General features: G+C 35.2%; 10 protein-coding genes and 2 long non-coding RNA genes across 31 annotated transcripts; 3 read left to right on the forward strand and 9 right to left on the reverse strand.

Annotated features, from left to right (window-relative positions):
• The first annotated feature begins 7,267 nt into the window (after positions 1-7,267).
• On the forward strand, positions 7,268-31,613 carry zgc:86598. Of its 5 annotated transcripts, none has more exon segments than NM_001002164.1 (14): positions 7,268-7,309; positions 14,637-14,709; positions 16,186-16,316; positions 18,158-18,269; positions 21,800-21,901; positions 22,033-22,083; positions 22,165-22,224; positions 24,134-24,217; positions 25,442-25,552; positions 27,189-27,290; positions 28,173-28,273; positions 29,180-29,328; positions 30,111-30,200; positions 31,210-31,613. In NM_001002164.1, coding segments are annotated over 12 exon segments (1,182 nt in total). In that variant the 5' UTR covers positions 7,268-7,309; positions 14,637-14,709; positions 16,186-16,215; the 3' UTR covers positions 31,329-31,613.
• Positions 31,614-33,391: 1,778 nt separating this feature from the next.
• LOC147832418 (uncharacterized) lies at positions 33,392-91,981 on the forward strand. 3 transcript variants are annotated; one of them, XR_015945312.1, is made up of 5 exons: positions 33,392-33,499; positions 33,584-33,817; positions 34,811-34,850; positions 48,353-48,469; positions 49,284-49,924. It is a non-coding gene; the product is annotated as an uncharacterized LOC147832418 (long non-coding RNA). The 3 variants fall into 3 exon arrangements; XR_015945311.1 differs by lacking the exon at positions 49,284-49,924 and adding an exon at positions 91,469-91,981 and having other exon boundaries at positions 33,476-33,499; XR_015945313.1 differs by lacking the exon at positions 49,284-49,924 and adding an exon at positions 64,102-66,070 and having other exon boundaries at positions 33,478-33,499.
• Positions 36,706-39,983, reverse strand: si:ch211-133n4.4. Its single transcript, NM_001077376.1, is given in 2 exon segments — positions 36,706-37,901; positions 39,610-39,983. Coding segments are annotated over 2 exon segments (801 nt in total). The 5' UTR covers positions 39,922-39,983; the 3' UTR covers positions 36,706-37,412.
• zgc:158445 lies at positions 42,332-45,558 on the reverse strand. 2 transcript variants are annotated; one of them, NM_001080071.2, is given in 3 exon segments: positions 42,332-42,577; positions 42,688-43,294; positions 43,530-43,893. In NM_001080071.2, coding segments are annotated over 2 exon segments (786 nt in total). In that variant the 5' UTR covers positions 43,839-43,893; the 3' UTR covers positions 42,332-42,577; positions 42,688-42,817.
• illr1 (immune-related, lectin-like receptor 1) lies at positions 47,138-55,678 on the reverse strand. Of its 2 annotated transcripts, none has more exons than XM_088651404.1 (7): positions 55,331-55,678; positions 54,480-54,611; positions 54,345-54,392; positions 54,142-54,213; positions 51,921-52,075; positions 47,913-48,022; positions 47,138-47,815 (listed from the first exon to the last, which is right to left on the reverse strand). In XM_088651404.1, exons 1-7 carry the CDS (start codon positions 55,404-55,406, stop codon positions 47,641-47,643), a joined length of 768 nt encoding a protein of 255 aa, XP_088507530.1. In that variant the 5' UTR covers positions 55,407-55,678; the 3' UTR covers positions 47,138-47,640.
• On the reverse strand, positions 57,089-60,412 carry LOC148679763 (CD209 antigen-like protein C). Of its 2 annotated transcripts, XM_088651479.1 has the most exons (8): positions 60,088-60,412; positions 59,317-59,445; positions 58,649-58,729; positions 58,526-58,564; positions 58,334-58,408; positions 58,115-58,266; positions 57,871-57,983; positions 57,089-57,787 (listed from the first exon to the last, which is right to left on the reverse strand). In XM_088651479.1, the coding sequence occupies exons 1-8, from the start codon at positions 60,179-60,181 to the stop codon at positions 57,625-57,627; spliced, it is 846 nt and encodes a 281-aa protein (XP_088507605.1). In that variant the 5' UTR covers positions 60,182-60,412; the 3' UTR covers positions 57,089-57,624. The 2 variants fall into 2 exon arrangements, with proteins under 2 accessions (XP_088507605.1, XP_088507606.1); XM_088651480.1 differs by lacking the exons at positions 58,334-58,408; positions 58,526-58,564; positions 58,649-58,729 and having other exon boundaries at positions 60,088-60,297.
• LOC101885796 (CD209 antigen-like protein C) lies at positions 62,660-68,763 on the reverse strand. Its single transcript, XM_088651481.1, has 8 exons — positions 68,492-68,763; positions 67,741-68,339; positions 66,355-66,483; positions 66,086-66,166; positions 65,921-65,992; positions 64,132-64,277; positions 63,872-63,984; positions 62,660-63,059 (listed from the first exon to the last, which is right to left on the reverse strand). The coding sequence occupies exons 2-8, from the start codon at positions 67,814-67,816 to the stop codon at positions 62,885-62,887; spliced, it is 792 nt and encodes a 263-aa protein (XP_088507607.1). The 5' UTR covers positions 67,817-68,339; positions 68,492-68,763; the 3' UTR covers positions 62,660-62,884.
• illr3 (immune-related, lectin-like receptor 3) lies at positions 69,376-87,253 on the reverse strand. 10 transcript variants are annotated; one of them, XM_088651471.1, is made up of 31 exons: positions 86,941-87,253; positions 84,853-84,978; positions 84,723-84,770; positions 83,387-83,458; positions 83,160-83,231; positions 81,756-81,818; positions 81,536-81,598; positions 81,341-81,403; positions 80,961-81,023; positions 80,269-80,322; positions 80,064-80,126; positions 79,852-79,914; positions 79,696-79,758; positions 79,485-79,547; positions 79,254-79,316; positions 78,671-78,733; positions 78,442-78,504; positions 78,234-78,296; positions 78,015-78,077; positions 77,795-77,857; positions 77,589-77,651; positions 76,746-76,808; positions 75,566-75,628; positions 75,342-75,404; positions 75,144-75,203; positions 74,958-75,023; positions 74,758-74,820; positions 74,624-74,653; positions 74,386-74,540; positions 72,260-72,369; positions 69,379-72,161 (listed from the first exon to the last, which is right to left on the reverse strand). In XM_088651471.1, the coding sequence occupies exons 1-31, from the start codon at positions 87,014-87,016 to the stop codon at positions 71,987-71,989; spliced, it is 2,241 nt and encodes a 746-aa protein (XP_088507597.1). In that variant the 5' UTR covers positions 87,017-87,253; the 3' UTR covers positions 69,379-71,986. The 10 variants fall into 10 exon arrangements, 5 of the variants coding, with proteins under 5 accessions (XP_088507600.1, XP_088507597.1, XP_088507598.1 ...); XR_015945309.1 differs by having other exon boundaries at positions 69,829-72,161; positions 74,911-75,023; positions 86,941-87,110; XR_015945308.1 differs by lacking the exon at positions 81,756-81,818 and adding an exon at positions 82,932-82,994 and having other exon boundaries at positions 69,829-72,161; positions 74,911-75,023; positions 86,941-87,084.
• LOC101885869 (endonuclease domain-containing 1 protein-like) lies at positions 88,908-94,449 on the reverse strand. Of its 2 annotated transcripts, XM_087295255.2 has the most exons (3): positions 94,319-94,449; positions 91,333-91,394; positions 88,908-89,637 (listed from the first exon to the last, which is right to left on the reverse strand). In XM_087295255.2, the coding sequence occupies exons 1-3, from the start codon at positions 94,320-94,322 to the stop codon at positions 89,116-89,118; spliced, it is 588 nt and encodes a 195-aa protein (XP_087151381.2). In that variant the 5' UTR covers positions 94,323-94,449; the 3' UTR covers positions 88,908-89,115. The 2 variants fall into 2 exon arrangements, with proteins under 2 accessions (XP_087151381.2, XP_087151380.2); XM_087295254.2 differs by lacking the exon at positions 94,319-94,449 and having other exon boundaries at positions 91,333-91,879.
• si:ch211-133n4.7 lies at positions 94,439-103,751 on the reverse strand. Its single transcript, XM_087295252.2, has 9 exons — positions 103,495-103,751; positions 100,377-100,505; positions 100,246-100,290; positions 96,897-96,968; positions 96,696-96,758; positions 96,518-96,580; positions 96,265-96,404; positions 94,865-94,977; positions 94,439-94,673 (listed from the first exon to the last, which is right to left on the reverse strand). The coding sequence occupies exons 1-9, from the start codon at positions 103,565-103,567 to the stop codon at positions 94,505-94,507; spliced, it is 867 nt and encodes a 288-aa protein (XP_087151378.2). The 5' UTR covers positions 103,568-103,751; the 3' UTR covers positions 94,439-94,504.
• Positions 103,752-105,457: 1,706 nt separating this feature from the next.
• Positions 105,458-108,690, reverse strand: si:ch211-133n4.9. Its single transcript, XM_087295251.2, has 2 exons — positions 108,260-108,690; positions 105,458-106,514 (listed from the first exon to the last, which is right to left on the reverse strand). Exons 1-2 carry the CDS (start codon positions 108,587-108,589, stop codon positions 105,951-105,953), a joined length of 894 nt encoding a protein of 297 aa, XP_087151377.2. The 5' UTR covers positions 108,590-108,690; the 3' UTR covers positions 105,458-105,950.
• A 23,937-nt stretch (positions 108,691-132,627) lies between these two features.
• On the forward strand, positions 132,628-140,173 carry LOC148679764 (uncharacterized). The gene is made up of 3 exons (XR_015945314.1): positions 132,628-134,481; positions 135,299-136,622; positions 138,008-140,173. It is a non-coding gene; the product is annotated as an uncharacterized LOC148679764 (long non-coding RNA).
• Positions 140,174-144,179: the final 4,006 nt, after the last annotated feature.

The raw sequence follows: 144,179 nt of genomic DNA on the forward strand, positions 1-144,179 counted from the left end.
TTAGCTGTCTTTTCAAGGAGCACACTCGTGAGGGAAGGCTTTGAAAGCTGGTAAGGTCAGATTTACATGTGTATGTGTAAAAGGGCCCGAGGGCACACGGGACCCCCGGATTTCCCTTTTAAACATGGAGGCTGAAAGGAAGTGGCCGGGATGGAGAGGTACAGAACGTGCTTTCATGCTTGACGGAGAAAAGAAACGCTCCGCGGCACTTTACATTAGGGAGTTTACAGGCTCGCTCGGGTTTCAGGCGCATCTGAACTTACAGACCTCTGTTTGTTGTGCTGCGGGTCACGATTCACTGAGAAAGGTCCATCAAAACTGAGTTTTTAGACTTTCTTCATTATCCACAAGTGGAAATTTGACCTTTGGCTTCACTGCATAATTACATTTAACGTCATCATATAGAGTTGAAGCCTGAATTATTAGCCCTCCTGTCAGGCCCGGAGTGGGACTCCTTTTCAGCCCTGGAGTTTCAAGCCTCAGACCGGCCCACCTCAGTTCACGACTGACTATATTAAAATAAGGTCATTTCCAAATTAGTTTCTAATTACACTATCACGTCTTTTTTGAGAAAACAGCTGCTTTAGAACTTCAAATGTTCAACAACCCTAACAGTATTATATGTCTTAACAATAAAAATGAAAAAAATAAATTACTTAGACGAGGATCGAACCTGGGTCAGCGGCGTCGTAAATTAATGCGCTAACCACTGAACCACAACAGCTGTTCAATTACTGGTGACTCAGCGAGAAAATAGATAAAAAGAGTAGAGCTGCGGTAAAATCAGGAATAAAAAGGCTGTGGTCACGTAAATAAATAAATTTAAAAAGTGTGACTGCTGAGAGCAACAGATTCTGGAGCTAGGGATACCGGCCCTCGCGGCCAAAAAACGGACCGGCCCACCGGGAATTCTCCCGGTCCTCCCGATTAGCCAATCCGGGCCTGCCTCCTGTATATTTTTCCCCAATTTTTGTTTAACGGAAAGATTTTTTTCAAGACATTTCTAAACATAATAGTTTTAATAACTAATTTCTTTTATCTTTGCCATGATGACAGCACATAATACCTGACTAGATATTTTCAAGATAATAGTATTCAGCTTAAAGTGACATTTAAAGGCTTAACTAGGTTAGTTATGCAAGTTATTGTATAACGTTGTTGGAAAAAAGGAATTATTTTTTGTTACTTTTGTGCCTTTATTTTTTTATTAGAAAAATGTTCAGACTAACAACAGATTAATTGACCTTTTCTATTGTATGATACCACATCTTGACCAGACAAACTTCCTCTTTTTTACGGTGCTGCATACTTTTAGAAGGAACATGCTGACAAGAGGGACATAGAAGAACTGCTGTTTAATACAAAGTCATGTCACAAGTTGTCATGATACTTGTAGAAGTTGTGAAATATATTAAAGATGCACGTAATTGTTCAGTTCTGGTATGCAGAGAGGGGTTGCAGAAAGAGGAAGTATGTCTGGGGGTACAAGAGCCAAAGGACTGCAGAATGACTGATAAGTGACGTTACAGCAAAACTCCACCTGTTAATATCAGTTGTGTATATATATATCCTGGAGTCAGGAAATTTATGTTAGTCGAGAACCTCTTAAATATACTTCTTGTATTGCATTGGGATAACATAACCCAGAGCTCTGTCCTCCAATTATTCATTTGTATCTAATAAATTACTAATATTTTTTGGCATTGAAGAAAACTCTCTCCAGACCTTTTCTTATTGAACACGCATGGAATTGGCTTGATATTACAACAACAGTGTTTTTTCTGTAGACAGAAAAATATGAGAACAATTATTTTTTGGGGGCTTTTAATATTGACCCTAAAGGGTTTTAAATAAATAAAGAACTGCTTTTATTCTAGCCGAAATAAAGCAAATACGTATTTCTCCAAAAGAACAGATATTACAGGAAATCCTGTGAAAAAATCCTGAATCTGTTTAACATCATTTGGGAAATATTTAAAAAAGAAATCACAGAAAGGCGAATAATTTGACTTAATTTGAATGTCACAAAAGAAAAACAAGCAACACAAACACATTCAATATCACATTGAAAAAAATCGTCTTGTTTCTGGTCCAAATATCTATTTTGTCTTGAGTCTCTTTTGACCGCCTGGGATAATAAATGTTAAAATGCAAAGTTAAAAATTACCAAAACGTTTGTAGTTTTTTTTGGTATATTTTTTGGTTAATGTGCTGTTTACCTAGATAAAATTTTCAGTGCTGGACCTTTGTTTAGTAAAACTGACGAGTTTGCTTGCTAATACCTTTGTTTAGCATTGGCAAGTAATCACGGTTCATTGTTTTGACATCTTGGACAATAAAATACAGGTGAAGTCAGAACTATTTGCCCCCTTTGATTTTCTTTATAAAATATTTCCCAAATGATGTTAAACAGAGCAGGGTAATTTTCACAGTATGTCTGATAATATTTTTTCTTTTGGAGAAAGTCTTATTTGTTTTATTTCGGCTAGAAAAGAAGCAGTTTTTATTTAAAAAAAAAAAACATTTAAACATTTAAAGTCAAAATTATTAGCCCTTTTAGACTTTTTTTCCCCGATAGTCTACAGAACAAACTATCGTTATACAATAACTTGCCTAATTACCCTAACCTGCCTAGTTAACCTAATTAACCTAGTTACGCCTTTAAATGTCACTTTAAGCTGTATAGAAGTGTCTTGAAAAATATCCAGTAAAATATTATTTACTGTCTTCAAGGCAAAGATAAAATAAATCAGTTATTAGAAATGAGTTAATAAGACTATTGTTTAGAAATGTGTTCTGTACTGTACTCAAATGGCCTCCACGGTCACCAGAGCTCAATCCAATAGAGCACCTTTGGGATGAGGTGGAGATTGGCATCATGGATGTGCAGCCGACAAATCTGCAGCAACTGTGTGATTCTATCATATGGAGTGTTAAACAGAAATTGGGGAAAAAATAAACAGGGGGGCTTATAATTCTGACTTCAACTGTATATCTGTAAATTAGCAGTTTTCCATTTTTGTGATTCATGATTTATTTTTCCTATTTATTCAAGCTTTTGAATTGCATTATGGGAGCTTGGTCTTTCTTACAACAACCGTTAACCTTGAAATGTTCCAACTTTTTTTTTTCAATAATTATTTTTGGGGGGGTTTACAACTTTAATGGACAGGACAGAGAGCATTGACAGAAAGTGAGGGAAGCAGAGTGAGGGGAATCAGGCCCGGATTGGCTAATCGGGAGGACCGGGAGAATTCCCGGTGGGCCGGTCCGTTTTTTGGCCGCGAGGGCCGATGTCCCTAGCTCCAGAATCTGTTGCTTACAGCAGTCACACTTTTTAAATATATTTATCTATTTACTTGATCACAGCATTTTTATTCATTATTTTACAGCAGCTTATGATATAACTTGGATCATCTCTCTCTGAACAGCTGTTGTGGTTAGTGGCTAGCATGTTAGGTTTTGACCCTGCAGACCTGGGTTCGATCCTCGTCTATGTAATTTTTTTTTTTTCATTTTTATTGTTAAGACATATTATACTGTTAGGGTTGTTGAACATTTGAAGTTCTAAAGCAGTTGTTTTCTCAAAAAAAGACGTGATAGTGTCATTAGAAACTGAATTGGAAATGACCTTATTTTAATATAGTCAGTCGTGAACTGAGGTGGGCTGGTCTGAGGCTTGAAACTCCAGGGCTGAAAAAGAGTCCCACTCCAGCCCTGAGGGGAATGATCAGTACAGAACCTCGAGGAGGGAATCAATCTCGGGTCGCTGCAAGCACCAGAGTGCATGTGTTGATACACTAACCACTACACCATTGGTATGGACGTTTCTGAACATTTTTAATAGTTGAACGTGATATACTGTCTAAGTTGGTGTTGTATATTACGCTACAAAAACTTTGTAATAAACTGCCGGCACATTTTCTGTTCTTTTACAGACTTATTTAGATATTATTTCTTATACATTACATTATTTCAGACTACTAAAATGTCAAAAGTCACTTTGTTCAACTATAGAGTTGAATTTTCAACATCAAATGTTGACAGAGCAGAGATCAACATCCCATAATGCAACTCACAGCCATAAATAAACACTAATTAACAATAAGCAATATTTTTTTACTGTATGGCTGTATCCTGTTTTCAGAAGGAAATATATCAACACTGGAGAAACAAAGTGTTGGCATTTATCTTTAGCATGATTCGAGAGTCATGTTCAGCGTCTGTCATCAGTGCTGAAGCTCTGGTTTGTGTGTTTGGTCTTTCGGTAAATGAAGTCAAAATTTCAAAGCCGTTTCCATTGCCTTCCATCATCATGAAAAATTACGCCGCTGAAGCAGCACATACCAGACAGGATTTATCCAGAGGCTGATGGGATTGAATAGCTTTTTTTCTTAATATAAGCCTGAGTCTCACATGAGAGCTGTCTGATGATGAGGGACAATAATCAAACACTTTCGCCAGCTACACTATCGGATATTTCAGCAACTAAATCACACGATTTAAAACAACGATGATAGACTCAACAAGATGAAAATCTTTTTTAAAAGTGTCATTTGAAGAGAGAGAAGTAAAGATTTGATCTTAATTTACTCTACCTCAGATCGTCCACTTTTCTTCTGTTATTTACGATTATGAATTGCATGATTGAACATTGATCTCTGCTTTAATTTGAAGATTCAGTTTAGCATTGTGATTTTATTGACATTTTAATAGTTTGAAACAATATATACTCATCGGCCACTTTATTAGGTACACCTTACTAGTGGCGGGTTGGATCCCCTTTTGGCTTCAGAACTGCCTTAATCCTGCATGGCAGAGATTCAACAAGGTACTGGAAATATTCCTCAGAGATTTTGCTCCATATTGACATGATAGCATCACACAGTTGCTGCAGATTTGTCGGCTGCACATCCATGAAGACAATCTCCACCACATCTCAAAGGTGCTCTGTTGGATTAGGATCTGGTGACTGTTGAGGCCATTTGAGTACAGTGAACTTATTGTAATGTTTAAGAAACCAGTCTGAGATTAATCAGGCTTTATGACATGGTGCATTATCCTGCTGGAAGTAGCCATCAGAAGATGGGAAACTGTGGTCAAAATGAGATGGACATGGTTTGCAACAATACTCAGGTAGGCTGTGGCGTTGACACCATGGTCAGTTGGTACTAATGGACCCAAAGTGTGCCAATAAAATGTCCCCCACTCCATTACACCACCACCACCAGCCTGAATTGTTAATACAAGGCAGGATGGATCCATGCTTTCATGTTGTTGATGCCAAATTCTGACCCCACCATCCGAATGTGGCAACAGAAATCGAGACTCTTCAGGCCAGGCAAAGTTTATCCAATCTTCTGACAATATTGTACAGTCAAAACTAAATAAATCTTTACAAAGTTAAAGAAGGAAATGATTGGTCTATGCATAAAATGGAATATTATTATCTAAATATTACAGAATTTTATAGCTAGATATGCACATACATTTAATTTTTTTACTTTTACAGTTTATTTGTTAAAGGGGTCCTTCATTAATATCTCACTTTTCAAACTTTAGTTAGTTCTTGAGCATAAATAGCATTATTTGCAGCATCTGTTATACTGTAAGAATGAAAATAAAAATTTTAAATATGTTAGCAGTTTGTGTTTTTGATTTTTGTTGATTACTTCTGCTTTTAAATTGAATTATGGGACATTAATTATCAACTTAGTTTGTTTGTTTAAATTCAGCCCAAATAAATTGTTTACTACCACTTAACGTAGAAAAAATTAATTAAATCAAAGGAATCATCTTTGAATATTTTTTTCAGTGTTCCTTTAGCAAATTTTGTTGTTGAAAAAGTTTGAAAAGGTACCATTTAATTAATGTTTTAATCATTTAAATAGATTTTTTGGGTTAATGAGCTGAAAAACACAATGCTTAATTTTTTTTGTTGGGACAACTTATTTGTTTATGCATAATCCACGTAAATTTGTAAAAAAAAGTATTGTTAATTTAATTTTCTTATGTTGTCCCAACATAAATGGATTGTGTGGAAGCCAGCATCTTTTTGCAGTGTATAATACACCGTTTTATCATTGCAAACCTTTAAATAAATATATAAAAAAGTCACCATATTAGATGACCTGAGGGAGACTAAATGAAAAGCTGATTGTTATTTCACTGTTTTTTTTTATCCAGATGAAGTGGAATCATATTTCAGATCAAATTAAGATGCGTCTATCAGTTGCCTATAGTTTCCAAATGCCCATTACCTTGGATTATGAATTGTCAAATATGTGCAAATGAGTTTGCTGTCATCAGGCAAATTAGCAGTTTTCTTGACGGTTCTCCATTAACTTCTCAGACAGGCATTCAGAGCTGCTAATATGCAGTACTAGTGTTTCCAACTTCAGGGCTGTCGTCGTCATTAAATCACACACATTCCATGTAAAATTACATGATGCTTTTTGGAGATTATGATTGGCTGAAGGGAAATACAGTTACATTAGAATGTGTCCTATTTAATAACAGCTTAAACAAATCTAAGCAAAAATTATTTGGACCATGGTTTACAGAAGACACCCATTCATTTATTTTCCTTCCACTTAGTCCTTTTATTTATCAGGGGTCGCCACAGCAGAATGAACCGCCAACTATTCCTGCATATATTTTACACAGGGAATGCTCTTCCAGCTGCAACCTAGTACTGGGAAACACCTATACACACTCATTCACACTCAAACACAACAGAGAAGACACGATTTAGGCCTATCTATCTGTAGATAGATAGATAGATAGATAGATAGATAGATAGATAGATAGATAGATAGATAGATAGATAATGAAAGAAAAGGCCAACTTTACTCTTAAAACGACTGTTCAAGCTAATTATTTAAAATGAGCTGAAACAAGACAATTCTTGAGTTTTTAGGGACAACTTAATTGTTTTATGTTCAATCCACTTAAATTTGTAAAAACTAATGAGTTAACTTAATTCCTTGGGTTGTCTCAACTCAAAACAATTGTGTGGACCCAGCATATTTTACTGTATTCAGAGTTTCTCTCTATGACACATGTACAGCTTTACTTAAGCAAACAAGACGGGGTTTGTTTTCATTAATTAGAGTGTACATAAATGAAGTTTGGTCAAAAATGTCACCAAATAATAAATAAAGTTCAGTACACAGTGGGAGGACCAGTCCTTGAGAGCGGAAGCGGGTATGAGTGAGATCCGCAGCCGCCACGCGCCCCCTGCAGGACCGGAGGAGCACCGCGTCTCCTCGCGCTCACCGCGGCCGCCATATTACCACACAGCCGAGAGGTAAAACAAACCGCCCTTTATATTCATACTTTCAGTCATTCTCTGCTCAATTTTATCATATACACAATCCTTAAATCATTTAAAGTACGATGAGAGAGTTTATTTCGCCGTCTGAGCTCTCTTGTGTCTTTAGAAGTGTGTTTAATGGTAGATGATGGAACGTTAGCATGGCTGTGGCTAACGTGATAATATGCTAATGATTTATTTGAAAAACTCGATGAATTGATGCGGTTTTAAGTGTTTATGGCTTGAAATATGTCGTAGGTATGCTTGGGTGTAGATTTGATTGTAAAACATAGCTGGTTGAGTCTGTGAAATGAAGAGAGACTGTCAGTTTTGCTCCAAACTGATGCTCCTCATCCTGAACTGAATGAGTGTTAGAGCTCCTTGTCTGATTTCTGCCCTTTATGCTTTTATTTACCTCATTATTTTATTATAGGTTTGTGAATTTTGTTTTATAAAGGCTTAAAATGATCAATTACCCGTTTTTGAATCCTGTATGAAAAGGCTGCAGGTGGTGTTTGCTGGATTTTTCATTTAGGACTGTAAATTGTTGAAATTGATAATTAAAAGTTCTGCGATTTTTAAACATTTGTGCATTTGGTTTATGTGATGATAGAGATTTATATCTTTGCAAAATAATGTTTTTAAATGTGTTCATTTGTTTAAACACCATACTGAATGGAAAGATGCTGGTTTGATGCTTTAATTCAATGTATAATAACTAAAGTCTAGTGAGTTACTATCTAGGATCTGTTTTCAGGCAGCATGGACGTGTTTAATAATAATTCTAACACTTTTGGTTATTTAAAAGAAAAAAAAGTCACTCAATTCTCATAATAATGGTAGTTTTTTACTTTAAGAAATCAAACTGATTTAAGGATGCAGTATTTATTTCAATAGCTTCTATTTCTAATTATTTTAAGGATTTTGAAGGCTAGAAATACTTTTTAAATTTTTTTTTTATTTAACCAAGTATACAATATATAAACAAAGAAAGAAAGGGTTAACTTACTATACACTAAAATGACATTTGATGTTTGTTTAAACTACTTATTAAATTAGATAAGTAAATAAATAGACACAATTCTAATAATAATGGTAGATTTATACTTTAATAAATCAAAACTGATTGAAAGGATGCAGTATTTAGTTCAGGAGTCTATTTTTCTAATGATTTAAAGGATTTCGAAGGCTAGAAATAATTTTTTTTAAATTTCACCAAGCATAAAATCTTTTATTTATTTTTTTAGCAAAGCATAGATGTTCGTCAAAGATCAGAAGTGTTTTTTATCATCAAAAACAAATGTTTTTAAATACATTTATAAGATGTAATTTAAAAACATTTTATATTTTAAAGATCTAAGTTTATTGTTATATATTTTATAAGTAATTTTCTGATTAAACTTTGCTTTAATTTTTACATCAATCTATCTTTCACACTGGATGACGATGCTTTAATATTTCAACATATTTTGACGTTTTATTTTGTCTGAACTTCAGAAGTAAATTGTTAAATTTAGTGGTTTTTGTAGAGTTGATCTAACATGTGTTAATTTGGTCAAATTTCAAGCGCTGAGATGGTAATAAAAGTCTTAAATATTATTTTGGAGGTCTTAAATGTGATCATGGATAAACAGGAATTTGAATATGCCTGTAATAGGATTATCAATCTTCAAAAAGTAATGATTAAATAAAATAAAAATGCAGTGTTGCAGTTTCTGCAGGCTTGTGATGCTGGTGTTGAAGCAGTTTGCAATCAGTAAACATTCAATATCAGTTGACCTTTAATTAGGTGTGTGTGGTATTGATAGAAAAGTCTCGATGTTTAAATTTCTTGTTTAATAACGACAATTAAACAGTGTTTTGCTGAGTGTTTTTTTTTTTTTTTTTTTTTTTTTTTTGCATCTTGGCAGGATTAGACCTGTCATGAATAAATAAAAATGACACCAGGGGTGTTTTCACACCTGACTTGTTGAAGCCTTTGTATTGGAATTTAGTGCATGGTACTGACTATAACACAAACATTTCATAGCCTGATGATATATTTTAAGCATATTATGCAATTTATCTTATAGCATTTGGAACTCAGTGTTTCCTCTAGGATTTTTTTCCAGCTGTGGCAGCAATGTCGTCAGCGCAGTATTAGAAGTCGAGATTGCATTTATGTAGTAGCCTACAGCATGCGGATTTCTTTGCTTGTGCGTCGATTTCCTCTGCTCGTTCACAAAACTTCTTGCACGCCTTCAAATATACGCCGCTCAAGCGCAGATCTTCTTTTGCGCTCTCAAATAAATGCTGCTGAAGTGCGATTTAGTGCGTTTACGAGTATGTGACCAACATTTATTAGATTTGCTAGGAATATTTATGCATGTTTCCAATACCCACCGAGCGGTATTATACCGTCCTGAAGCAAAGTGAAACGGCTATACATGGTGTTTGCTGGCCTCACGCACCACTCCACTCCACTGTCTGTCTCAGTCAGTCAGCCAGCCAGCCAGCCAGTCAGTCAGCACGCAACCTTAAAGGGTTAAACAAATAACGCACAGCACTACTATGGTTACAGAAAAGTTTGTGCTGTTAAAATTCACTTGCGCTTTAATACGTTTTGGTGCGATTATTATTTTGGCATTATGAATTTTGGCGTGGCGTCCCGCCATAAAAGAATGAATGTAGCGGAAACCATGGAACTTGTAGGCAAATGTTTAAATAATATATAAAATAAATATTTAAGCAGACCTATTATGCGCCTTTATACAAGATGTAAGACAAGTCTCTGATGTTCCGTGTGTGTGTGTGTGTGTGTGTGTGTGTGTGTGTGAAGTTTCAGCTCAAAATACCACACAAATGTTTTATAACTCTTTGAAGCTGCCCATTTTAGGCTTGGATCCTAATTTTGCCATTTTGGTGACTGGCGCTTTAAATGTAAATGAGATGGTCTTTTTAAAAGAGGGCGGAGTTACGCAGGAGATTGAAAACTAATCCTTCTCATTCAGGGCTGTCAGAGCTGGTCAGTAATGGGCGGGGCTTTCCCCTTCTGATGACACGTACAAAGGGAGAATGTCAATCAAGTGTTTTTAAGAAGTGTGATAATAAAAAAATAGAGATACTAATTTTTTACCATTAAAGGTTAGTTATATTCACAGACTGTGCTCACAGAACTGTGTTCAACCCCCTTATAAAAGGGATTTTTGCATAATAGGTCTACTTTATTGAAATAGTTCAATAACTGATTACACGTCCAACATAAAAGAAAATGCAAACTGTAAAAATACCTTTTAAGCTTACAACTTTCTCTCACCATACAGATATTCTCTTTTCCTCTCTGCATCACCATTATGAAGTGTAAAATTGCTCCCATCCAAATGATTAAAGTGTATTTTGTGGCACAAAAAAAAGCATAAAATAAAACTATTAGCTTTCATAATTTACATCATTTAGTCATTTTGTAAATATTATTTATATCTTTATACTAGTGTTATCAAAAATCTTGATAAATATAGATACTGAAACATTTAAAATGATACAATCTTGCTTTTGGTTAGTATTGAAACCGTCTTTGCTCTCTCACACTCTCTTTTCTCACCAGAAGGGATGTGAATAGGTAATAACAATGTTATAATTTTAACACTTGTTTTGATCAGAAAATAAGATGAGATTGCAGTAATTTAGTTTTTATATTGCCTTTTGGACTGGTTTAGGGTTGTCACGATGCTGGAGTTTGCTACCAATCGACACTGAAATAAAAAAAAAGTCTATTTCCCACAAATATTTGAGCGGTGTTGAGCTCGTTCTTAAACGCTGCTGATTTGCCATTGTGTTCACATGCTCAACAGAAATTACTGATTGGTCGTGACGGTTATCAGTTCACCGTACTCAAGGCTGTTTACTGGGTGTAATCACATATACTGTATTACATATACACATATATATATATTCATCAGTGGATCGCTTGTATGTCAGCTTGTAGACAAACCAGCTGATCGATGCGACTTTGAAATGCTTTAGTGTGCCTGTATCTGTGGGTAAACGCAGTAAACAGCGGTGAGTTTGACAAACTGATGACCTTCATGGCCAATCACAGTCATTTCTGTTAAGCAAGTGAACACAATGGCAAATCAGCGCTGTTTAAGGATATGCTCAGCGCTCAAATGTTAGCTGGATATTTTTTAAAATTTCAGTATCGAATTCCAGTACCAAGGCAAGCCTAATATGATTTAGTTTGTTTTGTTTTTCCCTTTTTACTTCATTTGCTTACTTTGCAAGATTTGTTCCCCACAGTATCGGAAATCATTATCATTTTCATGGTATCATTTCTAAGTCAGACATTTCAGTATCGTGATAACACTACATCATGCTAGTGGTAAGCAAATGTTTTAGGTATATGTGACAGAAAGTCAACGTATGTATTTTCTCGGCAGTTGCAAACCTGTCTTTCCATGCTGATGGTTGAACGATATGAGTTGACTCCCATAATGTAAACAGCTCCACTCTGAACAATAAGATGATCATTTATCTCACTCCATTCAATCCAAACAAGAGACGTTCAGAAAAAAAGCACTGCAGTGTTGCTCTGAGGTGCACAAATGCAAACTCTTTTCATTAGCAAAACAGAAAAGAGATTTAGTGTTATGGGTGTGACATTTGCAGTAAATACTCAAAGCATAAATTTGCATAAGGTTAATGTTAACAATATATTAAAACTTTTGTCCATATTTTCCAGAACTACTGACCACAGAGTTATAGGACAATAATCAAAAGGAAAAGAGTTGATTCTCGATAAAACAAAAATTATTGATTTTGTTCTATTTAATATTCTCACATTTATGAGAAAAATATGTTGTTATGGATGTGATATCTCTCTGTTACGGATGTGACATGTGAAATTGCCACTTGTGACACTTTGTTAAATCAAATAGAAGAATAGTTTAAAACACTGACGGATGCATTTTTGAGTATTTCTAAAGTACTGTAGAATACTTGCTTACCAAAATACCCCAGAAACGAGTCCCGTGTTTTGGTGAAAACTTAATTTTTGTTCATGCAAAGGTTGACTTTGCACGGAATTGCTCAAATACATAAAGCACACTTGAGATTACTTTCTTGTTTGTGTTTTCTTGTATAAAATCTTGTCACATTTACACTCAGGCTGTAATGTTTGTGTGATATTCTTGAAGTGTGTTTTTAATCTGAAGCAGTAGTATTTTTGCAGTTTCTTTAGCTTTTAGCTTGGGCTGGACTGGTAAATAATATTATATCTACGCAATAAAATTTATGCCGATAACAATAGTAAGCTCACCCAAAGCTGAACATTCTGTCATCATTTACTCATACTTCACTTGTCACTAACCTGTTTGAGTCTGTGTTGAACACAAAAGAAGTTATTTTAAAAAAATGCATCCATTGACTTCTATAGTATTTGTTTTTACTAGGGAAAGTCAATGATTACAGGCTTCTGAAGATCAGGTTTCAACAGTTTTTCCAAATATCTTCTCTTGTGTTCAGCTTAAACAGTAACTTATAAAGGTTTAAAACCAATTAAGAGTGAGTAAATATTAATCTTTGGGTGAACTATCCCTTTAAATAGATTAACACCTTAAAAATGGTGACCTTTTGGGTTGGCGGATGTAGGCATGGGCCTGTATAGGATTTTGACGGCATTATAACCTTGGATATTAATATCACGGTATCACAGTATTGAGATTATTGCTCTAAAATATATGCTTTTTAAATGTCTGGGTAAAAAACCAAAACCCTTTTCCCCTTTTGTATGCAATACAGGGCTCGAAATTTACCTTTTTACATGGAAGCACCGGTGCTCCTAACTTTAAAAATGTAGGCGCATCAGCCAAAATTTAGTCGCACTCATAAGCACCGTTACTACAAGTCTTATACAAACATGTGTATTGCATTTGAAATCAACTCTAATCAAACTAACAAGCAAAACTATATATATGCAAGTGTGAGGAAAATATTTCTCAACGAAATCCCGATATCACAAGAAAATAGATTTTTTTAACATAACTGAGTGAGCAAAAGGTACACGGAGCGCTCACTGGCCCCACACGCACTGCTTGACATGGATGAATCTGTTAACGATATAACTGTGCTGTTCTCACGGGTCGTGTCTAATATTGCACTGATGTTTTTGACATATACTCTACCATATTATATGCATACGTCATGTTAATAGCAATACTTTTCATGAGTAGCGATATTAGTTTACTCAGTCCAAGCCCGTTTGCGATGGTGTACGTGGTGTTAAATTTGACATATAGCTGCCACTTGCACGGCGGACAGCATCTGGCGATTAGATGAAGGATTAAACAGATGCTTTCGTGCTAGATGTGGCAAACAGTTACCTGAAAATTCCATCCCACAGACTTTTCATAGTGAACTTAAAGCCAATGGAAGTCTTTTATCCACTCTTGGAAAACTGTAAATGGTGGATTAACATTCAGCACATGATCACTAGTAAGATGTGTCATTATTTGTAACTTTAGATGCCATGGTTTCTAAAACAAAATCTGTCAGTGTTATCTTCATTCTCATCTTTAGTCCTTTACAGTTTTTCGCAGTAGTAGCTCTCTCTGTCATCACAAGCCAGAAGGCACTGAATGAGTGATTGTCAGCTGATATTTCAGTGCTAGAGCAGTGGGCCAATAAGAAGAGCGCGAAGGCGGGGCAAGCATTACGGACTTGGCTTTGTTTACTGCAGCAAGTTGATATGGCAACTGTTTTAAACGAATCCTGAGTGCTGCGTTTCGCGGTTTAAATGCAGAGATGCATTCTGTGTGAATGTCTCCCAAATCCGCGCATGTGGTGAACATTTTGCAGTAAAAACTGGTCACACAACAATTTTTAGCACTCGCACACATGCTCCCAAATATATTTTGAGGTCGCATAGGTAAAATTTCGGGCGCATATGCGACCAAAATGGTCGCCATTACGAGTCCTGCAATATATTTTATTTTGGGAAACATTTAAAGTATTTTGGAACAGTAAACATGTTAGGCTAAATGATTCAAATGAATAATTGACTTCTGCTGTCTTCATGTGTTTTAAAACCAGATTTTTTACAATTGAAAACGGCATATTTGGAGAAAATTTCTGATGAAGATACTGCTGTCCTAAAAAACAAAAAAAAAATGTAAAAAAAAAAAAAAAAAAAAAAGAAATTTACTAATACCTTAGGAATGGTATAGCAAAAAATGTAGACTTTTTTTAAAAACCTTGACTTTTCCGAACTGCGGTAGACCTTGAACAAGGTTATCGTCCCATGCCTATGAGAAATGACAGCATTTGTTGTTTTTGTGCTCTCTCACAGGTGTTTGGGTTGTCAACCTCTTCTAAAATCAGCACAAGATTCCCCAAGGCTGCTCACAAGTAAACACTTTAAGGTGAGTCTGGGTTAAATGGCCATCGTGTTCTACCAAACCTTATTTGACACATCGGGGAAACTAAAATGTGTCTGCATATTTGATCCCCGCTCATCTCCAGATTAGATCATGCCATCTTTGTAGTGAATACCGGCTTTGTGAGTCATGTGATATCAGGTTCAGTGTTCTTCTGAGGAGGCACGAATTCTTGGAATGATGATCAAGCCAAAATCCCATCTGGCACGAACTAATATCTAATATAAAGTATGGTGTACTCCCATTAGTGTCATTTTCTTATGTTGTGTGCGATTCGTTATCAAGGTTTGATTTAGTGAGCATTTTTGAATAGGATTGTGACACAATCTTCATGCTTATAACAGGGTTCTTACGGGTGCTGGAAATCCTGGAAAATGCTTGATTTTTAATATAATGTTTTCAAGGTTAGAAAAGTGCTTGGATTTTGGACAAAGTGCTTGAACCTGCTTGAATTTGCAGGGCTTAACATTGTGACTGTTTTGGTTGCATATGTGCACAATTTTGTCTATTTTACCTTCCAACTACACACCTTCAACTACTATCTACATACATTTAACTGTGATTAATCAATTATAATGTATAGAAATTGGCGAAGCAGTGGCGCAGTAGGTAGTGCTGTCGCCTCACAGCAAGAAGGTCACTGGTTTGAGCCTTGGCTCAGTTGGCGTTTCTGTGTGGAGTTTGCATGTTCTCCCTGCGTCCGCGTGGGTTTCCTCCCGGTGCTCCGGTTTCCCCCACAGTCCAAGGACATGCGGTACAGGTAAATTGGGTAGGCTAAATTGTCCATAGTGTATGAGTGTGTGTGTGAATATGTGTGTAGATGTTTCCCAGAGATGGGTTGCGGCTGGAAGGGCATCCGCTGTGTAAAAACTTGCTGGATAAGTTGGCGGTTCATTCCGCTGTGGCGACCCCGGTTTAATAAAGGGACTAAGCCGACAAGAAAATGAATGAATGTATAGAAATCTACAAAGAGCACAATGTTGTGTCCTTAAAAGTATAACCAAACCTAAAAATTACTGAGAAGCTGTAAAAATAAATACAGAATGGTTTGGAGCAAGTAAAGTGTAAGTAATGGCAGAATTAAAATTTTCTGTGTGAACTATTCCATTAAGGCATCTCATGCGTTTTCAACCCTGAAAGAATGCGGTGAGGCTCTTTAGACTGAGCTGGTCGACTCTTCCTCGGTCTGCTTGCATCTAGATTAAACTTTCCTCTGTCTGGGCAGAGTTTCAGAGTCTTAATCCAATTTATCAGACAGTCAGGGGTCCGTGTCGTGGCCGGGGGCCTGTAAAGACAAACACCCCAGCTGTAGATTCATTTTTCCTCTCATTCTTTGGGTCCATGTGCAAACAGGCCACAGATTTCAGGCCTCAAGCGTTTTATCGATGTTGATCTGATCGATGTGTGTCGGCCTGATAACTCTGTGCCTGTATTGACTGTTGTTTGTGTGTGTTTTCACAGCCCTGACAGGAGCAGCCATACGTCCAGATCATGTCCGGCCCTGTCACGAGTCGATCCCGCGTTTATCCAGACGTCAACACACAGAGACCGCGGGAATACTGGGACTACGAGTCTCACGTCGTAGAGTGGGGGTAAGGGATTTCATTCAGTTTGTGATGAAATTGTGGGTTATGGTTTTGATGTAAATGTGGAGTTAATGTTCTAGGTTTTCTGAAATGATTCCTGTAGTTATGCAGTTTGGGTTGCATTACAAGATGTCTGGAAGGTCAAAGACCAGAAACATTATGATTATCACAGTAATTGAGAATCTGGGAATGTCATTGTGTTTTTAAATATGTTTTCCAGCCCTGGAAAAGTCAGGAGGCTCTGGAAAAGTCAGGATTTGAATAATGAATATGTGCATTCTACATTAAAAAATATTGTACATACATGTAGATAGATCAGCAAGGATGCATAAAAAGTGGTCGAATGTGACTGAAGATATTTAGTTATTTTAAATATTAAATAAAATTATTTAAAAATAATATTAAATATTATTTTTTTTCTTCAAGTGAATACTGTACTTTTGAGTTGTCTATTCATTGAGGTGTCCAGAAAAAACAATGTTTATTGGTTTCCATAGACATGTTAAGCAACACAGCATTGTTTATCAAAATATGAGCATATTAGAATTGTTTCTGATAACAACATGTGATGCAACAAGCAATTTGGCTGCTTGTCCCAGATGCGACATGGCCAAAACATTCAAATACCAGCCACTGCCCTCCCAGCAAAATGGTAAAGGCTTTTAATATAATTAATACATATGGCCCGTTGCCACAGAGTTGTACGGTATGGTTCGGACCGCTTTTATGGTTGTTTCCACTGTCAAAAGGTACCAAAAAACACACCTTACCGCACCATTGTTTGGGAACTCTTTGCCAACAACAAGTCAAAAGGGTACCTAAAAGCGGAGCTAGGTGCACAGCTAAATGCGATTGGTTTACAGAAAAATGTCACTAGCGCAAGCAGGAGAATAAAAACAAAGGAACCGCCATTTTTAAATACACAGCTGAGACATTACATAGTAATAATATATACATATAAGAACAAGCTATGGTCAACCCGAGCTCAAACAGCAACAAAGCCAAGAAGAACGAAATCTGCCGTGTCCTGTTGTTTTACGAGCCCGTCTAAAAATGCGAGCGGCTTCACTTTCTCCAGAGAGCTCGCGATCGCTCGTGTGCACATCTATATTTGAAATAACAAACTTCTCGAGCTGATCATGCGAAAAAAAACAAAGCAGAAGCCGGAAAAACAAAGGAGCAAATGATTATTTTTAGCTACCTAAAACATGAACAAACTGCCATGTTTAACTATAATCATCACCTTTTGGACTATTATGAACTGGGAATGACGGAATTCCTTTCTAACAAGAGGTTACATGTGCTGATGCAGATTAAAGATACATATGAGAGGTTTGCACTCACTGTGGGCTAGATTTTGTGTTGTTTTTGAACCCAAATTTGTCAGTTTAATCATTATTTTTGTGATGTTCTTTCACAAAATATATGTCATCATAAAAGCATCTTTATGTTAATCTTTAAAATGGTGGTATGAATGCATACTGAACTTGGACTAAATGTACCATTGTCCTTTTGTCTGAATCAAACAAACCAAGAAAACTTAACGACAAGCATTAAACAAACCCTGAACCACAAATCAAACTGAGCTAACCTCAGGGCTCTTGAGGCGTTTATTGATGAATAAAACCACAGTAATAGACAGCAGTGGAGTTTGTTTGCTTGGTTTGAAAGCTTTACATAATTAATGCTGAAATATTCAGTGTCTTTTCATTCTGTCAGACTCCCGGGACTATTAGCAGAGAGTTGTGTGAAGTATTTCTCTGCAGGCACACAGTGGTGATGGTTTCATTTGTCCGGAGCTGCATTTTATTTGCACTTGTGATAACAGCTGTCGGTCTTGTCAACAGGAATCAAGATGACTACCAGCTGGTGCGGAAACTCGGCCGAGGAAAGTACAGCGAAGTGTTCGAAGCCATCAACATCACAAACAACGAGAAGGTAGTCGTCAAAATACTGAAGGTGAGCAGTGCTTTGATTTCAGATCCATTTAATGATGTTCTGACCAGCCATCGGTGAAATCGGGACGGGTTCAGTTCATGCCGAGTTCAAACTGCATGATTTTCAAAGTAGTCAAGTCACAGATATTTTCACACTGCATGACTATCTGGGGTCCGTTCTTCATACCTCGTTTATATAATCTAAGATGATTTGACAGATCCTGAATCTTTTAATCTTGATAACTGATCTCTGGCTAATTTGGTTCTTCAAACAAATTCAATAATCAGATTAAAATGTCTAAATAAACGTTTGTATCTGAAAAGTTACTAACAATAAATTTTCACTTTGAACCACCAGGTGGCAGTCTTTGTACTTTTATTTTGAAGTGTAAATTGCATAAGTTTTATTAATATATATTTTTTAACTTTATATATATATATATATATATATATATATAATTTATTTATTTATATATATATATATAATTTATTTATTTATATATATATATAATTTATTTATATATATATATATATATATTTATTTATTTATATATATATATATATATATATATATATATATATATATATATATATATATATATATATATATATATATATATATATATAGTTAAAAAATACATTTACTGTTTTCCCGAGTGTATATAACTTATATAACTACTACTGTAAGAAAATATTAGTATTACCTTTGCTTGGACTGACCTAATCTAATCCTGTTAATATGAAATGAGCCTGCCCCCGAGCAGGTTTGACCTACCAGAATTGTTGCTATGACAACAACTCTTGGATGAGTTTTGAAGAACGAAACGATCCTAGATCGTGTCAAATCGTCAATAACCAAACCCAGCTGAGTAATGCACGTACGAAGAACAGATTCCTGGGCTAGCGTTCAATCACTGCTGTGTTTACAAGGCAAGATTGGTTGGGGACGGGGTTCAACACTGCATGACTTTACAATAGGAAGAATCGCATCAACTTTGTTTTGGTCCACAAACTACGTCCTACAACCAAACACGCATGAGAAGTCACATGAAAACAACGCTTGTTTATCTTTTGTTATTAACTACATAATGAGAAAGAAGCCTTAAGTGGGGTAGAAAATGTACTTATTTTGCTCACCTATCCTTTGAAGGGAATTGGCAATTTCTCCTCAACCTTTTTCTTTTTCAATCTGGTTGTGGTATTGCTCAGATGACACGTCGAACAGACACGGGTGCTCCTGCCAAATTTACACTAGTTTTTCCTTCATTTCTTGGGTCCAAATAGACTAAAACAAAGCCCTTTTAACTTCTCCCCTAACATCCTGTTGTCTTGCTGCTTTCTCATTGGCTGTAGGTAATCGCAGATGTTATTTTCAATCAAAACATTTCGCAAGGCGAGAATTTGAATTGAAGTCCCGATATTAACCATGGCAAATTTCTGATGGGTGTTGGTGAATTGTCTGCAATTTTTCTCAGATCTTGTCTCTGATAGTTCACACTGTGAGATTGTTACTGATGACCTTCATGGTTAATCACAGTCATTTCTGTAGAGCAGGAAACACAATGGCCAATCAGAAGTTTAAGAACGCACTTAAAATCTTAGTCTGATTGGCACTGAAATTCCAGTAACATTCAGAGAGTAAATAAATCAATAGGGAATATGCAAAATACTTTTTTTACATTGATGCAAAACCGAAAAAACAATTAATATTTGAGAGTTGAACAGTAGAGGTACAGCAGTTCAATATTACTTTTGAGTATTACAGCATCGCTAGTGTGAATGCAGAAGGAAAAGTGCTGAGATGAGCATATACAAGTTGATGTGCATGGACATGAGACATCTATTGTGCAGTTCTGATTCAACGGTTTGTGTACAGTGAAGACCCTCAGACTCGCAGTCCTCTCCAGATTCTGGTTTTCTGAGAGCTTCTGCTGAGATAAGGCTGTTTACGTTATGGAAGGCAGCGGATGGTATCGAAACCAGAAGCTGCTGGCCGGTGTTCAAATGAATGGGCGCCTGGCGAATTCCTGCTCTTAACCAGAGAAAGCTCTAGATTTTATCGATAACACCTGATGCGCTGAGAGCTTCTTTTCAAGCTAAGTGATAAATAGTTTTGAAGATTAGCGCCGTTGTCCTGTAATGTAGCCTGACGTGCATAATGAACTTCCCCTAGCTGGAGACATGAAGGATGAAGCTGGACAGTCTAGACACGCTTGGATCAGATGTCACTGCGTTCAAGACAACATGAAATTCAGCTTGTTTAGGGTTTTTTAATTAGTGACAGTCATGAAGCCCTGATCTAGTGGTTATTGCAGCCTAGCTTGCTGTTTTAAAAAGCTGTTAAGTGCCAATAAAATTATCACTGTAATATGACCATATCTAACTATCAAATTGGTAATTGTTGTTGTGATAATAATTATAACGACAACAATAATAAAAATATCAATAATAACACTAATTAAAAGATCATTTTCATAACACTTAACACAGGGTCTGAAGACACCAAGTGATGAAGTGTTTCAGGTGTAACTTGTCTCATTCTTCCTGCAAACAAGTCTTAAGGTGGCTTACAATACGACGTCATCGCACACATTCTCCATCGGAGACAGGTCAGGATTACAGGCAGGCCAGTCAAATATCTCTATCTTCTTCCTCCGAATGTCTGCAGAACGTGGTTTTGCATTGAAATACTGATTCATCTGACCACAGTACACGTTTCCACTCTGTGGACGTCCATCCCAGATGGCTCTGAGCTCAGAAGTCGACAGCACCTCTGGACACCGTTAACATAGGGCTTCATTTTGGCACCGTACAGTTTTAACTGGAAGCTGTGGATGTGACTACATATTGTAGCAAGCAGCGTAGGCTGGTGCCCTTGTCCTTTACACTCTGAAATTCCTCCAGATTCCTTAAATGTTATGCACTGCTGAAGGTGAAATATCCGAATGTCTTTCTATCTGTCTTTAAGGAACGTTGCTATTAAACATTTCAGTAATTTTCCCACATATTTGTTGGCAAACTGGCGATCCTCGTCCCGTCTTTGCTCCCGTAGGACTAGACCTTTCTTGGATGCTGCTTTTGTACCAACACAAAATGACAATCACCTGTTGACATCACCTGTTTCAAATCACATCATTATTTAACTAATTTACCTGATTACTAGCCCTAAACTGCTCCTGTCACAACTTTTTTGGAAAAGTGATGCAAGAACCAAAATTGGAATGTGCTTATTTTGTATAAACAATCCCTAATAAAACCATGAGGAACATATTAAATAAGGTTTGTTGTGTTGTCTGCAATGAAATACAAGTCAAAGTAAATTTAGAAATTACTTTTTTTTTTATTTGCGTTTTTTTTTATACGGTCCCAACTTTTTCTGATTTGGGATTGTATAAATATTATCGTTTTTTTATTTAATAGCTACATTTAACACATCCATATCCACAATGTTCAACTTTAAAATGCGATTGTACAGTAGTTAAAGGTGTTGCTATTGCATTGTTTACTTTTAATGATTTTGTTCTTTGTTTCCATCTTTGTTTCCAAACACAGCCAGTAAAGAAGAAGAAAATCAAGCGAGAAATCAAAATTTTGGAGAATTTGAGAGGCGGCCCCAACATTATCACACTTCTAGACATTATCAAAGATCCAGTGGTCAGTTGGCTTTCTCTCAGTATAAAACTGCACTTGAAACACAGCATTTGAAATCAACTGTGTGCGTATACTTCTTTAAAATAGGTTTCAAATATGTGTCTGACTGAAGTCTTTTATGTTTCTCCCTGAAGTCTCGAACTCCGGCTCTGGTTTTTGAACATGTGAACAACACAGACTTCAAGGTAAATCACTTTAAATCTACCTCAGCTTATTGCATGATGAAATAAAGCTCAATTCACTCATGTTGTTGTTCTGTTGTGCAGCAATTGTATCAAACACTATCAGACTATGACATTCGGTTCTACATGTACGAGATCCTAAAGGTAAGTTCTTTCAGATATCATCTTAAATCCATTCACAGAAATTAAACGATTTTTGTTTTTGTTTTTTAAATTTCCAATATTCCAAGTATCTTTCCCACTTTACTAAATTTGACTCATTGATGCTGACATTTTGGATCTGAGTGAGCCGGTTTTTATTTTGCCACTTTCAGTTGTACAAATGTTACACACTTTGCCTTTAAGTGCTACTGAAAGATCTTATTGCTTGCATTTTTAGGCCTGTGTACACGCGGTAAAAAGTGCATTTTTGCATGTGATGTCAAGTTAATAAGGGTAAATGCTGGTTTAAATGGCAGTTTCTGAAATGTTTTGAGCCTGTTTACATTCAACAACTTCTAAAGATTGTCGAAAACATGTTCGATTAGTTTGCATTTATAGAGTAAACTCTCATGTGTTAAAATGAGGGAAAAAAGACCCCCCTCATTTAGATAACCAGCTAATTAGAAAAGCTCCAAGAAGGAACTGTGCTTTGTTTTCTATAGTGTATATAGAGCTATATCACCCTGCAGCTCAAGACTCACTGAAGCCAAGCAGGGCTGAGCCTGATCAGTGCCTGGATGGGAGACCACATGGGAAAACAAGGTTGCTGTTGGAAGTGGTGTTAGTGAGGCCAGCAAGGGGCACTCAACCTGTGGTCTAATGCCCCAATATAGTGAAGAGGACACTTTACTGCCAGTGAGCACCATCTTTCAGATGAGATGTTAAACTGAGGTCCTGACTCTCTGTGGTCATTAAAAATCTCATGGCACTGCTCATAAAGATTAGGGTGTAATTCTCTTTATCGGCTCTTACCCATAATGGCCTCGCAATCATCCCAATTACCGAATTGGCTTCATCACTGTCTCTCCACTCTCCCTATAGCTGGTGTGTGGTGAGCAGTCACATCATTCAGGTTGGAGCCTGTAGACCCTCCTCCCCCCATGATTGTGAAGCGCTTTGGGTGCATGGCCATACACGATGAATGCACTATATAAATACACATAACATAACGTTAATCGTGTCATTAGATGGAAGACATGTCTTGTGCATGTTATACCTTGAATTAAACATGGTTTCAAACTGGGCGCTTAGTCTAATAAAGCAAATTTCTGAAGCGGTAAGAGAAACATACGTAATGGGGGCCCACAAGCACAAGTATTGAGAACCACTGACCAACATTAACAGCCAGATTATGATGTAGAGCATGACGAAATAAGAGGGAAAAATGACATTTGAACACAAGCTAATACCTAGCAACATCATTAATCATCTCTGATGACTGCTTGTGATTGGATCACTGAAAACGCACCTTAATACCAGGTGAAATGGGGCCTTGGAGTGTTTTTTGAGTTGAGTTGTGTGGGAATTCTGGGAAGTGACCGTTTGACTGTGGATGGGTTCAGGTGTGTTAATCTGGATCAGGTGAAGCTGCGTCACTGCAGCAGAAAGAGCGTCTGTTCACTGATCTCACCTCTTTACCTTCACCACTCATGCTATACAGCGTTTCCCTCACTTTGTCATTGACTCCTAGTTGTACACTGTAAAATGTTATTTGATATATTGTAATGCAGTTTAGTATGTAATGTATTCCTGAAATTTGTATTTTCAGTATTGTTTTCCACTCTTCTGTGCTATATGATTCATCAAAAATCATTGATATGATTTAATGTCAAGAAAAATGTTGTTGTTCTATAATAAAAACATTGAAAGTTTTCATTCAAATTTAGTTTACATTTTGTTTTCCCAATAACTTTTGAATTTAACTGTATTTTCTTTCAATTTCTAAAGATGTCTTCTAAAGATAACTCTTATTTTTATAAATATATCGGTTTAATAAAACCGATATATAATGATATTTTGTTTAAAAGCTGTCTGTGTAGTGTGTTTTTAAGCATCTGTGTGTTTCTCTCAGGCGTTGGATTACTGCCACAGTATGGGGATCATGCACAGAGACGTGAAGCCACACAACGTCATGATCGACCATGAACACAGAAAGGTACTGTTCTCCTGCAGTTCACGCCATTACCCTCCTCACATCTGATTGGCTGGACACTCCATGCAATCTTAATTCTAAATCATCGCAATTTGCATGTTTATTGAACTCATGACAATCGCTGTCATACATTCAAATCAGTCATCATCTGTGGTTAAAACATGTTCAGGGTTTAGTCTTTTCAACGCTGATCTCTATGGTTGTCATCAATCAATTTTTAAAAGCACCTTAATGCTTCAAATGAGGAACGAATGTTTTTTTTTTTTGTCTGTTCAGATGTTTGTTTTTTTGTATTTATTATGTTTGTATTATTCTGAAGTGCTTTGCCCAGAAGATAGCCAATGTTGCTCACATGACGTTAAATAGAAGATGCAATGTGATACATCAAATAGAAAATTTATAATAAAAAATAATAAAAAATATGCATGTATACATACATATTATAATAATAATAATAATAATTATTATTATTATTATTTCCTTTATTTAGCCAGGAGATCACATTGAGACAGTACTGTCTCTTCTTCCAGTAAGACCTGGTATAAACAGTAAATATAAACAGTACACATATATATTATGTAAATACAAACTTTTATCTTAAACGTGTATCTTAATCGCTTGACAGCCCTCATTTATTTATTTATTATTATTTAAATATTTATTTATTTTTATAAATTTAATTATTTGTTTATTTATTTTACTCATTTGTTTATTTGTTCAATATTTATTTTTACTTATTTGTTTATTTGTTTTTTATTCGTTCATTTTATTTATTTTCATTTGTTTATTTGTTTATTTATATTAATTTGTTTATTTGTTTGTTTATTTTCATTAGTTTATTTGTTTATTTATTTGTATTCATTCGTTATTTGTTTATTTTATTATACATTTGTTTATTTTTGGTTATTTATTTTATTGATTTGTTTATTTGTTTGTTTATTTATTTCTGTTTATTTATTTGTTTATTTTTATTCATTTGTTTATTTATTTATTTGTATTCGTACATTATTTGTTTATTTATTTATTTTTGTTCATTCGTTTATTTATTTTTATTCACTTGTTGTCTATTCAGGATCATGATCTTAATTCTGAGTTTATCCAGCATCATGCAGATCTAGTTATTTTGAGTGAATGAGATTAATAAAAGGCACGTTTTCTGCCTCATCCTGGAAGATGTTGAGTGAGTTGACAAGTGATTCTCTTCTGCTTGTGTGTTTTGTGCTTCAGCTGCGTCTGATAGACTGGGGTTTAGCAGAGTTTTATCACCCCAGTCAGGAGTACAATGTCAGGGTGGCGTCTCGATACTTCAAAGGACCTGAACTGCTGGTGGACTATCAGGTGAGAATCACAGCCATGGGGCAGTGTTTTCTAGATATTTTTAAAGATACTAGTATTCAGCTTAAAATGACATTTAAAGGCTTAAATTGGTTAATTAGGCAAGTTAGGGTAATTAGGCAAGTCATTGTAAAACAAAAGATTCTGTAGACAAGCGAAAACAAATATTTCTTAAAGGGGCTAATAATTTTGACCTTCAAATGGTTTAAAAAAAAATTCAAAACTGCCTTCATTCTAGCCGAAATAAAACAAAAAAGACTTTCTCCAGAAGAAAAAATACTATAGGAAATACTGTGAAAAATTCTAACATAATTTGGGAAGTTTTTGAAAAAAAAATAACATTATATACTAATAACATTATATATGTATCATGTTTTGAACAGAAGCGACCATTGTGTTTACTGAAGATGAGTGTGGATTTTGATATTGAGGAAGCCGTGTCTTCATAGCAGTGTAGTGACATATGACTTCATGTTCTCTGTTTACTGTCATCGATTGAATGAGATTTAACTAGCTTGTAAAAACCAGCAGAGATGATGGTTCGCTGAAGTGCTGATTGCTCTTGCTCATTTCAGCCAGTTTTACCAGTTCAGTCCTGTTAGGAAATCAATGATGGTAAACATGACGAGTAATAAAAAGCACAACGTTGATGACAAATGGAAAGCAGTCAGACGTTTGGCTAATTTGTTCTTAGTTTTGTTTGATCTCACTCTCTCTCCAGGGGGTTTTAAAAAGTCTGGAAGTACAAATGAGATTAATACTTACCAAATTTATTTTGTTTGGTCACGTTGCTTGTTTTGTGGTGAACAATTCAGCTGTGCATGTCATTAAGAAAAAAACAATAGTTTGCCCTTGTAATCTGAAATTAAAATATTAAAATACACTTCCTGTTTGTTTTCAATTAAATTGGCAGATTAGGTCTGTCTGAGGTATTGGGCGTGGGTAACATACTTAACCACGCCCCTCCAGCTGTCAGTTTTGACAGCAAACAGAAATGGTGAGCAGGAGGAGTCTGTTAGGGTGTAATGACTCTCCTCAAACCCGTTTCCCCATCTTTCTGAATGAATTGACTACTTTACTACATCCAACTGTGTCACAATATGAAAAAACAAACAAACAAACAAAAACAACTTCCGGTTCATACTGACTTTAACTATCAAAAACTTAATTTTAGGCCTTAAAAAGCATTATATTCACTGAAGTATTACCTTTTAGTTCATAAATCATCAGCCGGGCAACATTGTACATGTGCAGAGAATCTCAGTGTTTGTCAGGATAAATACAAATATAAAAACTCCAAGCAAAAAAAAAAATGCACAGACAAAGTCTTATTTTGTTTAAAATAAATATACTTATGTTATTTAGTTCAGAGTTTGTTTTAAAACAGAAGCAATTTGACAAAATATGTTTTATTTTACCAGGAATTGTGCAGCATATAATAGAAATAAATAATAGAAGGACACGTGGTCATTTCTAAACCCTCCACTAATTTTGTATATGTATTAAAATAAAATCATATTGAGAGATCAGTCATGTGGATTGTGAGAATCGTTACATTCTTACAAATAAATCTGCACATAAAGAAGCAGTGGAAGATGTAGTTTGCTGTTCTTCTGAAGCTCGTGTTTTTCTTCCTCAGATGTATGACTACAGTTTAGACATGTGGAGTTTAGGCTGCATGTTAGCCAGTATGATCTTCCGGAAAGAGCCTTTTTTCCATGGCCACGACAACTATGATCAGGTGAGACCTACTGCTTTCTGCTCTTTTCATACCTTTACTGCCAGATCATTTTAGAGAAGTGAAAGAATTACATTTCGTACTAATTTTGTACTAATTTTTAAATGCATTAAGTGCATGCATTTAATACATAATTTTAAAATGCATTTTAGTTTTCCAAAGTCCCTTGTGCTAACAAAAAATAAATATTTTTGTTGCTTGCTTTATGCATTATCAATGAATTGGGACATTTTTTGTGTAGTCACACAGTTATGGTAGATGGCCAAAAAAATGAGAATGTTGCTTGTAAACAAGTTGCTTTTCGGTACTCAGTTCTTAGGTTTTCTAATTGGTTTTAAATGTTGGATTTTTAAAAAATGTAAAATATATCAATGGCTTTAATAAAATGAAGAAAAATTATGTAATGAAGTCTTACAAATTGTATAAAATACATCCTCTCTTGTGATGTTAATACATAAAATCAATGAATAAAAGTATATATTGAGCAAAATAAAGAAAATGAACAGTTTTCCTTTATGATTTTGATAATGTACAAAAATGTAAATAAATTCCACAGCTATGCCTTGTTTTTTATGATTTATTTAAAAACAATGTTTTAAACAAACATAAGCCACAACCATCAAGAACAAAGGGAAAAAAATGAGAATACAAAAAACAAACTGTATAGATACACACTTAGATGCATCAAAAACATAATATAATAATATAAAATACTAAATATTATAAGTACAATAAAATATCAAACGTAAGCAATAATAAATCTATTATTTATATTACTCCTGCTGTGTTTTTGAGGATGAGCAAGCAGAAACATGTGTTGGGATGTGCAGATGTGCTTCTGCTGCCCTCTGCTGTTTCTGACCTCTTCTGCCTGTTCATTTCCAGCTTGTACGGATTGCCAAAGTCCTGGGCACAGAGGACCTGTACGACTACATCGACAAATACAACATTGAGCTGGACCCGCGCTTCAATGACATCTTGGGAAGGTGCAGAGATATGAGGGATTGTGCTTATTAGGACTGGATGTTCATTCATTTATGTCAGTCTGATTCACAAGCATTCAATTCCAGTCAGTGATTACAGAGTTCATCAAAATGATGTTGATATTTCTAATTTTGAGCGCTTGAAGTTTTACTTGAGGGCAACTTAAAAGGGATAGTTCACCCAAAAATAAAAATGGGTGACTTTGAGTTTCTTCCTTCTGTTGAACACACATGATATTTTGAAGAATGCTGGAAGCCTGTAACCATTGACTTCCGCAGTATTTGTTTTCCTACAATGGAAGTCAGTGGTTACAGGTTTTTTTTGTTCAATAGAGGAAAAACACCCATAAAGGTTTGTAGCAACTCTGGGGTTAATAAATACATTTTTGTGGTCAGCTATCCCTTTAAAAAGCAATCAATTTCTGATGCATGTAATCATAATATGAAATGTAATGTTAAGGTCAAACACAGTGGCCCCTATTTATATATATATATATATATATATATATATATATATATATATATATATATATATATATATAATATCTTTTTTTACATGTTTTAATATCTCAAACACATCCATTTAACACCATATTTCTTTCCTGTCATATTTTAAGAGCTCTTTTTGCTTAATTTAATGCATGTCTTGATGATAGTTTGTACTGTTATAGCAAGTAAATATCAGAAGCTTCAAATTAAATATTTTTTACTCCATATTGGCACTAGTTTCTTCTATTATAATCAAACTATACGAGTAATCAAAGCCTAATGTATTAAAATAATATATATATTAAAAAAAAATGTTTCTAAAGGCACTTCTTACTAAAATTAGGAATTACTTATTAAAATTATTACTATTTTCTTGCCCTGTGTGTATTTCTGCTGAACTGTGCTTTCTTTTCCCTCCAGACATTCCCGGAAGCGGTGGGAGCGGTTTGTGCACAGTGAGAACCAGCATCTGGTGAGCACTGAAGCTCTGGACTTCCTGGATAAACTCCTGCGCTACGACCACCAGGCCAGACTGACCGCCCGCGAGGCCATGGAGCACCCTTACTTCTGTCAGTTTCTGCTCTCTCTGACTGACTATCTAGAGCAACATCAACTTTTGGCATCTGTAACACAGCTTAAAATATCGAAGCATCAGCAAAAGATTTTCTAAATTATTAAGAGGGTTTTAGGGTCTTAATTTTTTAAGAAAAATCCTTATTTTGTGTTTGACTGTATTGCTAATCCAATTTTATGTAGCAGTTTAATTTAGTATTCAAAGTTTAATCAAAATGAAATGTTTTACAATTATTTATAAAACAAAAATCCAAATGACTTAAGTTTTTATGTCCCTTTAAAGGGATGGTTCACCCCAAAATTAAAATGTACTCTCTTTTCACTCACCGTCAAGTAGTGCCAAATTATTCCGGTTTTATTTCATCTGTTAAATACAAAAGAAGATATTTTGAAGAATGCTGAAAACCTGTAACCATTCACTTCCATTGAAAAAAAAGACTCATACTATGGAAATCAGTGGTTACAGGTTTTAGCATTCTTCAAAATATCTTCTTTTGTATTCAACAGATTTGGAACAAGACAAAGGTAAGTAAATGATGGTAATTTTTGTTTTGGGTGAACCATCACTTTAACTTACCCTCTTCTGAATTTCCCTTTATTTTTTCTGGATAAACCTTTAAGGGAAGCTCTTAATTTTAAGGTGTTAATTAAATTATAATAACCAAAAAACTTCTCTCGTCAAATTGAATTGATTAAATCTATATTATTGATTTTTGTGATTTAAATTTGATGCTTCTACATGCCTCAGTTTAATCAATGCGTTCTCGTGTCATTCCAGATCCCATAGTGAAGGACCAGGCGAGGATGGGCTCCACTTCAGGACTGTCCACTGGCTCCACTCCAGTCAGCACGTCCAGTATGATCACAGGTCAGTCCCACTAATCCTGTCCACAGCATTTCTGGAACATATTTCACCCTGATAACAAAGTACGTTTTAAATGGAGACGTGAATGAAAATATAAGTAATTAAGCTCTGCAGATCTCATAACTGAAATGCTAAAATGCTGTTTAAATGATGTTTTAAATCCTTTTAGAACATGAAACCGTTATTTATTTATTTTAGGTTTGTACCAATATCTAGGGTCATACAGAATCCTCAGACTTTTTCTGCTGAGAATTTAACTAAAAACGTAATATATTAAATAAAAAGAATACATTTTTAACATTTATTATTTGTTTACAATGAAAATCCAATGAGATCCACTCATCTGGTAAACAAACAATTATTATAAAAAAAAAAAACATTATTATATTACAATAATATTAGTGTAATTGAAGTTAAAAACTGGATAAATAAAAATTTACACACATTTTCACAAGTAAATACATAGACCCGATGGGCTAATAATCTGGATTTCTGCATGTGTAGATTCCGTGTGGACCTAGCAATATCTCTGCTGCTTGCTTGATTTCTTCAAATATTGTAAAAGCTGATAATATTAACGCAATTAAAAATGTGTCCGTCTCTTTGAATATACTGTAAATTGTCATTTTAAATTAATTGTCATTTGATTTAAAGTTTTATAAATCATTCTAATGTGATCTAAAAATCAGGAGTTTTCCTTCTTTATAAATGCATAAATATTTGTAATATTTAATTTTATTATAAATAAAACATTAAAAGTAATATAGTCTTTTTTTGTCAATGTCATCAGTGTAATGCATCTTTGCTACAAAATGTTTAGTTTTTTTTTACAAAAACCCAATACTTTGAATGGTAGGTTGTTTGTTCCGATTGAAAAAAAAAAACGTATTATATACCATAAACCAACAAAAAACTGTTTAATTACTAAAACACATTTTGTGAAACATGCAGAAACCCTATGAATTGACATTTCTCTTGTGTTCTTTTCTTAACATGTGTTTGTGTCCAGCAGGAGGCGTCACGTCTCTGTCGTCGTCTCAGCCGATGGCCAACATGGCAGGTTCTCCAGTCATCTCATCTCCCAGTGCTCTCGCCACACAGGTTCCTGCCGCCGCCGGAGCGCAGCCCTGAACCTCCGTCTCTCTGCCCTGGCCCACAGTACACTAACCAGACACAGAGACTCACTTAGCTTTCTTTCGTTTTTCTCTTTTTTTTCTCTCTTCATTTCTTTTTTTCCATACAATAATTATATATTGAAGCTCGGACACACAGCAGACAGTTGTTATGTTGCGTCAGTGTCCGGCAGTCTTTCCTGATGATGATGATGATGATGATGATGATGGTGTCTATATAGAAGCCAATACAGTGTAGAAATTCTGAAAAATGGATAATAAAATTTATTTTATATGTCCCTACTTTGCTTCCGTTTCTATTTAAATAATGCAAACTTTTTTTTAGCAAGCCTGAAAATGTTTGTCAAACTGGTTCACCTACTATTTGAGTAGATGCCAGTTTTCAATTTAAGTTTACGACACGACTGTTAGAAAAGTATGTGGTATACAGGATGAATGTGAGCAGTATGAATGGATTTCTCATGATCATGTGACCTTCCCGCATCAGTTTGTCCCATTCATTAATTTTCTCGCAATGCATCATGGGAAGTGTTGTCACGATAAGGGAATTCAATAGTAATTGATACTTAAATAAAAAAAAAATGTCCATTTGCCGCTAACATCAGTGCTGATTTGCTACTGTGTTCACATGCTCAACAGAAATGACTGTGATTGGCCGTGAAGGTCATCGGTTCACCGAACTCACCGCTGTTTACGGAGTGTAAACACAGATACTCTGACACTGGAGCATTTTGAAGCTGCAATTCATGAGCAGATAGATTGTATGTCAGCTTATAGACAAACCAGCTGATCGACAGTGTCCCTGTATTTGTGGTTACATAGTAAACATCGGTGAGTTCGGTGAACTGATGACCTTTGCGGCTAATCATGGGCTGCGTCCGAAACCGTATACTTCCGTACTATACAGTATGCTAAAATCAGTATTCGAGCTGAGTAGTATGTCCGAATTCAGATAATTCGAAGATCAGTTGGCGAGAAATACCTGGATGATGACTTACTAGTTCCGGCGAGATAAATTCTTCGCGAGAGGATTCATGAATGGAACTGAAGGGACGCAACTGACGCAGGTAGGTCACGTGACCATGACAAAATGGCGGATGTAGTACGTCCGAATTCCATTCATACTTTTCACATTCATACTGTATAGAATGTACTTTTCTATCGGCCGTGTAGTACGTTTAAATTCAAATGCAGTACCTACTGAGTAGTAGGCGGTTTCGGACGAAGCTACAGTAATTTCTGTTGAAAATGTGAACACAATGGCAAATCAGCACTGATTAAGAACGTGCTCAAATGTTCATGGGAAATCGTTTAGTACTGAATTCCAGTATCGTGACAACCTTAATCATGGGATAGCTTAGGGTCCATTGGATGTGCACTTCAGAATCTCGCCAGAAGTAGTAGGACATCTGGGAACTTCGCATACTGTTTTTCAAATAGCATGAGTTTGGACATTCTACTCGGCTTGCATACTGTTTTTACATACTATATAGTACGGGAAGTATGTGATTTTTGGACAGCCAGAGGCTTGACACTATTTACAACTTGTTTAATGATGACAATTTCTAAAAGATTGCAGACCTGTGGAGAATAAAACCCTACAACTTTAGTCCTTGAGCAGAGGTGAAAAACTATGGGGTATGTTCTTTGTAACATCAGGTAAGAGACATTGAAAGAGTTTTAATAAGGTGTGTGTTGTGGTAATTAAAAAAAGCATTTTCAAGCTGCTATTTTCAAAAAAGCATCACTCACAGAATTTCTATCATATTTTGGAACCATTCCAATAGAAATCGTCTTGGTGACTAGACAAAAAGATCCATCAGACAGCCCTGCAGAGTTTAGTTCCAACCTTGCTTCAACACACACACACACACACAAATACACCTGCTGGGTTTAAACAAGCTAGAAGGATGTAATTAGTTTGATCGGGTGTGTTTAATTACGGGTAAAGCTTGCCTGCAGAGCTGTGGCCTTTTTGTTAGTGTGTAGCTTTTGAGGCTGATTTATTTCTCTTTGTATGTGTAATGCCACTAAGTTAGACACAAATCAATGATCTGTCATTTATTTATGAATATTTGGAATAAATCTTATTTTGCTGCAAATTATTTTGAACGTGTGACAGAGACGAAGCTCCGCCCACCAATTCTACGCAGAAAGCAACGGTCGATTGTTTGGAAGATAAAAGATTTCTTTAACTTACTGTGATTATATATTCTCATTTTCGTATATTAATAAAAAAAAAAAAGATGAAAGATTTCTTTGGAAGCGTCAGGGAGAATTTTGCCCCTTTTTCGCTTTTTAAAATGTTTATTTATTTAGTTATTTTTATTTTTATTTTACCGCGTTTACAAACGTGCTAACTTTTAGTTATTTAAAAAAATCTCTAACGTAAGTTACACGACGTTGTTTGCGCGACAAAAAGGCAACTCCTCTCCTTTCACCGGATGTTTTGAGGGCCGTCTCCAGAAACCATTTCTAACAACAAAGGTAAGATTAATCTGTGCTAAAGGCTAATTTGTACTTTTCTTAACGTTAACGTTATGTCTTTTTAAAACACAAGCCAGCGTTTTGAACGTTCACACAGACAGCATAACGGCTAATATTAACGTTACCTTTATTGCTTTGAACGCTAACTTACTGCTCATAGCCTAACATATTTATTCAGGACTGGGTACGTAGAAACCTTTTTCAAATGTGTGGAAGCAGAGAGAAAAGTTATATTACATAATCACTGATATGTTTAATGTGTAACCTAATGAAATGGCTGGCTTTTGGTTTCACTTTAACTTACATTTTACAAGAGAAAAAGTCATTAAAACTCCCTCGCCAGAAATAAAGATTTGGCTATTTGCTATATACACTTATTTGTATTTTAGAGGTCAAGGTGGAATAAAGGGTTAAAAATAAATGCCAATTCCGTTTTAAAATATTCTTACATGCGGGTCAAAGCTGACAGTAACGCAAGTGCACAAGTGAATGGCGCCATCTAGTGGAGATCTTGAGCCGAATTTTGTTTGCTAATGATTTAAATGAAAGTTTTTATTATTATCGTCATAATAACCTGTTTGTCATTTTATTAAATTACTGAATGCTGTAATACAACTCATTTAGTTCTTTAATTAGTGTTCAGTAATTTTATATAATTCTTTTTGTGAAAATGATGATTAAGGGTCGTGCTAGTTATCTTTTCTGTCCTTGGCCAATCACATGCTCTTACATTATTTTATCTCACAGTACTGTTTAAGCATTATCATAGATTGTCAGTCGTTTTACAATATGCTGTAATAGATTTGAACATGTATTTATTTGTCATGTATACATAGAGGTATGGGACGATAACCGGTTTTAAGGTATACACTGGTTTTGAAAAGTCAAGGTTGTAAAACTGTTATTTTTCTGTTATACTGTACCTTAGATATTTGTATGTTTTTTTTTTTTAAATGTATTTTTACGACTATTTTATTTAGTTTTTTTTTTTAGGGCAACGGTAGAAAAGGATCCTCCACATCACAAGCTACAGGTTAGTCCATGATTCAGGAAACATCTGAAGAAAAAATCACTTGTATACAACGTCCAGCATGCTGTAAAGCTGAACAGTGCAGTGGCTTACTTTATATCCAAAGAAAAGAAAGATATCCAAAGATGCCTTTTCAAGTAATTAGGACAGCAGAAGTCAATGACTTATTTAAATTATTTAGCCTAACATATATCGTTTCAAAATATTTTAAATGTAAAAAAATATACCATGTTCAATGGGGAAAAAGTTGTTTTTTAAACATATTTAAAAAGAACATTTTAGAACAGCAATTACAAAACCGGGATATTTTAACCCAAGGTTATCATATAGTCAGAATCTTTTACCGGCCCATGCCTAATCACATGAAACATTATGGCATGGATATTGATATGAAAGTCTTGGAAAAGTCATGGAATTTTAGAAGTAAAATGTGTCTGAATCCTGAAGTATTTACATGTAAGCATGCTGTGAACTTCAGGTTTTTGTATGTCTTTTTTACTTAATTATGTCAAAACAATTGAAAGAGCAGCTGAATCTACCTATACAGGTTTATCATCAGAATATTTGTACAATATTTGTACAAATATACATAATATAAGTTTTTCTACCGCATTTGCCCACTGGGTGGCAGAAGTGACAACCCTGTATTTGTTTAAAGGCATTATTTTAAGTTAAACTTTAGATTCTGTGGATTTCACCTCTGCTGTCGTAGATTGTTTAGTTTACCCAGGCCCGTAGCCAGGGGGGGTGGTTCGGAAGAAAAAGCTCCAGAATTGTCCCATACTTGAGCTCATTTGTCTTATTTTGACTGACATGCGATCATAAATAGTGGAAATAACCCATCAGTAAAAGTCTTTATGTTTTTTGTCATCAAGATCGTCATCTTTTTTCAGTGTGACTTTAGCTAATCAGTTTTGGCCAATGCTAACAATTATTATTCATGAGTCCAACATCCAGCTATAAAAGCGTACAATCCGTTATAAGAGAAGACAAGACATCTTTTGCTACTGTAATGTTTTTAAATAGAGAAAACATTATACAAGTAGGCAAACCCTGGACCTTACTCTTGAAACAAAAAAAATGAGCAATAAAAAGGCGTGAGGGGCAGCATGGTGGTGCAGTGGGTAGCACAATCGCCTCACAGCAAGAAGGTCACTGGTTCAAGCCTCGGTTGGGTCATTTGGCATTTCTGTGTGGAGTTTGCATGTTCTCCCAGTGTTGGTGTGGTTTTCCTCCAGGTGCTCTGGTTTCCCCCACAGTCCAAACACGTGGTGTTGGCGAATTGGGTAAGCTAAATTGTCCGTAGTGTATGTATGTCAATTTTCCAGTGATGGGTTGTAGCTGGAAGGGCATTCGCTGCGTGAAACATAAGTTGGCGGTTAATTTCTCTGTGGTGATCCTTGATTAATAAAGGGACTAAGCCAAAAGGAAAATAAATAAGGCGTGAAGCACCAAAAGTGGACCATATTAAAATAAATTTGAATGCTATTTTGGCTATTGTTGTCGTCCGTGAGTTTTCAAACATACTTTTTTTACATATTATATGTATTTTTACAAAATAACTTACCCAACGCTGTCGCTTACGAGTCAATAATCCAAAGCTTATTTAAATGGCAGATGTTACTCTGTAATTAGGATGTTTATTGATGTATTAATTGATAACATTATTTCTCAGAGAACAGAACAAAACAACAATAAAAGTTAGTTTACAATTGTTTTTTTTTACAAAAAAACAGCTGCCATTTTATTGAATAATACCTAAAATTCTGCACATTAGTAAGTAAATGTGTTTGCGCAGTCGTTTGTTTTGTCCTCTTTGGAGCCAGAGGGATGCTGGCATAGTAAGACAATGAGATGATTGTGATTTGCACAAAGCTTTATTTAGAGAGAAGGCAGATTACACTCAACATGCACATTTAACACATCTCGCACTACGTTTTTTGTAGTTTACAATGCAGATGCTAATAAACTAATTACAGAGCAAGCTATGGATTCTAGTCATCTTTAAGCTAAAAAACATCAGAGACCAGTTGCATAAACATCCACCGTTTTAAAGCAAATTGACTAATAAGCAGTTAGGCTGTGGTTAATAAGACCTACAATTAACATTATTATTTGTTATTAAGATAATGTGGACATAAAGCAGTTTCTAAAATAGAAATTTTGCATGTTGCCATCAACAATATTATAGCAATATAGGGATTTTTGCTGTTGGAGTTCAAATCAGATCAGTTAACCTACTTGTAACTCTTTAAAATGTTTTGGCTTGCCATTGAGCTAAAAAAATTGAAGACTAACTTTTTAAGACTAGTCTCACACTGTGTTCTAACAATACGCAATGCAACAAGATTCAATTGACAAGCAATTTGTCTGTCTGCACCAAAAGCGACATGACAGAAATTTTGCACATCGCCATTTTTGATGGTCAGGACAAAACCTCCTTTTTAAAATGAAAGGTGCCTTTTATCACGTGCCTGTTGTTAGGACATAGTGTCAGTTGTTTATGCAGCCAGCCCAAAATTGAACGACAATTGCAAAATTAAAACGGAAGATTCTGAAGCTCTCTTATTTACATTTGTTCGAAAATAGCTGTACATTATTTTTCTTTAATTTTTCCTTCAGAAAATTCTGTAGTGCAGCCAGGCTTTCGCCGTTAAACGCAGCTGTGCTCTTTTCTTCATTTGTGCCACAGTACGCCTTGGTGTCCCACAGTCCGGTATTTTTGTTATAGCAGCAGTACGCCATCCACATGTGCGAGGGAATGTTCACTTTGTCGTTCAGCTTTTTGTCTCCAGGTATCACTCCGGTCACCACGTAGGCCTCAACCTTGTTATTGACGTTAATACAGTTATTATCCATGTGGATTTTGAAATTGTTTTTCTTTTGATTCCATGTGACTTCATTAAATGTCTTCTCCTGTGGCACGGCATTGGTCAGGGTGAATGTAGACTTGGCTGTATCTAGATCAACAGCGTGTCCGCTTGGAAATAAGTGGCCCCGGGTCATCTGTATGTTGTTCCTGTAGTCACTGTTCTTAGCCTGGTCATCTTTAAGCTACAGAGCAAATAGTAAAGAAACAAATGGGTCATTAGTACAATTTTACTGGAGTGTATTAGAGTTGACATATAAACCTTTTTCTGCTTGTGTATGCTGATTTTCAAATCATGGGTTGCACTTCCTGTTGGAAGCTTTTGTTTAAAATATAGATACAAACAATCTAGTGAAAACAGTATGAGGTACGGTTAGCATTGAGCTTCATTTATTTTGAAAATAATGTTGTACTCTGTATTTTAACGTACCATCACAATCACAAGAATAGCAACCCAGGCTCATTCTGGAAACGTAGCCTTGCGGACATTTTTGGAGACAGCGAAATACATCCTGGGAGGTATGTATTTGTGCAGTTTTTGTTTTCGCGAATCTACGCCATTCGTAACCGCTCTGTTTTAGCGTAAAGCCGCCGGAGGCCGCTGTCGAGCGATTGTCTGTCCGACTGACTGAACGATTGACTGGGTGGCCGGCCAATCGGCTGACCCACCCTCCTTCTCCTCCTTCCCTAAACCCAAGCAACGATTTATAAAAGTCGTCCAGAAAAAAGAAAAGTCTTTGTCTGATTTTGATTGCGTTTATGGTTTTACTGTATTCTCGCCCCAATATAAACTCATTTGCTTTATTTTTTGTATTCTGTTTTCTGTCTCACCTGATTTCTGGAACCCCTCTGGGCCTCCGCTCTGCCAACGTAACACGACGAGCTAACCGGACGAACAGGTTGCGGCAGGAAAGCCCTCCACACGGAGGTAAGCTGTCAGCCGGCGAGTGTGAATAGAAACGGCGTCACACTGCCCCGAAGCGTTCGCATAAGTACCTCCGGCCACGTAAATCGCGGTCTCCAGAAACGTCCGCGGGGTTACGTATTTAGAATGAGCTTGGGTTAAAGAATAGCCAACGAAATCAAACAGCAATTTGTTACTTTCTGATTAGTGGCTAATTTGTAGGGCTGGGCGATTCATTGAAAAGTAATCGAATCGACATTCAGAACCTATAATTGATCAATTTTTTCCAGGATGTTTTTTTCAATTACTTTCCGTATCATGTGACCCCGCTCTGTGAAAGGCTGTGGCTGATTTCTACTTCTGCGGCCACTTTGCAGCCACATCTGATCTCTGGTCAGGTAGGACAATGGACTCATTCTTAAAAGCCTTACTTTGCACTACATTGACGATGATTGAAAGCTGCAAAAATTTAATTAATTAAATAAATATATAAAATAATCGCCCAGTATATTCGACGAATGAGCTTTTAGGAAAATGACTTCTCATTACACAGTTTTTAAAATTATTAGCATTTTTTATTTAATGGGCACGGCGTAAAATATCGAAGCACCATATTTTTTTAATACATTTTTTCCACACCAGTGTTACATCAATACATGGATGCTCGAATCGATATGTTGTTACATTTTTATTATACTATTTGATTAGATATTAAAATCAATTACTTTACAGACCACTAGATAGCGGTGTTGGGTTTTAGTTTCTGTTAAGATTAGTCTGTTCCAACTATATTCCTGTAGCCTGCAGACTGCCAAGTGCAATAATTTCATTATTTATTTATTTATTTATTTATAGCATAACAAAGATCCATCATCACCTATTGCATCACCTATATTGTAATTAGTAACTTACAGAAGTAAATACTGTAGACTGTAGATATATTTAAGCACCGACTGACTTTTTAAATATAAACAAAGCAAGAGAATTACCTCAGGCTCAATCCTAAATCGAGAGTGTGGCTTCGTGAAATTTCCTTTTCCAGTGTATTTGTAGGCTGAGAAGGTGGGGATTTTATTGGTTGTGTCGTAGAGAGTTGCGAATCTGACCGCGTTCTGGTATTGTTGGCAGATCAGCTTGTAGCGGTTGCTGTTCTGTGCTGCTGAATCCTTCAGAATGTCAGGAATCACGGGAGGCTTTCCTTCTAGAAAAAACTGACTGCATTTACTGAATGAATCTACAACATCAGTCTTGATGAACGGAAAACCGAACAGCAGCAGTGCAGAGACGATAGACAGATACATCTTCAATCACACGCTGATATGATTCACAAAGCAAAACCGTGTCTAGCCTAGATGTAGCAGAGCGTCAGTAGCAGCGTTAGCATCCAGAGATGAGAACGGGTGAGGGGGGAAGTGTGGATGAAACCAAAGAGGATAAGTGAAGGGGGGAGACTGAAATAGGCTTGCTATGGATGGTGACCATCTGGTGGTCATACAAACAACAACTGCCAAACTGTGTAACAGCCACTGGATTCACTGGGTCTGCATTATTTTTACATTTTATTTATTTAATTTTATTTTTTATTTTACTTAAATTTTTTTTATTTTATCATTTTATTTTATAATTTTTTTAATTTAATTAAATTTAATATTTTATATATATATATATATATATATATATATATATATATATATATATATATATATATATATATATATATATATATTTTTTTTTTTTTTTATTAAATTTTTTTCAAAAACATAAATAAATGGATTTTAGTCTGATTTTAAAAGTCAAATAAATCAAACAAAAATACATAAACTCTACAAAAGCTTTATATATATAAATTAAAACAAATTATTATTGCTATAAAATATTAACAAAGAGCAGCAAATGATAGTAAATATGTGCATTACAAACCAGTGTTTTTATGATTATATTAATACATTTAAATAGCATAACAAAACGGCTGTTTGCTGTATTAAGTAAATGAAGTGTTCAAGTTATAAATGGCTGAATTTAGGGCTGGGTGAATAATCGTACATTGAAATTGAGATTCAGAACCTATATTCGATTCATTTTTTAGGTAAATTTTTTCACTTTCTCTACCGCAAGTGGAGTCATGTAACCTCGCTCTGTTAAGGCTGATTTAAACTTCTGTGTTGAACACTCAGGTGGTCTGGCACACCTCTCAAAACTGTAACTACACATCACACGTTTGCGTTACATTAAAGGTGATTGAAAGCTGAGCCAGAGATGCCTTGAGATGGCATATTTTACATTACAATAAAAGTATTATTTATTTGCATGAAAAAATATTTGTTTACAGAAGATTCTAGAAATGCAGTGTTTAAAATATTATTATACAGGATTTTATTCAGAAAAGATGCTGCTTATTTTCTACTTTTAATAACAAAACTTTTAATGAAAAAAAATGAAAATATTTAATTTTGTTTCCAAAAGTGCAAGTTATTTATTTCTGACTGTTGGTTTCAGACATTGTTTGTTTCAATTACAGTTGTTTAACATTGATGTTCAAAAAATAATCATAGATTGTAGATAATGTGTAGATAATGTGTGCACTTCATTTAGAAAACTCTCACTTGTAATACGTGAGCATATTTACTGTACAAAACCTCTCCGTAAACTATGACTAAATGGATAAATAAAATAATCATTCATTAATCATAATCGAGATAAAATGTTCAATTAATCATTATTTAAATTTTTAGTCTAACTTTTTAGTCTCCACTACACTTCCTAATCTGCAATTGCCTCTCTGAATATCACACTAACTGTACCCAAAAAACAAAAAAACAAAAAACAAAAAAAAATACTCTAATACTACTAATACTTCCCTTCTTAGACTTTACAGACCTGAAACTTGCCTATAGCACTTAATTATTGTTGCTCTTAGTTGTGTAAATTGCTTCCTTGTCCTCATTTGTAAGTCGCTTTGGATAAAAGCGTCTGCTAAATGACTAAATGTAAATGTAAATTATAGGCCAAATCGCCTGCACAGTTGCACTAAAATCAAACTTTATTTTAAATAAATGTTATTATTCAAACATTATTTGGTCAGAAGATGTGATGAGATGCTGAAGATCCATATTAGAGGAAGTTAGAAACTTTTTTATTTATTTGAAGACACTTAAAGGGATAGTTCACCCAAACACGAACATTTACTCACCCTCAAGTGGAGTTTTATTTCTGTGGAAGACAAAAGATTTTTTGTAAAATGTTAGCAATAACAACTTCTATTGAAGGTGATGGTTGCTGGTTTCCATCATTTTTCAAAATACCTCATCCCTTTAAATGCCCACTCTACCAAATGGTTGACCATATATTTGTTTAACTTTTTTTTTTTAAATAATGGTTTACACACAGCATTGTTGGTTTACAAAAAATAAATAAAATCTACTACACTGATATTTTAGAAATTATGGAATGTGTTGATAAAATTGCATTGTGTTAACTAGCGACATTAGGAGTTAAGAAAAGCAATCCAAAGATTTTTTTTTGTTCTGGTGGGGCAGTTAAAGGGTTATGTGTTCAACAGAAAACAGAAGCTCAAACAGGTTTGTGACAAGTGAAGTTTGAGTAAATGATGACAGAATAAACAGTTTTGGTGAACTATTCTTTATAGGAAACCTGTTAAAATGGTTTATATTATATTAAAACATTTGAACAATAACAGAATAAGTCGGTAAATTTGTTTTTGCAGATGGCTTTATTATCAGAGATTTTATTGAGCATATTAAGAGAATGAGACTATTGCGATTTGCACAAAGCTTTATTAGTGAGAAGGCAGGTTACATTCAACATGCACAACTAGCAACACATGTTTATATATATATATATATATATATATATATATATATATATATATATATATATATATATATATATATATGCATGCATGTATGTATGTATGTATGTGTATATATATGTGTGTGTGTGTGTGTGTGTGTGTGTGTGTGTGTGTGTGTATATATATATATATATATATATATATATATATATATATATATATATATATATATATATATATATATATATATATGTATGTGTGTGTATATATTTTTTTTGCGAAATAAGCAAAAGACAGAGCAAGCTGTGGATTCTAGTCATCTCCAAGCGTGAAAAGACACGATTAAAGACACGTTAACTAAAACAATCCTTCAATTCCTAACTCTGTTATTTACATTTGTCAGGAAAGAGTTTTATATTCAGGAACGCCTGTAATGCAGCCAGGGTTTCTCCTGGAAGCACTGCTCTGCTGTTTTCTTCATTTGTGGCACAGTACGCCTTGGTCACCCATTTCTTTGTGTTTTTGTTATAACAGCAGAAGGCCATATACATGTGAGTAGGAATGTTTACTTTGCCATTCAATAATGTCTTTTCACTAGGTATTGCTCCGGTCACCACAAAGGCTTCAGGTCTACCATTATTGTTCAAGCAGTCTGTATCCATGCTGCTTTTAAACTCATTTTCCTTTTTACTCCAGTCAATATTATTAAATTTCTCCTGCTGTGGCACAACATTGGTCAGGGTGAATGTAGAATCAGCAGCTGCTTGATCAACTGCATAAGATTTTGGAAATAGATGACCTCGAGACATCTTTATCTCGTTTAACTGTGCGTAGTCTTCCTTTTTAGCTTGAGCGTCTTGAAGCTACAGAACACATGATTGAAGAGAGAAACGGTCAATACACACTGTAAAAAATGCAGGGTTCCACAATTAATTCACCCAACACAAATCAATTAAATTGACTTTTCAAATTTAAGTAGATTAAACATAAAACAATTAAGTTATCCCCCCAAAAACATTTTAAATAAGTAGTTTGAACAAGCAGCAAAACTTTTTTACATAAGAAAGACAGTGTAGAGAATCAAATCCTGTACATTACCTCAGTGTCAATCACAAAGGTTTTCTTTCTTTTGGTTTTTACGTCAGTTTTAATATAGTTGTACGCTGAGAAAACGGGGATCTTCTTGGTTGTGTCATAGAGAGTTGCAAAGTAAGCTTTATCTTTTCCTTGGCAGATGAGCTTGTAGCGGTTGTTGTCCTGTGAAACTGAATCCTTCAGAATGTCAGGAATCACCGGAGGCTGTGCTTCTAGAAAAAACTGACCGCATTTACTGAATGAATCTACAAGTTTAGTCACAATAAATGGAAAACTGAACACCAGCAGCACAGAGACAACAAACAGACGCATCTTCAGCTTCACACTGAACCAAAAGTAGAGCAGAAACGTTGACGTGATGTACTGCAATCCCTGAAGAGGATGCACCTGCAGAAAGACCCAGCTGACTTTATATAGACCTGCAGTGGATAAAGATATAGATATACCCATTCACAAGTGAATATATGTATTTTTAATCAGCTTCATAAAGTGATAAATAGACATTTACATTCTTTCATTTGAATTTATCCACTGATATTAATGTGTGTATAAGAAAAGATATTACACTCACTCACTCATATTAGCTTATGGAAATACAGCCTTATATCTGATCTCACTGCAGTTATGCTGCTTTAGCTTAGAAAAAGTTTATCAGAAAAAATATAGTTCAAGTTTTATAGAAAGCATTCTTTTCTAAAGAGAAATGAGACGGTAATAAGAAGAAATTAGGAATAGAAATTCAAGATCCCTAATGACTGGTTATATAGTTGTAAGACCCAACTTCTACTTTATTTCACAAGTGTTTCATGCTCCTTTCTTAACAAAGAGCTCAATTATCACAGAGAAGAGAGTTCCTTAAGTAAAGTGTTTAAGCATTTAAATAATGTCTTTGGAATGATAATTTACTTCTTGTAGCATGGGAGAGGCAGCGAGCCATCAAGAACCATCTGCTGACCAAAAGGAATTCTCATTTAGGAACTCAAGGAACTCATTTATCATAGTTGGTATTCTCACCTGAAAGTCCACTCAAGATCTGGGAACGGAAGAGTATCACTTTTATTGTTGTTCTCAATTTACATTCAAAGCGAGAGCTTATTAACATGTTAAGTGGGTATACCGAAGGTCTGGCATTGCTATTCTTAATTTACATTCAAAGTTAAAGCTTATTTACATGTTAAGCGGGAAGAAACAGTATAAGATGTTTAAACGGAGGATGATCGGGATTCAATTCCAACTAAATCCGAAGTGTTGTCTCTACTTTGACACTACTAAAACTTATTTTTTTTCTTTGAGACGTTCTCATTTACTTTCTTACATAGTGCATTATAATGCAATATATTGCACACAATCACCATTACAATAATATTCATTCATTCATTGATTTTCCTTTGGCTTAATCCCTTTTTTTATCAGGTGTCGCCACAGTGGAATGAACAAACTATTCCAGCATATGTTTTACAAATTGGATGCCCTTACAGCTGCAACCCATCACTGGGAAACACCCCTACTATTTCATTCACACACTCATTCACTGACCAATTTTGTTTAACCAATTACCCACGTGTTTGGACTGTGGGGGGAAACCGGAGCACCCGAAGGAAACCCACGCCAACATGCACACTCCACACAGGAATGGCAGCCGGCACTTGAACTAAGTGCTGTGAGGCGACAGTGTTAAGTCACCATGCTGCCCTCAATAGCAGTATAAATGCAGCATCGAATCGCAGATGTGTGATAAATTACTTTTTTTTTTGTTTGTTTGTTTTTATATGCGCTGTTGTTTGTCTAAGTTTGACCTATCAGATAGCAACTTACTTGAGAAACAGCCAATCAGAGTCAGAATATCTGCGGAAGATATTACTTTTTCAAAGTGTTTTAAAGATGAAATGTTGGCCTTTTGACAGTTAAAAAAATCATAAAATTATTTAAAAATACAGCTAATAAGGGAAACGTTACATCGTAAGAATTATCTTTATCACAATACTCAACAACAGTATCGCAAATTGTATATTTCTCCAGTATCACTCAGCCCTCCTACTAACTAATAACTAGGGTCTCGACAGTCTTAAGATATAAGGACTATTTAAATATATGTAACATGTAAAAATTATATCTGAATTCACTGTTAATATTCTGAAAAGCAGAAAAATGTTGCACTTCATATCTTTGTGCAAACAAAGAGATCATTAAATTAGTATTAAAAGGTTTAGAGTATAAACCTTTTATATATATATATATATATATATATATATATATATATATATATATATATATATATATATATATATATATATATATATATGCTGGTTGAATTTCAATTTTGACAAAACATCATTCATTTGCCATGAGATTATTTGTTACAGGCTATACTGTACTTTCTAAATTATTTGAATATGGTTAAAAAATTAAAAGCATTTTGTACAAAAATCCCCAAAAAGTTTTGATTAAGATGTCTTTTAACTCATTTAACGTTTTTTTTTTTCTATAGATGACAACCATAAATATAATGTATAAACAATCCTTTTTTAATAGTTTTTCCCATTTTATTTTAAACAAAGTACTGTAAACATTTATGAAGCAAGATCATTTTGAGATGCAAGATCACAACTCATGGATGATGATTACATTGTGGTAATTTTGAGATAATAGATACTATTTTGTTTAGTAGAGAAAGTGCTCCGTAACATTTTTAAAAATTGATTTCACTTACAAATGTCAATAAGAACCTAGTCGGTTTCCATTCAAACCTATAGACGTATTCCTGTACTTCTTAATTTAGTCTTGTTTTATAGGATTTACATGCCTTATTATGTGCAATTAATAATGTAGTAGACATTCTATTAGAATCTTGTGCATGTTTCATAAGATGATTTCGTTTGCATTTACATTCAGTCGCTGATATCAGAACATCAGTTTATCGATCAAGCGTATTAAAACTCCCTCATTTGCTTATTTGAAATAGAATTTGATATGTGACCACAAGTTGTGTTCTGTTAGCTTTATGGAAATAAACCTTGTGAGTATCTTACTGCAAAATTAAAGATACCAAAATATCTTTCAAGATGCACTTGTAGTGTTATAAAACACTTAATATAACATTTTAAATGTAAAAAATACCGCCACAATCAGTAAAGTGCATATTACATAGAAAGGCTTGAGATGTGATCATAACAAATGGGATTTAGTGGACTTATTCAACAAAATAGATGAATTAGAAGTCATGGAATGTTGTAGGTCAATTGTTAAATGAAGTATTCACATTTTGAAAGTTCATCACTTATTATCTTTTTAAGTATTTTTTTCTATTACATGAACGGCCTTGACATTTTTACAACTGTGTTGTGTTTAAACCTGAATATGCAATGTTTAGTAGAACTGAAACAAAAAAGGCACAAAGTTATTTATATATGTGTATACCGTATGCGAGACCTTTATAAAATGTTTGCTTTTTTTATCACCAAAATACATAGAGCTCATTTTTAAATTTTTTTGCTACGACACTAAACAAGACATTTATTTGATGTTTTTAATCAAGTCAAACTAGCTTATTTTGATATGCATTGAAAAACAAAAAGCCCACACGAAGCAAAATATTCACAACGACTACAGTATAATCAGTTAGTAATATTTAATTTTTTCCTTGTATTTGATTACAGCTCTTGTGCATTTCTCAGCACTTTACTCTTTAAAGATTTTTCTGTTTAAAGTTTTTCAACAAAAAACTTTAGTCCAAATAATGGATGAAGTATGAATTTTTCAAGGCAGGACATCACTTTAGGCCTCTAGTGTATGTTTGTACAATTAATAACGATATTACAATGCAAACAATACTCTCTTAAAGTCACGTTAGTCAATAAATCAAATAATCCACATTAATGCTGCAGGTGCGAGTTAGTTCTTTTAATATTACTACTTGTAGTCAAGCGCATTATTTTTATAAACACAAACAACATAATCTTAAACTCTACAATAACCTAAAAGCTTTAAATAGACTGGGATATTTTAATTGTGTTGCAACTGGACAAGACTGTTTTCCATATTATTGGAGTATCTCTACATGTGACCTGCTTCTAAATGCATTTACTTCCATTCGAAGCCATGAAAACGTATTGAATCAAACAGCTGCTGCAGCTTCACAGATGAATCTTTTCTTCTGAAAACAGTAAGCATCTGTCCAGAAATCTGTCTCTCCACCTGGGTGACCCAGACTAGCGCAGTCTTCACCATCCACATGCTGTTTAGTCCAGTTATCAGGCTCTCTGACCCCATTCTCTCGCTTTATCCAGAACCTGCAGAATGAAAAATAATACATGCCTTTTAGTGGATTTATATATTCGCAATTTTTTTTCCCATGCAAAGGTTGTATTTAAAACGTTAATAACTTACTCTACTGTTTGGCTCAGTGGCTGGTTGTCCACCCAAATCCAGTGTCCCTCAGTGTCCAAATCATTAAGACCAATCCAGTGAGTCTCTTTAACATTAGAGGTTAGAAAATCCTGATGGATGACAAATAGCATAATATTATAAATAACATTTTTTCAAAGTATACAAATTAGTACATGGTTTCTAGTGTGTTCAGAGACATCTTCCGTTAGTATTTATTGCTTTTAAAATGGCAGGCAAAGGACTGTAGACTTACAGGAGCAAATTAATTTCGATTAAAACGGTACAGTTTCACAAGCTTGCAATCTCTACACTCATGAACATGTTTGCTATAATGAATCTAATAACTATATATAATTGTATATTAGACATAAGTGTCTCGTCAGAAGTCACAAGGATGGATTTGGACTTGTTTGTATGTGTTTTTCTATTTTCAAAAACAGGTGACCACTGACTCGCATTGTGTAAAACACCAAGGACCAAAGATTCAGCTAATAATCCGCTTTAATGTTCTAATGAAGAAGAAAAAAAAGGCAACCTGCTTCATCAATGTCCAGAGGGTGAGTAAATCTACTGTAAATGACCTTTTTTTTACTGTTTCACCCATAGTTTGATCCTCTCTCACTGTTTAACTCAATAAACTGCAGCTCATATATGCTCTCAGGTTGTTTGCACTCTCTAGAACAGGGGTCACCAACCTTTATGAAACTGAGAGCTACTTCTTGGGTACCGATCAATGTGGAGGGCTACCAGTTTGATAAACACTTCTCAAATAACAAATTTCAACAATGATTTAACAGGGTAAGAAAATACCCTGTATTTAATGTATCAATGTGCAACACTTAATTTTTATATATCTCTGCAAATATTAACGTTTTTAAATGATTACTTCTTTATTAGATGGAGCTTACTGGTAAGTGGCGCTATGGTGAGCTATTTTAGAACAGGCCTGCGGGCAACACATGAGATCCATGTTGGTGACCCCTGCTCTAGAACTTTATTTTCACTTGAGCTATTTTGCTAAGTTTGTTTAGTTTTTCGTTAAAGCCACAATGGCCTTACGTTAGTAAGCAACCACACCTATTTAGGGCTCTTCACTCTTCACTAAAAACACTAGATTTTGCGCATGCACATAACTTTTTTACTTGTTTGAGCACACTCACAAGGCAAGCTTCTGACCTAGATACTGAGCCTCAGTATGATTATTTTTTTGTGGACAAAAGCAGTGTTTCACAAGCCCAGATATAATGCAGTGCTGAATTGCTTTTAAATTGTGAAATGTTGCCTTACAAAATTATTATCCAGGGTTAGGTTCAGTGTGAAAATCTCTAAATTTAGAATGATTCCTGCTTATTTGGCATTTTCCGCCTCTAGGGTTACCGTGGAAATGCACCCAAGTTCCCTGCCTTGAGCAATCTGCTGAGCTCATGATCATTATTGGCAAAAATGACTTGTATTTAAAACAAAAACCTAAGACTTCACATTTTCTCTACTTCTCTGCATGTAACTTCTGCCTATAAAGTGGGTTCTGCATGCATTTTATTCTCACTTAAATATATAGAATATTGCACTTTTTATTTTTAATGCTTGTCATAAGTGCCAAAATGACATCAGTGGTCTGAAATAGGTCTGCAGTGCTGTTGCATGCTGGATTCTGATTGGCTGATGAAGTTTCTAAGTGGGCAAATATTTACAAGGAAACCGCTAAAGTAGTTCTAGGCAGCTTTTGACTGCATTGCAGTAACACATCACCATGCAGAACAATTTCAGTTATTTCTAATGACTTGTTTTCCCACAGCAGCCAAAAGGCCACAATAAAATAGATCGTTCCAGTCTTTAATTCTGATTGGCAGAGCCACGTTCAAAGCTCTTGTGAAATACTCTAGTCATACACCTTTGGCACTTTCTTGTCACTATTGCTGTTGTGTCTTTTTTACTCTCAACCACAACCGTTTCTGAAGAACTACATCATTTTGCTGAATGTTTACATAATAATAATAATACATTTCTTTTTGTTTGATTTGTTTTTATTTTATGGAACAACTGTGATCTGTTTCATGAATAACAACACCCCAAGCTGTTTTAAATTCACTGTAAATCGCAACTTTTAGGTTTATTGATTTATCAAACAACACAAAGAAAGTACAAAAGACAAAATTGTATTGCATCTACATTTTACTTTTAGTATTGATACTTACTCATGCCTATTCTCTCTCTCTCTCTCTCTCTCTCTCTCTCTCTCTCTCTCTCTCTCTCTCTCTCTCTCTCACTCTCTCTCACACTTTCTAATAACCATTAAATACTGACTTGACTACATTCCATACCAGTGGTTTTCAAACTTAGTCCTGAAGGTCCGGAGTCCTGCAGATTTTAGCTCCAACTTGCCTCAACACACCTGCAAGGATGTTTCTAGAAAGCCTAGTAATGCTGTGGTTACACCTGGGTTTAAGCATGCGAAATTCTGTCATACTGATTGGGGTTGGAGCTAAAATCTGCAGGACACTGCACCTCTAGGGCCGAGATTGAGAACCCCTGTTCTATAGGTTTTGCTGTTAGTAGAGGCATTTGCACAGATTAATGCCCCGTTTACACTAGTGCGTTTTAGTTTTAAAATGGCGTTTTAGATAAAAAATGATCCGCGTCCACACTAGCGTTTCAGAACATATCTCCATCCACACTACGCCACCAAAAACGTATAAACGTACATTGGCGCACTCTGGGCATGCGCGTTCTAGTATAAACAGGAAGCATGCGTCTCACTCTGCATTTGTTTATTGTTAGTCAACAAACGGCAGTTAAACAATGAACGCCATGGCAAAGAAAGCAAGAGAGGTATTTTTGTGAACAGACGAAGAGGTCGAGTTGTTACTAAACTTAACAAATGAATAACTGCATAATCGTGCCTAAAACAGACAATAGTGCAAACAACGCTCCCATTTCTGTGTCCATGTTGTTGTTTACAGTGAAGGCTGGTCTGCTGTCTTCCGGTAGTGTTAAAGCCGTGTGTTATAGTCATGTGATAGGGGCTCGACGAATAAGGGAAGGATACGCAATGACATGAAAGCCCCAATCAGGTAGCGAATCTCAGCAGCCCCGCCTCCGTTATCAGATGTCTCTGTTTTCCCTCATCCACACTGAGACGAAGCATCTGTGTTTTAGAATGAAATTAGGCCCTTCAGGTTTTCCAAAACTATCTGTTTTCGGCGCTCGAAAACTCAGATGTGTGGACAGATGGCGCAACCGTAGCAAAACTTATGCATTTTCAAACTAAAACACATTAGTGTAAACGAGGCCTAATATTAAAATGTGCATTAGTCTGCTATCAATCGCTTTGCAGGTTATAAAATGAGGTTTTGGAATTGGCCACATGGGTGTTCATCAGGATGCAACAGGCAGGTGTGAACTATTACTTACTTAAAAGGGGACCTATTATGCAAAAATCACTTTTATAAGAGGTTGAAACAGAGCTGTGTGGCAACAGTGTGTGAATATAACCAGCCTCTAATGGGCAAATTTCATTGATTTAGATTTTTTATAATTACAATTGATAAAAACTGGTCTGCGGAAACACTTTGATTAACATGCTTCCCTTGTACATGCCATCAGAAGGGGAAAGCCACGCCCACTAGTGACCATCTCTCCCTCATTAGCCTAGACAGCCCTGAAAGAGAAGCAGTCGCTCACCAATAGAGATTTAAATCTGCCGCTACGGTGACACATAGGTGTTTGTAGCTCCGCCCACTTTTGAAAAGATCACAATCTGAATTTAATTAAGTAACTAAATAATTTGAATTTAAAGCGACACCAAAAACGGCACAATTTTTATCAAAGCCTACAAAAGGGTCAGTTTCAAAAAGTTATAAAACATTTGTGGGATATTTTTGAGCTGAAACTTCACACATTCTTTTACACTTTGTAAATAGGGGCATAATGCATCCTCTTTAAAAAAGGCCTGCAGTGTGTTTCAACAACTGTATAAAATGAAACTATTTGTAGAATATGAAGGCTGACCTGCTCTGCTTTGCTGGTTATGATCACTAAATGTCCTCCTTTGGTCACACAGTGATCTCGACTTTGTGTCCAGTTCATTTTGACCGTAGAGAAGTAGTAACACTTTCCTCCAGAATGAGTCCAGCGGACAGCACAGAGCGCACAGCCGCTGCTTTCTGTGTAGAAGAGGTTCACTTAATCTTTTTCACATGCTGTGTCCTAATTCGCCTACTTGTACTACGTCTTTTTTTGAGTGTGTAACAGAAGAGTGTGCTAGCTTTAAGGCAGACTACTACTTTCTCATTAACAGATGGCTATGTTGCTTAGTTTCTTAGAAGTTAATGTCCAAACACATCTTTATAGATCATGTCATTGGCCCATGATCATTTCCTGCTTGTTATCAATCTATTTCATAACCATAACAAGTGGCAATTCAATGATAACTTAATGTTAAAACAGCTATCATAACATTATTTATCAATATGTGGCTTTTTCTGGATTCTCGGAAGCTATAGACATTAGAAATGTAAAACAGGAAATACGTTGGGACCATTGCTTTTGTTTACATCCCTCAATATGGTCAATAAAAGTTCACTGTAATGAAGTTTAAATTAAGGAGGGAAGGACAAGCGATGTACATTCCAATAATTTAATAATTGAAAAAACTAAACAAACAGGAGGCAGCAATTTCTCACGGTGACTACCGCAGAACTGAAAGTAATATAAACCACAAGCTCCAGGTTCTCATCTTTCTCTGTTGTCACTCCTCCTTTTAAACTTCACACAGGTGTTGCTCATCAGCACTCGAGTCACTGGCCTCGTAACATTCCCATGGCTATCTGCCACATTCCCTTCATGATATTCACATTGTTGTCGCAGATAAAATATTAAGCGGAAAATTGGATTTACATATTTTCCTGCAGGCTATATATTAATTAAGAGTCATTCAAACATCTTTACGAAAGCCTCTTTACTTGACGGTTGGTCTCAGGTGGCTGCCATGTTTGTAGTTTGTTAACCGTTTTTACCCATATTTTTTGTTTTAAAGGACACCTATAATGAAAATAATATTTTGGGAGCTGATTGGACAGTGTGTAGGTATAGTGTCCACAGTCATATTGGAGTCATAGAAACACCGTAAGTCTTTTTAAAATTTCCTGACGTTAAAATCGGATCCAAATCCCTCCCATTTTGAGGCCCAAAACGTGACGTATGAGTGCAGTTTTTCCCGCCCACCAAATTGATTGATATCTGCATATTAACATGACTTCGTAGTAACGCGTATAATCATATCAACAAGACAGGATGTGCGCCAACCAACTGGGATTAAAAGATCTGTTCAGCGTTCTGTGATCATCAATCATCATCAAATGTGATCAAGAGTCAGTTTTACAAGTTCAAGACATTTTTAAAGCAGTGCATGTGTGTAATGAATTACAGCAATTTTACCGTCCTTATCAGCACAGCCATTTCAGTACAATTACAAAAGAAGATGCTTCAATACCGGTTTGTGGACGTTAAATCTGGTTTATTTTGTACATTAACATAATGGATATCCGTACAGCAGTGGATATTAACGTGTATCCTGCCACATTTGCACAAAACAGTGCAAAATTAAACATGTGTGGTGTGTATGTGCGTGAACTTTGTAACAACATTGTGTGTGACTCGTTGTTGCAGATAGGCTTGAATTAACTCCACAACAAATACATCAAATAATCATCGGGAAAGTTCTTACTGTAGTGTTTCTCACAAATGTCATGTGAAATCTGCTGCCTTCATGTCTGTCACTGTGCTGCTTATCTGACGCGGCCGAGGCAGAGGTTGAGGCACTCTGTAACAGGCAGGTGGGAACGGTGGGTGGGGAGAACTAGCATTAAAGACACAGGCTACAAAAACAGCTACAGGGTGTTCAGAGCTGAAAATCCCAATATTCTGAAAGGTCTAATAAATAATCTGATAGGTGTTTTGAGCTGAAACTTAACAGACACATTCTGGAGACACAAGACTTATCTTAAATATTATAAAAGGGGTAAAACAGGTGCCCTTTAATCGAATATAACCCTTTCTACTGGAAATAGTTGACAACCTGAGAACCTTTGGCTTTCTATTTTCAACATACTACCATTTAGGACATACTATTTCTATTTTCGAATACTATTTAGGACTGATAGTATTTGAATTGGGATGCAGCAACAGTGTTTTTCTTCTCCTTATTTTAAAAGACTGTTTTAGCACTTACGGTTTAATCTGTTCAGCTTTCGAAGTGTCTCCTGATGCTGGATGCGCAGCACATCAAGCTGTTCCATGTAATCTGCGTTCAAAGCAATACAAAAAAGCTCACATACTGTACTGTGTATATAGTTAGGAATGGTAGTTTCACAAGTTTTATTCTGGGCACAAAAGCAGAAATGAAATTACTTTGTGGTTGCACCTTTCACTGACCTGTGGCATTGTGTTCTTGATCAGATACAGACACATTGAATTCTGAATCTAGAAAAATCACCAGATACAGAAAAGAGTCAACAGAGTATGTAAGCAAAAGTGTAAAGCTTGCATGAAACATGAGGTTAGAAGTACGTTTTGCCTGTGCTAGAAACATGGCCAGGGTGCAGACGGCTCCGAGAGCAAAGACAAGACATGCGGTGAGAGCGACCAGAAGAACTTTAGTCCGTTGATGATGAGGAATGTCTTTATTGAAGCTTTTTTGACCTGTGATTAGAAGTCAGGTGAAGACTGTAATATTTATTAGCTTATGAACTGCAAACAGTTTGAACCAGGGTGAAGTGAAAATACTAAAAAGCCCGAGTCTGGATTTTCTTAGAAGAAGTATACTGTATGTGACACTCCTGAGAAAACCTTTGTAATTTTGAGTTTGCCAGAGCTGTAATGCTTATATTTATAACAAATAATCAGTAATATTGGAAGTTTAATCGTTTATTTTAAACGCATGTCTTTAAACGTATTTGTGCTTCGTTATTAGGCTTATGAGTATTCATATTTCAGAAAGCAAGACTTAACTTAAAGTAAAATAAATATTATGTTAAAACATTTTATTTATAATGGACATAGACTTAAGACACTACAGTCTTAAAAACCAAAGGAAAAAGGGACATAAATAATACATTACATCTTATGTAACATAATAAAAATCAATGACCTAAAAATCAACAACAATAACAATACTATTTTTTTATTGAATCATTCCTAATTGAAGCAGGAATGCTTAAAGTCCCTTATATGCTATAACAAATTAAAAACCACATGGTTTATCGGACATGATCACATGTAGTAATAGTAATAGTAGTAGTAGTAATAATAATAATAATAATAATAATAATAATAAACAATAATAACTATAGCAACAACAATATTATTATTAATAATAATAAGAGTTTCATCTTTTTATATTTGTTAATAAATCATCTTACCTTTGTATTGGGAGCATTTGCCACGTGTAGCAGTTGTTGCACGTATGATATCAGAATTTTCATAAACCAGATCCATTTCATTAACAGCCAGATTAACAGTCGTACTTCTGAGTCTTTGAGTGACAGAGGAAGGAAACCACAGAAAATATCTGTCATATTAATGTAGCACAGGAAATAAAGACGTCATTCAATAGCTCAGAAGTCTAAAAATTGCTGTATAAAGGCTTATTCATATTATCATTCAAAATTCAGTATGATAGAAATACGCTGGCAGTTATGCCTATAAACCAATTCATTTTATTTACAATTTTTTTACCAGTTTTTTTTATTATTATTTTTTTAGATTGGAATTCTGATCATCAGTAGTTTTTATCAAATTTTATTTTGTACGTCTGTTTCTCTTCTTGCATTTCTTGGTTGTATGTGCTGTAAAAATGGGTAAGATATGCTATTTTTGTGTTTTTGAGAGTACAGTAAATTCTGCAATTTTATGAATGCATTGCGATTTTTCTCTTGAATCGATTGAGAGATTAGTTTTTACCACCAGATGGCACAGCATGCTTTACAAACAGCCGTACTTTGCCATTCTTTACACAACACTTGAGCATAAAACTTTTTGCTGAAACTAATTTTGACTTTACATAATGCATGCACATACGTTTTGATATGAATATATGCTTTGTCAATACTTGGTTTGCTCACAGGAAGTCAAATGGTAAACTTTACAATTATGATTTTTTTTTTTTGGTAATTTTGACAGGTGCCACTCGTGAGCACTTTTTTTTCACTTCAATCTAGGGCTGCACAATATTGGAAAATTTGATCAAACTTGAAAAAAATTGACGTTTTTTTATTTTGTGATATATTGTGATATGAATACAATTTCACAAATTTACTTAATATCTTCGTTTGAAAATAATTTATAATGTTAGATCAGTTGGGATGATTCTGCAGTGGGAATGCATCTATATAATAAACAATCTTTAAAACTTTGGTGTACCCCGACCCATTTTCGTTGTGCTATTTGCCATGTGCTTCTGTATTTGCATGTGTTGTGAGTATTTTCAAGTACAGTAACTAAATAATAAAAATAATTAAATTAAATTAATCATAGTTAAGGTCAAAAACGGTAACTTTTTTGTTTTTGTTTTTATACCTCAATGTTTTCAAATTCATTATACAATCACAGGCATTAACAACACATGCAATTGATCAACTATATTACAAACTCAACATTGCATATCCTGTGATGTGACTATTGCGAATGATCGCATTGCGATATTGATGCTTAAAAGATATATTGTGTAGCCCTACTTCAATCTTTTTCCATAACCTAGCTGTTGACATTCATTTAATAAAATTTTTGAGTGGTTTTTACATAATGATTGCAAAATAAGTCAAACATATCACTTTATTATCATAATGTCTTTTTATTCCCAAACATGTTGCACAGACAAACGTTGAAGCAAAAGTTTTGATTTAACCTTAAACGGAAAACATTTGGCTTGTTAAAATCTAGGGCCACTAAAATATTTAAATCAATAATCAATACAATTCAGCAGCTCTGAAATGAGAAACTTTATAACCAATTTATCATTATCAGTGAAACTATAGAGAACACCACATTAGTGACCACTGGTGGAGAACTAGCAGAGATACAAACTGACAGAACATGGAAAAATACAGAATGATTGTGGTGATTGAGTTGAGGAAGAGGACGATGTAAAAAAAAGAACAACACACAGAGTCAACTACTGATTCAAATCAATTAGAAAAAAACATTTAATGACAAAGAATCATAAAAGGTAATTTCATTGAGATTGATTACAATATACAAGCTCATAAAAGTTCAAAAGTCTTGTAATATCTCCCAGTAACTCTCTAGGGTTTTTCCAATGAGTATTTTAAAAGGGTTAATAAAACATGATCAGTGATGTGTGAGCTATTTACAAAATTTTGTTGAACTTGTCTACCATGTATCTTCTAAATTAAGGTGTGTAACTTCAGACTTCACAGGGGTCGGTTGCACCAGCAGTGTGTAAGATAAAATGTATCCTAGTAGCAACGTAAATGGAACTGTATGCAGTTTAAGCAGGATATTACAAACCACTGGTGCAACCCTGCCCAGGAGAGCAGCATTTGATGTTAATTATGAGTAAAGCAAATCCAAGACAAAACTCAAAAACATATCTGACCAATTACGCTGAAATAGTCAATCCAATTAAGTTAAATTTTGTTCTGTGCATGAACATGACATCTCACTTTTTTGTCATTATATCACTGATGGAGATCTATTAATATTTCTTCTCACAGATAAACATTTTCAGTTTCTTACAAGAAGCATCAAACCATGTATGAATGTTGCCATTCCTATCTCCCAGACTAGCACAGTCCTCTCCAGACGGATCCTCTTTTTTCCAGTTGTCAGGCTGTGTTGGACTTTTGTTGAACCAGAACCTTTAACACACAAACAAACAGTTATGCATTTTAATGTATTTTCAGTAATGTATTTTAAACATAATATTTACTAAAGTTCTTACTGTACTCCAGTTTCATTGAGAGTCTGGTTGTTCACCCAAACCCAACGTTCTTCAGTCTCCAGATCATTGAGACCAATCCAGTGAGTCTCTGTAATTTTGGAGACCAGGAAATCCTGATGGAGAATTGCGTTTGTTAAATGTAAATTAAAAAAAAAATACAATTTTGATGAGTTTGATCAAAGCTTGTAATATTCTTTGCTTTCATCAATCTGGTTACAATAAAATCTAAATTTCTCGCAATTGCCTGTTCTGATTGGCTGGTTATGGTGACCAGATCAGCTCCTCTAGAAACACAGGCATCTCGACTGCTGGACCAGTTCAGTTTATCAGAAATGAAGAAATACAACTTTCCACGACAAGCTGTCCAGCCGTTCACAGAGAAATTGCAGGACTGAGCTGTGAAGAATGAGAAAACGTGTTAAAATGTTTAGGCACTCTTTATGACACAGTAACTGACACTCACCATCATAGTATGACAGCCAATCTCGAAGTGTTTTGTATCTGGTTGTGAGATCATTAAACTTTTCTTTCATCAGGTCTGATGAGAAGGGAGTTAAAGAAATGAAAAAAAATAAGCCAGTTGTATTGATGACATGGCAATTTTTAGTGCTGATTTATAAGAATAATGGAAAAATATTTTAAAAAAGCCACTCACCAACATTAAGTGCGCAATGTTCTCTATCTCTCATCAGATCTTAAAGAAATGAGGAAACCAGGTTATTATGTAAGTGAGTTCACTGAACTGCTGTGAATGAAATGTCTCAATCATGAACTGTACCGTCTCTAAGAGCTGTGCTGTTGAACTCTTGAGCTGACAGTTGTTCTTTCAGTGAAACACAATCAGCATGCATATTAGTATCTGAACAAAATCAAAACCATGAGGCAAGATCATATCATGCACACCTAAAGCCTCTTTTACACTGGCATCCATACAAGATATAGCAGAAGCAGAGCTGAAGCATAGGGCTAAAAAGAGCCAAAACTTCTGTACTAGGTCTTTTTTTGCAAGTGCTACTTACACTCAATTAAAATGACAATCGTAATAGCAATTTTACCCAATAAACACATCAATAATATCCACAGATTTTTATAAATAGTAATTCAAATAAACTTTAAACATTTAAAAAAGTACAACAACTCTTTGTTTGGGAACTACAAAACCAAAAAACTATTTACAGCATCTGTTTTTATAAAGTTGAGCACTAGTTTACGTATTAATATCATTATAACTATATTTATACAAATATTAGGCTATTATATACACCATACATTCCAAATTCTCATGATTTCACAGTCTTCTGAATGCACCGGAAAAGATATAAATGACAGTCTTCTCATAGAGCGTGAGAAGCATACTGTTCCTTAGAATCGAATTGGTAAAACTAAAACTTGCAGGTTAAAAATTGAGCATTGGAGGAAGTTGATGCAGCTCTTGTTGCAACTCACAAATCATCCAGAGAGCGCAGAGACCTCCAAGAGAAAGAACAAGTGTGAAACCCAGAACTTTGGTGCCCTTTGATGTCCACTTTGAAGTGTTCTCTCTCTCCCGCACATGGTCATTGCTGGTGGATTTATCTGAGGTCAGAAATTTAATCCGAGACATGAAACTATCAGTGCAGCCTTTCAGTCTTTGACAATTTTGCCTAAATTTGTGAAGATTGCTACTAAAATGAAGAAAAAATGTTGGGGGCATCACCGAAGCTCCAAAAATGTCAATTTATTAAATTGAAAAGGCTGATATAAGACGTGTATTGTTTTGAACCCACCGGTTCTTCATCAGACATTGCTTGAACCGTTACATGCCTTGTATCAGCCTTTTTAATTTAGTAAATTGATATTTTTTGGAGCTTTGGTGTTGCCGCATTTTTAAATTGATATTTTTTTATTTTTTGCTGTTTGGCTGAGCACTCATTTAGAGTGATGTGCGTACTTTTGTGCATTTTTTATTTTATAACATTGCTTGCAAAGACTTTTTTTTATTCTGAATCCATGAGATTGGCTTTGCAAGAGTTTTGATCTCTACTTTTTGAACGGCAAAGCTTTTTATTTATAACTGACAGTATTGGACTTCCAGGGTTTGCATGATTGGATGAATGCCTAGTATAGCTGTTTTAGAGAGAAGTGTCAGCAAAATTGATTTATTCACTTATACCTTCTGTCATTTCAATTATTACATGCACAATCACTAAAATATAAATCATAGCGTCTCAGCCTTACCTTTGTATGGAGAGCGTTCTTCACTTGAAGCAACTGTTGAAAGGGCGATGGCAGAATTTTCATAAACTGACTCCATTTCATGAGTCTGGTTCATCAGTGTTGAGAAAATTGTCAATAAGGAAGTCTCATGATTTTTTGTTCTTTATATAGGACGGAAGCTACTCGTCAGTCTGAACATGTCATATCTGACTACATGATCATCTCTGAAATGAGGAATCATGAAATGTGTTTGTGTTCTCCAATAATGAAGATGACAAAAGCATCCCAGTGTATAGACCTTCAAAGCTCTGAGACCATCTAATGCTTTTCTAGACCTTGGCAGTGTAGCCACACCAGCCCACATTACCACACCGACACAGCCCCATCCACAGATACGCATATTCACTACTTATATTGGTGTACAGATGGTGAAATAATATAAGCAGTATCATATGTAATAGATATTTAAACATTTAATGTATGTGACTGAAACAAAAACAACCCATATATAACAAATTTATACATGCAATCATTTCATTCATTCATTTAATTTTTGGCTTAGTCCCTTTATTAATTTGGGATCGCCACAGCGGAATGAACCGCCAACTTATCCAGCATATATTTTACAAAGCGAATGTCCTTCAAGCTGCAACCCATCACTGGGAAACCCATATACACACACATTCACATACATGCACTACGGACAATTAGGCCTTCCCAATTCACCTATTGCACATATTTGAACTTGTGAGGGAAACTAGAAAGGAAACTCACGTGAACATGCAAACTCCACACAGAAACACTGACCCAGTTTGAACCATTGACCTTCTTGCTGTGAGGCAACAGTTCTACCCACTGCACTGCCCCCGTTCAAAATATTTCAGTTAATTTTATGCATTTGGCAGCGTCTGATTTTAGAGCAATTTTTTGCTTTCTCAGAGCTTTACGGCACCGCCTTTCCTTTTTTACGGTCTATTTATGACGACCATTGACCTTCTTGCTGTGAGGCGATTGTGCTACCCACTGCGCCATCGGGCAGCCATAAAAAAGAAATATGCTTTCATTTTACTTTGGTTTGAAAGCACTTTAAATTTAATATAAAAACGTCTGCATTATGCATTTATATTACACACACCAATGTTGACAACAGTCACAAATGTGATTTATTTTTTTTATTTTTTTATTTTTAGAAATTCAGATGTACTGTAAACATAATATGACTCTGAATAAACACGCTTTCCATTGATGTGTGGTTTGTTAGGACAATATTTGGCTGGCTGAGATATATGAATATCTGTATTCTGAGGGTTAATCTAAATCTAAATACTGAGAAAACTGTCAAATTAAGTCCTTAGAAATAAAAAAATCTATCATTCTGACCATATACAATGTGTTTTGGCTATTTGGCTTTTTTGTGGTCTGGGGTCACATATTTGAGTATTTACAGTTTGACAGACAGTTCTTACTTTACTCTTACTGTACTGTACATCCTTCGGTTACCAGGTCATTTCAGGAGACCAATCTAGTGGCTTACTTTAATACAAGAGACCAGTGAATTCTAATGGACAACACTTGACATTTTTTTTATTTCTCATAAAAAAAAACTGCACTACATACAGGTGAATTTAGAATTATTAGCCCCCTGTTTATTTTTCCCCCAATTACTATTTAACGGAGAGCAGATATTTTCAACACATTTTTAATCATAATAGATTTATTAACTCATATCTATTAACTGATTTATTTTATCTTTGTCATGATGAGAGTTAATAATATTTGACTAGATATTTTTCAAGACACTAGTATTCAGCTTAAAGTGACATTTAAAGGCTTAACTAGGTTAAATAGGGTAACTAGACAGGTTAGGGTAATTAGGCAAGTTATTATATAATGATGGTTTGTTCTGTAGACTATCAGAAACAATATATAGCTTAAAGGGGCTAATAATATTGACCTTAATGTTGTTTAAAAAAATCTAAATTGCTTTTATTCTAGCTGAAATAAAACAAATCAGACTTTCTCCAGAAGAAAAAAATATAATCAGACATACTGTGAAAATTTCCTTGCTCTGTTAAACATCATTTTGGAAATATTTTAAAAAGAAAACAAATTCAAAGGGGGGCTAATAATTCTGACTTCAACTCTACATGTAACCTAAAAACCATACACATTCAAAAAACAAACAAATAGAAAACAACTAGAAGTGATGCATTTTTAGCTTTTCAGTTTGGCATCCTTGGTCCAAAAATGACAGCTTTTTATTATTTATGAACTTTTTAGTGACTCCATCCCACAAATATTCATATTTACACTCATATTCATATTTACACTAGGTTATTATATCAAACTTTAATTAGAATTTGCCCCTATTTCCATATAAATACTATAAATATAGGATATAAATATAATTCTGTAGTTTTGGCTGTGTATCTTGTATATTGTGTGTCATGTTCAGTAAATCTCATTCCTAACATTTTCTTTGGGTTATTGGAAGTTTATATATATTAAGGAAACACTTATTGTGTTTGAGAAAATGTGGTTGATTAGCACCAAACTGCATAAAAAGCACAATCCCACTCAACAGCTCCTTACATATATATTTGCAATGCTTTTATTTTACAGTTTTACCTGAGTATACAGTCTCTGCAATGCTTCTTTTAACAGAATACAAAAATCATCAGATGAAGTACAGTGCTTAGTCTTAAAACATAAGCCAGTGAGTTAAGTGAATGAAGTTTTCTACTGTAAATATTGATAAAGTGACTTGGTTTAAAACACTGCATTAATGACAGAAGTGTATTTTGAAAGCAGGATTGAATCAAACAGCTGCTGCAACTTCACAGATGAATCTTTTCTCTTCAAAACAGTAAGCATCAGTCCAGAAATTCGTCTCTCCGTCTCGGTGACCCAGACTAGCGCAGTCTTCCCCTCCAGCATGCTGTTTAGTCCAGTTATCAGGCTCACTGATGCCATCCTCTCGCTTCATCCAGAATCTGCAGAAAGATTGCACATGTTTGTGCAGCAATCATTCATTTGAAAAATGCATGAAAACTAACAATACATGAAGTGGAGATGCACTGAATATTCGGCCACCTGAAAAATTTGGAAAGATTTTTATCACTGAAACAACTGACGGTGCATGTCTGCGGTGTGTGAAGTTGTTTTGTTTGGATGCTGTGCACTTCATAGCCGCTGTACATCCCGCATCATTACTGTGCAAAAATAAAGCAGCGCTTTAAAACACCGCGATGGATGTTGAGAACCCGCAAGAGACTGGCACCTCTTTTTACATGCATGTTTTGTTTTTGATTCTCATCATGATGTAGACCTATAGTTATAATAATATTTCTACAATATAGTTATAATGATGTTTATACATGATCAAACTAGTGTGCAACTTAAGCAAAACTGATGCTAAAATTGTTTTAAATTTGGTTTTGTAGGCCTGAATAAGTATTTGTTGCATTTTTTTACTGTTTAAGTTCTTTTGATTGACTATATAAAAATCAGTGGATATAATTAATGCATTAAATTAAACTTTAATATTAATTTATGCAATTGCAATGTCTTGGTTATAGTAAGGTATGTACATAGTCATAGCCATAAATGCAATGGTACTAAGAATTGGCATACTTTATTTTGGTATTTCGGTTTTCAGCCTTGTTTTCCTTTTTTTTTTTTTTTTTAGATTTTTGGTTTTGGCCAAGAGTTTTAATTTCAGTGGACCCTAACATGAAAGCTTGCATGAAATTGACCTATTACCGTATAGGATGACAAAAATAATTCACACAAGCAGAGTTCTTACTCTACTCCAGTTTCATTGAGAGTTTGATTGTTCACCCAAACCCAACGTCCTTCAGTCTCCAGATCACTGAGACCAATCCAGTGAGACTCTGTAGTTTTGGAGACCAGGAAATCCTGATGAACAATATATAGCATTGGTATTTGTTATATGGCAAATGCAAAGGTAAAGTGTGATCAAAACTGAAATCTATATGCAAATCATGTATTTTGTCATTGTCATTATGTCTACAGACTGATAAATTAATAAAACATCTGACATACCTGTTCTGATTGGCTGGTAATGGTGACCAGATCAGCTCCTCTAGAAACACAGGCTTCTCGACTGCTGGACCAGTTCAGTTTATCAGAAATGAAGAAATACAACTTTCCATGACAAGCTGTCCAGCCGTTCACAGAGAGATTACAAGCTGTGAAGAATGATAAAACATTAAAGTACACATTCTAACACTTTGTATCACATTCAGTATGTGAACTGACACCATCGTAATGAACCTTTCACATTTCCAGGATTTCAGTAATGGAAGTCACCATAGTTAATGTAAAGTGCAGTGTATGGGAAAGTACAGCAAATTATTATTTTTTATTAAATTTGCTGAAATAATAAAACTAAAACTCTACAATGGCGTTACCAACATCTTCAGAAAAAGGAAAGAAAAAAAGTGAAACTGACAATGGCAGTCAGAAGAGAGAACGTCAAATTTACTGTACAGGACACGCTGCATTACAAACGCTTTGCACAAGCAGTAATTAGTTTTTTGTAATTTGATTCAAAGATGATATAATGCATACACTGAAAAAAACTTTCATTCATCCAATTTAAAAAAAGCCAATGTAATGGTTCACATCTAAATTTTATCACTTGACCCAATGAAAAATAAATTATTGTCTTAATATTTTCTATCTCCATGAGAACAATTTTATTAAACCTAGTACTAAGCAAATTTGTCTTGATGAAGACAATTTAAATTCTCTTTTTGTTCTAAACAAGAAGATATAGCTGTAATCAAAACAACAATTCCCATAAAACGTTCATTCATCCAATAACAAAAAAATAATAATAAAAAATAGGGTAATGGTTTTACATCTAAATTTGTTCACTTGAGCCAATGAAAAAAAAAAATTCGTTAAATAAGTCTGTTAGCACATTAGCAAGGAGAACACTTATGTCTCATACACTGCACAACCCTGAGTGTCTCTGTTGTCAGCAGTCTGACAGAATAAGCAGGTAAGAAACAGCACTGTCTGTTAACCTGTTTATTCTGTGATCAGAATATGAACACTCCCTAACAGGACCGTACCACCAGGGTGCTTCCTTTATACACTACCCTCGTCGATAGTGATGACCAATATTTTATGAATAAATGAAATATTGGGCTTAAATCACAGAAGCCAACTCAAACACAAACACACATAAAGTTTGGACCAAAACATCCCATATGTTTTAACTAATATAACACATAAATTAACTTCTTAAGTAATCTTAACTTACTTTAAAATTTTACATTAGTCAAAACAAAGCTCCTAATCAAAACATTTATATTTAACTATATTTTGAACTTAAAACATGTTACTTGAAAAATTAAACAAGTAATATTAAACTGAAATTAAATATAAATTTTTAATTGGATGAAGTACTGCATGAATTTTTTTTCAGTGTAAGTAAATACATTTAATATACATACGTTTTAAAAAATGTTCAAGGATTATGATGGCCATTAAATGCGTCATAACAGGTTTGTGAAAAGGGTCCATAGAACAGCCAATCTCAAAGTGTTTTGTATCTGGATGTAAGATCATTAAACTTTTTTTTTTAAAGGTTGACGAAAAGGCAGTTAAGGATGAAGAGTAAAAAGTAACAATGATTGTATTCATGACTATGCTATTTTTAATGCTCACTCACTCACTATACTACAGTGTAGTACCTGATTTATCAGCGTAATGAATTGTCAATGACTCTGCATATGTTTTAAGCGGGGGATGCCCTTCCAGCCGCTACCCAGCATTGGGAAACACCCATACACTCTCTAATTCACAACAAAATCCAACTCACCAACATACAACGGAAATTGTTTTCTAGCTTGTGTGTAATCGGTTTTTAGCTCCTTTAGCTCTCTCATCAGATCTTAAAGAAATGAGGGAAACAGGCAGATAAAGTTATGATGTGTGTCAGTTCAGTGAACTGCCGTAAATTAAATGTCTCAAACATGAACTGTACCATCTCTGAGAGTTTTGCTGTTGAGCTCTTGAGCTGACAATTGCTTTTTCAGTGAATCAAAATCAGCAAGCTTATTTCTGTCTGAATAAAAACAAAACAATAGAGTTACTGAGGAAAATCTATATCATGTACACCTAAGAATGATCTAAGAATTACATTTTAAAAAAGTGTTTTGCACTTAATTATTTATACATAAATATACTTTATCGACATCAAAGTTTATTTTGCTGTAAATGTAGTTCTCGTAAACAGTGAATGCCGATACTCACAAATCATCCACAGAGTGCAGAGACCTACTAGAGAAATAACAAGTGTGAAACCCAGAACAAACAGAAGGACTTTAGTCCTCTTTGAGGAAGTGTTGTCTGTCTTCCCCACACATTCATTTCTGGATTTATCTGAGGTCAGAAATAATCAGAGAAATGTAAATATTAGTGCAGCATTTGTCTGTGATCATTTTGTTCAAATTAAGATCATTTGTTTTAAAGTTGTTAAGATGTAAACTAGGGATGCTCCGATTAATCGTCTGTAAATCAGTATTGGCCGATAATCACATTAAATGACTTGCTGATCTGGCCAATCTCATGGACAGATCGCAAGTGTTTGTTTATGAGTTTTCAAGCAGAGAAGATGCACATGTGCACCTGGGTTATACATACAGCAGCTACAACACCAGAGGAGGTAATGATTCTCGTGGGGATAAGGGATCACGTCGCTCATGTCACAGCAGCTAAAATACATACAGATGTGGTGCAACCTCTGTTTTAGATCAAACCCCTATATCTCGTGTCTCATCCAACATTATGATCTAATGTGCTATCTCTATATAGCTGCTCCTGACTATGACACGTTCACACTTAAATAGTTAAAATAGATGTGTTTAAGGGATTATATGCTGCATCCTTAATTTATTCTCTTAGGTAAGGAGAAAATTCCACTTAAGTATCATACTTAGAGGGAAAATGTGCTTTATGCATAATAAAGCTCGAGCCATCAGAATCGTTACTCTGTATTGGTCGATCACTATGACAAGGAATCGGTACTCAGTATCGGCTGCAAAAATCTTGATTAGAGCATCCCTAATGTGAACATTGCTACTCAAAAAATAAAAATAATGTCTTTTAAAAGTTTAGTTGTAACAATTTTTAATTGTTTGAAATTAATCAACATCATAAAGCACAAGAGTCCATGTGCCGTGTATTTGTTTCAAAGCCTTATATAGTAACAATATCACAAACATCACTTCACACCTTGACCACTCGGTTGGTTGCAGAAATTCAGATGGGGAACTTCACACATTTACTTTTTACATTTATTATCCAGAGCAACTTGTATTGCATTCAACATTGCTTGCAAAATTTTCTTTTCGTTTTGAACACATACAATTGGTTTTGCAAGCATTATTGTTTTTTTTCTTTTGAGCTACAAAATAACCAATTTTACTAATACGGCAATGCTAACAGCATATGATTCCCAGGTCATGATTACTGTAGTAGGTTACATGTAGTTTATACCTTGAGTGAATGTAAGCTAGTTTAGACTAAAGTATCTAAAAAATACTTTTGTTCGATTACTATAAATTCTGTAAGTTCAGTTACTGCATGCTTAATCATTGAAATGTAAATATTTATATGATAACATCTCAGCAGCCATACCTTCGTTTGGAGAGCTTTCTTCACTTGAAGCAACTGTTGAAAGGAAGATTGCAGAATTTTCATAAACTGACTCCATTTCATGAGTCTGACAGAAGATCTGTTCACTGAGACTTGAGTGCTGGTTGAGAATGAGGAGGAAGTCTCAAAAATGCCACTCTTATTAATATAGACAGGAAGTTACCAGTCAGTATGTGCCATGTTTAAGTACATGATGATCTCTGAAATAAGGAATCATGAAAGGGGTTTGTGTTCTCCAGTAATGAAGATGACCAAAGGCCAGTGGAGATAAACTGTTGAACTTCAAAGCTCAGAGACTATCTAATGCTTTTCTAGACCTAATATTAAAGTAAGAAACGAAAGTTAAGATTGTAATTTTTTTCCCATAGTGTGACATAAGTCCAGTTAAAACAGTCCTAAAATGAGAAAGAATTTGACTGATGTTGGCAACATAGTGGAGGAAAATTGATGAATGGATGAAAGCAGGGCAGAAACGAAACCTGCCCTGATAGCCCCTTCCGAAAACTATTCCATGTGACCAGAAGGGGTGGGGTATGATATTTAATAAAAGACAATAAGGGCAACATCATTTATAACAAACACTATTATATATATACATATATATATATATATATATATATATATATATATATATATATATATATATATATATATATATATATATATACATACAGTACATACACAAATTTTGCATTTCATGGTGACTTTAAGCATGCAATCTCAGGTTTTCCACATTTTAGATTTTGCCATTTAATAAAAATCATTAATTGATGGCTGTTGTTCATCAGAACAGTAACCAGTGTTTGGTTCTGTGTTTTTTTTTTGCCCTGCCCTGAATAATCTTTTCCCTGATTCTTCTTATTGTTTTCAACCACCTCAGTAATGGTTGTGATATATACATATACAGTCGAAGAATTACTATTAAAAAATAGTAATTAAAAAAGAATTACTAACCCCCCTGAATTATTAACCCCCGTTTATTTTTTCCCCTAATTTCTGTTTAACGAAGAGCAGATTTTTTTCAACACATTTCTAATCATAATAGTTTTAATAACTCATCTCTAATAACTGATTTATTTTGTCTTTGCCATGATGACAGTAAATAATATTTGATTAGATATTTTTTAAGACACTTCTATACAGCTTAAAGTGACATTTAAAGGCTTAACTAGGTTAAATAGGCATCATAGGGTAATTAGGCAAGTTATTGTATAATGGTGGTTTGTTCTGTAGACTATCAAAAAAATTTTTAGCTTAAAGGGGCTAATAATATTGACCTTAAAATGGTGTTTAAAAAATTAAAAACTGCTTTTATTCTAGTCGAAATAAAACAAATAAGACTTTCTCCAGAAGAAAAATATTATCAGACATACTGTGAACATTTCCTTGCTCTATTAAACATAATTTGGAAAATATTTAAAAAAGAAAAAAAAAAAATTCAAAGGGGGGCGAATAAATCTAACTTCAACTGTGTATGTGTATCTATGTGTATATCTCAGAAATGCTTTGTTCAGGAATAAAACACAACAGTATTGCTCGAAACAGCAATGCTGAAACAGAAAACTAGTTCGCAACTTTTTTGTTTTTAAAAAAACGTACAGTATGAACTTCTTGTTTGTTAAGCTGCTGTATATTCGGATTACATTTTTGATGCACAGGTATTTGACACTGTAGCTAGTGTGGTATTGCTGAAGAACATTACAAATCTTTATAAAACATTATCATGAATGATTAAAACTTCACACCATTTTCAACCAAGTTAAACAAGTGAAAGTTTTTGAAAGTCTTTTATTGTTCAGCTTTTTAAACTTCAGCTGTTTAAACTTGTCAGTTATACTCAGAATTGTGATACTTCTGTTTTTACTGCTTACTCTATCTTTTTTACTCTAAGTTTAGATATGTGACATTCTGTTTCAGACATGCTCTACTGTAACCTTTTGTTGTATTGAATGGTTACCTATTTGAGTTATAGTTGTCTTTCTATCAGCTGAGTTAGTCCGTGATTCTCCTCTGACTTTTTCTCTCAGAACTGCTGCTCACTTTTTTAAAGCAGACCAACCACAACCATGACACATTTAAAACCACTTAATCATTTTAATTATTTAATACTTTACAATGAGGAACTTCACACATCATAATTGTATCATCAGTAAAGTCATAAAGGACACATGAATATAAGTGACCTCTAGTGGAGAAAAGAAAAGAGAAGAACAGGCAAAAACAGGCAAGAATTACATGTTATAAAATGCAGATATTAATTAATTACATTCTATTTCTCATAAAAAAAATGAATATATCATTTAGATTTGATTTGAATAGATTTGAAGTTGTTGCATGCATCACATTTACAACATTAATCAAGCTACACAGTTATTTAACTAGTTGTGTTAATATATCTTGCATTAAATTTAAATCGACATAGGAAATCAAATCTTAATTATAGCTAGAATATTTTCTCCTCCTAGAGTAAAATCTGAATAAATCCCATTCATCATGACCACTTATGCAATCAAATTATTGCTTTTCACAGTTAAAGCTTTTCTTTTTTTTACTTGATCAAACCAAAATTGAAAGTTTCCATTAGAGTCTCCCAGACCAGCACAGTTTTCTCCAGATGCATCCTCAATTCTCCAGTTATCAGGTTCATTCGGCCCCTCTTTGAACGCAGTGTGACTGGTCAGACTCACACTGACACGAGGAGCCATGCTCTTTTAATGACAGCAGTGAATAACTGAGCAACTGTTTGAACTGTACAACTGTTTGTAAATTAAAAATTAACATTTATTTGGTATCTTTTTTTTATTCACAAACTGTGCAGCTTTAGTATCTTTATGGGCTTCTGAAAGAACATTTCCTGAGTTTGTTTTGGAAAGTCAGAAATGTCTGGCCCATTTATTGAGACGTTTATTAAACATGCCTCTAATTAAAATTTAGATGTGAACATGTCATGGCCAGAAGCTGCTTTACAGAAAATAATTCATCCATTCACTTTACTTTAGCTTAATGCCTTATTTAAAATGACAGTGCCTAATGAAAAATGACAAACAATGCAATTTGGAAACATTGCAAATGATGAAAGATAAAAATGAGTTAAAATGCACTAATTTAAAATCTAATATTTGTTTACTAAAAGGAAATAGGCCTATAAACTACTACTTGCAGCAATGAGTGTATAAAAAAGTTATGTAATAATCCCAGCCAGCTTTTAGTGAATTTGTATTATTGTCAAAACACAGAATTTTTAGTTGTTATATGTAAAAAAAAGCCTAAATACATGCAGGACCAGTCCAATATTTTGATTATCTCCAACTATTGACAATAGATCTCTCAATGGGAGGAAGAGAGGGGGATTTGCACTCGCGACATTTTTACTGCTCTATCCATTTACACTCTCAAATATAATGTTTAGACCAGGGGTGTCAAACTCAATTCCTGGAGGGCCTAAGCCCTGCACAGTTTAGTTCCAACCCTGCTCCAACACACTTACCTGTAGGTTTCAAACAAGCCTGAAGGACTCAATTAGTTTGATCAGGTGTGTTTAATTAGGGTTGGAACTAAACTGTGCAGAGCTGCGGCCCTTTTGGAACTGAGTTTGACACCTGTGGTTTAGACCATCACCATGTGGCTTAGACCATTCACTTGCTCGTTCACTCTCGTCGCCATGATTTCTGGGTATTTTAATTAATTTGAGGGGGATCACGGAACCAGTATGATTTTGCGGAAGACACACAAAGCCTCCGGGAGAGGTCATAACTAGACACTAGATAGAGGAGATAGCTCAGCTCGCATCACAGCTTGGGATGTGCACGATGCATCTGAAGAGCGGGGTGGGCTGCGGGACGTATTTGAGGACCGGGCGGGAGACGCGCGATTTCCGGGAGATTATCATTTGTTTGCGGGCATCTGGGAGTCTCTATGCATTTGCGGGAGACGCCTGGAACTTTCAAGAGACTTGGGATGTTTGCATCTGTATTTATTTTAGCTGCAGTGACACGAGCGCTGAACAGAAATAAAATGCTGTTGTGTAAATGAGATATTACATATGACTATTTAGCTTGTTTATTTAAAAAAAAAAGTTGTGATCTGGTGCTATAAGATAATACAATTAATGTGACTTCAAGGGGGGTGGGTACAGCCGTTGAGAGGGCGGGGCGCCCCCCTTATATAATAGTAGGGGAAACACTGGACTGCATTAATGACAGAAGTGTATTTTGAAAGCAGGATTGAATCAAACAGCTGCTGCAGCTTCACAGATGAATCTTTTCTCTTCAAAACAGTAAGCATCTGTCCAGAAATTCGTCTCTCCACCTGGGTGACCCAGACTAGCGCAGTCTTCACCATCAGCATGCCGTTTAGTCCAGTTATCAGGCTCGCTGAAGCCATTCTCTCGCTTCATCCAGAATCTGCAGAAAGATTGCACATGTTTGCCCAACAATCTGGAATTCATTCGTTTTGAGAATGCAGTCATTGTATGAAAACTAACAATACATGAAGATCTTACTCTACTGTTTGGCTCAGTGGCTGGTTGTCCACCCAAACCCAGCGTCCCTCAGTGTCCAAATCATTAAGACCAATCCAGTGAGTCTCTTTAACATTAGATTTCACAAAATCCTGATGGAGAAAAGAAAGCATTGTCTTATATCTAAAGCAATGCTCAGTGCAGAAAGATGCCTAAATTCAGTTTGTGTGTGTGTGTGTGTGTGTGTGTGTGTGTGTGTGTGTGTAGGCTTTCCTGTAAAATATAATATATACGCCTATATATATACCTAAATGCTATATTAATTAAAGGTGTTTTCTGTCACTGTTTGTTTAGCCTGCATTAATGCATTTAGTGTTGCACAATTAAACGTTAAAAGATTGTGATCCTAATTCAGACCCGAGCAACATAAATGATAAATGATAATTTGCATGTTTATTGATCCCTTGAAGCGCTGCATTCAAATCTACTTGTGATCGAGAGAGATGCAGTTACAAACAACAAACTTAAAATACAAAGTTTAAAAAGTACTGGGAAAACAGTTTATAGTTCAGATGTGAACACTGATGTTTATGGTAAAGATTAAAATCACTGTTGAATGGAAGTTGATGCTGGTCAATGTTGTAGCAATTACATTTTTTTTACCAATGGGTGGCAAACAACCATCAAAATTATGTCACTGAATAGGTTTTCTAAAAATTATTTTTATCCCCAATTATCATAGTAGAAAGGTTTCTCAAGCAGTTTGTGATGCATTTTAGAAACAGGAGCCATATCGCACTGCTACGAGTGTGATATTGCGTTTATACAACAGTTTGACGTCATAATTGGGTATATAAATACAAAATCAAACATGGAGAGTCTCAAAAACCCTTTTGTATGAGGAACTACTTTCTTCCGGATTCAAATCATAAGCTGACAGTTAAACAGCTGAGCAAGCATCTTTTAAACTTTAGATCTGTAGTGTCTGCTTTTTGCTGACTGTATGTGGGCGGAGTAATACACAAAGGGTAAGAGGCTGTAGGAATTCTGATATATATATATATATATATATATATATATATATATATATATATATATATATATATATATATATATATATATATATATATATATATATATATGTATGTATGTATGTATGTATGTATGTATATATATATATATATATATATATGTATGTATATGTATGTATATATTTATACAACAGTTCTGTCTGGTTCTCAAATCTGATTGGCTGATATTCGTGCAATATTCTGCAGTATCACAACTCCTACAGCCTCTTTACCCTTTGTGTATTACTCCGCCCACATACAGCGAGCAAAAAGCAGACACTATATATATATATAAATACTGGATTGTTCTATGAAGATATGGGCAAGTAATTGTAAATAATAGCTGCTGTACAGCTAAATCTCACATATGATGGTCATTATGATGACATCCATAGTCATTATCAGAAAAAGTCTTTACCTCTGCATTAGTTTGTGTCATAATCTAAATGATACTTGAAATCTGGCATTCTGTGTACAGTACAGTTGTTGTCAATTATGACAAATCTTGGTAACATTATTTAAAGGGGACCTATTATGCAAAAATCACTTTTTTCAGGGTTTTAAACGCTTGCATGGCAACAGTGTGTGAATATAAGCAGCTTCTAATGGTAAAAAGTTTTAATTGTGTTTATGTATACATAAAAACAGTCTGCAAAACAGTATAGATTGGTGTAATCGTTAAGATTGAAATCAGAATGTCATTATATATATTTTTTAAATTACTGTATGGCTATGTATTTTATGCTAATGTTTGTCATTTGTAAATTTATTTTAGTCTTACAACAGGTGTTTTTTTTTCATTCATTCATTCATTCTTTTTCCTTCAGCATGGTCCCTTATTTATCAGGGATTGCCACAGCAGAATGAAAACTGATAACCATGACCACAGAACTGTGATAGTAATTGAACTGACAATTTTGTTTACTGCCCTAGTTAATAGTGTGAATTGCTGCTTTTAATAAAGTGCTACGCAAATTTTTGATGTTTCCAGTTTCGGGAGTACAACTATTCCAGAAATGCATTCTATTATTTTTCTTTCCTTGGATCACACGGTTATAAAGGGTAAAAATATATTAAGTGTTGACCTGCTGAACTGACCTGCTCTTCTTGGCTGGTTATGATCACTAAATGTCCTCCTTTGGTCACACAGTGATCTCGACTCTGTGTCCAGTTCATCATGACCGTAGAGAAGTAGTAACACTTTCCTCCAGAATGAGTCCAGGGAACGGCACAGAGCGCACAGCCGCTGCTTTCTGTGTAGAAGAGGTTCAGTTATTCCACATTTTAGACTTGCTCTTTATTCTATCGTATAATTGTGCTAAGTCTGAAGACTTACGATTGAATCTGTTCAGTTTTCTAACCTTCTCTGTGTGACAAAACAGCAACACGTGAGGATAAAATAAAAATAATTAATTCTTCATGACACTTTTGAAGTTGATCTTAGTTTTTTGCAGAAAACGATCAGCTTACCTTCAGAAAAGGACTGTTGATCTTTAACTCTGCTGTAGTTTGCTATCAGCTCTTTCACCATGACTGATACAAGAAGAGACAGAGAAAAACAAGTAAAGATGTTAAAGACTGACTCATTTTTAGTAAACAAAAATAAATAATTTGTATAAAGGCGGTTTGTAAATTAGTCTGTGCTTGGTTCTGAAAGTAACACAACTCACAGTCATTATTGTGGAGATCATCTTTAACTCTGCTGTAGTTTGCTGTCAGATCTGTAATCATGACTGCTACAAGGAGAGACAGGGAAAGTATAGGTTGTTTATGAATTAAGTATTAAGTACATAAGTATTATGTATTAAGTACACTTTGTCCAGCCTGTGCTTGGGTCTGAAAGTAACACAACTCACTGTCATTATTGTGGAGATCATCTTTAACTCTGTTATTTGCCATAAGCTCTTTCACCATGACTGATACACAGAAAGGCAAAGAAAAACAATCAAAAGAGATGTGTTAAACTCACTTATTTACTAAACAAAAATAAAGAGTGTTGGTAATAAGTACACTTTGTCCAGCCTGTGCCTGAGTCTGAAAGTAACACAACTTACAGTCTTTATTGTGGAGATCATCTTTAACTCTGCTGTAGTTTGCTGACAGTTCACTGATCACGACTGATACAAGGAGAGACAGAGAAAAACAAGTGAGGGCAATTAGAGCAATGTGTTAAAATACTGTCTTTTTATTAAATTAAATAAAATCATTTGACTAAAGGTGTTATGAACAAGAACACTTTTTTTAGTCTGTGCTTGGGTCTAAAAGTGACAAAACTCACAATCTTTGTTGCGCAGATCATCTTTTACTCTGCTGTAGTTTGCTGTCAGCTCACTAATCAAGACTGATGAAAGTAGACAGAGAAAAACAAGTCAGAGAAATGTGTTAAAAGACTCGCTGTTGTTTGGTGTTAACTGATTAAATTAGCTTAATATGGAATTAAAAAAGAGACTTCAAAAGAATCAACTCTACAATCAAACAAACAAAATGTTCATCACTCATTTGAATAAACAGTAAGCATTGACTCTAAAACAGATATTGTTATCTGAAATAAAGTCAAAAAGCCTTTAATATTTAGGAAGAGTAACAAGATCTAAGCTTAAAGCAGGCGATTCATAAGTAAGCTCAGGCCACTTTACTGAAACTAACACCAAACACAACTCTTGTCCTTGTGGAGAGAGGACAGATCTCATCTAGGCAGAATGTTAAAGCGGAACAGAACATTCCTGGTGCACTATTAACATTCATCATTTATAAATTATCATAAATGATTCAATTAAGTTTCTGACAGTATTAAAACCTTGTTATAACCACAATATATTACATTTTAGGAAACCATTATAGTAGTTTGGAACAGCAAACATGTCAAACATTGACTTGTACTATCTACATTAGCTTCAAAACACAGATTTTCTTACAACACATAAAAAACCACTTAAACCCTTTACATATACCTTAGATATAGTATAACAAAACATGCTTGTGATTGTAATACCTTGCGTATAGTTGCTGAAGTTTGCCCTGCGCGCTTGCGTTTTTTTTAGAAACTTCTTTGGTTTTGTGCGTCAATCTTGTCAATGCTATTATTAAAAAAAAAGGTAATGATTCACACTCAAGTAATTGTTTCTTACTGATTTATTTTTTATTTTTTTTTACATTCTGTGGGTGATTAAAAGACACTGACATTTCAACACAAAACCTTCCTCAGTGTGTCAGAGATGTAAGAGAAAGAAAAAATAAAAACAGTTCGAAGCAATTACTTGATTGTAATACCTTGACTTTTCCAAACCACGGTAAACCTTGAAATCGGTTATTGTCCCATGACTACTCATTTATCTGTGTCTGCATGGTTAACTCGTTACATTGTTAATTAATAAACAAAAATTATTTGAGTAAAGGTGGTTTATGAACAAGTATGCTTTTTCCAGCTTGCGCTTGGGTCTGAAAGAAACACAACTCACTGTCTTTATTGTGGAGATCTTCTTTAACTCTGCTGTAGTTTGCTGTCAGATCTTTCACCATAACTGATACAAGGAGAGAAACGGGTGGGAGAAACATGTTAAAGACTGACTCATTTTTAGTAAACAAAAATAAATAATTTGAATAAAGATGGTTGCAAATTAGTCTGTTCTTGGGTCTGAAGCCGCATTTCTGCACTGCACACGACAAGTGGCAGGCTGAAAATCATTTGTTTCCTTTGTGGAGAGTATACGGTAGCTGTTAGAGTTCTGATCATCTCTGTATGCGGAAAGTTCGGATCTGATTTAAGCTGCGAATTCTTTCAAATATTTTAATTTCTGCGACTAGACTGTATGCGACCGGCTGATCTGATGTATTTCAGTGTTGTCCAAGCAGATCTATGTGCGTGAGATGAGAATTAGTAGTGTTTTTTTTTTTTTTTTACTTTTTTAACCAGAAAAAAATATATATATAAAATATATTTCATATATTTCATTTCATATTTTCAAAATATATTTCATATATTGCATCATTTCTGCACAATAAAACTGAAAAATTCTGTGCAACTGCCAAAAGGGGGCGTACTCCTAAAGTCATAGTTGAATTTCGTGTGCAGTGAAAAGACAGCTTGAAACTCAGCTAGCACAACTACATCATCTTTCACTGTGCTGTAGTTTGATGTAAGGTCTTTCACCATGACTGATACAAGGAGAAAATGAAATGAGAACAAGATTGAGAACTGTTAACTCGCACATACTTATGAAACAAAAATAAATAATTTATGCAAAATTGGTTTATGATATTTTGTCCAGCCTGTGCTTGGGTCTGAAAGTAACACAACTCACTGTCTTTATTGTGGAGATCATCTTTAACTCTGCTGTAGTTTGCTGACAGTTTTCTCATCATGACTGACACAAGGAGAGACAGAGAAAGACAAGTGAGAGGAATGTGTTTAAAAATTCACTTATAATTATTAAACAAAAATGAATAAATTTAGTACAGATGGTTTGGTTTGCAGCCTGTGCTTGAGCTTGAAAGTAACACAACTCACAGTCATTTTTGCGGAGATCATCTTTAACTCTGATGTTATTTGCCATAAGCTCTTTTACTGTTACTGATACAAGGAGAGACAGAGAAAAACAAGGTAGAGTAATGTGTTGAACTTAACTTACTTTTTTTTACTAAACAAAAAAAAAAATTAGAGTAAAGGTGGTTGATGAATAAGTACACTTCGCCCAGTCGTGCTTGGGTCTGAAAGTAACACAACTCACAGTCTTTATTGTGGAGATCATCTTTAACTCTGCTGTAGTTTGCTGTCAGATCTCTCATAATGACTGATAGAAGGAGAGACAAAGCAAATGAAATAAGAACAAGTTAGAGAATTGTGTTAACTCGCACATATTTAGGAAACAAAAAGAAATGATTTATGCAAAATTGGTTTATGATATTTTGTCCAGCCTGTGCTTGAGTCTGAAAGAAAAACAACTCACAGTCTTTAATGTGGAGATCATCTTTAACTCTGCTGTAGTTTGCTGACAGTTTTCTCATCATCACTGACAGAAGTGAGAGGAATGTGTTAAAAGTCTCACTCAAGTTTATTAAACAAAAATTAAATATTTATTCCGGGGGGGGGGGGGGGGGTCGGGGGGTTGGGGGCAAATTTAGTCTGTGCTTGAGTCTGAAAGAAATACAACTCACAGTCATTTTTGTGGAGATCATCTTTAACTCTGCTGTTATTTGTCATAAGCTGTTTAACTATTACTGATACAAGGAGAGACAGAGAAAAACAAGTGATGGCAAGTAGAGAAATGTGTTAAAAGACTCGCTGTATTTAATTAAACAAAAACAAATAATTTGAATAAAGATGGTTTATGAATAACTACGCTTTTTCCATCTTGTGTTTGATTCTGAAAGAAACACAACTCACTGTCTTTATTGCGGAGATCATCTTTAACCCTGCTGCTGTTTGCTGTACATTCTCTCATCAAGACTGGTGCAAGTAGAGACAGAGAAAAACAAGTGAGGAGAAGTCAGAGAAACGTGTTAAAAGCCTTTAATATTTAAGTAGGTTAACAAGATCTAAACTTAAAGCAGTTGATTCATAAATAAGCTCAGGCCACTTTTTTAAAATACAAAAGAGACTTTACTGACTAACACTACCACACACCTGTCCTGGTGGGGAGAGGACAGATCCTATCTAGGTAGGATTATAACGTAGGCCAGAGCATTTTCGTTCCACTATTAACAAACTCTAGCACTTATGGCAGGAATCACCATCATACAGGATCACCCCCAAGATTTCTTGCTAAATTACATGGACTAATAGTATATGAACTTAGCTGGATTGTAAATATGTGTTAAATGTAAGAAGTTGCAGGGAGGATGAGAAGTTCGGTTTTTGTGATCATGGGTTATGACTCATTCATCTGTGTCTGAACGGTTAACTCCTTACATTGTTATTTATTAAACAAAATCAGCTTTTACTTGAGTCTGAAAGTAACACAACTCACAGTCTTTATCGTGGAGATCATCTTTAACTCTGCTGTAGTTTGCTGACAGATCTCTCATCATGACTGATACAAAGAGAGAGAGAGAGAAAAACAAGTGAGGACAGTGAGATAAATTTGTTAAAAGACTGACTGTTTTTAATTCAACAAAAATAAATAATTTGAGTAAGGGTGGTTTATGAACAAGTATGTTATGTCCAGCCTGTGCTAGGGTCTGAAAGTAACACAACTCACTGTGTTTCTCATGGAGATCTTCTTTAACTCTGCTGTAGTTTGCTGTAAGCTCTTTCACCATTACTGATACATGGAGAGAAAATGAAATGAGAACAAGATAGAGAAATGTTAGCTCACCTATATTTATAAAACAAAAATAAATGATTCATGCAAAAGTGGTTTGTGATATTTTGTCCAGTTTGTGCTTGGGTCTGAAAGTAACACAACTCACAGTCTTTATTACGGAGATCATCTTTAACTCTGCTGTAGTTTGCTGTCAGATCTGTAATCATGACTAATTTAAGAAGAGACAGGGAAAGTAAAGGTGGTTTATGAACAAGTACACTTTGTCCAGCTTGTGCTTGAGTCTGAAAGTAACACAACTCACAGTCTTTAATGTGGAGATCATCTTTAACTCTGCTGTAGTTTGCTGACAGTTCTCTCATCATGACTGACACAGAGGGGTAAAAATGAGAGAAATGTGTTAAAGTTTGTACTAATTTGTTAAACAATAATAAATAATTTTACTAAGGTGGTCTATGAATAACTACTCTATACATTGTCCAGCCTGAGTTTAGGTCTGAAAGTAACACAACTCACAGTCTTTAATGTGGAGATCATCTGTAGCTCTGCTGTAGTTTGATGTGAGTTCTCTCATCATGACTGATACAAGGAGAGACAGAGAAAAACAAGTGAGAGAAATGGGTTAAAGACTCACTCTTATTTGTTAAACAAAAATTAATTATTTGAGAAAAGGTGATTAGCAAATTAACCTGTGTTTGGGTCTGAAAGTAACACAACTCACAGTCTTTATTGTGGAGAACTCTGCTGCAGTTTGCTGTAAGGTCTTTCAACATGACTAATACAAGGAGAGACAAAAGCAAATGAGACAAAGGGTGGTTTATTGATACATTTGAAGTCAGAATATTAGCCCCCCTTTGATTTTATTTATTTTTTCCTTTTTTATTTATTTATTTATTTTTTTCATATTTTCCAAATGATGTTGAACAGGGCAAGGATATTTTCACTGTATGTCTGATTATATCTTCTCTTCTGGAGAAAGTTTTATTTGTTTTATTTCAGCTAGAATAAAAGCAGTTTTAAATTTTTTAAACACCATTTTAAAGTCAATATTATTAGCCCCTTTACGCTATATATTTTTTTCCGATAGTCTACAGAACAAACTATTGCTATACAATGACTTACCTAATTACCCTAACCTGCCTAGTTAACCTAATTTACCTAGTTAAGCCTTTTAATGTCACTTTAAGCTGTATAGAAGTGTCTTGAAGAATATCTAGTCAAATATTATTTACTGTCATCATGACAAAGATAAAATAAATCAGTTATTAGAGATGAGTTATTAAAACTATTATATCTTCTCTCTGTTAAGCAAAAAATGGGGGGAAAAATAAACAGGGGGGCTAATATTTCTGACTTTAACTGTAAATACACTTTGTCCAGCCTTTGCTTGGGTCTGAAAGTAACACAACTCACAGTCTTTATTTTGGAGATCATCTTTAACTCTGCTGTAGTTTGCGGTCAGTTCTCTCATCGTGACTGACAGAAGGAGAGACAAAAAAACAAAAAAAAAAACAGAGATGTGTTAAAAGACTAACTATTATATATTAAACAATATGAAGTCATTTCACTACAGGCAGTTTATGAAAATTATCTTGGTTCTGGACGTAACCCATGTTTCTCAAAGAAGGAAATAGAATGCCGTGTTGGAAGAGAGGGTTACGTCCGTAACCACTATGTTCCCCTTCAGGTCGGGAACTCCAATGTAGTGTGGGTAGTCTGGGTACGATACTGTAGGGTAAGTGTATGAAAAAAGAAACAAGTCTGTGCTTGATTCTGAAAGTAACACAACTCACGGTCATTATTGCGGAGATCATCTTTAACTCTGCTGTAGTTTGCTGTCAGATCTTTCACCATTACTGATACAAGGAGAGACAGAGAAAAACAAGTAAGAGGAATATGCATATTTATTAAACAAAAGGACATAATTTATGTTAAGGTGGCTTATTATACTTTGTCCAGTCTGTGCTTGGGTGTGGATATAAACTCACAGTCTTTAATTTGGAGATCATCTTTAACTCTGCTGTAGTTTGATGTCAGTTCTCTCATCATGACTGATACAAGGAGAGACAAAGAGAAACAAGTGAGAGAAATGTGTTTAAAGACTCACTCTTATTTGTTGAAGCTACACAAAATAATTTTACTAATGGTGGTTCATGAATAAGTATACTTTGTCCAGTCCAGCTTGGGTCTAAAAGTAACACAACTCGCAGTCTTTATTGTGGAGATCATCTTTAACTCTGCTGTGGTTTGTTGTCCCTTCTCTCATCATGACTGATACAAGGAGAGACAGAAATGTGTTAAAGACTAACTGTTTTGTATTAAACAATATGATTTTTTTTTTGCTAAAGGCAGTTTATGAATATAGTCTCGGTTACAGACGTAACCCATGTTTCTCAAAGAAGGGAATGAAATGCTGTGTTGGAAGAGAGGGTTACGTCTGTAACCAGGAGAGTCCCCTTCAGGTTGGGTGTTCCAATGCTGTGTCGGTACGACACTGTAGGGGAAGTGCATGGAAAGCGCCACGGCAGCTAGACCTCACCACACCTTTGGTGAGAAGTTAGCCAAGCATAGTGTAACTAGGCATGGGTTGGTATAAGAGTCTGATGGTATTATAACCTTGGATATAAGTCTCACGGTATTATGATATTGACATTACTGCTCTAATATATCTTCTTTTTAAATGTCTGGGTAAAAAAGCAAATCTTTTCCCCCGTTGTACACATTATATTTTAATTTGGGAAACATTTAAAATATTTTGGAACAGTAAACATGTCAGGCTAAATAATTCAAATGTATATTTGACTTCTGCTCTCTTCTCATTTCTTTTACAATTTAAAACAGCATCTTTGGACATCTTTTCTGCTGGAGATACTGCTGTCCTAAAAAACAAAAAAAGTAAATAAAAAAATCTTACACATACCAGAGGAATGGTATAGCAGAAGATTTTGACTGTTTTAAAACCTTGACTTTTCCAAACCGCGGTGTACCTTGAACATGGTTATCGTCCCATGCCTAAGTGTGAGCACACAATGATTACCAAAGGCTCAGCCCTCCAAGGTCCCCAGGCTCTTACTTACCAGAATATGTCATTTTTAGATTAAAATTCAATATAGGGATTTTAAAATACGACAGTACATTGGGAAAGTGTGCCAGTCCTGAAGGGGAAGGAGGCTGCGCAGGCCACCTGCTGGGGAGACATGGTGATAATATGGGCTAACCCTAACTAGGAGTAACTCCTCTAGGGTTCACCAGATGGGGAACTTGCTTAGGGAGAATGGTACAGCCAGCATGTTTTGACACCAAGCTTAGCAAAAAAAAAAACCTAATTTGACTAAAGTTGATTTATGAACAAGTATGCTTGAGTCTGAAAGTAACACAACTCACAGTCTTTATTGTGGAGATCATCTTTAACTCTGCTGTAGTTTGCTGTAAGCTCTTTCACCATTACTGATACAAGAAGAGACCAGGAGAAACAAGTGAGATAAATGTGTTAAAGTCAGTAATTATTTATTAAACAAAAATAAAAACAGGTAGTTTTGACTACAGGTAGTTTACAACTAAGTACATTTTTTTGTCCAGCTTGTGCTTGAGTCTGAAAGTAAAACAACTCACGATCTTTAATGTGAAGATCATCTTTAACTCTGCTGCAGTTTGCTGACAGTTCCTCAAGCTTTGTCTCCATGACTGATACAAGAAGAGACAGAGAAAAACAAGCGAGAACAAGTTAGAGAAATGTGTAACTCACCCATATTTATGAAACAAAATGAAATACTTCATGTAAAGGTGGTTTATGACACTTTGTCCAGCCTGTGCTTGGGTTTGAAAGTAACACAACTCACTGTCTTTATTGCCGAGATCATCTTTAACTCTGCTGTATTCTGCTGTAAGTTTCTCAAGCTGTGATGCCATGACTGATACAGAAAAAAAGAAAGAAAAGCAAACAATTCACTTATGCAGTTCTTTTTCAATATGAACTGTGAATGAAACATGTTGCACTGTCTATCTAGTTCAGACATGAAACATGCTGACTGTCAGGGTTATGTTGTGGACTTCCGTATGTTTCATTTGTTCTGTTTTCCCACCATTTGCCCATATTTTTAGCATCAGTTCCTAGTTCTCATGATAAGTCTGTCTATGGTCTTAAGCCGTGGTCACACTGCACTTTTATAAACTTCCATTCATACGCATGTGAATGGAGCAGAGCAGAATTGCAAGCTTGTGCGACAAGTTTTGCATATTGCTGGATTTGAAAGTTCAAGCCTGGTGAACTCTGACCTGTGAAATCACATCACATAAATGCATGAGACCAATAGAAGATCAAAAGATGACTACTCTGTACAGAAATTTAAAATATGGAGCAATCACTCGCTTTATTCCATGTCCAATCATGTTGATTTATCCTGTCCTCTTTGCAGTGCCGTACGGCATGAATTTCACAAGCTAAAACTCTAATGTGACTGAGGCTTTAATTGTCTTGCTGGATAACTCTCTGTTCCATGTTCTTGTATAATGTTTCCAGAGAGCAGTGAGTCTCAAATGGCCCCACTGTTTTCAGCCAGTTGTAACTCTTCTGTACCCTTACATGTCATAGCTCAAATTCTCTTACCCTCAAATATGGACGTCAACATATCAGACACACACATCAGAGATTGCTCCAGCTCCAGAGCACATGTTAGATATGCCCCCGGCCCAAAAACATACACTTAAAAGATCCGGCCCCATAACATGGCCGTTCTGTTGATTTGAATAGTTTCTTGACCTGCTGGCCCCTGTTTGTCACCTTTCCCTGCGAACATCATCTACAAGCTTCTTGCTCTGCCGGCTCCCCACAGGCCTCCAACCCTGGCTGTCTCACTCAAGTCTCCCTGGCTCTTCTACCCAGGTCTTCCTCACTCCTGCATCTGTGGGTCTGCCTGTGGTCTGCCAGTCTCCCTCAGTCTTACAATTCAGTCAACATTATTTGGAAGTCATGTACTCAGCCATTGAGTAACTGTAAATACATTCTCACAGTCTTTCAATGCTTATTTTATTTCACTGACACAGACATGCCAATAAATCAAGCCAATAAATATTAAAGCATTTAACAAAGCTGATCCAGCCATACACTATAAACATGGCTCTTGGGAACATTAAAACATTCAGAGAGTTGTTGTCATGATTAAAATGTTTACTCACTTGTGCTGTTTGCTTCTCTTGCAGACAGTTGCATTAAAGCACTGATGTCTGAATATAATCAAAACACAAGCAGTGAAAATATGATAAATCTATATGTCTGCTACTGTAGGATTGAGTTACAGTTACTTACACAGTGTCCCTAGAACACAGAGACCTCCAAGAGCAAAAACCATAGACGCAGAGAAAACTATCAGCAGAACTTTAGTCCCCTTTGCCGAATTGACTTCCCTCTCACTTTCTTGGTCATTGAAGTTTCCTGTTGTAAGAAATTTGATGAGATAAACGAATCAAGTATTTGTGAAGTCTAAAATCAATGCAGTATTTCTTTTTGGATCTTAGTTTACAATGGTTCATTTCTGTAGGTTCTTTTGTACAAAAGTCAACTAGAAGCAAGTCATACATTTGCAAAATAACTACAAACTGTTTAACCCTAAAAATACAGTTTAAAGTTTGAGTTAAATCTAGCTTTATTGTACCATGACTCTTTTCTGAGTGTTTGTCAGTGTTTTTATTATATACATATTGTTACCCAACATTTGTGGAACATGCACAGAAAATCGTATTTGATGAATGGAAGTCATCATACAAACTGGAAAGTGGATATTTGAGCAACCGTAGACCTTGTGAAAACTGAAAATGATATAATTTAATATCACTTTCAGTGTTGGTAGTAGCATTAGACAAGTATTTAATTACAGTAACAGAGACATTTTTGCTGTACTGTATTTACAAGTAAGTTTTCAGTAATACTTTTATTTATACATGCTTTATATACTTTACTATACTATATACTATACACATACATACATATATCTGCCTCTGTTCAAGTGCCCAAATACAGATTCACATATTTCTGAGAAATTATTCTTTTCATTAGCTTTCTTTAAATCAACAATTGTATATATGATTTTTTGATTACTTACAACGTTTATTGTATTCTAGTATTCTTAAATTTGAGATAGACATTTTTGATAATAACTTTTTGACTTTTCTTTGCTTCCTTTAATTGATTAACCTATTTTTGATTTCACTACAACTTTGCATAGTATTTGTTCTTAAATAGCCTTTTCCTGTCAACACAAGTCTTACCTTCTTTGGTTATGTAAGGTTTGTTATTATGATACTGACTTTTTAGTGAGTACATTGTTTAGACAAAAATGTGCATTTAGTCTGTTATTGTCTCTGTATTATTTTTTATATTTACATTTAAATGTCTTTTTTTTCCCTAGGACTAGCATGATAGTATGGAATTTACAGTAGAGGAAATAAGTAATAAACACTTCACTTTCTTTCTCAGAAACCAAATTTCTAGATGATGTTGACTTGAAATTTTCAACAGATGTTGGTAACAACCAAAGAAATACAAATATGCAAAGACAACAAATGTAATAGTTTCAATATCAAGTTATGTGTAGAAAAATGAAATTAAGCAGGAAAAAAGTATTGAAGACATGAAGAAAGGCAGGTGTAGTTCGGCAGTGAAAGCCCAGACAGCAGCTGGAATCTCTCAGTAGTTCTTCAGCAATCCTCTGCCCTTCCTCAGTGTAAATGCATATCAGCTGCTTCAGTCCAACATCTACATTAGTATAGGATGAAGATGAAACCATGGTGGACATTTTAGCAAGACAATGATCCAAAACACAGCCAAGGAGACTCTTAAATGCTTTCAGAGAAAGAAAATCAAGCTGTAGAATGTCCCAGCCAATCACCTGACCTCAATCCAATAGAAAATACAAAACAAAGGTCAGATTTGATAGACGAGACCCACAGAACCATCAAGATTTTACACCCTGTTGAAGTCAGTTTGAAGTTGAAGTTGAAGAAAAACTCACACCTGAGCAACGCAAGTGACAATTCTCCATATGAGAGGCTGTTATCACCAAAAAAGTCTTTATATAAAGTATTAAAAACATTTCAGTAGTTCAGCACTTTCTCCTTGTGTCATTCCATTGTTATTACACAACAATTCTTTCAGTTTTTATGTTTGTATTGTTTGGATTTGACCAAAATATGGTTCAATTTCATGTCGACAGCTCCTTTAGATTATTATTTTCAGAAACAAAAAAAACATGACATGTTGAATACTTTTCCCTCCACTTTATCTCTTGAATACAATTTAAGCCGTTTTAGACAAAAGCATACCAAATGTGTATCTGCTCAATAAATAAAACCAATATTTGATCTGTAAAATGGAAATTACGATAACATCGAGCCTTACCTTTGTGCTGAGAGCGGTTTTCATTTGGAGCAGCAGTTTGATAAATGAATGTGGGATTTTTGTAGAGTGAACCCATTCTGTGACCCTGACAGATGAGAAATGAGAGAGACTTGATTGCTGTTTGAGGGTTTTAAGAATAAGGAAGTCGAAAAAATGTCATTCTTGTTAATATAGGCAGGACCCTCCAAAGTCAGTCCAGATAGAAAATCTAGTCAGTGATCATGTGATCATTTCTGATTATAAATAATGTTTTTGTGTTCACAAAATGAAGACCAAAGATGGTGTCTCAAGCATCCCAGAGGATATCAATTGTACCTCCTCTTAAACCCCCAGAGTTTAAGTAAAGTTTATTATGCAAATGGAGAGAACGTGCTTCTACAGGTGGTTTGTCAGTCCAACTCACCGGTGTGAGGCGCACTTCAGAAATGCACAGTGCTTTTTTCTAGAGATATGGAGTGATAGTAAGAAAGTGTGTGGTGCAAGTGTTGGTTAAAGGGTCAGAAAGATGAAAGAGTGTGTTTTCTACAGGTGGTTTGTCAAGCCCACTCATCAGTGTGAGGCACACTCAGAATTGCATAATGTTTTGAGGTGTGTTGGGGAGAAAAGAGGTCCTGGTTTTGGGAGCTGGGTATTTAAATATTAAAGTAGCTCAGTGGTTAGCACTGTCGCTTCACAGCAAAAACGTCACTGGTTCGAGTCCTGGGTGGGTTACTTGACATTTCTGCGTGGAGTTTGCATGTTCTCCCCTTGTTTGCATGAGTTTCCTCCGGGTGCTTCGTTTTCCCACACAGTCCAAAGACATGCGCTATAGGCGAGTTGAATAAACTAAATTGGCCGTGGTGTATGTGTGCGAATGAGTGTGTTTGGATGTTTCCCAGTACTGGGTTGCAACTGGAAGGGCATTAGCTGTGTAAATCATATGCTGGGTAAGTTGGATGAATAAAGGGGAAAATGAATGAATGAATGAATGATATTAAAGTAAAATATCATATCCTATAAATATCATACTGTCTTTTTATACCCAAGCAGGTTGTGACTTGCCAAAATGTTAATACAGTTCAGCAGCTCAGAAATGAGGAACTTCAAGCCATAAAATGACTATGGAAGTCAGTGGCTACCAGCATTTTTCCCAATATATATTTTTGAGTTCAACAGAAGAAAGAAACTACCTACTTATTTTAGTAGTAGTCATTACATTAAATTAAATTAGCATTACTCTAGGGAAAAGTTATACAGTATTACAGAAATCAACCGTTCTCAACTACAATATTGCATGCTGACTGCATAGCTCTGGAGATTAAAGCCTGTTCAATGGTGATGGACAGGGAGATCAAACAAGTGGAGAAAATAAAATTATAATAAGATAATGAATACAATCTCTTCATTATTTGTAATGGCATTATTAATGAAGCATGAACTGAGTCAGACATCACACTTAATTTGAGTGTCAAGTTTTTTTCACACTCTTTGACCTGCAAAAAATATTGGTGTGTTGCGCTAGAGCTCTTGTATCCTGTGCTCTTCTCAGAACTCGAGTTCTATCATTTACAGTACACTCTTCAAAAATAAAGCACCATGAAGTTTATCATTAACTGTTTGATTTAATTTTACTAAATTAATTATTTATTTTTAAAATCTGTTTTCATTTCTAAATCTGTTCTAAATCGAATCCTGTTAGATTTAATCAGTTAAAAAAATAGGAATATTGTATAAATATATCTAGTAAAAAAAGCCAGATGCAATAAGCTCAATTCTATGAGATTGGTTCACTTAATACTCTCTGGGAAAACATTGATGCAGCTCCAAACTCCTAACAAATAAAATATATATAAACTGACATTTTTAAAACTGTTTTCACTGTATTTCTTGTCTGATCAATGTGCGTGCAACAATGTTTTCCTTTATTCCTGTCCTGTTTCATATGACAATATACACTATATCACAGAAAATTAAACAACTCAGTAGAATTTTTGCATATTTTGAAAGCATTTATTTGTTTTGCATCATGCAGTGGTCAAAAAAATAGCTGGCATAATTATTAACAGGATACTTCGATCATCATCATTCCACCTTAACAAGCTTGTATATACTTTTAGTCATTATTAATTGCATAGCACTACTGTAGATTCAAACAGAAGAGTAGATAAAACCAACACAAATTTTTGCTTGTTGTCTTCAGTTATCAAAACATTTGTTGAACAGCGTGACTGCTGAATTGTATTTCTCCTCCAGAAACTGCAGTAATTCCTTCAGTGTTTTTTCAGGGATTTTCTTCTTCTTATCTTCACTCTCGTCTTTGTTTGCAGCCCAGTGAGCTCGGGATACCCATGTGCTTGTCTTTTTACTATAGCAGCAGAATGCGTTCCACATGTGTGTGGGAATGTTGACTTTTTGATTCAAGTCATGTTCTTGATTCGGCACAGCTCCAGTCAGCACATAGGCAGGACGGTTTTTTGCGCAGTCAGATTGCATTAATTTTCTAACATCATTCTCCATACGGTTCCAGCTGCCACCATTAAAGCTTTTATACTGTGGTACAACATTGGTCAGGGTGAATGTAGATTCAGCAATATCTTTATTCGCTGCATGGCCATTGGGAAATAAGTGACCGCGATTCAGTCTATACAATTGCTGGTAGTCTTCTGTATACGCCTGATTAACACGTCGTGCACGCATCTGAACACCTGAGGTTTCAAGCTGCACAACAGACAAAGATAAAATGATGGATATTAAAATGCTGCAAAATTTATCTTTTTTTTTTTAAGTCATAAAAATGTAACATTGGAATTTTAAAGGGAAAAATTGAAACTTTAGCTTCTCCTGTTTAAAATAATATATGACACTTGATGCTGACTGCTAAAATAAGTTAGAGAAAACCAAAAATGCAAACATATTGGGCATCTTCATTGTCAGTAAATAGAATGTACCAGTTTTTCGCTGAAAAACACCTAGAATAACATTGGAATAAAATGCTATAATTTGCTCAGGGAAATGTGGATGTAGACAAAATTTATTTTGGAAGTATAAAACGAAAAGTGTTGCATGAAGAACTGTTGCAAACAATTTATTTGTGTTGAATTTAAACAAACAAATTAAGTTTATTAATGTTTAACTTAATTTGTTTGTTTAAACTCAGCCCACATAAATTGTTTACAACCACTTAACGTAAAAAAAATGTAGTAAATCCAAGGAATCATTTTTGAATATTTTTTTTCAGTGTAGCATGTATTTCTAAAAAAAAAAAAAAACTTCATGAGATTTTGTTTGTAATAACTAGAAAAGGCCACTTTTATAAAACAACGTTTTTCTTAAAATTCTGGAATTTTTTCTGTCTGTTCATTAGTGATGGGTCGTTCATGAACGATTTGTTCATTTTGTACTCTGAGTCCTCTCAGGCAGTGATTCGTTCATCCACGCGTGCGCACATTTGTGCAGGTGATATTGTTCATTTCAAGTCTTCGTCACATTTCGAGTCGTTCATCGCAAAAAGGCAGAAGCCAGTCATATGCGTTTAGACCCGGAAAAAGAATTGAACCGTTCATCTCTCGAGTAATCGGGTTTGAGTCATTCTGTCACGTAAATAACGAACGACTCAAGACTTGAAAGGTGAACTAATCATCATGGTTCCTATCGGCTCAGACTGTGTACATTGGTTAAGATTATATGTGACTGTCAGTGTAACATGAACGAACCACTGACATTTGAAGACATGAAGAGGTGAGCTGAGCAAAGAGACAAAAATGCCTTTATTGACAAAAGAGCAGGTAAACATTGAAGTATTATTTTCTCCTTCTTATAGTATTCTATTTATGACCTATTTGTTGTGTGATCAACCTTTTGGGCTAGTTGTAGATGTGTTTGGAAGCAGTTCGTAACATTTTAATGACATTTTAGCGAAATGAACCAAATGAACGAAATGACTCGAAAAAAGATTCGTTCATCTTGATGAACGAGACTCAAAGATCTGAGTCATTAAATTATCCGAACTTCCCATCACTACTGTCCATATGTTTTTGGACCAAAAAATATTTTAGACTGGACCTTTAAATGATACAGATTGAAGCTTCAGGTTTTCCTGTTTAAAATAATATATGACACTTGAGGCTGACTGCTAAAATAAAAATAAAATTCCTTAAAAATTCCTTAAAAAAATATATATAATTATTATATATATATATATATATATATATATATATATATATATATATATATATATATATATATATATATATAATATTGGCCCATTAGGTGCCCACAAAATACCTCTAGGTCTCTAAGGGTTAAGTTGATCGCTCAGAAAAAATAAATAAAATGTATGTCACATACCAAATGCTTTTTGAGACACAAATATTAGGTTAATTTCTGATACAATATTAAATTAGAAACAATCACCTGTGGCTCGATCATCCAGCGAATCTGTGGTCTTCCTTTCTTGAACCCAGTATATCTGTAGGCTGAGAAAACAGGGATCTTATTTGTTGTATCGTAGAGGGTAGCAAATCTGTAAGCGTTCTTGTATCGTTGACAGATCAGTTTGTAGCGGTTGTTATCCTGGGAAACCGAATCCTTCAGAATGCCAGGAATCACCGGAGGCTTTCCTTCTAGAAAAAACTGACTGCATTTACTGAATGAATCTACAACTTCAGTAATGATAAAGGGAAAACTGAACACCAGCAGCGCAGAGATGATAAACAGACGCATCTTCAGCTAAACTGAATCGCGAGTCAAGAGTAAAGCTTAAGTAGTAGTAGAAATGCTCTAGAAAGCTCCCACAATCAAATGCTGAACCTCACTGAATGATGTGTTTATACAGTGTGACAATAGAAATGACGCCTGCACACAGAAGCCTATGAGCTTCTCAGAAGAAGACCTGCATTTCAGCACATCACATGCTGATGTGTTAGGTTTTTTTGACACTTCATTAAGCCCACAAGCCTGCACTGCATTAAAGGAGACCTTTTATGCAAAAATGCCATTTATAAAGAGTTTAAAGGCAGTATTGTGTGAATATAACCAGCCTCTAATAATAAACATTGATTAAATATATTATCTATAGTTTTATTTATAAAAACAGCGAATGATCACATTGTGATATCGATTCTGAAACGATATATTGTGCAGCAGCAGCCCTAGTATGTATTTATTTAAAAATACAACAAATTTCTTAATAAAACGTTGTAGGGGATCCAACAGTTTTGACACATGCGCCGTAGGTGAATTGATTAAACTAAATTGGCCATAGTGTATGAGTGTGTATGGGTGTTTCTCAGTACTAAGTTGTGGCTGGAAGGGCATCTGCTGCATAAAACACTGAAAAAAGTGTTGCATGCAGAACTGTGGCAAACAATTTATTTGTGTTGAATTTAAACAAACAAATAAAATTTAGTAATGTTCAACTTAATTTGTTTGTTTAAATTCAGCCCAAATAAATTATTTACAACCACTTAACGTAAAAAAAACAATTGAGTAAATCCAAGGAATCATCTTTGAATAATGTCTTTCATTGTATTGGCCGTTGATTCCGCTGTTGTGACGCCTGATAAATAAGAGACTAAACAGAAAGAAAATGAATTAATGAATAATACAAATGTATTATATAGGGATGTAACAATATTGTAAATATCGTCATACCGCAATAGTATTTTTTTTTTATCGTAGGCGCATGACTCAATAAAACTATATTTCTGAGAAAAGTTTGCTCAGGCGAATGAAGCGAACGGGAGGTAGCGGGAACTACAATTCCCATCAGCCTAGGCGTGGCCATCATCATTTGCGGTCTGTTGTCACTACAGATCCAGTAATGCGGAAATAGAGTGTGCTGCTAGTAACGGGGAAGAAAAAGAGCTGGAAATGATCGAACCTAAAGCGGGTTTTAAATCGGATGTGTTGAAAAGAATTTCGGTTTCTTTCTAAAAAGATACGAAAAAGGAGAAAAGGTGACAGACAAAGAAAAAAACAGTATGCAGGCACTGCCAGACTGTGGTGAAATATAAGTCGGAGAATACGACTAAAAACAGTCATGGGGACTGCAGAACACAGCACACTTGTTAGATTGATGCAGACATTGACTTGTACCGCAAAGAGACCTCTATCTCACTCATGGCTTGTCCTCTCAAGTAGTGGAAAGACAATGCACAACGTTACCCACTGCTGTCAACCTTGGCTAAATCATATCTCTCTGTCCCAGAAACCTCAGTCCCAAATGAGAGGGTTTTTTTTTCTGTTGCAGGGGACATGCCCAGAGATCCCAGCTTTACCAGATTATAGTAATATGATCATTTTCCTTAAAAAAACATCTCTATCTAAGTGAGTGAGTGATTAAATGTTGAATGTGATGAGTTTTCAACAATACCAAATTGAAACTTTATTTATTTTTACATGGTTTAATATTTTTTTGTTATTAAAATTTAAAAATTGAAGTTCTTGTTTCTAAACGTACAGATAAATGGCTAATTTGTATGTCATTGATATGTTCAGTGCTAAGGTAAATAAACACTTTTGGCACTTTTTCGAGTCTTTTCATTAGTTTTGTTTTTCCTGTAAATTACTCAATGAATACCGTACCGTGCCATTTATACAGAGGTATTATCGTACCGTGAAATTCTGGCACCGTTACATCCCTAGTATAATACCAAAGTAACATTGTTCTTTGTATTCGAAAGTGAATTTACTGAAATCTATACCGAGTGCTAGACAAAGTCTAAGGGATATTTACAATCATTAAATATCATTATTTCAGATCATCAAACTAATTTAAATATTAGTCAAAGATAACACAACCGTAAGTACACACATCGTGGTTTGATTTCAGGTTTTTATTATTAATAGGAAAAAAAATACAACACTATATATCCCAGTGTGCTTTATGATTGAATATAGTAAATGTACATGTCATTCTGAAGACAGAAGAGAAATAGAAATGCCTGTTCTGCATTTCTCTCAGTCCTTTTCTCCTCTGGAGGTCACTAATGCTGCGTCCTCTTTAGGTTCCTAATTTAGAATTTGCTTTAATAACAATTATGTAATACATAACAAACAATTTTTTTTTTCCTTTTGCACTTAAAATTTTTAGCCCTAAATTGAAGATTTAATTTGTTAAATTGCCTGGGATTGTCATACATAAAGGATACATGAATGATTTCAGTAGATTCATTGAGTTTTAAATGCACAAAAATCTGACCTATATGGATTTATTTTAATAGTTAGTTTCTTCTTTCTCATATATTTTTTAATTACTTTGAGCAGTACTTTAAATAAATGTAATATTTGTTAATCCACAGTTATAGTCCTATAATAAAATAATCAATTGGTTTGACATTTCATTAAAATTATATTTTATTTATATAAATGCATATAGTTATTTCAACATGTTACTCACACATTTTAGAAAGCTCAGTCAGCCTGCAAAAGGAGAAAAGTGTGTGAAAGGAAACATCTTGCGTATTAGTACTGTAGAAGTCTACAGCATGACATTGAGTGAGCAAATCCAGAAGAGGAGTTTAGTTTTCTCTGTAGAATAGAATTTATTAATTAGCTCCAATTGATGGAATTAAATTTTGACTGATTAAATTTTCTTTTCACAGATGAACTTGTATGTATGCTCGCAAGAAACATCAAACCAGCTTTTTAAATAGTTGAGAGCATATTTCACAATAGCACAGTGTTCTCCAGAGGGATCATCCTTTGTCCAGTTGTCAGGTTCACTTTTCCCAGATTGCCTCTTGTACCAAAACCTTTAATAGCAGAAACAGACAATCAGGGTACAGGTTTTTGTTCAAAAATAAAGTGTAGAAAACTAGGCTTTTGCTTAAAATTAAACAATAGAAATAATAATGATAAAAAATATCACAACAGATATATCTATTTTCATATATTTATATTTGATTTGCATTGAAAGTTAAACAAGTTCAGTCAAAGTTCTTACTCTACTCCAGTGTCATTAAGAGTCTGATTGTTCACCCAAACCCAACGTCCTTCAGTCTCCAGATCACTGAGTCCAATCCATGTCCATTCGTTCATTTTAGATTGCAGAAATGCCTTATGGAAAGACACATTTTGAATAAATTGTATATTTGAGTTAAAAAAGATTGTGTATTGCTGTTTCTATTATTGTGAAGTACGTCAAACATGTAGGGCTCTATTTTGACGACCTAGGCGCAAAGTCCAAAGCGCAGGGCGCAAACGCATTAAGGTCAGAATCTACTTTTGCCAATATAAGGACAGAAAAATCCTCTTTGCGCTGTGGCGCATGGTCTAACAGGGTTGAGCTTATTCTCCTAATGATATATAGGTGTGTTTTGAGAATAAACCAATCAGAGTCTCATCTCCCATTCCCTTTAAGAGCCAGTTGCGTCACGCCATAGCGCATTTGCTATTTACATGACAGACTTTGTAAGTGGAAAAACTGAACACTTCACTAGCGAGAAAACAGATAAACGGAGCATCTGCAGCGCGAGAATGAGAGATGAGCCTCCTAATTAATTACTTTCACTTTCACTCTCGTGGATAGGGAAACATGTTTTATGCACAGACATCAATTAGCCTATACATAGTTAATTTTATTTTTATAAAGCGCAAAGATTTGTTTCAAAACTATTTCTAAATTCAGTTCTAATTTCCAGCAAACGAATAAATGAACAATAATAAATGAACAATAATAACAAAATGTGCTCAAACAACTGATTTACATCCTAATACACATGCTGCGCCCCATATGGTCTGAAACCTGACAGGTGGATAAATCCGAGCTTGTTTTTTATTAAAACAAATATAAATATGCATAAAATAAATAATACAGCTAATAATAATATTATTACAGAAGCAAATTGTTATGAATGAACTGAAAAAGCCTCCAGAGATAAAGAAGGCATGAAAGTATGGTTTAATATTTATGTAGGCTAAAAAATATACATTTTTGTAATATTTTAACCCTTTAATTATTTTTCATATGTAAAGATGTTTGCGTATGTTTTCTCTACATCCTGTGTGTATTAAGCAGTGTGTAAGTGAGGTGCACAACTAACGCGCTCTGCGCTGGACTACAGACTTGCTTTGATCTGGTCTATTGAACAGACTATTATAGTTCCTTAAAATAGCAACGCGCCTTAATACACCTCCTTTTTTAGACCGGAACGAATATGGGCGCACATGAGCGCAAATGCATTTGCTATTTAAACAGCGTGCTGCAAAACGTCTAAACAACTTCGAGCTGAAACTAGCGAACAACAATTGTGTCGCGCCTTGCGCTAAATTGCGCCAGGTGTATGATAGGGCCCATAAAGTTTACAGATTCAATGAACATCCAACAGCTTTAAAATGTCTCGCCTGTTCAGATCGGCTGGTTATGGTGACCAGATCGGTTCCTCTTGAAACACAGAAAGCTCGACTGCTTGACCAAGTTAGTTTATCAGAGCTGAAGAAATACAGCTTTCCTTGATAAGCTGTCATGTTTGAAGCTCTAAATGCTGAAAAAGGCATATGAAAGTGATTCATTAGATCTTTCAAACACTCTTGAATTTGCAGATGTTTGTTTGATGAACTCGTCGTCTAAATCTGTTATGAAAGATGATCAGCTCACCTTTATAAAAGGACTGTTGTTCTTTAATTCTGCTGTTGTTAGCTGTCAGCTCTTTCACCATGGCTGATTCAAGGAGAGACAAATTAGAGAAATGAGTTAAAAGACTCACTCATATTTATTCAACAAAAATGAGTCATTGGAATAAAGGTGGTTTGGCTCTGAAAGTAACACAACTCACAGTCTTTAATGTGGAGATCATCTTTAACTCTGCTGTAGTTCGCTGTCAGATCTTTCATCATGGCTGATACAAGGAGAAACGAGTGAGAACAAATTAGAGGAATGAGTTTGAAGACTAAATGTTGTTTATTTAAAAGAAATAAATTATTTTAGGTAAACGTGGTTTGAAATTAGGCTTGGGTCTGACAGTAACATAACTCACAGTCTTTAATATAGAGGTCATCTTTAACTCTGCTGTAGTTTGCTGTCAGTTCCTCAAGCTGTCTCTTCATGACTAAAACAAAAGCAGCGAAGAAAGAAAGAGAGAGCCCAGGTGAAAAAGAAGTGCTCTTAAATATATTACTTGAATAGGTAGTATGTTTAAAGTACAATTAGCACAAACAACATGCATATTTAAACTGCTATTTAAATATATTGGTTTGCATTTTAATGTATTCATTATTATAAAGTACTACAAGTACATTGGTAAAAAAAAAATATGCGTAATTGCACATTTAAAAAATATTCTGGAACGCAAGCATAGTATTTATGCATTTTAATGTATTTACAGAAAACACACTAATTTTATTCTTAAAGTATGTTTTATGTGCACTTTGTATAAGAACATTGGGAAACAGTGCTAGTTTGAGTGTGTTTAAAGTATTGTATGTTGTTTTTTGTAATTGTTTTAGACATAATGAAGCATTTTAAATACAGCAAATGAGCAAGTGCTTAAGCCTGTATTTTACTAAATATTCTAAAAATTTTACTTTACGCTGTTGTACAATGTTAATTGTCAATCAAAAAAGTTGAAAATTACAGTTTTCAAGCATTAAAAACTGTGCAGATTTTTGTGTTTGTATTGTACTTTTACGGCATATTTTTATTATAATTAAAATACATTCTTCTGAGTAATTTAGTTATTTATATATATATATATATATATATATATATATATATATATATATATATATATATATATATATATATAAAGTGGGTCTTGTAGTACTCTGCAAATGTATAGCAAGTTTAGTAATAACACATTAATATGAATCTTACAATATTTTTTTAATAAATATACTTTTACTGAGCTTAAACAATAAACAATACTGAGCTTAAACAATACTAGATTTAAAATAAACTTCAGCTGTGCTTAAATTATATCTTATCTGAACTTAAAGTATATTCCAACTGGGTTTTTACTATACTTTAATTGGTTTTAAAATGCACTCATGCAGCTGGGCTAAAAATACACTTCATCTGAATTTAAAGTAAACTTCAACTGTGTTAAAAATATACTTTAACTGTATTTCAAATATACCATTTAAATGTACTTTAAAGAAAAAATACCCTTTTAGAAGTACACTTTAATTGTACTTAAAGTATGCCCATTTTAACACAACTAAGTATGTTACAACATATTTCAAATAGCTTAAAATTAAACTAAAGTATATATAAAATAACAATTAATATGCTTGAAGTTGTTCCAAAATAACACATTTAATATCCACTTAGTATAGTTCAATTAAAGTATGACAATTACGTCTAAAAAAAAATACAACTTAATTTTTATATCACCTGGGAGTTCTTTTCATTTTTAACTTTGAATGAAACATGCTGCTGTGTATTGAGTGCATTAATATCTAGTCATGAAACATACTGTCAGTGCTGAGAGAAACATTACAAATGCAGTGTCATTACAATCACCCATCATATTGTTTCATTGTAACAGTAATATAACACATTTTGTGATGTGGGTCTGCACATGAAGCAGTTGTTCTGCATATGATAGTCTTCTATTTAAAGGTGCTTTATGTAAGTTTTTGAGTCTTCTAAAGCACAAAAACACCATATGTTTGTAGATATTTGAGAAACATGCTCAGTAAACATACCTGTTTATCTGAAAAACAATGCTGAAGTCAGTTATTCTGCTTTGAAAATGTGCATTACGTGCCAAACTTATGTCTTTCTTTTGGTTCCTTTAACCTGCCCAATGCCAGTTTAGCCAATTATATTTCAGCTCCTTGTGTTGCCTTTGAGGAAAACTACATATTTCAATCATTCAGTCAGAAAGGCTCCCAAAGTTTGAGTTCGCGATAGAAGTGCGACCTCTAGTGGACAGTAACAGACTCTAAAATGAGTTCCCCATGAGTTGTTTATTAATTACCAAATAATATAAATATTACGAACAAAAACATTAAATGAGCCGGCTACATTGTAACCCCGTGTCCTAACAATACGCTACGTGATGAGATTTGCAGCGTTGAAAAATTTTGCTGTTTACACCCGAAGAAAGACAACATAAATTTAAATACAGCCATTCGGAAGCACAGAATAGTGCACTCACTAATGAAATGGTAAGCTTCATAATGTTAACATTTTTAAATGTACATTCTGAATCACTATGTGTTGGTTTGCACTGAGTTATGTGGTTCTGAAGTTTAATTTTATTTTCCAGATCTGAGATGAACTCTCTGCCGCTGCTTTCAGTAGTACGGCAATAAATGTCATGTGAAATGGCATTCAAACTCACATTATTAGCATTTGACACTAAATAAATAACATGAGGTGTACCTGAGGTAATCACTGTCAGTTTGTTCAGATGCAAGAAATTGAATAATTTCTAAAATATACATCTCGGGTGTTGGCTTGGACAAAAACTCTTTTTAATATGGAGAATATTCCTTCCATCACGTGCTGTTACTTTTGTTTAGAATACTGTTTGAGCTTTTAGGCTCATCAATCTGATGTCCTCAATCTGGCAACCTGCCCTTAAGTGTGTTTCGAACCATGTGTGCAATACCTTGTTTAACCACTGGGTGTCAAACATATGGCACCTTTAACCTTTAGATGGAGTTGAAGATTGTCTTGAATTTCCCGCAAAGGGGAGGGACGTCCTTGTCATTTAAAACTCTGTCCTCAGTTGTGTATCTTTCTCCACGTTTATTTAGTAGATCTCACTTCACCGCAAAATTGCTCATTGTCTTTTTGGCTGAATGTATTTTATTTATTTCTCTTTTTGATAGAAAAACTTAGCTAAGCTGTTGTGTTCATCATGTTTTGTGTGTTTTCAGTATTGGTAGTAGATGTAAAGAGATAGTTCACCCAGAATTCTGCCATGATTTACTCACCCTTTACTAGATCTAAACGTGAACAGAAAAGAAGATATTTTAAAGAAAGCTTAAACATTTAATCACTGACTTCTGTAGTGTCTGTTTTTCCTACAAAGGAAGTCAGTGGATACAGGTTTTCAGTTTTCTTCAGAATTTCGTAATCAAACAGCATAATTTTATTGACGTAATTAGCTGAGATTATTAAAAAATATATCCAATACTGATTATGCATCAGCCATTTTGCAACTATAAATACTGCGATTTTTCACTTTTTCAAATTTATTTTGTTTCTTCAATTTTATTTCGCTGATGCGACTAGATATTGAGCCATTGAGCAAAGCAATATAAGCATTCAGTTCTCATGACTCTTGGGAAGATCAACATAGTGCATCATCTCAAGTCCACAAAAAGACTGGCACATTCAATTAAAATAAATTCAAATTCAAATGTTTTACTCACTTTTGGTGTTAGTTTGGGCAGACTGTTGCGTTAAAGCCCTGACATCTGAATAGAGACAGAACACAAGCAGTGAATTCACAAAAAAAAATCTACATGTCTGTTATTCTGCTGTAGGTGTGAGTTATACGTACACAGTATGCTTACAACACAGAGACCTCCAAGAGCAAAAACCAGAGACACAGCAAAAACAGTCAGCAGAAGTTTATTCCACTTTGCGGTATTGACTTCCCTCTCACTTTCTTGCTCATAACTGTGGTTTCCTGTGGTTAGAAATGTAAAGGAAACTATTAATTTCTAAACCATAAAAAACCCTACACTACAGCATTTCTTTTAGGATCTAACATGATTTGGTTCATGTACATTTTATTGAATTATTATTATAATTTTTTACAAAATACAATAACAATTCACAAAAACGGGCTGTCTTCTAGTCCCCTAAACATATAGCTTAAAGTTTCAGTGAAAGCTACATTTTATTGAATATTTAACATGTATTTTTTAATTGAATGTTTGCCATTGTGGTTTGCCATGACCACTGTTACTCCACAGATATGGAAAAATGCAAATAATTCATGAAACAAACTGCTAAGAAAACCTGAAGTACTGTACAGTAAAACTGGATATAATTCAATGACAATAAAGCAACTGAGACAAACGGGTTCATACACTCACAGGCCACTTTATTAGGTACACCTTACTAGTACCGGGTTGGACCCCCTTTTGCCTTCAGAACTGCCTTAATCCTTTGGGGCATAGATTCAAGCTACTGGAAATATTCCTCAGAGAGTTTGCTGCACATTGACATGATAGCATCACACAGTTGCTGCAGATTTGACGGCTGCACATCCATGAAGCCAATCTCACCACCACATCTCAAAGTTGCTCTATTGGATTGAGATCTGGTGACTGTGGAGGCCATTTAAGTACAGTGAACTCATTGTCATGTTCAAGAAACCAGTCATGATTGGCGATTTATGACATGGTGCGTTATCCTGGTGGAAGTAGCCAACAGAAGAGGGGAACACTGTGGTCAAAAAGGGGTGGACATGGTCAGCAACAATACTCAGGCAGGCAGTGGCGTTGACAGGATGCTTAATTGGTAATAGTGGGCCCAAAGTGTGCCAACCGCCCTGCCCCCCACCCCATTCCAACCAACACTATTACACCACCACCACCAGCCTGAACCGTTGACACAAGGCAGGATGAATCCACGCTTTCATGTTATTGATGCCAAATTCTGAACCTACTGTACCATCCGAATGTCGCAGCAGAAATCGAGTCAGTCAAGGCAATGTTTCTCCAATCTTCTATTGTCCAATTTTGGTGAGCCTGTTTGAATTGTAGCCTCAGTTTTATGTTCGTGCCCATCTGCTTCAAGGTTGGACGTGTTGTGTGTTGAGAGATGCTCTTCTGCAGACCTCGATTGTAACGAGTGCTTATTTGAGTTCCTGTTGCCTTTCTATCAGCTTGAACCAGTCTGGCCATTCTCCTCTGACCTTTGGCATCAACAAAGCATTTGCGCCCACAGAACTTTCGCTCACTGGTTATTTTCTCTTTTTCAGACCATTCGCTGTAAACCCTAGAGATGGTTGTGCATGAAAATTCTAGTAGATCAGCAGTTTCTGAAATACTCAGACCAGCCTGTCTGGCACTAACAACCATGCTATGTTCAAAGTCACTTATATCACCTTTCTTCCCCATTTTGATGCTCTGTTTGAGCTGCAGCAGATCGACTTGACCATGTCTACATGCCTAAATGCATTGTGTTGCTGCCATGTGATTGGCTGATTAGAAATTTGCTTTAGCAAACAGTTGGACAGGTGTACCCAATAAAGTGGCCGCTGAGTGTAGTTTTGCATCTTTTCTGAACAATTAATTTGCTAATAAAAAATTTCATGGTCACATTCACACCACTTTTCACATTAGCAGATATTAAAAAACAACTCTTAGTTTTTAAAAATGTTCTTCATGATTTGCTATCTGAACTACAAAAAGACTGTTCTTTTATTTACATGATAAGGTTGACATGAATCTATAAAAACCGTATATTCAAACACTAACTAATCCGAATGAGACAATATGATTAAGGTGTTTACATGAGTTGCTTTTTGAATGATCCTTTCATGGTCCCGTTTCACACGTTATAGCACATGGATTGATAAACATCATTGCATCACTGCGCTGTCCAATGTTTCCGCCAGAGTTTCACTTAATTGGTGAAATTTTTCGTTCATTTTTAGTTTTTTGACTTTAACTGCAGTTTGGCACTTTCACTTTTATTCCAGAATCCGGAACATTTCATTCATGCACCGCCTGATAAATTGAGGGATTGGATCTCTTTAGGTGGAGAGAATAGTGTCAAACGCCTGTGTGTGCACTGCAAAAAATGCTTTTCTTACTTAGATTTTTTGACTTGTTTCTAGTCCAAATATCTAAAAGTCCCTAAATCAAGAAGAATTTTCTAAACAAGCAAAACATCTTGTCTTGTTTTGAGAAATATTATGCCAATATTAAGTCAGTTTTCCCTTAAAACAAGCAAAATAATCTGCCAATGGGGTAAGCAAAATAATCTTAGTCAAAAGAAAAAACAAGATTAATTTGCTCACCCCTTTGGCAGATGATTTTGCTTGTTTAAAGGAAAAACTGACTCAATATTGGCATATTCTTTCTCAAAACAAGGCAATATGTTTTGCTTGTCTAAAAAATGCTTCTTGATATAAGAAATTTTAGATATTTAGACCAGAAACAAGACAAAAAATCTAAGCAAGAAAAGCATTTTTTGCAATGGACTATCCTATTGCCAAATGCGGTGAAAAGTCCTACATTATGTTAATAGGTTGATTGCGGTGTTTACATGTCATACTGCACTTCAATAATGCCACTAAAATTGGCTTACTCCACATGTCTCTATCCCATTTCCGTTTAGTTTATCTATGATTTTAGTCATAGATAAACTTAGATAAACATAGATAACATAGATATAGATAAACATAGATAAACGCTTTGGATAAAAGCGTCTGCTAAATGTAAATGTAAATGTAGTCAGATTAAGGTCATCAAAAACTTTAGTTTACATGGTAAACTCTTTATCAGAGTATTGTCTTAATCATATTAAAATCGGGGTATTGCTGTCCATGTAAACATACTCACTGTTAGCCATTTTAGACAAAAGCATCTACTGAATGAAGAAAACCCATATTTGACCAATAAAATGCTCATTTCTGCAAACTGATAAGATTGCAGCCCTACCTTCATTCCGAGAGTTTTCATTTGAAGCAACCGTTGAAAGGACGATTCTAGAATTTTCATAGACTGAGTCCATTTCATGAGCCTGACAGAAGATGAGTTGGCTAATGAGATCTGAGCACTGCTTGAAAATAAGGAAGTCTCATAAAATGATACTCATCAATATAGACAGGAAGTCAGTTTAAGTTTGTGCCATGTCAAAAAATAACGATGACTCAAGCATCCCAGTGTAGATGAACTAAACTTGACATTCAAAGATCAGAGACCTTCTAATGCTTTTTTAAGTCTAATATAAAGCAAATAATCTCAAATATGGAAAGAGCTAAGCTTGTTTTTGGGGTGTTTTTGGAGGTATGACTATATCACCAAATCTGTCAGTTTTGTTCTTTAAAATGCTTCATTTAAAATGTGAGTTACCCAGTACTGGGTTGCAGCTGGAAGGGCATCCGCTGTCTAAAGCATATGCTGGATAAGTTGGCAGTTCATTCTACTGTTGCGACCTCTGATTAATACGTGAAGTTTAATTTATTAAACCAATTTTGAGAGGAGTACATACTCATGATTAAACCAGCTGGCTCATATTAGCTAATCACGATCCTTCAATCAAGGATCCCTAGTTCCCATATATATCTCCTCCTTTTCCACTTACAACTATTTTTGTCTTGAAGAATCCCCCCTCCTCCCTTTATCCAAAATAAGTAGCTTTGCGGCCCAGCAGCAATACCAATAGCTCCGGCTACCTACTGAGCTTTTGGTATCTCTGCGCTGCGCTAGCCTGCAGTTCTCTCTCAAAAAAAATAAATAAATAAAAATAAAAATAAATTTCCGCATCATAGACCTCTTAAACCTACGACTAAAAATTTGTCGTCTCGCTCTCAGGAAGTTCACCTTGGCTAGCTGCGGGGGAGTTTTGAGATCGCCCTAAACTCAATCTCCCTTCGCCCCACAAAGGGAGGGAGCCCTGCACTCGAGGAATGCCTTGAGCTCATGGCTCTCTCCAGGGACAGCATGCCAAAGGAGCGTTCGTAAGTCATGAGCTAAGTGTGAACTCTTGAAAGGGACTAAACCGAAGGAAAATGAGGAAATATCTTGTTCGTTACCCTCTGCCATCAAAAAGATTTTCACTTACTGAACCGCTGCTTGCTAATTATTATTATTATTTTAAGAATTTCCTTAATTTTTGTTTAACCGATGTTGGATTTTGCAGATATCAATAGTTAGGTTGGATCGTACTTGCTGATCACCTATTAAAATGTGATTTCTAAAAACAAGACAGTATTTTTGCATGTCTAAAAACTGCTTTTTGATTGAACAATTGTTCAATATTTGGACTAGAAACAACAAAAATAAATCAATAAAATCTCTTTTTAATTTTTTTTTTCAGTGTACAGGTTTTTGTGCTTTCAGTTTGGTTCTTTTCCTTAAAACAATTAAGTAGGAGTTTTCACATACTGTAGTTCTGAGATTTCTAACTTGTGGTTGTTAGGAGGTTGCTATTTGGTTGCTAGAGTATTCTGTGTGGTTGCTAAAGTGTTATGTTTGTTTTAGGAAGTTGAGACGTTGAAGGAAAACGTTGTTAATGAAACTTAAAACACAGGATAGTCAAAAGAAAAAAACTAAAACAGTATTGTTTTTCTAAATCCTTTTATTTTACACACCAAATTATTTTTAAAAGCAAAAATTTGAGGTTTATTGCACAACATAACAAAACAATATATAAAGACTAACAGATGTATTCCTGCAACATTTCTCTTTACCTCTTTTGGTTCTATCTTTTTTATCTTATTTAAACCAATATCAGACTTAAATGCAGGATTAAATAAGTAGCAATAATTCACATTTTCTCATTTACTGCATTTTTGTTATTAAAGCAACTTCCACATTAGAATCCTCACACAATCAGCAATAGAGTTGTAGAGGACGCAGCATTAGTGACCTCTGGAGGAGAAAAGAACTGAGAGAAAAGTGGAATAGAAAAAGGGCATTTTTATTTCTCTTCTTTCTTCAGAATTACATGTACATTCACTGTATTCACTCAGCTAAAGCACACAAGTCTATATACTATTACCTTATATATATATATACTCTCAGAAAATATGGTACAATGTTGTACCAAAGAAGGTACAAACCCCATGTCACTGAGGCAGTACCTTTTTATGGAACAGAATTGTACCTTAAGACAAAGAATCAAATTTGTAAAATTGCAGTTTTTACCTTTAAGGACATGATTTGTACTAAACATCATTTGTGAAATATTAAAAAAATTCCTATTTAAAAAATTCAAAGGGCGGCTAATAATTCTGACTTCAACTGTAACTTGTAATGTATGTTAGTTCAGATAATCAGGTTTATTTTCAAGAAAAGTTTCAATTCAAACTAGTTTTACACACACAGTATACTGAGCAGAAATTGTAATGGTCTTAGGGTAAAACCCTGAGGTGGATCACCACAGATTCTGCTTAGTCTATGTGCAATGTTTTAATTACTTGTGTTTGAAAGCAGTTGTTATTGAACAGTTTGTAATTTCTGTTATATTGTTTCTTCAAAAACTGCTCCAGTTTATCCAGAGATCTTGTAGGGATATCTATAGGGTTTCCCTCACGTTTGTTTTCACCCCAGTGAGCCTGAGATACCCATGTTTGTCCTGTGCTGTTATAGCAGCAGAATGCTGTCCACATGTGTGTGGGAATGTTGACTCTTTTTCGCAAGAAATTGCTTTTGCTTGGCACAGCTCCCGTCAGCACATAGGCTAGAGTCTTCTCAGGGTTATTTCTGTCCCGGCAATCAGACTCTATGATACTTCTAACCTTTTGCTCCATACGGACCCAGCTCCCATTATTGAAGCTTGTCACCTGCGGCACAATGTTGGTCAGGGTGAATGTAGATTCAGCAGTGATGTTGTCCGCTGCATGACCATTAGGAAATAAGTGGCCACGAGATATATTGTCTTTAGTATAGTAGTCCCCTGCTTCAGCCTGATTGACACATGGTGCACGCATTTCACTATTATCTGAAGATTCAAGCTGCATAAGACATAATAAAGAGAGAGAAAAAGAGTGACAGTCATTATTGAGGACTTAAAAACGAAAGTAAATTAATGTTTGTACACTATAAAAGTTGATGAGAGAAAAACACTTTATAATAACTTCACACTATGAATCATTTATCAAGCTTTAGCAAATAGTGAATTAATTATATGTTAAGTATTAACTCTACATTAATTATTGTTAGTAAGCAGTTTATAACTGCAATTACAAATGCTCTATTCTTAATTTATAAGTGCATGTATAGTGTGCTTAATGATTGTATTTTTATACTTTGTTAATGAATTATTTTTTCATTACTAAACTAATTACTGCATTATTCACAAACCAGTTATTTAAGAATATTCATCCATTCATAAATGTATTTTCTTTTCGGCTTAGTCCCTTTATTAATCCGAGGTCACCACAGCAGAATGAACCGCCAACTTATCCAGCATATGTTTTACTCAGCGATTGTCCCCTTCAAGCTGCAACCCATCACTGGGAAATATTTAGGAATAGTTGGTGATTTTTAAAGATAATTTCAAATGACTTTGTAAATGATAAACTATTCAAACTACATTTATTATTCTTATTCTTCAGGCATATACGTAAAGTTATTTGTATGTTAATAAATGCTTTATTAGCTCAGCTTCATCCAGTTTTGTGACTTAATCTAAAGTGAGGAATATTTATGCCTTTTAAATCCCTTATAAATGACAATTAAAGGCTCTGTTATATTCTATATTTTTACAGTAATTTCACAATAATTTTATTTTTTTTTAAAGGGAATGCAAAGATTATTGTTCATTTAAGCTAAACTGCATGAAGTTGTGTTAATAAAGCATTCATTAACATACATAGTAACCATTACTATATGTCTGAATAATAAGAATTATTATTGTTGATTTCAATAGTTTATTAATCATTTAGCATTCTGAATGATCTTAAAAACCATCGACTACTCTTAAATACAAATGATCTGTAAATAATGCAATACGTAATTTAGAATTGAAAAATCAATCACTCAGAAATTATAAATGTGGCTTATCGCTAGGGCCAGACGAAATCTGCGGATGTTTTTTGCTATTTCTGCTGAGAATTTTGGTAAAATTCTGCTGATTTTTGCGGAATTTTTTTGGGGAGTATCATAACTAAAACCTTAATATATTAAATAAAAAACGTTATCTTTTTAAACTTTTATTTAATGTTTAAAATGTAAATAGATTAACTTTATTTGGTAAATAAAGCAAGTTTGTCTTATAGTATATTTACTTAAAGACTTTTACTTAAAATATTACTGAACAAACTGCATTGTACATAAATCAGATGAACATTTTCATATTAGTCAATACTATTTCTGTAATTAATTTAAAAACTGAATAAATACAGATTTACACACATTTACTCAAGTATATAAACAGATTTAATGACGGGCTAAAAATTTGTGCAATTCTGCGCGTGCAGATTCCGTGTGGGCCTAGTCATAAGTCAAAAATACAGCATTTGTAACTGCAGTTATGAACTGCTTACTAACGTTTATTAATGTAGAGTTAATGCTTAAAAAAATAAAGAATTTATTAGATGCTAATGCTTAATAAATGATTCATAGTGTGTAGTCATTATAAAGTGTTACCAAAAACTTAGTATTTACTATATTTTCAAGTTTTGTGCTTTAACATTTGATCAAAATTCATGGCCGAAAATGGACTTACAGATTCATGTCAATAAACAATAAACATCACCTGTGGCTCGATCATCCATGATAGACGTGGTCTCCCTTTGTAACTTCCAGTATATTTGTAGGCAGAAAAAACGGGAATCCTGTGCGGCAATCTTTCTGAAAATTTTATACTGTAAAAAGTTGCAAATGTGTAAAGATTCTGATATTTTTGACAGATGATCTTGTGATTGTCATTCAGTGAGACTGATCCCTCGAGAAGGCCAGAAATCACCGGAGGCTCTCCATTTAGAAAAAACTGACTGCATTTACTGAACGAATCCACAACTTCAGGTGTGATGAACGGAAAACTGAACACCAGCAGCGCAGAGACGACAAGCAGATGCATCTTCATCTGAACTGAATCACGAAAAAAGCGACTAGAGAAAGGTCTGACAGGTCGTACTCCTGCCTCACTGAATGAACTTAAATACAGCGTTCACATTTAAATAGTGTCGGACAGAGAACACACCTACACACACTCGCTACTATGATGTCAACTCAAACAGGGTTTATGAGAAACAGACCTGAATTGCTGGAAAAATAGACAAGTGAATGAATAACGAATAATGAATAATGAATAACGAAATAAATAGTAATAACAGTGTAACTTGCCAGTATAAGCAATCAGAGGTGGTTTGTGACTTTCTTAGTTATAAATATTCCAGCATAATTTATTATCTATTATAATATTTATTTATTTTTAATTCACATTTTCAGTTGTGTTTTGTTTATTTCTGAGCTTTTACTTTTATAATTTGCCTGTCTGTTTGTTTGACCTTTGGATTGTTATTCTGGACTCTGATTGTTTGCTGCTCATTTTCGACCTTGATCTACAGTATGTTCTCTTACTGTTGCAAGCCCCAAATTTTGCCTGCTCATGTTTGTGCCACGTCAGGCTCTTCACAACAAATACGAAATGCCTATTTTATATTCTCGTCTTATTTAGTTAAAATGCAAGCTTGTTGTTTGCCGATTTGCTGCAGTTTATGTAATGTGTTGTCTGCAAAATCTAATAAAATAAAATTATTATAAATTTTTAAAAATAAAATTATTCAATAAAATATAAAAATAAAATGTAAATAAATAAAAAAATTCCCAGTACTGGGCTGTGGCTGGCAGGTCATCTGCTGTGTAAAACATATGCCGGAATAGTTGATGGTTCATTCCGCTGTGGTGACCCCTGATAAACAAGAGAGTAAGCTGAAAATGGATGAATGAATTAATAAATAAATAACATTCAGTTAAAATAAAATAAAATTTAAAATAAAATTATAATTCTACGTGCATGTTTTTCTTGGAAATGAACAATGTGTCATTTAAACTGTCCACTCTCATGGCTTTAACAAAAAATAAACCAGGATAACACTAAAATTATACATATTTTGAAACCGAGAAGCTAACATAAATTTATTTCTGTTAATGGTAAATTCTGTAAATTTGAATTTGCTGTTAAGACACAACACTTTACTCAGATACTCGAAGCTTCTTTGTTCTTCATTCTAGAAGGGAAAGCATACCAAAGTACAGCAAGCTAATGTTTATTTAATGCCTAATGTTTACCTGGGCATCCTACAGAATAGTTTCAGTGGGAGTTTAAAGGTTTTAGTTTAAAGGGGACGTATTATGCAAAAATCTATTTTATTGGGGTTTTAAATGCAGTTGTGTGGCAACAGGTTGTGAATATAACCACCTTCTAATGATACACATTAATTCAATTTTTATAATCACACTTGATTAAAACAGTCTGCAGAAACACTTTGATTGACATTCTCCCTTTGTACCTCCCATCAGAGGGGGAAAGCTCCACCCATTAGGCATGATCTCATTAGCATAAACAGCCCTGAGTGAGAAGCAGCAGGTTGAGAATTACAGGGGTGTTTAGAGGGATTGACCCTCCTAATTAAGGCTTGATACACCCTAAAGGACGTCAAAATTAATCAAAAATAGATCAGATTTTCACCTGTCAATGCGAGTTGTGCAACCATAGCGAATGACGTTGAGTCTGACGCTTTCATTTTAGAGCAGACTTCAGCAGTCCCAAACCTTAAATCTCATACACGAGGACTTAAACAGCTTCCATATTGTCATAGAGCAAAATACAGATCAGTCAAACTTAAAGTTGACTCTGATCTGTATTTTAAATAATAATGTTATTAATCAAAATAATAGACATCCATTTGACCACCTCTATAACAGTTAATACCATTGTGACTGCATAATCACGACAATTAGTCCTAGTGAGAAAGCAGTCATTCAACAGTCTGAAACTGGCAGATTTAGAGCACCGATAGGCACCGTAAGAGTTCACAAGACATGGAGAAAACCACGTTTTCTCATAAAATAGCTGTTTGTTTCTACATATTGCCTAAAGGTAACATCAAATTAGATGCATTGTTTGCATAGCTTGTCCTAAAGTAAGCCGGAATAGCTTATCAGGTCAGAATACATTAAATAGCCTATATCCCACAAAACACTAAATACTTATATATATTTTATGAGTAAATTCGATCTAATTTAAGTAAACACATACATTTGGTTCACTGAAGTGTGTATGCATTACACTAACTAACATTCCCAAAAAGGTTGACCAAGCCCCAATCATTAATGTACAATTGACACACACTGAGAAGCAGTCGCCTGCCATTAGTTTCCACCTGCTCAAGATAATGACAGCGACTAAGAATGTACTATAAATGTTGTGTTTTATGACCTTAATTAAATACGTGCCTTCTTCTGAGCCACTTCGTTTGACATTTTCTGTTTTTCACAGAAATAACGTTAGTCCAGCTTTTGAGTCTGCCACTATGCTGATGCATAGGTATTTGTAGCTCTCCTCTCATTTGATTGTGATTTGACAATCACCAAAACGGCACAGCTAGTATCAAAGCCTAAAAGGGGCAGATTCAGAGAGTTATAGAAAATAGTTGTGGTGTATTCTGCGCTGAAACTTCACATACACACTATAGGGACATTACAGAGCTTTGTAAGTCCCCTTTACTTCTCAGAATGCTTGTTGCTGATGAAGCACTTTTGGTAATACAGTATGTGATCTTAAATGGTGTGTTAATGGTGTGTCTCTTCTTGTTTTGTGTAGTGTATCATCTGCTGTAGTTCTGTCTGGTTTCCTTCAGGTCCCGTGTTCTTCTGGAGCTGTCCGTGGTGCTGCTTCAGATTTAGTCACTTACGCTAGTCTTCTGATAGTAGAACCAATGTTAGTGCTAGATTTAGCAGCGAGTAGCTTGGTATAAGTGACAGGTGCAATTGTGCGAAACTGCTGCAAGTTAAATAATAGGTTATTTCTCTGATTCGAATATGCAATTGTATTATTATTATTATTATTATTATTATTATTAAACCAAAATTCATTTTGTATAAATATTATTAGTGCTGTAAGCAGTTTTTTGTGGAATCTGTGATACGACACAGTCCAAAAGTATTATTTTTAAATTGTAATAAATTTTTTTATTTACAAATTATTCAAACAGAATGAATTATTTTGATTAAAAATATCAGCAAAGTAATTTACTTTTATATTTATTACATATAAATGTTTTTAAGTATTCATCAAATTCCATATATTCCACAAACATTAGCAATAACTGCACCCAACATTGAAAATAAAAAGAACCTCTAATTAATGACAAAACTAACCATTAAATAATGCACCAGCATATTAGATTAATATCTAAATGGTCTTGTGACACTGAAGACTGGAGTAATGTCTGTAAATCATTTTCGAAAATGTACTATAAGCAAAAATGGGATGACAGTACACAACATGAAATATGTACTAAATAAAACAATATAAAAAGTAGTATTGTAGATGATGTTCTGAACAGTGTGGTTCTATAATTCAACGCAAGAGGTCGCCAAACCCACGCAAAAGAGAGCCAAAAATACAGAAATCCGTCCAGTAATATATGAACGTTCACAGATACCAGATTATTTGTTGTGCTCATTTGACCAAAACATAAAGTAGAAAAAGAATATTATACCTTTCAAATAACTGTATATTAAGAGAGAAAAAAGAAGACAAAATGCTGGTTGCCTTATATTTTTGAGCTGAATCAAATTATCCTTATGAGTCCATTGAGCTTATATTATGTTAAGCTGACTTACAACAGCTTGCGTAACTTATAAAATTAAATTAGAAGATGATTAAGTTAGTTACATAGTTAAATAAGTAACAATGAACTAAAAACATATGCTATCATGACTATTTGATCCTATTTTTTTACAGTGTACATACTAACATAAAAAAATTACTTATTTGTGTTCAGGCTGTATTTTATTTATTTATTTATTTATATTTGTATTATTATGATCTGTATTGGAATATACTTTGACCACAGTGTGTTTTCAACAATATATTACATTTATATGCTTGGACATTTATAGAACAGTATAACAGTAAAAAGTAAATGTTGGAAAATGTTTTAATTATGAATAAATATGAGCTAAATATACTGTCATTTTTCAAATCATTGCTTATTAACAATGTCAATGTCTCAATGTTCGTTCGTTATCAAATAAAATCTGAGGAAAAATGTAATTAAAGAGGTTTAGATTTAGTTTTTTTCATGATAAAAAAACATGTAAAGCACATCATATATTGAAATAAGTGCAATTTCCAACACTTTAAACATCCTTTTCTAACAAAACTGACGTTTTCAAAGAAAGTGCTTTGAGCTGGTTCAGATCATATCTTAGTCACATAACTTTTTCTCCTCTGTAGCTCCTTTTTCCTCTGGTGTTCCTCGAGGTTCTTTTCTGGCTCCTGTGTTGTTTTCTCTATTGTTTTCTCAAGGATATATACAAAAAATAAAACAAAGATGAATAAATGCTATAAAATATATATTTCAGTTAATGCAGGACTAATGCATTCAACAAATGAGACCTTAATTTGATTGTCGGCTACACAGTTATAGTTAATGAAAGCCATTGATTTCATCACTTTCACCATGTTCACCGTGTTCTGCCCCTTGTTTGCTGTGGTTTGTGTGGGTTTGGGAAGAGGCTCACAGATCCTGATCTTTATTATGGCAGAAACAGGAGGAATCATCACAGGTCAGAGTCATTAACCTCAGCGCTGAAACACACACGCCGAGTGTGAGCTAACAGAGAAACTACTGCAACAAACACAGTGAGAGATCACATACTGAAACACTCCATCAACACCACACACACACACACACACACACACACTCCTGATCCAACCCTCCTGTTGATGCTTCAGCCTCTCTGTGTGTTTGTTGGTCTCAGTGATCTTTACTGAGTTTTCTCTGTAATTAAATTTGTTTATCTGGTTTGATTTCCACGTATGAAAGCCTTTGTCATGGTCTAAAATGGTATATCACAACATTATTAATTAATTCAAACTGTTTATTCTGACAACTGAAGTGTTTTATTTCATGTCTGCTTTGTTAGAAAAGGATGTTAAAAATGTTAAAATGTCCAGAATATGAAAAGAAAATCCACTTGTTATCACTAAAAAGAAAAATAATAAATGTATTCAATTGAAATCTAAATATAGCTCTTTAATTAAAAGTGTCTTCAGATTTTGCTTCATAACTGTTAATAAACTGAGTTGAATCAACATACAGTAAAATATAAAATATATTCAATATATTCAGCTGAATTTCTTTTATAATTAATTAATTTAACAAACCCTTACTTATTACTGTTACTTATTCTTGAGCTAATATCCAATTTAACTTTATATATTTATAATATTTATGTGTCTATTTTTTGTTTACCACAAAATATTAACTAAATATAGTCAAAGTCAGTGGTACAATAGCAATAATTAATTTAATTCAATTACATATTTATTTATTTATTAATTTATTTATAATTGATTTATTTTATTGTTTTGTTTTATTTTATTCTCTATGTATTTTTTATCAGTTCATTTGTAATTAAATTTAATTTTATTTATGATACAAGCACACCTTATTCTTATTTATTTATTGATAATTGATTTATTTAATTTTATTTATTTTATTTGTTTTACTAAAAAAATATTTATTTATTAGATTTTTTTATTTTATTTTCTTTTTATATATTTTTATTATTTTATTTCATCCATAATTTGAGCAAAACTTATTCTTATTTATTTATTTATTTATGGTTGATTTATTTTATTATTGTATCAATTTTATTTTATTTACTTTTTAATGTACTTTTTATTATTTTATTTGTAGTTAAATTTAATGTATAATATAAGCACAACTTTTATTTATTATTTATTAATGATTTTATTATTTTATTATTTAATTTAGTTTAGTTTACCTAAATTTGGTATTTTATTTATTTATTTATTTTATAATGTGTTAATTTTGAAAATTAAAATTACATTTATTTTATTATATTTATTTTATTTTTATGTATTTTTTATTATTTTATTTTTAATTTTATTTTATTCATAATATGAGCACAACTTATTCTTATATATTTATTTACTGATGATTGATTTAATTTATTTTATTATTTTAATTACTTTTCTTGTTTGAATTTGTTATTTTTATTTATTATATTTTATTTTTAGGTATTTTTTATTATTTTATTTTATTTTTAATTAAATTATATTTTATTTTTTTCATAATACGAGCACAACTTATTTTTTATTTATTTATTTGTAAATGATTAATGTTTATTATTTTACGTTGATACATTTTTTATTGAATTTATTTAATTTTATTCATAATACCAACTTATTCCTAACTAAAACTGCCAACTCTCCACTCCACACATCATACTTGCATTTTTAAATAGTCGTCTTTGAAAAGGAAGTGCTTAATTGCTTCACTACTGCTATGCTCTTCCAGATCTCTCATGTTAATCCAGTAAAAGCCAGCAGAGGAAAGGTTTGTTTTGACGAGCTTTGAAGCTTTGCATGCCAGCCAGAAGAAAGTGTGTCGCTCACACTGTCAAAACCGTGTTTAGTGCTTAAGCTTAGCCATCAGGCTCAACCTTTGACCTTTCACCCCTGACCTCCAGCCCGCGCACCTCTGTCCACGCGTTACACAGATCCACTGTCAGACCTCTCTTCCGGAAACATCCATTTCTAGCTCTCATTGACTAGAGATCTGAAACCTGACGAACTGAGTGATCAGGAAACGAGAAGAGGCCGAAAAAAACATATTCTAGCAAATGTTTTACACAGTGAATGTCCTTCCAGCTGCAACCTAGTACTGGGAAATCCCATACACTCTTGCATTCACACATGCACTCATACACTACGGCCAGTTTAGTTCATCCAACTTCCCTGAAACTGGAGCACCCGGAGGAAACCCATGCCAACACGCGGAGAACATGTAAACTCCACTTAGAATTGCCAACTGGCCCAGCCAAGACTCGAACCAGCGACCTTCTTGTTGTGAGGTGACAGTGCTGACCGCTGAGCCACCGTGCCACCTTCCTGCTTGTTCAAACTACTCATTTAAAATGAGCTGAAGCAACACAATTCTTGAGATTTTTTTGGGACAACTTAAATGCTTCATATTCAATCCACTTTAATTTGTTTGGTTAACTTTTTTACAGTGTTTACTGTGCAATTTCTCTGATATTAAAATCTGTTTTAGGCAGTCAGTTCTTAATGAAACCAATGACGTTTATTATATTAATATTAAAAGTTTATTACACTAAAATATTAGATGATCAAGTCATGATTATTGCATAATTTTAAATTGCTTTATTGTATTAATTAAAGCAACAGTACACCCCAAAATCTAAATTCTGTCATGTTTTACTCATCCTCAGTGGTACTACACTTTTAGGAGTTTCTTCCACTGTTGAAAGCACAAAAAAGAAGATATTTTAAAGAATGTTGGAAACCGGCGATAGCTAAAACCACTATGGCTACCAACATTTTCAAAATATTTTCTTTGTTGTGTTCAACATAAGAAAGAAAGTCAGATAGGTTTTGAACAACAGGATGGTGAGGAAATTATTATTATTATTATTATTATTATTATTTTAGAGTGAACTCTCTCTTTAAAACAAGTTAAGCGCATTTCAAATTATGATTTTTTTTCACTGCAAATGATGCATTCTTAGTTAAAGTTTTTTTTTTGTCTTGTTCCTAGTCCAAATATCTAAATATTCTTAAATCAATAAGCTTTATCTAGACAAACACAACCTGTTTTCAGAAATAATAAGTCAAATTTAGGTGAGTTCTTCCTAAATAAAAATCATCTGCTTAATGGAGTAAGCAAAATAACCTTGTTTGCTTTGAAATTACTTTAAAATGAGGTTACTTTGCTTACCCCATCGGCAGATTATTTTGCTTGTTTTTGTGAAAACTCACTCAGTTTTGTCTTATTATTTCTAAAACAAGACAACATTTTTTTGCTTCTCTAGAAAATGCTTCTTGATTTGAGAATTTTGAGAATTTTTGCTGCTTGTTCAAACCACCAAAATGAGCTGAAACAACACAATTTTAGAGATTTTTTTGGACAATTAATTGCTTTGTGTTCAACTCATTTCAATGTGTTTTGTTAACTTTACTGATTTGTGTTGGGATAACAGGAATTAGATGTAGAACCTTGCATTTTGTACAGTTTGATGTGCAATTTCTGTGATATTAGACAATTTTTATGAGCAAGCAGATCTTAATGAAGCCTTAATTCAAGCTAAATAATCTGCAAATGGGGTAAGCAAAATAACCTGGTAACACTTTACAATAAGGTTCATTAGTTAATGCATTTACTAACATGAACATGAATGATTTAGACTAAGCTCAAATTTTTTTTTTTTTTTTTGATGCTTTGTTCAAACTATCTCGGTAAATGAGTTTAAACGACACAATACTTTTGTGACAACTCGTTTGTTTTCATGTTTGTTAAGTTAACTTGATCGATTTGTGTTGAGACAACTGAAGTGAACTGTGTTTAACCCTACATTTTTCACAATGGAGAAACAAGACAAAAGCTCTGAGTAAGAAAAGCGTTTCGTTCCAGTGTTAGATGTGCAAGATTTAGCGTGATTCAGTCTGTTGTGGAGTGTAAACAATGCCACACAATCGATTTGTTTTAGGACAACATGTAGAAAATAAGTTCATATATTAGTTTTTACAAACCACGCGGATTAAACATAAATCAATTAAGCAGTCCCAATGAAATCTCAAGAATCGTGTTGTTTCAGCGCATTTTAAATAAGCAATTTTTTGATGAGAGAGGTAAACAATGATGGAGGCCCGTTTCACATAGCATGCATGAAGAAATGAGCTGTTATCTGGTGACTCAGAGCTCTCGCCGCTCCGCAGACATGCTGCATTCCTCTGCTCATTCCACACAGTACAATAACTTCCTGGAATTCTCCGCAGCCTGGCCGACGGAGCCAGGGCACTTCCTGTTGTCCTCGCTGCAGCACTTCCTGTTCGGCCGGCGCGATCAGGTTCTGTTGCTGAGGCAGGAGACAAACACCTCCGGCCGGTTGGAGAAACGCTGGCGCTGCCGATGTCACTGGAGCTTTGCTGGATGTGAACTCTATGAAATCAGAGAAAAACAGGCTTCATTTAGTTTACAGTCAATGATTTACACTCAGAGAGGTTGAACGTGTACTGAAAGTTCATACTCAAGTGAAACTACCAGTGCCAAAAAAGCATAGTAAAGTATCTACCACAAAGTATGAGTAAACACTGTAAAAAAGTTGACTCAACTTAAAATTGTAAAGCAACTATGGTATGTCTTTTAGTTCAACCTCAAACACAACTTGCACGTCTTGTTAAAGGTGCCATGGAAGTGATTGGTGTACGAGAGTACACATCACTCCAATAACACTTACAACTTACAAGTGTATGCACAAGTGATTAGGGATGTCCAGATCTGAGATATGAGGCTGTTTCTTCTCACACTTACCAGCTGAATGCTTACCTTTGTATGGGCGGCTTTCCCAGTTTGTTCAGGAGCTCGCTATGTACGTTAATGGACTTGAGACCCAGAGAGGAGTTGACCACGATGACAGGTTTCGAGTCTGGTGAAGACCAGTTCCAGAAAGCAGGTAAGACAAAAACAGAAACCAAAAAGTAAACAAGTAAATAACAGGGTGAGAATGTGGTAAAATCTGAAAACGTGGTAAAAATCAGGCGAGGGCCTTTCTTTTTCTGGATTGCTTTTAAAAATGGTTGGGTAAAGGTAAGTGGGTGGGCGAGTCAATCAGTACAATCGGTTGGGGTTACAGTAGGAGGAAGTGTGGGTCAGTCGATCGGTCAGTCTGTCAGTCAGTCAACAGCGGCCTCTGGTGGATTCATGTGAGAACAGCACGCGTGTATGGCACTATTTTGAGATCTCAAAAAGCATAAACAGCGGCCTCTGGTGGATTTATAAAAGTAAAAACTGCAAAAAAAAAAAAAAAAACGTAGCTCCTGGGACGTATTTGGCGATCTTCAGAAATGTATATAGAGGTACGTTTTCAGAATGAGCCTGGGTTTAATCCTACTCATAAACCAAACCCTGGGTATCTGCATTTTTACATTTTTGAAATACAGTCACCATGAGTCTGTGTGTATTCAGGTTTAATTCCCTACCAGGATACAAAAAACAAGTGCACACTAGGCATGGGACCATAACCGTTTTCAAGGTATACCGCAGTTTGGAAAGGTCAAGGTTTTAAAACCAACAATTTGCTATACCGTTCCTACAGTAAATGTATGTTTTTTTTAATGTTTTTTTTTAATGACAGCAGTATCTCCAGCAGAAAAAATCTACAAAGATGCTGCTTTAAATTTTAAAGAAATCAGTGTTTTTTATACTAATGAAGACAGCAGAAGTCAATCGTTCATTTGAATTACTTAGCCTGACATGTTTACTGTTCCAAAATATTATAAGTGTTTTTCAAAATAAAAAAATAAAATATATTGTGTTCAAAGGGGGAAGAGTTTTAGTTTTTTACCCAGACATTTAAAAAGAAGATATATTAGAGCATCAATCACAATAACGTGAAACCGTGATATTTTTATTCAAGGTTATTATACCTAGCACACACACACACACACACACACACACACACACACACACACACACACACACACACACACACACACACACACACACACACACACACACACACAGTGATTGATAGCACCAGCACAGATCAGACTGTTGACAAACCACTGTGAAGTTTGCCTTAGGCCTCACTGTAGATCCTGTATGCCAGAGAAATTCACAGGAATGATTATAGTAAATCCACTTGTTTGGTGTGTGTACACTCAGATACGCCAGCTGTCACTGGGGTAGTACCTTCTAAAAAGGTACAAATTTGTACCTAAAAGGTCCATATTAATACCTCAAGGGTAAATATTAGTACCTAAAAAGTACAAAATTTGTAGGTACTAATACTTTTGAGCCACCAATATGGACCCTTCAAGTACAAATGTGCACCTCCTAAAAAGGTACCACCCCAGTGACAGCTCGCGTGCCTTTATTTCTGAGAGTGTATGCGGTTTGTTTGTGGCCAGTAAACAGGGAACATTTCAGTACTTTGGCTAATGACCTGACAAGGTTTTCTCAAAGTTATGAAGAACCATAATAGAAACTGAAATATCCGGTAACATCTACTGTATGTGGTGATCCCTGATGAATCAGGGACTAATCCAAAGGGAAATGAAAGAAAGGTAATTGTAGATTGTATGTTTGAACATGTTCCAGTATAAAGCGCTTCAAATTGTGCAAGGACATGTTCGGTGATTTGCATTTTGGATCTGAGCTGATTATCCCTCCGCTCTCTCAACTGTTCATTAGAATCGCTTCAAACTCTGCAATGCAAGATAATATTTCATGTAACTCTGAATTGTTCCTGCAGATCTCACTTATCTTCTGGCACATTCCTGCAAATGTTATGTAAGTTTGGAGCTGAACTCGCGCCAGGATTTTGGAGACCCTCTTTCCGCTGGACCAAAGCCATCGCTTCAAACCACGCTGATGGCCCAGAAGATAAGAAGAAAAAACATCTAGGCGCTTTTCATCTGAGGTGCTCTTTTTAATCCATTCACTTTCTTTCTTTTCTCCATTAAAGAATGTCATTCATGTTCTGCGATGCATTCAAATCTAATATTTACATCATTCTGTATCCCCATATTTAATTTAGACCAGAGATATTTTGCACACTATATGCACAAATCAACCCAAGCTCATTCTGGAAACGTAGCCCCGCGGACGTTTCTGGAGACCGCGATTTACGTGGCCGGAGGTACGTAAAGGCCGCGTTTGGTTTTTTCGAGCGAATGCTTCGGGGCGGTGTGGCGCCGCTCCGCCCCTCCTCTTCGCGCTCGCCGGCCGACGGCTCGCCTCCGAGTGGAGGGCTTTCCCGATGCAACCAGTTTGTCCGCTTAGCTCACAGCGTTGCGTCTGCGGAGCGGAGGCCCCGGAGGAGGAGCCGGAGCCGGCCGCGGTGGACGACGACCGGGATCGAGTCCGGGGAACAGCGGTTCCGGAAATCAGGTAAGACGAAAAACGAAATCCGAAAAATAAGGGCGAGAACGCGGCAGGATCCGAAAATGCGGTCGAAATCGAAGACGAGGGCTTTTGCTTTTTTTTTTTTTTTTCGCGCGAGAAAATACAGTGAAGATGCTTAAAGCACAGTTTAAACATAACATATTTAATAACTCATTTCTAATAACTGATTTCTTTTATCTTTGCTATGATGACAGTTCATTATATTTTACTAGATGTTTTTCAAGATACTCAGCTTAGAGTGACATTCAAAGGGTAAATTAATAAGGGTAAATAGACAAGTCATTGTATAATAGTAGTTTCTTCTGCACACAATCAAACATATATACTGCTTAAAGGGGCTAATAATATCGAGCTATTAAAATAGGTTTCAAAATATTCAAACCTGCTTTTATTCTGGCTGGAAAAAAAACAAAAAAGCCTTTCTCCAGAAGAAAAAAATATTATAGGAAATACTGTAAAAAAAAAAAACCTCTGTTAAACATCAATTGGGAAATATTTATAAATAAAAATACATTCACAGAGGGGTGAATAATTTTGACTTCAACTGATAATCATTTTGAATAATCGTGATTACAATTATGACCAAAATAATCGTGATTATGATTTTTCCCATAATCGAGCAGCCCTAGTGAGAAGCAGCCGTCCTCCATTAGGTTTGACCTGCAGAAGATAATGTAAGCAATAAAGATAACGTTAGTCCTGTTTGAAATCTGCCGCAATGCCAATTAATAATTAGTAGCTCCACTCTCTTTTGAAAAGAGCACAGTCTCATTTTAATTTAAAGCAACAGTCGCCAAAATGGCTTTATTTGAATTATAGTCTATAAAAGGGTCAATTATAAACAGTTATATAAATGAGCAATATCACACGAGTAGCAGTGCGATATGGCTGTATATCGGCACTGGTGGGAGGCGTGCGTTAGTCACCCCACCAGTGCCGATATACAGCCATATCGCACTGCTACTCGTGTGATATTGCGTTTATACAACAGTTTAACGTCATAATTGTGTATACAAAAACAAAATCAAACATGGAGAGTCTCAAAACCCTTTAGTAAGAGGAACTACTTTCTTCCAGATTCAAATCATAAGCTGACAGTTAAACAGTTGAGCGTGCATCTTTTAAACTTTAGATCTGTAGTGTCTGCTTTTTGCTGGCTGTATGTGGGCGGAGTGATACACAAAGGGTAAAGAGGCTGCAGGAGTTCTGATATTGCAGAATATCGCACGGCTATCAGCCAATCAGATTTGAGAACCAGACAGAACTGTTGTATAAAGAGTTATAAAACATTATTTGTGTGATAGTTTAAGCTTAAACTTCACATACACACTCTACGCACATCAGAGACTTTTTTTAAATCTTGTAAAAAGGGGCATAATTGGTTCCCTTTAATAAATATGTTTAAAATAAATTATTTTTATGTCTGTGGGAGAATACATATATATTTAATAAAAAACGCATTGTTTCTACTATTAGTTTTCTGAAAAAACCCGAATCTGTCGGGTTCGGGCAAAGATCTTCAGCTCTAATTCTGACTTTATAACACAAAATTGTGAGTTTAAAAGTCAAAAATATGTGATATAAACTCACAATTGTACAAAAATAGTAATGCCTTTTTAAGATTTAAACTGAATCAAACACAAATGTGATCAGTAAAGTCAGAGTTGAAGGTTAATTTCTGCCAGATCTTATAATTCTGAATATTTTTTATCATTTATAAATATGCATTTCACAACAAAGCCCTAGCAAGTGCAAGTTTGCTTTAATAACAACTATAACAATAATCCAACAATTCAAATGTGTGGCTATTTAATGTGTGTCAATTCAGATTAAAGTGTCTGCCAGTTGTGTAAATGAGCTCTCATCACTGTTTGCTGATTCGGTAATGTTTTGTGTCTCATAATCACATGCCTGTGGTCTGATCCTGTGGCAGAGAAAAATACGATTTACAGGAAAGATAGACTGATGTTTACCAGGGAATTCAACAAATGGCACTTGTTGATTCAAAGGTTGTCATGACAGCACCCACAAAACCAGCTAACAATGCAAGCCAGGGTCATTATGTGTCCTGGGAGACATTTTTGAAAACCGAGAACCTTCCCAGTAGGCACATAACATCATTAGACATTAATATTAGGTTAGATTTAGGTTGTGATGCCTGGTGACCAAAGTTGAATGACTAGCAAGCGTCTAAGGATAACGTTATTTTGATGTCCAATAACAATGTCAAATTATGTTGATATTTGGTTGATTTTAGGTTAGTGGCTAAAATCCAATTTCGACAACATCTTAAACCAACGTCATACTGACATCAAATACTGACATGTATGATAGACGTCATAACGGTAACACCCACACAATGTCAAGCTGTAACATCATTAGACATTAACATTTGGTTGTTTTTAGGTTGCAATCTAATCTGTTGGCGTCTGACGTCAAGCCAGTTTTAATTTCCACTCAAAATGCAACGTCTCCAATGTTGAGGTACAACATCAATCTGATGTCTGCTTTGTGGCTCACGTCTGACAGTTTATGGTGAGCTACTGGCAAACCAGTCACCAGCCTATACGGAGGTAATGGGTAACAGCGCGTAGCATTCGTTTTACTCTCATAATGCAGTTATATATACTCAAAAAGTCCCTATTTCTTGGTTCTCAAAAATGTTTCTCTGGGTTAACTTAACATAAACGGTAAACAAATCCCTTAATTCTGATTGGCTGATTGAAATGTTGTTCCAGGATCAACATAGATGCTGATCCAGGAACATGTCCTTATAACATGTACTTATGCGTATCTTAACGTCCTTCTCACAAAGTGCAGCCATATGTACCCACAAGCCATATTTTCCGGCTCTCAAAAATGCATCCCTGGGCACATTTTCCTAATGAGACTTGTATTGTGAGGATTTGTCGATTTCAGCTGGTTTAATAGACATTAATACTGATGGTTTATTACTGTAAACTGATGTCAGCAAACCTGTGGATAAAGCATGGCAAGTTCTAAGAGCTGCTGTGAAGTCTAGTAAGCAAAGGTGAAATGTTTCAAGCCCTCATGAAAATAAGACACGAGAAAGTCCCCTGGCAGTCATGGTGGAGCTTGGTTTCGGAGGATGATAATGGATTGGAAAACATCCTCTTATTTCTTTAGCAAACACAGTGTACGATGCGCCATGAGGGATGTGTTTCTACAGCCGTGCAGTAAACATGCTGGTGGAAAGATGATCTGTCGTATGAACATCTCAACTGTTTATTTATTCCTCCTCACTCGATTTATGTCTCGACATCTCAAGAATCTGTCTTCTGATTTACGAATCTGATATAAATATTCTACGTTTGGGGGAAGTTGTAGCCTAATGGTTTGGGAGTTGGACTTGTACTTGAGAGATTGCAGGTTTAATTGCCGATTCTGGCAAGAATTGAGGAGGAATTGAATGAATGAACCAGAGTTGAGGGTTATTTTTAGAATGAAACTGTAAATCCTACAATTTATTAATATTCAAGTGCTATACAGACGAGGTGAGGCTTGTTAAGTATAGTTTTACCCATACTCGAAATTTTAAAGGGCACCTATGGTGAAAAATCTACTTTTCAAGCTGTTTGGATAGATATGTGTGTAGGTATATAGACCAAGGGTGTCCAAACTCGGTTCTGGAGGGCCGGTGTCCTGCATATTTTAGTTCCAACCCCGATTCAACACACCTGAACTCGCTAATCAAGCTCTTTCAACAAATTCCAGGGATGTGTTGAGGGAGGTTGGAGATAAGCTATGCAGGACACCGGCCCTCCAGGACCAAGTTTGGACACCCCTGGTATAGACCGTCATATTGGGGCGATATAAACACACCCAGTCCTTTTTTTTTTCAAATTAACAACATAAACAGCATGGAGCATTTAGAGCGGTGTTCAGACCGACCGCAAGTTGATGTAGGAGTGCGGTCCCCCCGCCCACCAATATTGATTGACATCTGCGTATTAACATGTCTCCGTAGTAACGCGCATAATCATATCAACAAAACTGGACAGGCGCAAAGCAACCAGGAATAAAGGGTCTGTTCAGTTTGCTAGGATCATCAATCATCATCAAATGTGATCAAGAGTGAGTTTCACATGTTTAAAATGTTTTAAAACAGTGCATGTGTTTACACTAAAGTTGCACCAAAAACCAAGAAATGAACCACCATTACCTATTATTACAGTTATTCATTCTTATATATAATATTTATTGTACTATATATAGTTTTAAATCATTAAAATGTCAGTAAAAGTCACTTCATTTAACAAAATTAAAATTTCAACATTAAGAGTCCCATAATGCATAATGCATAATTCAAGCAGAATAAGTCACAAAATGCAGGCAGCTGTTATTTAAAATCTTTTTTACATTGTATGAAAATGTGTGTTCATTTTTGTGTTTATTTACTTATAATTTGACAAATTTCAAATTAAAATACTTACAGTCTTACACTATGTATTTAAATATACTTATCACATTTTTAACTTCACTATGATCATTTGTTTTGATGTTCCCTTCACACTATTTACCTCAAAATAATAAGGACCTGTCACTTTTAAGAAAGAGGAAGTGACATCATCAGTCTCCAGTGAAGCCATGTTGGACAGCAGGTAAGATGTGCTGCTTTCTCATTTGACATCTGTGCTCTTTTCGTACTTGACATGATTTCTTTAGCAATATTGGACATTTGAGTTCTCACATTGTTGATTTAGTAATGCTAATGCTAACAGGCTAAACCAGGGGTGAGCAAACTCGGTCCTGGAGGGCCGGTGTCTTGCATAGTTTAGCTTCAACACTAATTAAACACGCCTGAACAAGCTAATCAGTGTCTTCGAGATCCCTAGAAATCTATAAGCAGGTGTGTGTGATTAGAGTTGAATCTAAACTGTGCTGGACACCGGCCCTCCAGGACCGAGTTTGCCCACCCCTGGGCTAAACTCTTGGTGACAGAGAAGACATTTTGGATTGAAATGTCTCATCTGTCACAAACAAAGCTTTATTAAGGTGTTTATTTGTAATTGTGTGGTGCGTGTCACATTTAAGAGACACAAATAATGCTCAGTACTGATGCTTGATCACAGATATCAGCTTTTTGTTAAATAATCTATCTCATGTTTTGTTTATTTACCCTATTTACTTGACAATAAGAGGATAAGATTGTAGGAAATGAAGGAATTGAGAATGTGTGTTAAAGCAGATTCCTTTTAGTCTATAGACTATATGAACTAGACAATACCAACAACAATATAGCACAGCCAATATACTGTATGTGCTGTATATATTGTTGTTTGTATTGTTAATTAACAGTTTCAGTATTTAGTGAATCACAAGTGTTTTCTGTTTATTTAAAGCTGTGAATTACATTATAGGAACTTTTGATGTTGAAATTCAGCTTTTATTGACATTTTAGTAGTTTGAAATAATGTATAAGAAATAACATATACAGGCAAGGCAAGGCAAGGCAAGTTTATTTATATAGCACATTTCATACACAGTGGCAATTCAAAGTGCTTTACATAAATAGGAATAAAAAAGACAAGTTTAGGAACATAAAATGCAGACAATAAAAATTATTAAAAACAGATAAAAACAAATTAAAATGAGTTAAAATAGGTTATAAAAGAATGAAAAAGAAAACGAAAAACATAATAGTGCGATCTGTCGGACGCAGCACAGTGCTCATTCAGTAAAGGCACAGCTAAACAGATGTGTTTTCAGTCTTGATTTGAATGTGCCTAATGTTGGAGCACATCTGATCATTTCTGGAAGCTTATAGAGGAATAAGTCTGTAAAATAACAGAAAATGTGCTGCAGTTTATTACAAGGTTTTTTTAGCGTAATATTGACCTTATTGTGAAATGCGGAAGTTCGCCTGTTTTCGCGATTGTTTTAGAACTTCCGATTCAGTCGCCTTTGGGAGAAATGACTAGGAATAATAAATGGCAGAAAACGGTCAAACTACTTGCTCTACAAACTAATGCTTGCATGACTATACAGACCAAGTAGAAGAATATAATAAGAAAATATCAGTTTGCAACATCAAACAACAAAACGAGCAGTTATTAATGTCTAAAAATGAGAGGAAGTGAACGAGAACAGGGGCTTTATTTTGACGGTTCATGACGGAAAGCGCAGGGCACAAACGCATTCAGGGTGTGTCATAATTTATATTTTCTAATATAAGACCGGGAAAATCCGCTTTGCTGCCGTGGCGCATGGTCTAAATGGGTTGAGTTTATTTTCTTAACGAGTTATAGGTGTGTTTTGAGAATAAACCAATCAGAGTCTCTTCTCCCATTCGCTTTAAGAGCCTTGCGTCGCGCCATAAGCGCATTTGCTATTTACATGACGTAAAGTAAGTTTACTTTCGCTTTTGTTTCGCACAGACATCAATTAGCCTACAAATAATTAATTTTGTTTGTTAAGCGCAAAGATTTGTTTCAAAACTATTTCTAAATTTAATTATAATTTAATGAACAATAATAACGAAGTGTGGTCAAAATATTGAGTTATTTCCAAATACACATGTTGTGCCCCAAATGGTCTAAAACCTGACAGGTGGGCAAATCTAAGCTTGTTTTTAATAAAACAAATATAAATATGGATATAATAAATAATACTGCTAATAATAATAACATTATACAAAAGCAAATTGAATGAACTGAAAAAGCCTCCCGAGATGAAGGATTCAAGGCAGTGGTTTTTAAATTCATGTAGGCTAGAAAATTTTGTAATATTTTAATCCTTTATATTTATATCTTATATATATCCTTATTATATCCTATATATATCCTTAATATTTTAATTATTTTTCCTATGTTAAGATATTTGCGCATTGCTCTACATCTTGTGTGTATTAAGCAGCGTGTAAGCCAGGCGCCCTCTGCGCTGGAGTTTAGACCGGGTTTGTTCTGGTCTAAAGAAAAGACTATTACAGTTTCTCAAAATAGCAATGCGCCAAAACACGCCTGCTTTTTTAGACCAGAACGCCTATGGGCGCACATATGAGCGCAAATGCATTTGCTATTTAAAGAGCGTCGCACAACACCTCAAAATAACCCTTGCACCAAGCTGAATCTAGCAAACAAGTATTGCGCCACGCCTTGCGCCACATTGCGCCGGGTGTATAACAGGGTCCCAGAAGTCTCGACCCAAAATATTCAAATGGCTGCGCCCGCTCTTCAGCCAAGAATACGGTGAATACAACACCAACCCAGACAATACAGCATTTTAAACTATTAAAAATGCCAACAAAAGTAATTTTTTCTAACTTTTAACAAGGTTAAAAGTTGTTGGAATGCAATTCAAAGCATAAATATATAGGAAAAAAAAAACGAGTCATAAAATATGTGCTATCTTTTTGACCTGTGTGTAGCTTTAAAAACTTCTTCAACATTAGTATGTTCTTTGCGTTTCACTTTTCTGCATTGTCCCTGAACCCTGTAAGCAGATTTGTGAGCTGCATTGCACGCTGGTATCTGTTGCGGTGTTGCACATTCATCTGCCCAGTCCACTGGAGTTGATTGACAGCTCTCATACCGTAATCCCATGTGGGTGTTCGTGACTTCACACTTTGTAGGAGCCGTCCCGCATACAGGCGCGATTCATGCATGTGGCACAGTGTGCGATAACTGTGAATGCTGCAGCGCGGCCTGTCTCGATGGCGCGAGGCCAGGAAAGAAGCGTGCAAAGAGATTGGCTTCTCTAATCCCCTATGCAACCAGACATGGGCTCGGCAAATATTTATTCACCCCCAGGCTCCAAGACGCAAAATGTAACCCTTAGCTCAGTTTCTGCCAAAAAACGCGAAATGACGTGTTTGTCTACGGTGTCACAGGATGGTGTTAGGTCTGAAGATGTTCCTCTGGGAATCTGGGCTCTCTTTCAAAACCGCTTCGCCACCCTCTTCCCCATTTGCAGTGGTGTTGTTTGCGTCATTGAGACATGAAAGTGGAGGGCAGGTAATTCACATGCATATGCAGTCATAGGTCATCCAGACTGACATGATGAGGTTTTGCTGTGTTCTGTCTGACGGGCTCGTGTGCAGCATACCAGGCTTGTTTTTATAGACGCCGCTGCCTCTACATGCCTTTTTGAAAGAATCCAAATGTTGGAGAAACCACATCATGTTCCCTTTTTTCTAGGTCATTATATGCACATGTAGGCGACGCAGTGGCGCAGTAGGTAGTGCTGTCGCCTCACAGCAAGAAGGTCGCTGGTTCGAACCTTGGCTGGGTCAGTTGGCATTTCTGTGTGGAGTTTGCATGTTCTATCTGCGTTCGCGTGGGTTTCCTCCTGGTGCCCCGGTTTCCCCCACAGTCTAAAGACATGCGGTACTGGTGAATTGGGTAGGCTAAATTGTCCGTAGTTTATGAGTGTGTATGGGTGTTTCCCAGAAATAGGTTGTTTCTGGAAGGGAATCCGCTGCTTAAAAATGTGGTGGATAAGTTGGCGGTTCATTCTGCTGTGGTGACACTGGATTAATAAAGGGACTAAGCCGAAAAGAAAATGAATAAATGAATATATGCACATGTACAGAGCTCATAGTCTAGTTTGGTACCAATCGATTCTGAAATAGTAAAAAAGTCCATTTCCCGCTAATATTTGAGTGTTGTTGGCCATTGTGTTCACGTGCTCAACAGAAATGACTGTGATGCTCATCAGTTTACCAAACTTCACCAAGTGCAAACACAGATAAACAAACACTGGAGCATTTTAAAGTCGCGTAGATCAGACGATCCATCAGCGAATTGCTTGAATGTCAGCTCATAGACAGATCAGCTGATAGACACAACTTTAAAACGATCTAGTGTCCATTTATCTGTGTTTGCACTCTGAAGTGTGGTGAAATGCAGACCTACACGGCCAACCTAAATGATGAATCTAAATGAAATGACACAGGGAAAAAGTATTAAACAAATGAAGAAAGAGAGAGAAAGGCAGGGAAAGCCCAGACAGCAGCTGAAATCTCTCAGTAGTTCTTCAGCAACCCTCTGCTGTTCCTCAGTGTAAATGAAGATCAGCTGCTTCAGTGCAACATCTGCATTAGCAGGAGGATGAAGAAGAAACCATTCCAGCAAGACAAGGATCCAAAACACAGACAAGGAAACTTTCAAATGTCTTTAGAGAGAGAAAATCAAGCTGTAGAATCTTTTTTTCTTTTCTGTTTTAAATATTTCCCAAATAATGTTTAACAGAGCAAGGAAATTTTCATAGTATATCTGATAATATTTCTTCTTCTGCAGAAAGTCTTATTTGTTTTATTTCAGCTAGAATAAAAGCAGTTTTTATTTTTTAAAAGCCATTTAATGTCAATTATTAGCCCCTTTAAGCTTTTTTTTTATAATAAAAAAAAAACAAATTTTTCAGGGGGCTAATAATTCTGACTTCAACTGTATATACTATACATGCACAATGTTACAGATTTTTTAAAATAAAATGATTTGCAAAAAAAAAGGGAATAATAGGCCAAAATAAATGTTTTTCTAATAAATAAAGCTTTAAAATAAAAATTTTCGGAGAAAAGGGTGGGCCTCGAAGTGAAAAAGAACCCTTGGACTAGAGGAATTTGTATTCTGTCATTTTAATCAGCACCACAAATGTGTTATAGAGTTAAAAAAAACAACAACACTTTGCTGGGGATGGAATCCCTTTTAGATCATATTTATATTTTGGAATAATTGATAAATGCTGTTCTAATTGTTTTGGTGAAAATTCAATTTTCCTCAATTTTTAGAACAATTAAAACAAAAATCTGACAAATGTGAGGAATGCAGCGTGAGTCTCCTTGATCATGCAGACGTGTGTTCCAGCTGTCATGAGGAGACTGTAAATGAGCTGCGGTTTGTCTGGGATCAGTTCAGAAGACAGCCGATCCATCTCAACTTGTGTCAGCCCGCTTGGAAATACACCTAACATGCACAGGACATCATAATCACACTCTGTTCTCACTGCATGCACATGGACCTCACCACCACAACATCCCAAAAATACACTCCAGATGAAGCCGGTGGAGCTGTCAGGGGTATCGGAGATGGAGTGAGTTGCTTTTCTGGGCATACATGGATCAGCCAAGAACAGAAAGGCAAACATGGGCGTCAGGCAGGTTCATTGTTATTCGGTCAGAGGAGAACACGGTGTTAGTCTCGGCCAACCCTTCGGTTTTCCCGCATTTAGGCATAAATTCTGAAGGCCACTGATTTGAAGGGTGATTTCCTGTTTTTTCTCTTGCAGTTTTGGAGCAGGTTCATGAAGGGGACGCTACAGATGAGATGCTCCACAGGTAGCACAGACTTCATGTCTATGTAAAGTATGTGAGATATTATCAGTGTGCTGGTTGTACATTGCCCTTCTAGGTATTGGGTATCTCATTTATCAAACTGATTTATCATTTATCAAACTTATTGGTTACATTTTCTGGGTTTCGAGGGTGTGTTTGCTTTTATAAAAAATGGGGAATTTGGCCAAACAGTGACAAGTTTGCATTCCTGCACTGATAAATGGATGATCATGGAAGATGACACTAACTCTTTAACTGTTTAAAATCCACGTGGAAGCATAAACATGTTTTAAAACCACACTATGAGTATAATTTTAGTTAACTTTTAGGTTAAATGTAGATAACAAACACAAATTCTGCAAGACAATAGTCTTTTGAACACTTGCAGTATCTATTGTTTGGCTAAATCTGCCAGTTTTTATATCAGTGGTTGAATATTTTTCCCTGCATAGTCTGCTGTGTGCGATCATGCATTCACAATAGTATAAACTATTATAGGGGTGTCAGATGTACAGTTGAAACCTAAAAATCTAAAAAGGAACCTAATAATTAAAAAAAAAAAGTCTGATGGTAAATTACACCAAACGTTTATTATTTTAGGTCCGTTAGGATTACCTAAACTGTTGACATTTACTAAATGCCAGAATAATGAGAGAATGTTTTTTAGAGAATTTTTATTAATTTCTAGACAGTCAAAAGTTTAAACACATTTCCTTGGTATTTTTTTACATTTGCTTTTTAAACTGTATAACTTTGGTCAAATGTTTTGGGTATCCTTCGAAAAGCTTCTCACAATAATTTACAGGAATTTTGGCCCATTCCTCCTGACAGAATTGGTGTAACTGAGTCAGATTTGTCGACTGTCTTGCTCTCACAAGCTTTTTCAACTCTGCCCACACATTTTCTATAGGATTGACATCAGGGCTTTGTGATGGCCACTCCAAAACATTCACTCTGTTGTCCTTAAAGCACATTTGAACTAATTTGGCAGTATGCTTAGGGTCATGGTCTGTTTGGAAGACCCATTTGTGGCCAAGTTTGAATTTCCTGGCTGATGTCTTGAGATGTTGCTTCAGTATTTCTACATAATGTTCTTTCTTCATGATGCCATCTATGCTGTGAAGTGGACCAGTCCCTCCTGCAGCAAAACAGCCCCACAACATGATGCTGCCGCCCCCATACTTCACAGTTGGGATGGTGTTTCTAGGCTTGTAAGCTTTCCCCTTTGTCCTTCAAATGTAACACTGGTTATAACAAATATATATAGGTAGGTAGGTAGGTAGGTAGGTAGGTAGGTAGATAGATAGATAGATAGATAGATAGATAGATAGATAGATAGATAGATAGATAGATAGATAGATAGATAGATAGATAGATAGATAGATATGTTGATATTTGTCCTAAATTAAAGTTAACACAACCCATCATTTTTAACTGTAGTGTGTATAGAGTCATGCTTATTTAGAGTATTTATTTGGGTGGTTCAACCCTTTCAAAAAAAAAAGTCCCCGTCCATCTCAGTTGTGAGTGAACCACTCCTAACGTGTTTGTTTTTTCAGTAGTGTTTGCTAACACATCTAAGTTGTAAAAGCAGGACTGGCTCTCCATTGACCCTCTGTTCAGGAGCACGCCCAGCGCCTCCAGACGGGATCATTCCTTCTGTCTGTATTGCAGTGATTAATCTGTATTTGTGATGGAGGCAAGGCCGTGCAGGTCTGGGCCATATTTGTGTTTTGTTTACAGCAGGCGCGTTGCTGAAGCCCCATTATCATTGCTCAGGCCGCTTTTCACCATCAACATCTGTGTATATTTTGTAAACAGAAAGTTTAATGTTTACATGCATCATATCTGTACTTTCACACTAGTCTCACTCTTCTTTAGTCTATAGTGGCTTTCTTAGGTATGACTCTTTTTTTTTAAACGTTTCAAAGACACTTTTTATTTATTTACACAATTGTGAACTGTGCTAGATCCCACATATTTATTAATTATTGGTTAATAATTGTACTTGTATTGTCACTTTAAATTCACCTGACCCATCGGATAAACTCAGTTCACTAAAATAAACGTTTTTACAGTGTGTATTTAGTGTTGCATGATGACATCATCAAGTAGCGCCTTCACACTCTTTAAAAAAACATTTAAATTCCACTGCACAATTAGTGTAACGAGCCGCGCTATCAATCAGCCTGATGATGGTCACGCTATCTGACACATCTGGTGTTGTTTGTTCAGAATGATGGCTTTTCACACGGCTGAACAGACATAACAGACTCTGAGTAAACTTTGGGTGTTTCTCAAATGAGTTTTCCATTACACTGGAAACCACCAGCACTCGCCGGGGCTTTTGTGCGCTCGCTCGACCCGTCAAAAGAAACATGTTTCACGTGACACGTGTGTTTAATGGCATTCCAGCCGAGGTGAGGGATGGTTTGGGCTTTCATCGGCCTGTTTCCATCAGGTCTCCACCTTTTATTTGAAGTTACAGAGGTCTTTGGCATTCCAGTGCTGATTGTTGTTGTGTAAATAAATCAATAAATAATTCTTTTCAGACTAATGTCAAGAAAATGGGGTAACAATTATAGTTAACTTAAATATCACTAATCTTGTAAAGCATTTATTAATCAGTGTTAAACATTAAGTAATGGATTTTTAAATGTGGTTGTTAACATTAGATGATGCACTCTAAGGTAAAATTAAGTGAAGTTTCATAAACTAATTTTGAGAGGAGCATGTGATATGATTGAGCACAGCTGGCCACCCATCTGTAATCAGTAATCAATCCGATTGATCCGAGCTTACTATAAATGGATCACTTTCTCCTTTTTTCCCTATCTTCATTTCGGAAGAAATCCACCCCATCTCCTCCTTTTCCTCCCATTTCTAAAGGGGGAACTATCGAGACCTACCTGATCTCGGATCCTCTGATATGCTTATTGACCGGGCGGGAGCCCTGGGCTCAAATATCTCCGAGCTCAGGGTTCTCTCCTGGGACAGCATGCCAAACCTGCTATAAATGCTAAGCATATCTAAGTGGGAACTCTTGAAACAACATTAAATAACACTAGCCTGCCTAGTTAACCTAATTAACCTAGTTAAGCCTTTAAATGCTTCTTTAAGCTGTATAGAAGTGTCTTGAAAAAATCTAGTCAAATATTATTTACTGTCATCATGACAAAGATAAAATAAACCAATTATTAGAGATGAGTTATTAAAACAATTATTGTTTAGAAATATGTTGGGGAAATCTGCTCTCTGTTAAACAGAAATTGGGGGAAAATAAACAGAGGCTAATAATTCTGACTTCAACTGTATATAAAATGACAGAAGAAAATCTGTCATAACATTTTAATGATTGTAAGCTTGCACAACAAATACAGCATTTTATTTTCACCTGTAGTAAAAACCACGGATGGATTAAATATCTGCATATTTATCTTCTTAATTGTTTCAATGCTTTTACAGTGCATTTCTTAAGCTACGGTCACACTAGAGTTTGTGTATGTGAAATTCTGTCATACGACGCTGCGAAAAGGGGCGGGATTAAACGACAGTATAAAGCTGCGGTCACACTAGAGTTTTTGTGTGCAAAATTCTGTCGTACGGCGCTGCGAAAAGGGGCGGGATTAAACAAGAGTATAAAGCTGCGGTCACACTAGAGTTTGTGTGTGCGAAATTCTGTCGTACAGCGCTGCAAAAAGGGGCGGGATTAACTAAGCTTATAAAGCTGCGGTCACACTAGAGTTTGTGTATGTGAAATTCTGTCGTACGACGCTGCGAAAAGGGGCGGGATTAAACGACAGTATAAAGCTGCGGTCACACTAGAGTTTTTGTGTGCAAAATTCTGTCGTACAGCGCTGCGAAAAGGGGCGGGATTAACTAAGCTTATAAAGCTGCAGTCACACTAAAGTTTGTGTGCAAAATTCTGTCGTATGGCGCTGCGAAAAGGGGCGGGATTAAACAAGAGTATAAAGCTGCGGTCACACTAGAGTTTTTGTGTGCAAAATTCTGTCGTACAGCGCTGCGAAAAGGGGCGGGATTAACTAAGCTTATAAAGCTGCAGTCACACTAAAGTTTGTGTGCAAAATTCTGTCGTATGGCGCTGCGAAAAGGGGCGGGATTAAACAAGAGTATAAAGCTGCGGTCACACTAGAGTTTGTGTGCAAAATTCTGTCGTACGGCACTGCGAAAAGGGGCGGGATTAACTAAGCTTATAAAGCTGCGGTCACACTAGAGTTTGTGTGCAAAATTCTGTCGTATGGCGCTGCGAAAAGGGGCGGGATTAAACAAGAGTATAAAGCTGCGGTCACACTAGAGTTTGTGTGCAAAATTCTGTCGTACGGCGCTGTGAAAAGGGGCGGGATTAACCAAGCTTATAAAGCTGCGGTCACACTAGAGTTTGTGTGTGCGAAATTCTGTCGTACGGCGCTGCGAAAAGGGGCGGGATTAAACAAGATTATTAGGCATTTTAAAAAGCGAGCGATTGCTCCAAGTTTTAAACTTCTGTCCAGAGAGGTCATGTTTTGATCCTCGATTGGTCTCACGCGGTAAAGTGATGCGATTTCGCAGGTCAGAGTTCACCAAGCTTGAACTTTGCATCGCAGCAATCTGAGAAACTTAATGCATGACACTGCATTTCGGGTCTGACGCATTCGCGTGCGTATGAATGGAAGTCTATGGGAGGAAAAGCCAAGTGTGACCGCAGCTTTACAGTGCTAGATACAATTACCATTTATTCATTTATTTTCCATTAAATTAATTAAGAAATCAACAAATAGAAATGATCACACAGTAGACGGATGCATGTTTTCAATGCTTACACTCTTATAATGATCGTGTGATGCATTACATTAATGCGACCCGCATGTTTAATGGAGCTGAAGGATGGTCAGGCCCTTTTTTTATCGGCCTGTCAGCATCAGGTCTCCACCTTTTCATTTGAAGTCTGGCCCTGTTTGTTTTATTACCTGCATCTTTGGCATTCCAGCGGCTATTCTGTTGTTATCATTACAGTAACGGTGTGTTCTGGGCTTCATTCAGCACAGCTCTTATCTACAGCGCCGCAGAGGTCGCTCAGTGGTTCCTGTTATTGCGCTTTTCATGTCACGGAGACCGATCCAGCTCGCTGTGCAATGATCCACTGCCTTTCCAACCGGTTTGATTGTCCGCAAAGAATTTGGATTGTTTGTTGTTGTAATGCCAGCCGCTGGTAGGTCCAGCGCGCGTTGTTTTGACTTTGCAGAACAATCAGCGTCTGCAATAAAAGCCTCCTGCATGCTGCGCCGGCCTTCCCCAATTGCTGGAAAGCTTGAACAGGCTCCAGCGGTGGTTTTCCTGTAGATGGAGAGGTTATATTGTGTTTCTTGAGGACAATATGGCCTGTGTGCTGCTCGTATTAATAGCCGAGGGTTTGATTAGGGACTAATCTGTGTGTTTTTTTAGAAGAATATGTGACAAAACAAGTTAATTGTTTTTAAATGGATTTTTTTTTCCGATGCTTTTTGTGCTTGAGGAATTTTTGCATGACCTTTTGTGGAAAGAATCAGCTGACTTAAACTATACATGTTGTGTTTGACTCTGAAAAAAATATAATGCAGCTTGTGTAATGCAATATTAGACTGTTTGGGGAGCATTTAGATGTATTTAAGCAGCTATTTCCTCGAAAGAATGAAAGAAATCTTTGTAAAACACAATAGGATAATGAGAAAACTGAATTTATTTGATTAATTTTTTTAATTAAACCATATTAGAGAATTGTTTAAAATGATAATTTAGCCAAAATTCTTAAACTCACATTTTATTAAAGTAAATAAAGTGAAAACTGTGTGAAAAGTGTTGATGTATTAGGTAACCTGCATTTGTTGTGCCATCCTAAATCAAATATGTTTAAGCAATAATTAAGCATAAGTGTAGGTTTTTTTCTGAAGATGGAAAGTTTATAGGGTGCCCAAATATGGTCCCGGGTGGTTGGCAACCTGCAAAGTTTAGTTCTAACCTCAGTCAGACACACCTAATCAAGCTCTTACTAGGCTTTCTAGAAACACCCGTGCTGGTGTCTTGAGGCAAGTTGGAGCTAAAATTGTAGGCACCCTTGATTTATATTTTGTTTCTTGAGGACATTATGGCCGGCGTGCTGCTCACATTAATAGCCGAGGGTTTGATTAAGGGCTAATCTGTAGGTTTTTAGAAGAATGTGATAAAACAAGTTAATTGTTTTTTTTTTTTTTTTCTGATACCTTTTTATGCTTGAGGAATTGTTGCATGACCTTTTCTGGAAAGGATTGACTGATTTACCAACACATAATATAATGGAGCTTGTGTAATGTGATATATTAGACTATTTTGCAAGCATTCAGATGTATTATAGCAGCTATTTCCTTGAAAGAAAAAAAATAAAGACAGAAATAAAGAAACCTTTATAAACAAAGTGGATACTATGAAAATTGTTTTTATTTGATTCATTTCTTTCTCTTTTTTATTTAAACCATTAAAAAATTATAATTCAGCAATTTTTCCTGAGCAAAACAAATCTATATCAATAAATACAGTGAAAATTAATGAAGAAACAAATCCTAAAAATGACTTTAAACATCATAAGATCAGATCATGGTTGTAATTGTTGTGCTATTATATATATATAAAAAAGTACAATTAATTATGTTTGAGCAATAATTAAGCAAAAGTGGAGGTTTTCCTGTAGATGGAGAGGTTATATTGGGTTTCTTGTGGACAATATGGCCTGTGTGCTGTTCATAATAATAGCAGAGGGTTTGATAAGGGGCTAATCTGAGTGTTTTTTTTTTTTTTTGAAATATGTGACTGAACAAGTTAATTGTTTTTAAAAGGCTTTTTTTTCCGATATCTTTTTTTCTTTTTTCCAATGTCTTTTGTGCTTGAGGAATTTCTGCATGACCTTTTGTGAAAAGGATTGTTTGAATTTACCAACACATGTTGTGTTTCACTCTGAAAGACAATATAATGCAGCTTGTGTAATGCAATATTAGACTATTTTGGGAGCATTTAGATGTATTTAAGCAGCTATTTCCTCGAAAGAATGAAAGAAATCTTTGTAAAACACAATAGGATAATGTGAAAACTGAATTTATTTGATTAATTTTTTTAATTAAACCATATTAGAGAATTGTTTAAAATGATAATTTAGCCAAAATTCTTAAACTCACATTTTATTAAAGTAAATAAAGTGAAAGTTGTGTGAAAAGTGTTGCTGTATTAGGTAACCTGCATTTGTTGTGCCATCCTAAATCAAATATGTTTACGCAATAATTAAGCATAAGTGGAGGTTTTTTTTCTGTAGATGGAAAGTTTAGAGGTTGCCCAAATATGGTCCAGGGTGGTTGGCACCCTGCAAAGTTTAGTTGTAACCTCAGTCAGACACACCTAATCAAGCCCTTACTAGGCTTTCTAGAAACACCCGTGCTGGTGTCTTGAGGCAAGTTGGAGCTAAAATTTTAGGCACCCTTGATTTATATTTTGTTTCTTGAGGACAATATGGCCGGCGTGCTGCTCACATTAATAGCCGAGGGTTTGATTAAGGGCTAATCTGTAAGGTTTATAGAAGAATGTGACAAAACAAGTTAATTGTTTTTTTTTTTTTTTTCCTGATACCTTTTTATGCTTGAGGAATTGTTGCATGACCTTTTCTGGAAAGGATTGACTGATTTACCAACACATAATATAATGGAGCTTGTGTAATGTGATATATTAGACTATTTTGCAAGCATTCAGATGTATTATAGCAGCTATTTCCTTGAAAGAAAAAAAATAAAGACAGAAATAAAGAAACCTTTATAAACAAAGTGGATACTATGAAAATAGTTTTTATTTGATTCATTTCTATCTCTTTTTTTATTTAAACCATTATAAAATTATAATTCAGCAATTTTTCCTGAGCAAAACAAATCTATATCAATAAATACAGTAAAAAATAATGAAGAAACAAATCCTAAAAATGACTTTAAACATCATAAGATCAGAGCATGGTTGTAATTGTTGTGCTATTATATATATATAAAAAAGTTAAATTAATTATGTTTGAGCAATAATTAAGCAAAAGTGGAGGTTTTCCTGTAGATGGAGAGGTTATATTGTGTTTCTTGTGGACACTATGGCCTGTGTGCTGTTCATAATAATAGCAGAGGGTTTGATAAGGGGCTAATCTGAGTGTTTTTTTTTTTTTTTTTAAATATGTGACTGAACAAGTTAATTGTTTTTAAATGGCTTTTTTCCGATATCTTTTTTTCTTTTTTCCAATGTCTTTTGTGCTTGAGGAATTTCTGCATGACCTTTTGTGAAAAGGATTGTTTGAATTTACCAACACATGTTGTGTTTCACTCTGAAAGACATAGAATTTAATGCAGCTTGTGTAATGCGATATTAGACTATTTTGGGAGCATTCAGATGTATTTAAGTAGCTATTTCCTCGAAAGAAAGAAAGAAATCTTTGTAAAACAAAATGCTGGGAAACACTGAGAAAATACTGTGAAAATGTGATTTATTCGATGAATTTTTTCTCTTTTTTATCGAACCATATTGGAGTATTGTTTAAAATTATAACTATTTTGGGGGGCTATAATAAGAATGGATAATATAATTTATATATAATGAAGTTTTATTTATGGAGAAATTTTAAATCACTGCAGGGTTTTGTTGCTCTGTGTTTGTCTGATATAATTTTTCTACTGAAATTTGTAAATTCCATACAAAGTATGAAGCTGATTTGCCAGTTCTTGTCATGTGAATCACAGTTGTGCGTGGAACTTGCAATATAGACACGATATGAGAACAGCAACCATCATTTGTGATCTTCTTCTTGCACAGACATGCTGGATTTTCCTGATTTAATGACAAATAGTATGTGAATCTATTCCATCTTCTCAAAGATGAATGAAGATGAAGAGATCATGCCAACCATAGAAGACCTGTAGAGGTATCCATAATCCTGGACCAGGCCGCATCCTGTGCAGATGTTGTGGCGGTCATAGAGGAATGAAGGAGCATGAGACTAATTCCTGAAAGACCTGACAGACGAGTCTTTACATTGATGCCTGGACACCCGCCAGTGACCTACTCAGACATGCAGTTCTCCACGATGGACGTCCAGTGTTCTCCAGTCTCCAGCGCCTAGACCAGGGGTCGGCAACCCAAAATGTTGAAAGAGCCATATTGGACCAAAAAAAACAAAAAACAAAAAACAAATATGTCTGGAGCCGCAAAAAATGTAAAGCCTTATAATGAAGGAAACACATGCTGTATGTATCTATATTAGCCTACTATAAAAATGACTAAGTTGGCTACAAATACATAATGAGCCTTCATGATGAAATAGCCACTGAAATCAGGTGGTTGGTGTTTATTCCTTTGTCATTTAAACACTTCAGCACAGCCTCTGGTCTTACAGTGGTATAATTTGATCATTTCTTCTTGCGGCCCATCAGAGTTCACATGCATAAAAGCGCGTCGAATATCGGTCACATCACAGGCAATTGAGTATACTGGCACTGAATTAATGTTCTTGGTTTGCTGATCGGTGATGTTACTGCAATTTTAATAGCCCTTTCCTTCACTGTCTTAGCGGAGAGAGGTATATCTTTCATTTTTTGTATTATCTTGGTTTGGTTTTTGAAGTCTGCAAATAGGTGTTCTAATATGTTGATGAATGACTCCTTCATGTAGTCACCATCTGTGAACGGTTTTCCATGCTTTATTATCTCCCAGTTTGTTTACAACAGCCACCTGCCTGGCATCCCGCCCTGCTGATAGAAACGTGTGTCGCAGGCTATGACGCAAATCTTCGTTGACAGAAATGTTGAAATTAAATATTAATTCTACACACTTTTACAGCATTTGAAAACGTTAGAAATGTTTGTCCTCCTATAGAAATCCTATTAAAACTGAAAAATATATTAACCTCCCCCATCTTTTTCCATTTTCAAACATTTTTGAAAAGGCTCCAGGGAGCCACAAGGTCAGCGGCTCTAGAGCCGTGGGTTGCTGACCCCTGGCCTAGACTGCAGCTCTGCACAGGACGTTTGGCCAGATGAGAAATGTTCAAGCCCAACTGAGCCTGGTTTCTCTCAAGGTTTTTTCCTTCACTTTCGTCAATTGGTGAAGTTTGCTTCTCGCCACTGGCTTGCTTGGTTTGGGACTTGTGGAGCTGCGCATCCATGGATTCACTCTTCAGTGTTTGGACTTTCAGCAGTGAACTGTAAACCACACTGAACTGAACTACACTGAACTTTAAATCTGAACTGGACTGACACAGATAATAAATAAAACGAAAATAAATAATGATTTCTTGAGCGGCTCTGTGCCAATTGGTCCACAAATCGTTACCGGTTTGCAGCCTGGGGGTTGAGGATCACTGCCTTAAAGTGACTTTGGGCAGGTTTCTCCTCTTTTATTCTGCCGGAGGGGTCAGAAGTGTTGCGGATGGCTGTTACGCTAGGTTTTCTCTCAGTGTTTGTCATTCCTCCATGGGTCGAGGCATGAGTTCAGCCTCCCGCTGCTGTTGTTTCTGTCAGAGGCCTGAACAGACTAAATAAGGGTCCCTCTAATGTTAATGTCACCCACATGCTTTCAGGTCAGGCTTCATTCCCTCATTTCAGATCAGGTTCATCTGAGCCAGCGGTTATCTGCCGGTTTCAGGATCAGGACATTTGCTTGTTGATTTAGAAACTCAGTGCATTCTTGAGACAAGGATGTGTGTTATCGTCTGTGACACGCACAAACTGCTGATACGCTCACATTTGTTCAAACTTGTGAAATGTTTTTCTTTACTCGGTGTGACAAATAATGCTGGCTTTGCTGAGTGAGGGTTTGCTGGAAGGTTGAATGAGAAGTCTGTAAAAGCGAAATTATTACCTCAGATATTTGATTTTGTTTTTTTATTATTTAAAAAATTACTTTATTTAAAAATTATTTTGATTTAATTTATATATATATATATATTTTTTTTTTTATTAGAAGGTCGCTGGTTTAAGTCCCAGCTTGGTCAGTTGGCGTTTTTGTGTGGAGTTTGCATGAAAAGGAATGAATGAATGAATTTTGGCCCATTCATATGTACACTATAATTCATTCATTCATTTTCCTTTGGCTTAGTCCCTTTATTCATCAGGGGTCGCCACAGCAGAATGAACCACCCATTATAATTGAACCTACTTTATTTAATTACATTTTCTTTAATTTAATTTAATACTGTCCTATTCATATGAAAACTACACTCACCGGCCACTTTATTAGGTACACCTTACTAGTACTGGGTTGGATGCCCTTTTGCCTTCAGAACTGCCTTAATCCTTCTGTGTTGCAGATCTGTGGGCGCAAATGCCTTGTTGATGTCAGAGGAGAATGGCCAGACTGGTTCAAGCTGATAGAAAGGCAACAGTAACTTAAATAACCACTCGTTACAACTGAGGTATGAAGAAGAGCGTCTGTGATTGCACAACATGTCCAACCTTGAGGCAGATGGGCTACAGCAGCAGAAGAGCACACCGGGTGCCACTCCTGTCAGCTAAGAACAGGAAACTGAGGCTACAATTCACACAGGCTCACCAAAACTGGATAATAGAAGATTGGAGAAACATTGCCTGCTCTGATGAGTCTTAATTTCTGTTGTGACATTCGGATGGTAGGATAAGAATTTAACATCAACAACATGAAAGCATGGATCCACTCTGCCTTGTATCAAAGGATCAGGCTGGTAATGGTGGTGTAATGGAGAGGGTGATATTTCCTTGGCACACTTTGGGTTCATTAGCACCAATTGAGCATCATGTCAACACCACAGCCTACCTGAGTATTGTTGCTGACCATGTCCATCCCTTTATGACCACATCTTCTGCTGGCTACTTCCAGCAGGAGAATGCACCATGTCATAAAGCATGAATCATCTCAGATTGGTTTCTTAAACATGACAATGAGTTCACTTTTCTCAAATGGCCTCCACAGTCACCAGAACTCAATTCAATAGAGCACATTTGGGATGTGGTGGAACGGAAGACTCGCATCATGGATGTGCAGCTGACAAATCTGCAGCAACTGCGTGATGCTGTCATGACAATATGCAACAAAATCTCTGAGGAATATTTCCAGTACCATGATGAATCTATGCCATGAAGGATTAATGCAGTTCTGAAGGCAAAAGGGGGTCCAACCTGGTACTAGTAAGGTGTACCTAATAAAGTGGCCGGTGAGTGTATAATTAAACCCACTTTTTAATTTTTTTGTACATTATTTTATTTCATTTATTCTATTTATTGATTGTCCTTTTAATATAAACACTATAATTAAACCCATTTATAATAAAACCCATTTTTATTTATTTCATTTACAGTACTTCTTTCCTGGCCTGTACATATGAATGCAGATGCTATAATTAAACTCAGACACTGACATTTAACCAGCCCTTTCTTATTTCTGGCTCCTTATCAAGTCTCATTGTTGCACGGCACGATATTAACGCATTTAAATGTTTCCTATGATTGTGTGCGGGACTCCATTTGTTGAAGAGACTGCAGAGCCTTCAAGGACAGCAGAAGGAAATGTGGCTCATTCAGTTTGTCACTAATGACTGATTGTGGAGGTTCATGTACATCAGCTTGTGTTGTGATGCAGGTATTGTGACGCTTGACGTTTGTTCAACATTTTCTGTTACCTTTTAAAGGAGACTATTTTATAAAATCACTTTTATAAGGGGTTTAAACACAGTTGTGTGGCAGAAGTCTGTGAATATAGCCAGCTTCTAATAGTTAAAATGTATTTCTTATTATTATTAAATTATTACTTTATAATCAGACTTGATCAAAACAGTCTGCAGGAACGCTTTGATTGACATTCTCCCTTTGTACGTGTCATCAGAGGTGGAAAGCCCCGCCTACTAGTGGCCATCTCCTCCTTATTACCATAGGACATTAGTCTTGTTTTAAAATCTGCCACTATGCAGACTCACAGGCATTTGTAGCTCCGCCCTCTTTTGAAAAGAGCACAATCTCATTTGAATTTAAAGCAACAGTCACATTGCATAATTAGTATCAAAGTCTTAAAGGGTCGTTTTTAGAGAGTTATAAAACATTATTAGTGTGGTATTTCGAGCAGAAACTACACATACACACTCCAGGGACATCAGAGACTTATTTAAAAATCTTGTACTTGATCCCAATTCAAATACTTCAGAAAAT

Source organism: Danio rerio, chromosome 19 (genome assembly GCF_052040795.2).
Source record: "Danio rerio strain M-AB ecotype USA chromosome 19, GRCz13ab, whole genome shotgun sequence".
Classification (NCBI taxonomy): domain Eukaryota; kingdom Metazoa; phylum Chordata; class Actinopteri; order Cypriniformes; family Danionidae; genus Danio; species Danio rerio.

Coding starts and splice junctions, on each gene's coding strand:
- zgc:86598 (XM_087294309.2), top strand. CDS start 16,216: ATGTCCGGCCCTGTCACGAGTCGATCCCGCGTTTATCCAGACGTCAAC. Junction 16,317..18,157: donor TCTCACGTCGTAGAGTGGGG/GTAAGGGATTTC, acceptor TCTTGTCAACAG/GAATCAAGATGACTACCAGC. Junction 27,291..28,172: donor GCCACGACAACTATGATCAG/GTGAGACCTACT, acceptor GTTCATTTCCAG/CTTGTACGGATTGCCAAAGT.
- zgc:158445 (XM_088651419.1), bottom strand. CDS start 43,976: ATGGGTATATCTATATCTTTATCCACTGCAGGTCTATATAAAGTCAGC. Junction 43,295..43,529: donor CCTTTGTGATTGACACTGAG/GTAATGTACAGG, acceptor TGTGTTCTGTAG/CTTCAAGACGCTCAAGCTAA.
- illr1 (XM_088651404.1), bottom strand. CDS start 55,406: ATGGATCTGGTTTATGAAAATTCTGATATCATACGTGCAACAACTGCT. Junction 54,393..54,479: donor GTTTCTAGCACAGGCAAAAC/GTACTTCTAACC, acceptor TGATTTTTCTAG/ATTCAGAATTCAATGTGTCT. Junction 54,214..54,344: donor TCAAGAACACAATGCCACAG/GTCAGTGAAAGG, acceptor CTTTGAACGCAG/ATTACATGGAACAGCTTGAT.
- LOC148679763 (XM_088651479.1), bottom strand. CDS start 60,181: ATGAACCAGACTCATGAAATGGAGTCAGTTTATGAAAATTCTGCCATC. Junction 58,730..59,316: donor CTGCGCTCTCTGGATGATTT/GTGAGTTGCAAC, acceptor GATTTTGTTCAG/ATACTAATATGCATGCTGAT. Junction 58,409..58,525: donor ACATTGCGCACTTAATGTTG/GTGAGTGGCTTT, acceptor CCTTCTCATCAG/ACCTGATGAAAGAAAAGTTT.
- LOC101885796 (XM_088651481.1), bottom strand. CDS start 67,816: ATGGAGTCAGTTTATGAAAATTCTGCAATCTTCCTTTCAACAGTTGCT. Junction 64,278..65,920: donor ACAATTTCCGTTGTATGTTG/GTGAGTTGGATT, acceptor CATTCTTCACAG/CTTGTAATCTCTCTGTGAAC. Junction 63,985..64,131: donor TTACCAGCCAATCAGAACAG/GTATGTCAGATG, acceptor ATTGTTCATCAG/GATTTCCTGGTCTCCAAAAC.
- illr3 (XM_088651470.1), bottom strand. CDS start 87,016: ATGGGTTCACTCTACAAAAATCCCACATTCATTTATCAAACTGCTGCT. Junction 77,652..77,794: donor TGATCTCCGCAAAAATGACT/GTGAGTTGTGTT, acceptor TCCTTGTGTCAG/TCATGATGAGAAAACTGTCA. Junction 74,541..74,623: donor AAAACTGAACAGATTCAATC/GTAAGTCTTCAG, acceptor TCTTCTACACAG/AAAGCAGCGGCTGTGCGCTC.
- LOC101885869 (XM_087295254.2), bottom strand. CDS start 91,641: ATGCGTCTGTTTATCATCTCTGCGCTGCTGGTGTTCAGTTTTCCCTTT. Junction 89,638..91,332: donor GCTGGATGATCGAGCCACAG/GTGATTGTTTCT, acceptor TCTGTTGTGCAG/CTTGAAACCTCAGGTGTTCA.
- si:ch211-133n4.7 (XM_087295252.2), bottom strand. CDS start 103,567: ATGGACTCAGTCTATGAAAATTCTAGAATCGTCCTTTCAACGGTTGCT. Junction 96,581..96,695: donor TGATCTCCACATTAAAGACT/GTGAGTTGTGTT, acceptor TCCTTGAATCAG/CCATGGTGAAAGAGCTGACA. Junction 94,674..94,864: donor CTTAATGACACTGGAGTAGA/GTAAGAACTTTG, acceptor CTGCTATTAAAG/GTTTTGGTACAAGAGGCAAT.
- si:ch211-133n4.9 (XM_087295251.2), bottom strand. CDS start 108,589: ATGAAGATGCATCTGCTTGTCGTCTCTGCGCTGCTGGTGTTCAGTTTT. Junction 106,515..108,259: donor CATGGATGATCGAGCCACAG/GTGATGTTTATT, acceptor TGTCTTATGCAG/CTTGAATCTTCAGATAATAG.